The 144,179-nt window shown below is 45.7% G+C and overlaps 2 protein-coding genes across 3 annotated transcripts in view; both read left to right on the top strand.

Annotated features, from left to right (window-relative positions):
- LOC130112699 (glycine receptor subunit beta-like) overlaps positions 1-15,547 on the top strand; it is a 47,268-nt gene extending 31,721 nt beyond the window's left edge. The window contains exons 6-10 of the mRNA XM_056280163.1: positions 2,224-2,361; positions 6,387-6,539; positions 7,686-7,834; positions 13,772-13,930; positions 15,254-15,547. Of these exons, the coding sequence (XP_056136138.1) occupies positions 2,224-2,361; positions 6,387-6,539; positions 7,686-7,834; positions 13,772-13,930; positions 15,254-15,547 (893 nt within the window). The remainder of the gene's footprint in view (positions 1-2,223; positions 2,362-6,386; positions 6,540-7,685; positions 7,835-13,771; positions 13,931-15,253) is intronic.
- Positions 15,548-50,569: 35,022 nt separating this feature from the next.
- LOC130113397 (glutamate receptor 2-like) lies at positions 50,570-125,722 on the top strand. 2 transcript variants are annotated; one of them, XM_056280991.1, is made up of 18 exons: positions 50,570-50,705; positions 73,239-73,478; positions 75,247-75,368; positions 78,085-78,159; positions 79,246-79,299; positions 81,067-81,225; positions 84,050-84,217; positions 85,811-85,915; positions 86,880-86,987; positions 87,933-87,996; positions 92,049-92,191; positions 94,887-95,102; positions 98,613-98,767; positions 98,883-99,081; positions 102,302-102,549; positions 114,368-114,482; positions 118,090-118,228; positions 125,616-125,722. In XM_056280991.1, the coding sequence occupies exons 1-18, from the start codon at positions 50,618-50,620 to the stop codon at positions 125,720-125,722; spliced, it is 2,505 nt and encodes an 834-aa protein (XP_056136966.1). In that variant the 5' UTR covers positions 50,570-50,617. The 2 variants fall into 2 exon arrangements, with proteins under 2 accessions (XP_056136966.1, XP_056136964.1); XM_056280989.1 differs by lacking the exon at positions 114,368-114,482 and adding an exon at positions 112,980-113,094.
- Positions 125,723-144,179: the final 18,457 nt, after the last annotated feature.

Raw genomic sequence — 144,179 nt, 5'->3', positions numbered from 1 at the left:
TGATGAAAGACTGGAAAAAACTCCTGCAGAGAGTCCAAGAGGACTCAAACTGAACAGAAAAAAAATGTCAGTTCGGGGTCACAGAAATGACCTTTTTAGGAGACAACATTTCAGGAGAGGGGGTGGAACCTGATTAGTCAAAAGTGCAAGCCATACTTGACATGCCTTCTCCCGCTGATTAAGAATAAAGCAGCTAGCTGAGCTACTGAGAAGTTCCAAACATAGTGTCTCTATAATATAGAAAATAAGAACATTACTTGGTATAAGGCTTTGGGATCAAGGGGTAATTGTCATAACGTTGCCATATTTGGCAACACAGTCGTGTGTAAACAGTAGGTGACTGAGACAGCAGCCCTGAGGTGCGCCTTATCAAAAATATTACATGAGAAATAGATTGATAGTAGTGATGAATATGGATGAGATAATGAACTGCTTTGCTATATGACTCACAACATATTGTGATTCAGCAATTGAATGTTTTGAATCTCAAATTTGAAAAAGCATAATGAAATTAATCCAAAATTGGGGTTTTTGGTGCTGTTGTTAGCCTTCTGTTTGGACAGATTGGGAGTTTGCCAAATGAGTTATCATCTATAACTCATTTATTTACAGGCTGTATCACAGTGTGGTTTGGCAGGCTGACTGCTCAGGACTGCAACCTGAGTGCTGCAAAAGACTGTAAAGCCCACAGCGAAAATCACTGACATGGAACTACCACAACTTCATAATATTTACACCACTCGCTGCAAAAGAAAAGCCCAAAACATCATGAAGGACACCAGCCACCCCGCTCATGTTCTGTTCTCGCTCCTTCCATCTAAAAAACATTACCGGAGCATCAAACCACACACCACCCGTCTCAGTAACAGTTTCTTTCCACAGGCAGTCAGGCTGCTGAACAGCTGATGCACCCATATGCACCGTATACTGTTGTGTTATCGTGCACTTTATATTGTGTATATAAAGTATGAATTCACTGTGTACATAGTCTGTTTTTTTCTGGGGGGGGGTAGGTTCTCCTTGTGTTTTTTGTCCTTGTGTCCCTTACGTTAAGAAAGAGCGATCCCGAGCACAAGAATTTCATTGCATTCAAATACACATGACAAAAAAGTTGAACTAATGATGACGGTGAGAATTGTGTTTCTGTACACAAATAAAAATGATTTTTTAAGTAAAGATTGACCCTAACTGCCCCATTAACAACAACTGCCCTATTAACAACAACTCACTAGCTGCACATAACGAAACAAGTATCCATCTGTCCATCCATTATCCAAACCGCTGATCCTGCTCAGGGTTGCGGAACGCTGGAGCCTATCCCAGCATTCATTGGGTGGCAGGTGGGAAGACACCCTGGACAGGCCGCCAGGCCGCCAGGCCTCCCCCCCCCCCCCACACACACACACACACACTCACACCTAGGGGCAATTTAGTACGGCCGAGTCACCTGACCTACATGTCTTTGGACTGTGGGAGGAAACCGGAGCCCCTGGAGGAAACCCACACAGACACAGGGAACAAACAAACAAGTATACAACAACAAAAACAAGTACAGGAAATGCAAATGAAGAGTATTATAATAAGCCCAGTAATTAATATTGCTTTTTTTTATTTTCCCCCTTTTTCTCCCCAATTACATTTGGCCAATTACCCCACTTTTCTGGGGTAATTGGTTACCCCCTCTGCCGATCTGGGGAGGGCTGCAGACTACCACATGTCTCCTCCCATACATGTGGAGTCACCAGCTGCTTCTTTTCACCTGACAGTGAGGAGTTTCACCAGGGGGGACGTAACGCATGGGAGGATCACACTATTCTCCCCAGTTCCCCCTCCCCCCTGAACAGGCTCCCCAACCGACCAGAGCAGGCGCTAGTGTAGCGACCAGGACACATATCCACATCTGGCTTCCCACCCGCAGACACAGTCAGCTACATCTGTAGGGACGCCCGACCAAGCCGGAGGTAACACGGGGATTCGAACTGGTGATCCCCGTATTGGTAGGCAACGGAATAGAACGCCATGCTAACCGGACGCCCTAATATTGCATTTTAATGTCATTCATTTTATAGGATTTGGTAGGTCATACCACCAAGATCTTAGTGCTGATATGAGTACTTTACCCTGTGGAAGTGATCATGAGCACATGAAGGTCTATTGATAGAAGAACATAACATTTCATTTTTTGTCTTTACGATTAACAGAACTTTTGTGTCTATTTTCCAGTTGGTTATACCACCAGTGATCTTGTCTTTATGTGGCAGTCTGACCCAGTTCAGATGGATGAGATTGCTTTGCCGCAGTTTGACATCAAACAAGAAGATATCAAATATGGAAACTGCACCAAGTACTACCAAGGAACAGGCGAGTATTACTACTCTTATTACAGTATAACAGTACCGCTGTCATTGTTATTACTTTATTGATTCTTTTGTCAATTTAGTATTAATTCATTGACTCTACACCAAACTATTTTTCAGCCAAAAACAGGTAAGTATTGCAGTATTTTGGGATTTAATATATTATTAAAAACATGCCATGGTTCTCTACCGGAAAATGGTGGATTGCTCCCTCCAGGTTGGGGATGAGTTGTTGCCTCAAGCGAAGGAGTTCAAGTATCTCGGGGTCTTGTTCACAGTGAGGGATGCAGCGGGAGATTGACAGGTGGATTGGTGCAGCATCAGCAGTAATGTGGCCGTTGTGGTGAAGAGGGAGCTGAGCCGGTAGGCAAAGCTCTCAATTTACCAGTCAGTCTTTGTTCCAACCCTCACCTATGGTCATGAGCTTTGGGTAGTGACCGAAAGGCTGAGATCGTGGGTACAAGTGGCTGAAATGAGTTTCCTCCGTAGGGTGTCTGGGCTCAGCCTTAGAGATAGGGTGAGGAGCTCAGACATCCGGAAGGAGCTCGGAGTACAGTCGCTGCTCCTTCACGTCGAAAGGAGCCAGCTGAGGTGGTTCGGGCATCTGATTAGGATGCCACCTGGGCGCCTTCCTTTGGAGGTTTTCTGGGCACGGCCAACTGGGAGGAGACCCCGGGGTAGACCCAGAACTCGCTGGAGGGACTACATGTCCAATCTGGCCTGGGAACGCCTTGGGATCCCCCAGGAGCTGGAGGGTGTTGCTGGGGAGAGGGAGGTCTGGAGTGTCCTACTTAGCTTGCTAACACTGTGACCCGACCCCGGAGAGGCGGCTTAAGATGAGATGAGAGATGAGATATTGTTAAAACTACAGAACAACATCTAACATTCACCAGAGAAATACACCAAATATCATCAGAGAAGAGGTAGGTAGGTGTTGTTAATGAAACCACTTAGCTCAACTTCAGTAGTATTACAGTTTTTATGATAATTAGGCGTATGTATGTATTCAGGAATCAAGAATTCATTTGTCATTTCATCTTATGTAAAAGAAACAAAATTCCATTTCCCCCAGCCCACAGCAGTGCAACACAAAAGACAAAAACACAAATCCAAAAGCCTCCAAAGACAACACCACCAAAAACATAGAAAAACAGAGAGAACAAATCAAATACAGCCAACAACACAGTCCACCCAGTACAACACAGTCCGCCCAGTACAACACATTCCACCCAGTACAACACAGTCCACCCGGTACAACACAGTCCACCCAGTACAACACAGTCCACCCAGTACAACACATTCCACCCAGTACAACACAGTCCACCCGGTACAACACAGTCCACCCGGTACAACACATTCCACCCAGTACAACACAGTCCACCCGGTACAACACAGTCCACCTGGTACAACACATTCCACCCAGTACAACACAGTCCACCCGGTACAACACAGTCCACCCGGTACAACACAGTCCACCCAGTACAACACATTCCACCCAGTACAACACAGTCCACCCAGTACAACACAGTCCAAAATCTCCTCCCAACGCCAGCCAGGATAACTGTCGGAACTGCCAGTCTGCATGGGCTAGCAGTTAGCTTAGCCTGCCCCGCTTCTGCGTCCTATCAGACCGCCCTACTTGTTTCCTCCTCAGGCGCATCTCCATGCAGCGCCATGGTTCTTGGGCGCCCATCAGATGTAGCAGACCAAGCTCTCTCAGCCGATCCAACACCAGCTCTCCAGCCAGACACCTTCGACACACCTCTCCTGCACTCCACACGACGACACAAACGCAGACACAGACAAAAACACTGTTCAGTCGAGGCTAGGTGAGGGCACCACCAGACCGCCTCGGTGTTTCCTCTCAGGCAAGGCTGTCTGTTAGCAGTTAGCTTAGCCTGCACCGCTTGCCTCCCCCTCGAGCCCACAGGATGCAGCAGACCAAGCTGCCTCAGCCGATCCAGAGTCAGCTCTCCTAGCCAAGCGAAATCGACGATTTAAATAAAAACTTCACATGATGACACAAACTTTGGCATAGACGTGGACAAAGACACCGCATAATCGGCACTGGGGCACTGGGTGAGGCCGCTGCAAACGTGAGTCTGCACTGCCATCTTCCCACACTGGAAGCGGTAAGAAGTATTACACATCCCGCAGTAAATGACGGTTATATAAACAATTTGTTTTTGACTAGTGGTGACAGATACAACTATAATGATGTGTTGCAAGTGTCCGCCTGTTGTGCGGTTGGCTACCATGTTATTTAGTTTGTGCGTGGGGTTATTAGCCTCAGTCCTGATCTTGTCCAGAGGGGTCTTAACTTTCCTTATTCGGAAGCACTGTCAGTACCAGTGTTTCGTATTGGGCTTCTTCAGAAATACGGATCAAACCAGCCACTTTTTAGGATCGGGCCAAGTGAAGTGACATTTTGCACAAGATGTATCGGTTCATTTCTATTTCCTCTGTATATCAAGAACCAAGAACAATTTATTGTTATTTCTATCATGTACTTGTGTACACAGAGGAAACAAAATGTTGTTTCCCCCAGCCCACAGCAGTGCAACACAAAAGTTAAAAACACATCCAAATTTCCAAAAACGACACCACCAAAAACATACGAAAAAAAAACAAAACAAACAGTCAACAACACAGTCCACTCAGTGCAACACAGTCCAAAAATTCCACTGTCCAGGAGAACGAACGCCACCCAGGAGGACTGTTGGAACTGCCAGTCTGCATGGGCTAGCAGTTAGCTTAGCCTGCCCCGCTTCTGCGTCCTGTCAGACCGCCCGAGGAGGAAGCAAGGCTGTGGTCCCAGGGTCCACCACAGCAGACCAGGCTCTCCCAGCCGATTCAACGCCAGACACCTTCGACACACCTCCCTGCACTCCACACGATGACACCAAAAACACAGCAAGGCTAGGCGAGGGCGCCGCCAGACCACCCTCGGTGTTATCGGAACTGTCGGTCTGCATGGGCTAGCAGTTAGCTTAGCCTGCCCAGCTTCCGCATCTGATCAGACCATCCTCAGTGCTTCCTCTTCGGGCGCAGCTCCAGTCAGGGCTGTGGTCCTTGGGCCTACAGCATGCAGCAGACCAGGCTCCCTCAGCCAATCCAACACCAGCTCTCCCAGCCAGCCACTTCGATACACCTCCCCGCACTTCACACAACGACACAAACGCAGACGCAGACAACAACACTGCACATTTGATGCTGGGCAAGGCCACCGCCAGACCGCCTCGGTGTTTCCTCTTGGACGCAGCACCGGGCAGGACCGTGGTCCCTGGGCCCACAGGACGCAGCAGACCAAGCCCTCCCAGTCAATCCAACATCAGCTCTCTCAGCCCTCAAACGAAAGAAAAAAAAATTGACGACCAAAATAAAAACACACGATGACGCGTCATGGACAGAGACACTGCACGGTCGGTACTGGGTGAAGCCGCTGCAAGCATGAGTTCGCGCCGCCATCTTCCCACACCGCATGTCTGTCTTCCTTGTCCATCTGTCAGTAGGCTAACCAGACTTGCAGTAGGGCAGCTCAGTACGAGGTGAGTTTGCTGCACGGCTGCCATGTGCTCTCAGTACCACCTGTCAATCATCCATCTGCATATCTATCCATCTGCCTGTCCGTCTGTCTGCCTGGTTTTTGTAAGCTGTCAGTATGGAGTCGCCGATGGGTCCTCACATCAGAGTAAAAAACGCTTCAGAGGTTCACCAAAAAGCCACATTTCAATTGAATCGGAATTCAGTTGAATTCCTCTTTCTCTGGCTGCTGCTGTTGCAGTACAGTCTCCTAATGAAGTCCCCGTTTAGCCGAACGTTATGATGAAACAGTTTTTCTTGTACTTATTCTGCCCCTTTTCTGAAGAATTTCTGGGGTTTTTCAAGCGTATCCCTTGCCGTAGGAAAAGAAAAAGACCGATAGGAAAAGATTATACAATGCAATGAGCATCTTTCCAGGGCTTGAACTGTTCAGAAATCTCCTAGCGGTAGTTTGAGTCAGGGTCTCTGCTCTGTGTGTGATTTCAGGGTACTACACCTGCGTCGAGGTGATTTTCACGCTGCGACGGCAGGTTGGGTTCTACATGATGGGCGTTTACGCTCCCACCCTGTTGATTGTCGTTCTGTCCTGGTTATCATTCTGGATTAACCCCGATGCCTCCGCCGCCAGGGTACCTCTAGGTGAATAACACACACACACACACACACCCACCCACACACCACTTACACCCATCACATCGTACCACACACACCCAATCACAACCTACACCCTCACTGGCGGTCTCTCGGAGTCGAGTATGACTGTCCTCCTTCTAGGTCCTTGTGGGTCTTCTAGGTCCTTGTGGGTCTTCAGATGGGCGTAGAGGCCGATCCTGGAGCCACATATTTGTGGCAATGTGGGCAAAGGTGTGAAGAAGGGGTTGAGGATGTGGTTTGGGCCTTTCTGGTAACTTGCTCGTTTCTGAGTCGGCGCTTGTTTTCAGCAGCACGGTGGAGGTCATGGTTGCAGCGCCCAGCATCCTCACGGACAGCCAGTCTCCCGGCCTTTTTGCTGCTTGTCCCCAGGTGTTAAGGTCGATGCCAAACCTCCCCCCCTTTTCATCCCCAATTATATCCGGTCAATTACCCCACTCTTCCAAGCCGTCCCGGTCTCTGCTCCACCCCCTCGCTCTGCTGGTCTGGGCAGGGCTGCAGACTACCACATGCCTCCTCCCATACATGTGGAGTCGCTAGCTGCTTCTTTTCACCTGACAGTGAGGAGTTTCACCAGGGGGACGTAGCATGTGGGAGGGTCACGCTATTCTCCCCAGTTTCCACCCCCCCCCCCGAACAGGCGCCCTGACCGACCAGAGGAGGCGCTAGTGCAGCGGCCAGGACACATACCCACATCCGGTTTCCCACCCGTAGACATGACCAATTGTGTCTGTAGGGACGCCCGACCAAGCCAGAGGTAAGCTGGGGATTCGAACCGCCGAGCCCCGTGTTGGTAGGCAACGGAATAGACCGCTACGCTACCCGGACGCTGCAAACTATCTATTTAGTTTATGCTAGGCTAACGAGTAAAACGTAGGAATGCTGTACCTCGGAGAAGGTGTATTTCCCTTCTGCTGAGAGGAGCTGCTAATGATCCTGCCAGGCATCCAGCAGTTGGGCTAAGCCATTACAGCTAGTGGCCCCTACAGGTGGGGTGACTGTATAGCAGCAGAAGGATCTGTTGGAAATGCTGTGAGCATCCACACATGTTACCTCAGAGTAATTTACTAATAACAATGAGAATAACAGTATTTACTCCTTTATTGCAACAGTACGACTGTTTTTCGTTTCCAGGTATTTTATCGGTGCTCTCGTTGTCCAGTGAGAGCATGTCCCTGGCCTCCGAGCTGCCGAAGGTTTCCTACGTAAAGGCCATCGATATCTGGCTTATCGCCTGCCTGCTGTTCGGGTTTTCATCCCTGGTGGAGTATGCTGTGGTGCAGGTCAGTACTCACACACAAACACACACAAAACAGACATACAAAGACAGACGCATCTTAGAATGCTTTATTTATTTATTTATTATTCTATTCTTTTACCTCATATGAATTTTTATCCTTCGCTTGGTCCTCATGTGAGTCTGCATGCAGGGCCACATGAGGGTGTCAGTGTGCATCTCTTGGCCATGTTGTCTCTGACATGCTGATGATTGCCACTTGTCTGGGAGTTTGTGTATGGTCTGGGAGGATTGCAAAACTGAATTGCCCTTCTGGGATAAATAAAGTTGTCTGAATCTGAGATTCTCAAAAATGTGGAGATTAGGGGTGGATCAGAATAGTTGCCAACTTTTTTGGTTTTGGTGGAAGATTCATTCTTTTAGATTTTTTTTTTCTAATAATATTCCTGATGGAGTTGTCTAGTTTTTCTTAACCCCTTAGATCAGACATGGGTAACTGGTGGCCCACAGGCCAAATTCGGCCCTTGTCCTCACTCGGTACGGCCTGCGGGTCAATTTCCAAATATCAATAAATCAGAATCAGAATACTTTATTCATCCTCGAGGGGGAAATTGGGTTCTATTACAGACAGTCACGCTCTAGTAGCTAAAAACTAACAAGATACGAAAATAGAAACAAACAGAAACAATATAAACAGAAACAAATAGAAATAAAAGATAAAATAAGAAATAGAAATAAGAACAAAATATATCAGCAAGCATGGGGCACATAACACCCTACCTATACTGCACTACCGCAGCACACAACAACAGCACAAACACAACCCGACAGGGCCAGTCCAGTGACCATGAAGTCCGGGTGTCTGACGGTCTGAGTCTGAGGGAGGAGTTGTAAAGTTTGATGGCCACAGGCAGGACTGACCTCCTGTGGCGCTCTGTGGTGCTCTTTGGCAGAGTGAGTGTATTACTAAAAGTACTCCTGTGCCCGACCAGCACGTCATGGAGTGGGTGGGAGACATTGTCCATGATGGCACGTAACTTCAACAGCGTCCTCCTCTCAGAAACTGGCGCCAGAGAATCCAGCTCCACCCTCACAATGTCACTGGCCTTGTGGATCAGTTTATTGAGCCTGTTCGCATCCGCTACCCTCAACCTGCTGCCCCAACACACAACAGCAAACAGGAGAGCGCTGGCCATCACAGACTCGCACCACATCCCGAGCATCGTCTGGCAGATGTTGAAGGACCTCAGCTTCCTCAAAAAGTAGAGACGGCTCTGTCCCTTCTTGTAGAGGGCATCAGTGTCCTTAGCCCAGTCCAGTTTATTGTCTATATACACCCTCAGGTACTTATAGTATTCCAGTGTCCACACTGACCCCCTGGATGGAGACAGGAGTCACTGGTGTCATGTCCCTCCTCAGGTCAACAACCAGCTCCTTTGTCTTAGTCACGCTGAGCTGCAGATTGTTCTGCTCACACCATGTGACAAAGTTTCCCACCACAGCCCTGTACTCAGCCTCCTCACCCTTACTGATGCATCCGACTATAGCAGAGCCACTAGAGAGCTTCTGAAGATGGCAGGACTCTGTGTGGTAGTTGAAGTCCGTGGTGTAGAGTGAAAAGGAAGGGAGACAGGACTGTCCCCTGCGGAGCCCCTGTGCTGCTGACCACTCTGTCTGACACACAGGTTAACAAGTGCACATACTGTGGTCTACCAGTAAGGTAGTCAACAATCCAGGACACAAGGGGGGCCTCTACCTGCATTGCTGTCAGCTTCTCACCCAGTAGAGCTGGCCGGATGGTGCTGAAGGCACTAGAAAAGTCAAAGAACATGACCCTGACAGGGCTTGCTGGCTTATGCAGGCGGGCATAGGCACGATTAAGCAGGAAAATGATGTTATCCTCAACTCCCAGTTGAGGTTGTGGGTTTTTGTTACTGTTTTTGTAACAGTTTTTGAAATTGTTGGTTCCACAGGCGTTGGAAGCAAGCGGGCCATCTGACCACATTTGAACCAGATCCCAATTGTGATTATACTGTCCACTGATAGAGGGCGCTCCCTCAAAACACAGGAGGCCTGTAACCAAGCGACCGCTTGCACATGGTCTCGTCTTGGTCTCAGCGGGCCTCTTCCGCAACAACACGCGACGGGGGGAGAAAAGAATAAAATAAAACTTGACCTAGAGAGCCGAGTCTTCCAGGCGAGACGGGAAACGGAACGGAATTCAAAGGCAAACCTGTGTGTTTAGTGTGCCAGGAACAAAGTCAGCCATGAAGGACTTCAACTTGAGCCGCCACTACAATACCACGCACAAAGACAAATATGGCGCGTACACCGAAGGAGCCAGAGACGCCATCATCGCTGACCTCAGAGGAGAAATACACCGACAGCAGAGCCTTTTTACCAAGGCCACGTCTGCACTGGAGTCCTCTCTCAAGGCGCCTTCTGCTGTTTCCCTTGAGCTGGCTGAAGCAGAGAAGCCCTTGACCGATGGCGACACGGTGAAGCTACGTATGTGCAGTAGAGCCTACACGTTCTGAAGGTAAACGTCTTTAAAGGTGAATCTCAGGGGCGTCGGTGGTCTGTTCCGTTGCCTACCAACACGGGGCTTGGCGGTTCGAATCCCCGTGTTACCACCGGCTTGGTCGGTCGTCCCTACAGACACAATCGGCTCTGTGCATAACTGCAGCCCACTGACTTCCGGTTGCTACTGCAGCGGTCATACCAGTTTCTGTTTGTTGGTGTGTGCCATTAACAATGGCATGTTTTTCACGATGCCTGCAAGATTTACCACGGATAAATGTCCACCACATGCACACAGCTGTCCACACACTGTTATGGTTATTATGAGAAGTTATGAGGATGAGGATACTCCTTCTCATACTTGTGGATGGTAGGTGCAGGTGAAAGTTTGTCGACAACTCGGTGCATGTCGTTGACAGTCGGGGCGCCTGTTTGGGGGGAGGGGGAACTGGGGGGAACAGCGTGATCCTCCAACGCGCTACAGCCCCCTGGTGAAACTCCTCAAAGTCAGGAGAAAAGAAGTGGCTGGTGACTCCACATGTATGGGAGGAGGCATGTGGTAGTCTGCAGCCCTCCCCGGATCGGCAGAGGGGGTTGGAGTAGAGACCGGGATGGCTTGGAAGAGTGGGGTAATTGGGGCGAAAAAGCGAGTCGCTTCCTTTTAGCCCTGTCGAAATAATTCAAGACGAGAAACGGTAATTTTGACTGCACAGTGTGACACAGCGTGGCTCTGTATCAGATCCCCCTTATAGACTCACAAAAGAAGTGAGTCGGCGAATGAATATTTCTCTGTATAGATATTTCTCATGTCCCTTCCTTCCCCATTCATTTCTTATTTCTTTCTCTGTCGGTTACCCCTCCCTATCTTTTCGTGTACCGAGATTTCCATCCACATATCTGTGTTGCTATTAGGATGTATCAGATTGAATCCTCAATTACTTTACTGTGTGATGCAGACAGGTGTACTGATTGCTGAGGTATTAATCCCATGAATACTGCATCAGCCCACATATAAGACAAGGCATTTTCAGATGTAATTCCTGGAAAAAACAGCCTCTCATATTGGGGCCAGTATGGCAGTCTGCATAAAAGGCATTTGTAAGGCAAAGGTGACCTTGGACGGCATGCAGCCAGAGGCTCATTTCAGAGAAATACTGCACATAATAAAGCTCTCCTGTTCAAAGAGCCTGTCATGGTGTATGGCGAAAACTTTACAACATCCATTAAACATCCATTGCACGTCTGTCCATCTTGGGGGAGAGCTCCTCCTCTGTTGCTCTCCCTGAGCTTTCTTCCCGTTTTCTCTCCCTGTTCAAGGGTTTTTAGGGAGTTGTTCCTTATCCGAGGTGAGGGTCTAAGGACAGGGTGCTGTGTTGCTGTAAAGCCCCCCGAGGCACATTTATAATTTGGGATATTGGGCTACACAAATAAAATGGACGTGCCTTGACTTTAGCCTAGCCTGCCAGTAAGTTCATTTAAGGGTCGTTGCCGGGGAGCGTGAAATACTGCCCGCGTCAGCAGACACCAAAGAAGAAGAATATTTTCACACTAGGCAAGTGCAGTTCCTGGGGAAACTACGTGGCTAGCTGCAAACTGAAGTCATTTGCCAAGCATTGCTGAACAGGCTGAAATGCACTGCGGTGCTGTACTGAAAATCCTGCAAGCTCGAGTCTAATAGTGGCAGAATGGGGAGTGGAAGTTGGCTCCTAAAGAAGCTGAAAAGGCTGAAATCTTCTTTTTTTGTGGATCCCCCCCTTCCCCACCCCCAATCGTACTTGGCCAATTACCCTATTTTCTGAGCCATCGCGGTCGCTACTCCACCACCTCTGGATGGAGCCAGGAGTGTATTGTGTACTCCTGGCACAACCTGTTTTTCTTTTGTTCTCTCTGTTACCTTGGCGTTTTTTCTTTCTTTCTGTAACTCACCTGTGCATTTACCAGATCCTGTCTGTGGCTTTGTCTCCTCTCTTAAATACTTGTGCAAGGCATTCCATTGTGGTATTTCTAGCTTTTAGTGTTGAACAATACATTCTCAGTTGCACTGTGGGAATTATGGTGAATACATTTTACAGTTAGAATCCAGACACTCAAACAAAATGGAGGAAGGTGAATATAATGCACTATGTAGCAGAAAGCAGTTTCGGACACAGCTTGATAGGTTTTTAGACCTGGAGCAACAGGTGAATGTAACGAATGACCTGAGGACCTGAATGAGAACCACTGATCTAGCTCATAGAGCACTAGTACTACTACTACTACTTTCGGCTGCTCCCGTTAGGGGGCGCCACAGTGGATCATCCGTTTCCATCTCTTCCTGTCCTCTGCATCTTCCTCTGTCACACCAGCCACCTGCATGTCCTCCCTCACCACATCCATAAACCTCCTCTTTGGTCTTCCTCTTCTCCTCTTCCCTGGCAGCTCCATATTCAGCATCCTTCTCCCAATATACCCAGCATCTCTCCTCCACACATGTCCAAACCATCTCAATCTTGCTTCTCTTGCTTTGTCTGTCCCTCTAATATACTCATTCCTAATCCTGTCCTTCTTCATCACTCCCAGTGAAACTCTTATCATCTTCAACTCTGCCACCTCCAGCTCCACCTCCTGTCTTTTCATCAGTGCCACTGTCTCCAGACCATATAGCATAGCTGGTCTCACTACCATCTTGTAAACCTTCCCTTTAACGCTTGCTGGTACCCTTCTGTCACACATCACTCCTGACACTCTTCTCCACCCACTCCACCCTGCCTGCACCCTCTTCTTCACCTTTCTTCTGCACTCCCCCTTACTTTGGACAGTTGACCCCAAGTATTTAAAGTCATATGCCTTTGTCACCTCCACTCCTTGCATCCTCACCATTCCACTGTCCTCCCTCTCATTCATGCATAGGTATTCTGTCTTGCTCCTACTGACTTTCATTCCTCTTCTCTCCAGTGCATACCTCCACCTCTCCAGGCTATCCTCCACCTGCAACCTATTCACTACAGATCACAATGTCATCCACAAACATCCTAGTCCACAGAGACTCCTGCCTGATCTCGTCTGTCAACCTGTCCATCTCTGTTGCAACTGATCTAGCTCATAGAAACACATCTAATTTGCATTTTAGCTGCTAAATAATTTCAAAATGTAAAAAAAAAAACTTGTTTCAGAGTTAAATGGAAATGTAGCATTTGTTTCAAGTTTCAAGTTTATTTGTCAAATGCTAAGTAACAGTAGTACACACAGTAAGTTGCTGGCAAATGACTCAGAGCAGCAAAAGAATAAAATAGGATGTAGAGTAAAATCTAAAGTAAGGATAAAGGGAGATAAAGAAATAACAACATGCCATGAAGTGCATTCAGGAGAAAAACAATGGCTACGGAATTATATGACAACAGAAGTAAAGTGTCAGAGGGTATCATCATAAATACATATTTATTTACACATACTTGCACATACTTACATTTGTGTCCCTCTTTAGGTGATGTTAAACAGTCCAAAACTCATTGAGGAGGAGAAAGCCAAAATGGCCACCAAGGAGAAAGCTCTGAAAGAGAAAGAAGGACGGAAGACACCAAATAAAACCGACAACACAGTAAATGGGACCGGTGGGACACCTATACACATCAGCACACTGCAGGTACTAAAAATGAAATAATACAACATTTAAAACATTTGCATGTTCTTGTGATAGCGTTTGTTAGCAAAAGTTGTTAATGCTAGGCTAACAAGTAAGAAGTATTAAAAATCAGCTTCAGAGAAGGTGTAGTTCCCTGCATTTGAGAGCCGATGATCCTGGTAGACGTCCGGCTATTGAGCTAAGCTAGGTCAAACTCGCCACCCATTCAAGGTACCTTCAAACTGCACACACACATAAAAAAGAAATCCACAAATTTGTGTGACTCAGTTACAAACCTTAGAACTGAATTATCCTTGATGAACTAAATTGGAAGTCCCTAATGAAGTTTGAATAATTGCCAGTGGAGTCTTCACTAGTCATTCTAGGATGTTCAGTCATGTTAGATATTGTAGCACATTCGGGGGCCGACCGCGAACCGCCGCAGCCGGGACGCGAACCCGGGTCTCCCACACCACAGGTGACTACGTTAACCAGTCGACTGAAGGGTCCGACCCTTTGGCCAACGGCTAGCGAGTCTAGTCATCCGTGATCGTTACACTACCCCCCTCCTTTGGGAAGCGTGTCCCTGTGCTTCAGCATATCAGCTCCCTCATGCCTCTGGGTGTACGCGCTTCCAATGGCCTCCATTCTCACCATCCCACTTCTGACACCAGTGTACCACGGGCACCATGGGCGACTACGTAACCAGCCGACTAAAGGGTCTGACCCTTTAGCAAAGGCCTAGTGAGTCTAGTTAGTCATGGTCGTTACAGTATTGTGGAGAATTCAGGGGGCAGCCTGGCCAGACCGTCACAGCCGGGACGCGAACTCGGATATCCCGCACTGTGGGCGACAACTTTGACCAGTCGACTAAAGGGTCTGACCCGTTAGCCAAGGGCTACCGAGCCTATTCACCCGTGATCATTACATTGTCCCCTTCCTTTGAGATTCGCATCCCTGCGAATCGCCACAGCCAGGACGCGAACCTGGGGCTCCCGAAATGTAGCGAATTTGGGGGGCAGCCCGGCCGGACCGTCACAGCTGGGACGCGAACTCGGATATCCTGCACCGCGGGTGACAATGTTAACCGGTCCACTAAAGGGTCCGACCCGTTAGCCAAGGGCTACCGAGCCTATTGATCCGTGATTGTTACAGTACTATAGATAGGAATGACTGGATGTGAAGCAAGGCGGACAGAAAAGAATGTTTTTACAATAGTAAAGCTTGAACTGATACCAACTCTTTCTAAATAGTATTAGCATTCTCTTTCTCCTCTCTTCAGTTTCATTCTGTTATATCCATGTCTTTTTCCCCTGTCCCGCTTTTTTTTTTTTTTGTCATCAGGTGGTAGAAACTCGTAAGAAGGTTTGCACCTCCAAGTCAGACCTTCGCTCCAACGATTTCAGCATCGTAGGATCTTTACCTCGGGACTTTGAACTCTCCAACTTCGACTGTTATGGCAAACCCGTGGAGGTGACGGGAGTCCTTGGGAAATCACAAAGCAAAGCAAACAAGAAACCTCCGCCGCCCAAGCCTGTGATACCTGCTGCAGCCAAACGCATCGACCTCTATGCACGTGCTCTGTTCCCCTTCTCCTTTCTTTTCTTTAATGTGGTCTACTGGTCTGTCTACTTGTGAGTGGACAGAATCTGTTTTGTTACCCCTCTATGTTCCCTTATTGGTTTACTGATCTGTGAGCGTTGTTGGAGGATTATTGGAAATTACTAGGACATTTTTAGAGAAGAAATCAGTTAGTCTTAGTTGACAACCGACTTGGGCCCAATCCCAGTTCTCCCCCTTGGCCCTACCCCTCCGTTTTGTGCACGGCTGCATAGGGTAGTGTGTCCTGTTCCTTACGGGGTAGTGGTCATCTAATCCTCCAAATGGAGTGCTTTCAGATTAAGACTACAAATGGCAGCATGAGAAGAAAATTCCCAGAATGCGTTGCAAACTGAGAAAGGGTAACATGGAACCTGGCCACCGGTGCAGGGAAAGGAGCCCATAAATGCGTATATCTTCACAAATAATCATGCAAAAATTTTAAAATCCATTGGAATATCTCAATTTAATGTAGATACAAACGAATATGTAATTGGATCGTTATAACAAGTATTTCAGAAAAATCACTGTTCACCATGTCAGTAGAAGCTCAAGTAAATGACTATTTGAGTGAGAGTTCAGTGTCATGTATGAAGCTGGAAAAAGGATTCCGCCGCACATTTTCTGCCATTCCCCGCTGATCTGGTATCAGTGCAGGGCAGGGCGACACTTTATTTGAAGGGGTGTGCATAAGACTGACATGACACCATCCTAACATGGAAGATCCTTTATGAATGTTGATGACTGATGACATGAAGTATAATTTGGTCATTTTTGGTGCAAAGTTGACATCGTGTGAGACGTCTGTTTTTGAGATACAGAGCAGCTCGGCCCCACTCTGGTTGCTCCAACAAAGACATCGCAAACAATGTCAACTTTGCATTAAAAATGACATCATTGACCGAATTACACTTAGTGACAAAAGTCATACACGTTCATGAAGATCCCCCATGTTGTGTGACCCAGGGGAGAAACTTCTATGGGCAGGACGACACTTAAATAGCCGATATGTAAACATGCTTCCTGGCTATTGTGAATAGTTGTTTTTTATTTTATTTATTTATTTATTTTATTGTCAAATTAGTCTGCTGTTCTGTCCTGTATATTTGATTTGTCACTACACTGGTTCACAACGGTAGCACGCAGCAGGCTTTAATATAAAATGTATAGTACTGTAATGTTATGACTATGTCCTGAGCAAACCAGGCATCCAATAAAATTCCAAGAAGCCGATGTAATGATGATGGTGATGACCTCACAAGTGGTGTCCCAGTTCTAGTAAAGATTTCAAACCCTACCCCTTGTAGCTCTGTTCTGAAGGAACACTACCCAGTAGAGGGCGCTCCACAGCTAGGTGTAGGGCCAGGTTGTGGGGGGGGGGGAATTGGGCTTTGGGCCTTGCTCAACTGCTATGAAAATTACTGGCTTTGTCCGACATGGAGATCTCCTTTTAACAAACAAAACCTGTAGGAGAGGGAAAGGATGGACATGTGGGAGATGCAGGGAGAGAAAACAGGAAGGAGAAAAGAGGAGAAGAAAGAAGAGCAGAATAGCAGAAATGAGGAAGGAATGGGTTAATTCCAGTTGTCCCTCCTATTGCCTTGCTATGCCAAACTCTATAAAAAAAAGAATGTAGATATCAATCCATATACTTAGAAAATATTAGCATCAAGTTTTACCCCGAGTCCAAAACCGTCTTCCAGTCTTAAGTAAAACCGCATTACATTTGTTTTCCAGAGCACCTAGGACAGCCCGGGGCTGTGCAGAGCACAACAGAAAACAACACTAGCAGTCGGATATGAAACCAACCGATTCTCCATGTTTTGTATATAATGGACACCAGAACTGCTAGCTGCTGCTGCTGCTGATGCGTCAATATTCCTAAATTATATATCGTAAATCTGCCTTTACTGAACGAACACGCCACTCGGTCAGCTGAGGTTAGCAGCAGCTAACCTCAGCTGACCGAGCTGGTGGAGCTGCAGCGTATTTATTCTACGGCCTGTAGATTGTGTCTCTGTGTAGGCAATGCTTAAAATGGCCGGCCATGCTTATGAACTGCAACAGCCTCTCCAAGTGATACCCATATGCAAATTCTACCTTAGCTGCTGCCTTCCGTTTCTGCTGTGGCCTCTAATATAAATATCTATCATATGGCAATTGTTTGGTTTATGTCTGCCAGCCCTTATATATCAATGCTAAATGACTCAAAGCTATCTTTTTATGGAACGGAAAAGTCCCCCAGTAACAGTTTTCATGACACAGAAACAAAAGCATTTCACATTAACTGATCCGTCAGTACCGTCCATCAGCAGCAAGATGACTGTTGCACAGAGGCCAACCCTCGATGTTGAAGTCCTGCATGAAATGGCCTTCATAGTTGCCTAATTTTCATATTATTGTCATGGTTGTGTGATCTGAGTAATCGGGGCTCATCTGGTCCCCATCCCCTGATTGGTATTTCGGCTTGCCTGTGCCTCATTTGCCCGATTGCCCATGCACTACTCACCTGATCCCCCGCCCCTTAGTTGGCTTGCGGTTCCTGTTCCTGCCCTGCCCTGCTCACCTGTTCCCCATCCCCTAATTGGTGAGCCTGTGCCTGCCCTGCCCTGCTCACCTGTTCCCCATCCCCTAATTGGTGAGCCTGTGCCTGCCCTGCCCTGCTCACCTGTTCCCCATCCCCTAATTGGTGAGCCTGTGCCTGCTCTGCCCTGCTCACCTGTTCCCCATCCCCTAATTGGTGAGCCTGTGTCTGCCCTGCCCTGCTCACCTGTTCCCCATCCCCTAATTGGTGAGCCTGTTTCTGCCCTGCCCTGCTCACCTGTTCCCCATCCCCTAATTGGTGAGCCTGTGCCTGCTCTGCCCTGCTCACCTGTTCCCCATCCCCTAATTGGTGAGCCTGTTCCTGCCCTGCCCTGCTCACCTGTTCCCCATTTCCCTGAGTGGTGAGCCTGTTCCTGCCCTGCTCACCTGTTCCCCATTTCCCTAATTGGTGAGCCTGTTCCTGCCCTGCTCACCTGTTCCCCATTTCCCTGAGTGGTGAGCCTGTTCCTGCCCTGCTCACCTGTTCCCCATTTCCCTGATTGGCTGTCTCAGGTTATATATCCCCCCTGGTTGCCCTGACGCTTTGTCAAATCGTATTGTCACTCCGAGGGAAGGATGGAGGACCCAAATGCACGACTCAGAGACCGACCGGGCTAGAACAATGCTTTCATAAAACAAAAGAAACTTACAGACAGCATGGAAGGCTCGGAACAGGACGTGGCGCATCCGGCGACCAAGAGTCCACACGTGTGTACTATGTCTATCTGCGTGTGGAGGACCCACAAGGAGCCAGGGCAACCAGGGGGAATAGAAACACAGGGGAGCCAACCAGGGAGATTGGGCGCAGGTGCGCGGGACAGAGCAGGAACCGAACAGCCAATCGGAGAAAGGGGAACAGGTGAGTGAAGCAGGAGCAATCAGGTAAATGGGGCAACCAGGGTTACTCTGGCAAATGAGGCGGAGGTGAACCAAAACACCAAGCAGGGGACGGGGAACAGGTGAGCCTCGATGGCCCAGACCACACAGCCATGGCGATTACCTTCTGACAGTTGTGAGATAAAGACAAGAGCAAAAGAATAAAATATTGATAATTGCAAACTCAACAAAACACGTTTTGAGGTAACACAAGTTTGTTACTGAAGACGTTCTGACGTATTGAAAATGACCTGGGTTAATTCGTCTGTTGCTTTTGGATCGTTGTCAACTTAGAGGTCCGTGTTCAGTTCCTCTCCCCAGCAGTTATGTGGGGATGTTTAAAAGCCAAATACAGACGTCCGTTTGAAATGGGTGTGCTTGCTGATCATGGTACACGGCGGGACGACACATTATTCTTATGAACAGAGTGAAATATGTGGTAACACTTTAGTATGGGGAACATAGTCACCATTAATTAGGTGCTTATTAGCATGCAACGTAGCAACATATTGGCTCTTAATTGGTCATTATTACGTACTCATTAATGCCTTATTCTGCATGGCCTTATTATACAACCAGTAAGCCATTAACTATGAGTTTCCCCTCTATAACCTCAGAAGTATTGCTTATTAGTAGTACCATCTCAATATGCTTTGCTTAGTATGGACTTTATAAGGTGGTAGTACCACAAGAAGAGTTATTCTCCCTTACTAACACTTAATGAATATGCTCTGTTCTTACATAACAACACACAAAACTACAAGTGTTCATAGTGTTACATTACTCTAAATTAAGTTTTTGTTACTTAGAATATGTTCCCCATACTAAAGTGACATCTTGATCATTACTAATTCACTAGTAATTAAGTGTTTGTTAATTAGAATATGTTCCCCATACTAAAGAGACATCTTGATCATTACTAATTCACTAGTAATTAAGTTTTTGTTACTTAGAATATGTTCCCCATACTAAAGTGACATCTTGATCATTACTAATTCACTAGTAATTAAGTGTTTGTTACTTAGAATATGTTCCCCATACTAAAGTGACATCTTGATCATTACTAATTCACTAGTAATTAAGTTTTTGTTACTTAGCATATGTTCCCCACACTAATGTGACATCTTGATCATTACTAATTCACTAGTAATTAAGTTTTTGTTACTTAGCATATGTTCCCCACACTAATGTGACATCTTGATCATTACTAATTCACTAGTAATTAAGTTTTTTTACTTAGAATATGTTCCCCATACTAAAGTGTTACCAAATATGTTTATTATAATTTTTCATTTCAAAATATATTTTGGAATAAGATATATTCATACATGTTTTTTTTTGTCCTGTCAGAGTCTACTACCCATTTCCATCATCAATAAGTTTGATAAATAAGGATCACCATCTCAAATGTTCTGTTAAAATGCAATATCTTCACATTTTGGGCCAGTATGCATAACTCTTACATTTTTATGTAATATATGTGGTGAAATGCTGTCAAACTGGAGAGAGCCCACATGGAATATGATTTTTAACATATTTTGGCCCTAACTTACCCTCTCAGGGCAGTTTAACAGAGTAGTTACACCTGGACTGTAATGAGTTAGAGAGCCCACTTTCTTTTCCAGCAGCCTGTAAACGGTTTAAAAGCTGTTTGGATGGCTGATTGATATGTTATTGTTAAACTGGTTATCTGGATGAAAAGTGTGTATTTATTACAGTATTTGTAATAACTTTGGTGGTTTTGTTCTAATATTTATGAATTTATTATTTATTATTCTTATTTCTTATTCTTATTATTATTAATTATGTAAGTGTCATATCACTGTTCTATTATGATTATTATTATTATCATTAATTATGTAATTGTCATATCACTGTTATTTCTATTATTATCATTAATTATGCAAGTGTCATATCACTGTGACTTCATTATTATTATTAATTATGTAAGTGTCATGTCACTGTTATTCCATTATTGTTATTAATTATGGAAGTGTCATATCACTGTTATTCCATTATTGTTATTAATTATGTGTCATATCACTGTTGTTCCATTATTGTTATTAATTATGGAAGTGTCATATCACTGTTACTCTATTATTGTTATTAATTATGTAAGTGTTATGTCACTGTTATTCCATTATTGTTATTAATTATGGAAGTGTCATATCACTGTTATTACATTATTGTTATTAATTATGTAAGTGTCATGTCACTGTTATTCCATTATTGTTATTAATTATGGAAGTGTCATGTGACCGTTATTCCATTATTGTTACTAATTATGGAAGTGTCATGTGACCGTTATTCCATTATTGTTATTAATTATGGAAGTGTCATATCACTGTTATTCCATTATTGTTATTAATTATGGAAGTGTCATATCACTGTTATCCATTATTGTTATTAATTATGGAAGTGTCATATCACTGTTATTCCATTATTGTTATTAATTATGGAAGTGTCATATCACTGTTATTCCATTATTCTTGCTAATTATGGAAGTGTCATGTGACTGTTATTCCATTATTGTTATTAATTATGTAAGTGTCATGTCACTGTTATTCCATTATTGTTATTAATTATGGAAATGTCATATCACTGTTATTCCATTATTGTTATCAATTATGGAAGTGTCATGTGACTGTTATTCCATTATTGTCATTAATTATGGCAGTGTCATGTGACTGTTATTTCCTGCTCAGAAGTTTGATCAGCCTGGCCTTAGCGTCTATGTAAAACTCAGTGTAAGTGAACATCTGCTTGTCTTGATTTATTTTCCCTACTTTTCTTTGTTTAACCTGCTTGATTTTCCCCACCGTGTCCATTTTGTCTTCATCTAGTAACGTTGTTCCAGTACGTTTTCTAGAACAGCGGTGAGGCCCTGAGACAGGTCTGTTCCAAGAGCCTTTGCATGGGAAGAGCTACTGTAGTGTATTTAACTGAAGCTCTCCAGTGAGACATACCACATTTACTCCGTTATGGCCCCCAAATATGGCCCCCAAATATTCCCACTGTGTTTGGATAATGTTGTTTACCACACCTAAGGATTGTCCTCCATCAGTTGATCTTTATTCAATTCAGAAAGTGTTTTTTTGTTGTTGCAATTTTTGTCCTGAAAAGACCAAACAAAGAAATGATCTGATAAACAACGGTGATGCTGTGTAACGAGAACATGAGTTGTAACGAGAACATGAGTTGTGATCTGTTTGCATCACGTGATCTGTGACTGAACAGATGTGGCGCTTTCAAGCAAAAATGATTATAATCCAAATCCACTTTCTGAACCCCTGTGACTGAAGAGTGAATTAAACCCTGTCTTGCTTCTGGTAACTGGATTGTGTTTCTCCTTGTGACGTTGTATGTGTGTGTATGTGTGTGTGTGTGTAGCAGTCAAGTCAAGTTCCAAAGAGTTTCTTTGGTCTCTGGACTCCACTAATTTGAATCTCTGTGTTTGCTGGTAGCGCCATCTAGTGTATATGCCTCGTCTCATCAACCTTAGATTCTGCCATTTTCAGCACCACCTTACGACAGTGTGCAGTCCCACAGTGTTTAAAACAAAACATCTACCACCATCCTGGTCCCTAAGTCAGCCAAAACAACACGCCTCAATGACTTCAGGCCAGTTGCCCTCACGTCAGTGGCTATGAAAGTGTTTGGGCACTTAGTCCATTCCTACCTGAAGTCCTGTATATCTCCACTGATGGATCCACATCAGTTTGCTTATCGGGCTGATGGATCTGTTGAGGATGCTGTAAACCTGGCTCTTCACTCTGCAACACCTGGAAGCAACCAACACCCACGCACGTCTCCTATTTATAGACTTTAGCTCGGCTTTCAACCCCGTTAATCCTCTCAAACGTGTCACCAAGCTTCGAGACGTGAACATGAATCCAGCTCCGTGTTACTGGATACTGGACTTTCAATCTGCCTGGTAACAACGCTACATCACGCCCCCTGACCCTCAGTGCCGGTGCACCACAAGGCTGTGTGTTCTCCTCTGCGTTTCTCCATCTTCACCAATGACTTAACGTCTCACCAGAGCTCAGTCAAAATATTCAAGTATGCGGACGACACCACTATCATTTGGCTTATCAGCACAGATAGACTCGGTACCTCCAAGAGATGAATTGGGCAGTACATTTGGTGCAGCAACAACAACCTCTTACTCAATACCTCAAAAACAATGGAAATAGCTGCAGTCTTCAGGAGGAGGACAAACGTCAAAGCCCCAGTTCAAATTTCGGACCAACCCATATCCCTGACAAGTCTCCTTCAAATTCCTCAGCACCTCCATCAGTAACACTGAAACGTCAACACCAACCACATCAGCAAAAAGGCTCAGCAAACACTGGACTTCCTCAGGCAACTGAAGAAGCGTCCTGTCATGTCACGCCTGTTAGACCACTTCTATAAAGCCACCAGAATCCTCACACGATCCCTCACTGTTTGGTATGGGAGCTCAGACAGTCACACCAGGAGCAAGCTAGAGCCGACTGTCACTCAAGCCTTCAACGTTAGTTGTGACCTTTCCCCAGGCAACTCGCTCTATAAAAAAATGTACCTTCAACCGGGCAGCTAAAATAACCAGTGACCCCCCTTTCACCCAGCCCACCACCTCTTCCAGCTTCTCCCCTCTGGAAGGCGCTATAAGTCCATAATAACCAAAATCACTCGACTCAAAACAGCTTCTCCCCTACAGTAGTCAGTACACTTAACATCCCTTGCTAGTCCCCCTCGCTGCAAGATCCCGTATACTGACCTGGATGCACTGGACTGAGCTGACAACGTCCCCTCCGACACAGCGGCTGGGGAGGGGGAGAAATCCCACATCAAACAGGCCCTGGTTAAGTGTGGTTATCCTAACTGGGCGTTTGTCAAAGCCAGGAAGATGCCCAAGCAGTGCACCAGCCGATCGAAGGGAGGAGGAGGACAACAGCTGCCTAAGCGTGAACCGCTGGTGATTCCGTATGTGGCGGGAGTGTCGGAACAGTTGAGACGCGTCTCCGTTGCTTTCAAACCCCAAAACACGCTGCGCCACAAATTGGTCCACCCCAAGGTTCGGGTACCCCGGCACAGACAGAGCAATATAGTGTACACGGTTAATGTATGTGAATACTGGGATGGCACCCAGCGCCTTACCTGTGCCCCATCCATAGGGTTAGTGGTTGTGTCAGGAAGGGTATCCGACGTCAAATGCTGCCAAATCAGTATACGGATTGACGAGGCCTAACTGGATGGGTTGAGGCCCAGGTTAACAATGGCCGCCGTTGGTGCTGTGCCCTCACGTGGTACCGATGGAAACAATAAGATCCGCTGTGGCGACCCCTGAGAAACGGGACAAGCCGAAAGAAGAAGATGATGGTGTACGCGGTTAAGTGCCAGGAGGGTTGCCGGGACTTGTACATTGGGGAAACCAAACAGACTGGCCAAGAGGATGGGACAACACAGAAGAGCTAACACGTCAGGTCAGGACTCCGCAGTCTGCACCGTCTACAGGCCAGTGGCCACTCTTTCAAGGATGAGGACGTGTCAAGGACCGTAGAGAGCATGGAGTACGTTTTACGTCTATGCACGCTCCACAGCATAGGTCAAGTGTACGGTGCGGGGTGAGGTCAGAATAAAGTAGAGCAGCACGCACTTTATTTCACCCGTTGCACACTTGGTTTCACATGTTAATGAAAGGTGCGTTAGTGCCAATGAGTGGGCACGGGCCGGACATTTGGCTCTTGCGGGCCGGACTTGGCCTGCGGGCCGCTTATTGAGACTCAGGGCTCTACACGTTATCTCGAGTGCTAGCAATAAGGTTAGCAGTAAGGTTGCACCCTGCAAAACACCTTGTGGTTTGCAATCCAGATATTTTTATAGCCGGTCAATGTTTTTACTTAGAAACTAGTTTTGTGCTGCAGTGGGGGAAATATGCTCTCAAAACTGTTGTTGTTCTTTTTAATGATTGCGTTAAAAAGACACAAAAAACGTCAAACATATCTTCTGCTCCTACCTGACCCTGTAAATCAACCAAAGACATCATCTTGCTATTTGACATCCCCCTCCTTTGCAAGCCAGTATGCAGAAAGGAATGCATTGTGGGTAACTGTGTCATTGACCTGTTTTGCAGACTTATAGCGGGCTGCCAGTGAAGTGTCTCCTCTCTGGTTTCTTCATCATGGTACTCTGGTGTCCATAGAAACGGCAACATCGCTTTAATGTTTGCTGGTGGAGTTTGATTAAAGGGGGTCTGCCTGTTAGACTGCATTCTGTATTCTGCACGACAGGCAGAACATTCCCTCTGCCTCCACCTACACCAGCAACCACAGACCTGACGTGTTGTGTAGCAGAAATGAAACCATTCTGTTTCGGCCCGCCGTTTGAATGACAGCAGAAATCACAGGTTTAATCCCTCTCAGATATTTCTGAATAGTTACAAATAAAACTCTGAAGTGTATTGATGACCTGTTTCCTCCGAGAACGACATGGCCATGCCAGTGATCCAGGTGTGCTCGAACAGCTTGCCTTTCTCTCTGTGCGAGAACAAATCTACATAACTCCCCGTTAACCCTTCTGCAATGTGTTCATTACTCATACAGTACATCTGTAATGCAGTTGTCTACCTGGGCTGAACCCCTTCCCCCTTAGGTATCGGCAGAGCGCCACCTGGTGGAGGTGATTCCCCTTCCCTTCAGTATCGGCCGAGCGCCACTTGGTGGAGGTGATTCCCCTTCCCTTCAGTATCGGCCGAGCGCCACCTGGCAGAGGTGATTCCCCTTCCCTTCAGTATCGGCAGAGCGTCACCTGGTGGAGGTGATTCCCCTTCCCTTCAGTATCGGCTGAGCGCCACTTGGTGGAGGTGATTCCCCTTCCCTTCGGTATCGGCCGAGCGCCACCTGGCAGAGGTGATTCCCCTTTCCTTCAGTATCGGCAGAGCGTCACCTGGTGGAGGTGATTCACCTTCTCTTCAGTATCGGCCGAGCGCCACCTGGCAGAGGTGATTCCCCTTCCCTTCAGTATCGGCAGAGCGTCACCTGGTGGAGGTGATTCACCTTCCCTTAGGTATCGGCAGAGCGCCACTTGGTGGAGGTGATTCCCCTTCCCTTCGGTATCGGCAGAGCGCCACCTGGTGCAGGTGATTCATCGTCCCTTAGGTATCGGCCGAGCGCCACCTGGTGGAGGTGATTTGTAGCTGGCTGTGCCGTCTCCACCTTGCAGCCCCGTGGTCCAGAGGGACCAGCAGGAGAAGGGTGGACCATGTGGGTATCAAAGAGGCAGCGCTGGCCTGCCTGTCACGATAACGTTTTGGGAAACGTGCGGCGATACGTCGCTTCTCCTCATCGTTACATGATAAGTGACTGGCACACTGACCCGCTGTCTCCGTGTTTATTTGTGTTTCTCGGGTTCAATAGCCAGCAAGAAAAGGAGGGAGAACGCATCATCCCTGCTCCACCTGAAACTAACCAGACTCTCTCGTTCCAGCGAAGACGAGTGTCCGATGTGCAGGTGTGACAGACATGCCCCCCACCTTCACCCAATACACGAGGACCAACCACACCTTGCCATCCAGCAGCAGCAAAACGTATCTGCGGCCATTCTGACTCGCACCCTGCGTAATTGCAGCCGTTCTATGTGCTTTTATTTGAAAAACGTGCCTTTATTTTGACATTCTCAAAACCGGAAGTAGCGCCCGTTAGTTCCGTCAACTACACGCAAGGACTGAGACGTCCCTGTGGTAGTGTAAACTACTAATAAGACACGTTAGCCCATAGCTAAGGGGTCTGACCCTTTAGCCGAGCGGTTAGTGATGTCGCCTTGTGGTGCAGTACACTCCGTATCGAATCCCGCACCGGGCAAGAAAATAACCGGTTACATTGGTGGCAGCGATGGGATCCGGAAGTGTGCAGATCCTCAGAAGTCTCTTCGGAGCGCGGGAATAACAAAACGCGAGGGCGCGCTCCCGGGGAGGGTGACGACTGTAAACTACTAATAAGACACGTTAGTCCCTAGCTAAAGGGTCTGACCCCTCAGCCGAGCGGTTAGTGATATCGCCTTGTGACGCAGTACACGCCGTATCGAATCCCGCACCGGGCAAGAAAATAACCGGTTACAGTAGTACTGTAACCTTGCTAGTTCGTTGTGTTTTGTGTCCCTCTGTGCTTTGTAGTTGTTCACCACAGTTGCATATGAAAGAGTGCATGTAAGATGGAGGAAGCGTTTATGTTCCAGCATTGGGTTTGGACCGAGAAGACTGCCTGGGAGGAATATCCAGGATAACTCTGCCGTTGGTTGAGAAGCAGGCTAAAGTGGTTAGTATTAGCTTATGTTTTCTTTAGCTGCAGTGCTAAGCAGTGCTATTGTCCTAGTGATTGTACAAGCTGATGTTGTTTTTTCTTTGTCTGTCTGCACTTTTAGTTCTACGGTGTAAATAAAACATCAGTAAAAAGAACCCTGCACCACCTTCCGATGCTCCCAATCGATATGTTCTCCAAGGGCGATGGCGCACAGGAGGAGGAGGCTGTTGAACCTGCACGTGCAAGGCAGGATCTGGAGCCTTCAAAGTAGTGACGACATCAGCCGGCGCAGCACATCTGCATACTGCTGAGAGGACAGCCCAAGCGCATTGACACGGGCCATGCTTGCACTGGTTCAATCAATCAATCAATCCAATCAACCTTCTAACCAACCAAGTTGCATTTTATATCGGTTGCGAGTAAAACTGCTGCTGCTGCTGTTGGAGGAAAGCGTTGAGGAGTGGTGGGAAGAATAATGACAATAAATGATCTTGCTGGGTGGTGCTGGACATCCTTACAACGTTCCTTTTTATGGAAGCGTTTACAAATGTTTATTTGTTTTCATTTATACTGTTTTTATTTTTACTCTTATGTGATCTTACTCTTATTTTTGCCTTGTCTGGTTTTATCTTCTCTTCTTGTGAAGTACTAGTACATAGTCATTTCTAACTTGGTTTTAGAAAAGTGCTATATCAATAAAATTATTATTATCCTTCTGTAAACAACTGCTACTTATTTTCTGTTGTGCTTTGTTAATTAATAGATAGTTTTTATACACGTTAAATTGATCATTGGGATTCGGGCATGTGATATGTAGCTACATAGTATTTCACTGTCGTGGGTTCGATTCTTATTCGGGTAATGAATGTTTAGTAAGGGAGGTGTTGGCTTCGGATTCTCCTTCAGGCAAACCACAGTTTCTGCCACTGAAGTAGTTCTCGTCAACACTTCTTCATGCCGGCGGGATTCGAACCGAGAACCTCGTGTTTGCAAGTCATTTGCCCTAAACTGCTGGGGAGGGCGCCACTCTCCGGAATCAGCTGGAAAGATTCGAGACATTTATCACGAGACACTCCCTCAGAGTAAACGGAAGTGAAACCGTTGCCTGGTGACCAACATTTCAAAACAGTAAAAATGCAGGTCACAGCATACGTCACAGCATACGTCACAGCACCCATCTGCAGTACCGTGTACATCTCACGCATAGCGCTACTGTGTGTGTGTGTGTGTGTGGTTTTGTTATATTTGTTGAAATGCATAATTCTGTCATACACTATCATGACAGTAAAGATCTTGATTAAATGTAACATCAACAATGCTTAATTAATTAACAATCGAGTCATCATTAGAGGTTGATTGGGACAGTTTATGTCTCCATGTCAAGTAAATAAATCTGTTTGCTGCCGCTTAATATTGGTTAAGGAAGAACAGTGACGTCATTGCGGTTCAGAGGCTAGGGGCCGCAGCAGGCCTGTGGCCCCTAGCCTCTGAACCGCAGCTGGTTTACACCCGGTCTTTTAAAGCTCTTTCAGATTTATTCTTTTGTAATTTTGAGTCATACACAGCTCACGTGTTGAGCTGCCTTTCCGGTTTTATACACCTGTCCCGTCTCTTCGTGTATATACATAGCATATGCTTTATATATTTTGATTATATTTTAAGTATTGATTTTAAATATTTTATTATTATTAAATATTATTAAATTTATAATATTAAAATACATTCATTATTATTAAATATTTAAATTATTTTGTATTTGTATATATTTGTATATATATAATTATTTGTATATATTTTAATTATTGTATTTCTGGCGTCTTATGTATGTTTTATGTTATTAATTAGCCTGCACTTAGTCCATTGTTGTGTATTTGATGTATTCCTTCGTGTGTGTTTCTCTTTAAACTGGACATCTCCCCTGTTGCGTTTTAATATGACGTGTGTCACGTCATAGCCATTCCAAACACACGTCATATTCATTGTTATATTTTATTATGAATAGATAATGATAATAATGTGACGTGTGTTCGAGACCGCGGTGACAGTGCACTTCAAACAACACGTGACTTGACTTGACTTTTAATTAATTTTTTTACCGGTTTTTTAGAGTTAAATGTAGTTTGGACCGTCACATTATTCTTGCCTACACGTTTGCTCATCCGGACTCGGTTCGTACCGACTCGGTTCCCGCGTGCGCATCGCTCGGCTATGTCTCGGCCGCCGCTCGTGTCTCTCGGCTCCGCGCGCCTCCTCAGTATTCCTTCGCGCTCCCCCGCCGAGCAGCAGTGTGCGGCGCGCGCGTCGGAGCAATCGAGGCATCCGCATCTTCGGTCGTCTCAACAGGGTCCGGACCCGCACCGCCGTCTCCTCCTCCTCCACCTCCTCCTTCACCTCCTCCTCCTCCTCCTCCGTGTGATGGAGGTGTGGGTTCCGTAGGACGTCGTGTCGCCCCAACAGCCCGAGACGACGATGTGGCTCCTGGCCGCGTGGACGCTGCTGTGGGCGCGGCGCGCTCTGCGCTCCCCGAGCGTCCAGATCGGTAAGTCCTCTTCTCCTCCGCCTCTCTCCTCTCCTCCTCCTCCTCCTCCTCCTTCTCTCCTCTCCTTCTCTCCTCTCCTCTCATCTCTCCTCTCCTCCTCCTCTCCTTCTCTCTTCTCCTCCTCTCATCTCTCATCTCTCATCTCCTGTCTCCTTTCCTCTCCTCTCATCTGCTCGCCTCCTCTCATCTCCTCTGTCTCGGCTCATCTTCTCCCCCTTCTCTCCTCCTCTCTCCCCCTTCTCGCCTCCTCTCTCCTCCTTCACACCACTCATCTCAATCCTCTTCCTCCTTGTTTTACACTCGCTTCCACATCACTATGCCTTTATTTCTCTAAACCTGTTCCTCCTCCTCTTCCTCCTGTCGTACTTCTCCTCTTCCTTCCTCTTCACCTCGTTCCTCCCAGTGTCCCTGCTCCCCTTCCAAATACGTGGGTTTTCTGTGGTCTCCCCTCCTCCCCCCCTCCTCCCCCTCCCCCAGCTGTGCTACAGTCTTACAGAGCCGGGCCTGTTTCTTGTGATCAGCCGGAGTCTGAACCGTCGCCGCCGCCGCTGCAGTACCAGCAGTAGTAGCGGTAGCGGCGGCGGCGGCGACCATTTCACATGTATACCTTTGTTTTCCTCCATTCGTGTCCCTTCTTCTAGAATGTCTTGACGTAAGAATTCATCTCCACCCTCCATCTCTCTCTCCCTCTCTCCCTCTCTCTCTCTCTCTCTCTCTCTCTCTCTCTCTCTCTCTCTTCTCTCTCTCTCTCTCTTCTCTCTCTCTCTCTCTCTCTCTCTCTCTCTCTCTCTCTCTCCCCGCCCTCTCTCTCCTCCCGTTCTCTCTGTCTCACCATCTCTCTCTCTCTCGCTCCCTCTCTCCCCCTCTCGCCATCTCTCTCTCTCTCTCTCTCTCTCTCTCTCTCTCTCTCTCTCTCTCTCTCTCTCTCTCTCTCTCTCTCTCTCTCTCTCTTCTCTCTCTCTCTCTCTCTCTCTCCCGCCCTCTCTCTCCCTCTCTCACCCCCCCTCTCTCTCTCCCTCTCTCTCTCTCCCGCCCTCCTCTCTCTCTCTCTCTCTCTCTCTCTCTCTCTCTCTCTCTCTCTCTCTCTCTCTCTCTCTCTCCCTCTCTCTCTCACCATCTCTCTCTCTCTCTCCCGTTCTCTCTGTCTCACCATCTCTCTCTCTCTCTCTCTCTCTCTCCTCTCCTCTCTCTCTCTCTCTCTCTCTCTCTCTCTCTCTCTCTCTCTCTCTCTCTCTCTCTCTCTCTCCCTCTCTCTCTCACCATCTCTCTCTCTCTCTCTCTCCCGTTCTCTCTGTCTCACCATCTCTCTCTCCCTCTCGCTCTCTCTCTCTCCCTCCCGCCATCTCTCTCTCTCCCTCTCGGCATCTCTCCCTCTCCCTCTCGCTATCTCTCTCTCGCCCCCTCTCGCCATCTTCCACTCTCTCTCTCGCCCCCTCTCTTTCTCCCTCTCACCATCTCGCTCTCTCCCTCTCGCCATCTCTCTCTCGCCCCCTCTCGCCATCTTCCACTCTCTCTCTTGCCATCTCTCTTTCTCCCTCTCGCCATCTCTCTCTCCCCCTCTCGCCATCTCTCCCCCTTGCCATCTCTCTCTCGCCCCCTCTTGCCATCTTCCGCTCTCTCTCTCGCCATCTCTCTCTCCAACGCTCTGTCTGCCTTGCTCTCTGTCTCAATGCGTATATGGATGCTTGAAATAGCTGTGTGTGTGTGTGTGTGTGTGTGTGCGTGCGTGTGCGCGTGTGTGTGCATGTGTGCGTGTGTGTGTGTGCATGTGTGTGTGTGTGTGTGTGTGTGTGTGTGTGTGTGTGTGTGTGTGTGTGTGAGACAGGGAGGGGGTAGATATGGTTAAAACTGAACAATAAGGTGTTTTGAGGTCATGGAAACAGGGGTGGTGTTCGCCACCAAACCCTTCAGTAAGCTGAACCGCTAAATGAGGAGGATGTCGGGGTGTCGGTGCTCCTCAGTCCAGGTGGAGGACCCGGGTCTGAGACCGGAGCCGTGCAGGAGGAGGTCTGCCTCCTCACCCCGCTCCTCTGCGGCTGCTGCCGCTAGCCGTGTTAGCTCGGGAGTCCTGCGCCTCGCTGTTGCCGTGTAGCCGATTCTAGGCCAGCCGGGTTCTGCATCTGTGGGGGTGCTGTGGGGGCGCTGTGGGGGCACTGTGGGGGTGCTGTGGGGGTGCTGTGAAGGGCGACGCCACACATGTGCCCTGCTACCAGCTGTGTGATGTGGAGGCTGTGCAGGAGCAGGGTGCCTGTATTACATGCCGTCTATTAATTTCCCATCTCGGGCTCGGATCTGACCTAATTCCAGGGAACGAGGTGTCTTAGTGTGTGTGTGTGTGTGTGTGTGTGTGTGTGTGTGTGTGTGTGTGTGTGTGTGTGGGGTGTGTTGCTGCTGTATGTACTCGGATATGGTGTGAAGACGGTGATTTGAGTTTTTGATTTGGGATAAAAAAGGTGCCAGCAGGGGACATCTTGTCATGCTCCTCATCTTTAAATCTGACCATTTCGATTGCAAAATGAAAACCGAAGCGTAAAAATTCAGTTTCCCTCGGAATGTTATTCATAGCCGGGAAGGAAGGCCTCTGAGACGGTGTTCTAGAAAACCAAGTCATACTGAAACTCATTGAAAGGCCACGCTTTTCCATCTCAGGGTTTCCATCTCAGTGACGCAGGTTAAGAGAGCTTGACCCGCTTCGCTAACTGAAATTCCTGGAACCGGTGGAGTAAAGCCCCAGATAGCAAAACTGCTGTGGCCCGGACCCGTCCCACACTGACACCACATACCACATGGAATGATGGCACTCCGGCGGTCCGCTCAAGTTTGCCAGATCTAGGCCAGAACCAAGCCATAGCAATGCTGCATATGCCACACCAAAGGTGTCCCATATTTGTTTTGTGACACGGGCCACTTCAGTGACACATCCAGACCACATGTTGCCCAGAGCACCGCATCTTTGCCAAAAGAGGCCCACATGTGATTTGGCACATTTGGGCCATATTTGCTATGACACATGTGGGCCACTCCAGGCTCACATCCATTTTGTCAGGGTCAGAAGAAGACCATCAGTGCCGCATCATTGCCTGGAGTGGCCCACATCCGGATGCCATCTGGGGTAAAAACTCCGCTTCCCTCAGAATGTTACTCCTGGCTGGGTAGGAAAGCCCCTGAGACAGTGTTCTAGAAGATCAAGTCACACCGGAACCCATTTAAAGGCCACACTTTTCCATCTCAGGGTTTCCATCTCAGTGGTGCAGGTTAAGAGTGCGAGCTTTACCCGCTTCGCTAACTGAAATTCCTGGAACCGGTGGAGTAAAGCCCCAGATAGCAAAACTGCTGTGGCCCGGACCCGTCCCACACCGACACCACATACCATGTGGAATGATGGCACTTGGGCGGTCCGCTCATGTTTGCCAGATCTAGGCCAGAACCAAGCCATAGCAATGCTGCATATGCCACACCAAAGGTGGCCCATATTTGTTTTGTGACACGGGCCACTTCAGGGTCACATCCAGACCACATGTTGCCCAGAGCACCGCATCTTTGCCAAAAGAGGCACACATGTGATTTGGCACATTTGGGCCATATTTGCTATGACACATGTGGGCCACTTCAGGCTCACATACGTTTTGTCAGGGCCGGACGAAGACCATCAGTGCCGCATCATTGCCTGGAGTGGCCCACATCCGGATGCCATCTGGGGTAAAAACTCCGCTTCCCTCAGAATGTTACTCCTGGCTGGGTAGGAAAGCCCCTGAGACAGTGTTCTAGAAGATCAAGTCACACCGGAACCCATTTAAAGGCCACACTTTTCCATCTCAGGGTTTCCATCTCAGTGGTGCAGGTTAAGAGTGCGAGCTTTACCCGCTTCGCTAACTGAAATTCCTGGAACCGGTGGAGTAAAGCCCCAGATAGCAAAACTGCTGTGGCCCGGACCCGTCCCACACCGACACCACATACCATGTGGAATGATGGCACTTGGGCGGTCCGCTCATGTTTGCCAGATCTAGGCCAGAACCAAGCCATAGCAATGCTGCATATGCCACACCAAAGGTGGCCCATATTTGTTTTGTGACACGGGCCACTTCAGGGTCACATCCAGACCACATGTTGCCCAGAGCACCGCATCTTTGCCAAAAGAGGCACACATGTGATTTGGCACATTTGGGCCATATTTGCTATGACACATGTGGGCCACTTCAGGCTCACATACGTTTTGTCAGGGCCGGACGAAGACCATCAGTGCCGCATCATTGCCTGGAGTGGCCCACATCCGGATGCCATCTGGGGTAAAAACTCCGCTTCCCTCAGAATGTTACTCCTGGCTGGGTAGGAAAGCCCCTGAGACAGTGTTCTAGAAGATCAAGTCACACCGGAACCCATTTAAAGGCCACACTTTTCCATCTCAGGGTTTCCATCTCAGTGGTGCAGGTTAAGAGTGCGAGCTTTACCCGCTTCGCTAACTGAAATTCCTGGAACCGGTGGAGTAAAGCCCCAGATAGCAAAACTGCTGTGGCCCGGACCCGTCCCACACCGACACCACATACCATGTGGAATGATGGCACTTGGGCGGTCCGCTCATGTTTGCCAGATCTAGGCCAGAACCAAGCCATAGCAATGCTGCATATGCCACACCAAAGGTGGCCCATATTTGTTTTGTGACACGGGCCACTTCAGGGTCACATCCAGACCACATGTTGCCCAGAGCACCGCATCTTTGCCAAAAGAGGCACACATGTGATTTGGCACATTTGGGCCATATTTGCTATGACACATGTGGGCCACTTCAGGCTCACATACGTTTTGTCAGGGCCGGACGAAGACCATCAGTGCCGCATCATTGCCTGGAGTGGCCCACATCCGGATGCCATCTGGGGTAAAAACTCCGCTCCCCTCAGTCAGAATGTTACTCCTGGCTAGGTAGGAAAGCCCCTGAGACAGTGTTCTAGAAGATCAAGTCACACCGGAACCCATTTAAAGGCCACACTTTCCCATCTCAGGCTTTCCATCTCAGTGACGCAGGTTAGGAGAGCGAGCTTTGCCTGCGTTACTAACCGAAATTCCTGGAACCGGTGGAGTAAAACACATCCACGCCACAACGAAACCATGGCCCTGGTAGCCCAGATCAAAGCAGTAAGAATAAAATGTTATTCATGCGTGATGTTACACCCCCAAGTGTGCCGACGTCGTGTTTGTTGTCGTGGAGCGCTGTGGCACAACCCTGCAGTTTCACAAGTGCAGCCACACGCCTGGCTCCCAACAGACAAGCTCCTCATCGGCAAACACTTCACCTGCCGAGTCCATGCTGGTGTTCATGTCCCAGGTTGTCTTGTACAAGATGTTTCCAAGACTTTTGAGAAGTCCTGATGCTCATGGGTGACCCCGCACCCAAGCCTGGTGCACACTGTGCATGCCAAAAGCTCCAGACATAATGTGATTTTTTTTGTTGTTTTTGCCATCAAATAATTTCACTCTGCTTGGCAGTAAAACATATTTACTCATCACTCATTTCCCTGCATTGCAGCTGCCACCTGCTTTGTCTCAGTGTAGAAAATGACTGTCTCTCTGTTGGGCTGACAGCAAACAGGGATCAGGGGCAATTTATATTTATGAATAAAACAGTGGCATAACGACCGAAACCAACGACCGGTTTCATATGCACGTTACTGTGACTATTAACTAGAGCAGGGATGGGCAACATGGTCCAGAAAGGGCCGATGTGGGTGCAGGTCTTTGTTTCAACCAAGGAGTTACATACCCGAGTCTACAAATCAAGGCCCTTAGCAAAGACTACTGGTTGACTAATAGAATCGGGTGTGTAACTGCTTGGTTGGAACAAAGACCTGCACCCACACCGGACCTTTCTGGACCATGTTGCCCATCCCTGAACTAGAGTTTCAATGGCCATGTGTACTAGTCACAGAGGATTTGGGAATGGTTGCAATCACAGCATTGTAAGATGGTGACAGGTGTACTCTTAGACCCCCCCCCCACGCCCCACCCCGGTTCAGGGATGGTCGTTCCCTCTTCATATAGATGGCCTCCTTGACTCCCCATTCAAACCAGGTTTCCTCCCTATCAAGGATGAGCACATCCTCATCCTCGAAGAGTGACCATTGGCCTGTAGATTGGCCCAGGGGTGGGCAGTCTTATCAAGAAAGGGCCGGTGTGGGTGCAGGTTTTTGTTCCAACCAAGCAGTTACACAGCTGTGTCTCCTAATCAAGTTCCTCAGCAAAGACTCTACTGGTCTATAAGTGGGATCAGGTGTGTAACTGCTTGGCTGGAACAAAAACCTGCACCCACACCGGACCTTTCTGGACCATGTTGCCCATCCCTGAACTAGAGTTTCAATGGCCATGTGTACTAGTCACAGAGGATTTGGGAATGGTTGCAATCACAGCATTGTAAGATGGTGACAGGTGTACTCTTAGACCCCCCCACGCCCCACCCCGGTTCAGGGATGGTCGTTCCCTCTTCATATAGATGGCCTCCTTGACTCCCCATTCAAACCAGCTTTCCTCCCTATCAAGGATGCGCACATCCTCATCCTCGAAAGAGTGGCCATTGGCCTGTAGATTGGCCCAGGGCAGGGTGGGCAGTCTTATCCAGAAAGGGCCGGTGTGGGTGCAGGTTTTTGTTCCAACCAAGCAGTTACACACCTGTGTCTCCTAATCAAGTTCCTCAGCAAAGACTCTACTGGTCTATAAGTGGGATCAGGTGTGTAACTGCTTGGCTGGAACAAAAACCTTCACCCACACTGGCCCTTTCTGGATAAGATCGCCCACCCCTGGGACTGTGGAGTCCTGGCCTGATGAGGTAGATCTCCTGTGTTGTGCCATCCTCTTGGCCAGCGCCTGCAGTCAGGTGAGATGGAAGAGGTCACTTGAAAAGTTTCTCTCAATAAACTTTATGTCCAGATGAACTAAACCAACTTTTTGGCATTTCCTTATCTGGTTTATTGAGCATGCATAAAGGCGGTCGTTGTGGCCTATTTGTTGTTAATTTATTCAGCAAGATGTTAGGCTGTTTTCACCGCTGAAATATGACGAGTCAAACCGTAAAGATTGGTAAAAAACTTCCAATTTTGATTCTCGCCATTTACGTTTCAGTCTCCTGCAGGCCCACTAAAGAGCACGTGTCTCATCATTAATCCAGGGTGTAGGCCTCTTTAGTCACCTAGCTCTGGTAGTGAGAGGTGCAACTGAATCAAGGAGACCAGGCCCTTTCTGTGATGGCCTGGCGGCCTGTCCAGGGTGTCTCCCCGCCTGTTGCCCAACGACTGCTGGGATAGGCTCCAGCATCCCGCCACCCCAGTTGGCATAAGCGGTTTGGATAAAGGATGGATGGAAACCGTAAAGGTGTCAATGCAAGTGGAATGCGTGCCTAGCGTTGCAGTAGCATAGCTAAGCTAGCTGACCAGGCTAGTGCTAAAAAAAGAGATCATCAGCCAAGATAAATGATCAGTAGTAAACTATATATGTAATGTATTTTTCAAGTTTAAATGTCAAAAGGCGTAGGTCCAAAGTGCTGAGCACCACATAATCAGTTGGTCTGTATAGCCAGTCCCTACCAGTCCTCCAGCGCCCCACAGCATCCTCACTTTTTGCTCCTCATACATTTTTGATGAGTTCTTCGGTTGAGGTGGTGGCGTAATATTTGCAGTATTCCTATACATATTTTAACAGTCATGAATTTGACTTAGGCAGGTAGCGCTGTGGCTGCCGTTTCTGTTTAGGTGGGTTATGGCTAGAAGGTATCAGCGTTGCCAACTCTTCCATAAAGAAGGTAGCTACTGGCTTATCCAGAATGTACTGGATGAGGCCAGCGAGTAATTGTCATTCTAATCTGGAGAAAAGGGCTACAGTGGGAGAGAGAGAAAAATTGAGGGGCAAAATAAATAGCCTTTTATAGAAATTACACAACACAGTGATGTATTGACAAGAACTATCTTCAATCGGGTATATGGAAGACAGGGAGAAGACAAAAAGTGACACCAAAATTATTGAGAAAGGAACTAGTTCAATGCATTTAAAGAAAGTGTAGGCATCGTTCTAGATAATTCAATTAAGTACCAACATTTTAAAAGGTCATACACTGGATCAGGCATTTTCCTCACATCTTTGCCATGTAACTACATTACATCTCTTTAAACAACACACTGGGCAGCGTGCATCAGTGGCCCCACCCGCAGCCTGGCGTACATCACTGGTGACCAGCATGCTGGAGAAGATGCCCACAGCAGGGCAGTGAGGTTAAGTATGGATCTGGACATGTTTGGTGTGTGCCTATATGATTTTGTCACTAGGGGACTGAGTGTCAACATCCATCCATCCATTTTCCAAGCCGCTTATCCTGCTCTCAGGGTCGCGGGGATGCTGGAGCCTATCCCAGCAGTCACTGGGTGGCAGGCGGGGCAACACCCTGGGCAGGCTGCCAGGCCATCACAGGGCCCAGACACACACACACACTCATTCACAACTAGGGACAATTTAGTACGGCCGATTCACCTGACCTACATGTCTTTGGACTGTGGGAGGGGGCTGGAGCACCCGGAGGAAACCCACGCAGACACAGGGAGAACATGCAAACTCCACACAGAGGACGACCCGGGACGACCCCCAAGGTTGGACTACCCCGGGGCTCGAACCCAGGACCCTTTGTACTGTGAGGCGACCGCGCTAACCACTGCGCCACCATGCTGCCCTTATACATCATAAAGCTGCCAATTCCTTTAGTTCTTAGATTCCTTTAGTGTCAACATTTTCCCAAATTTCAGAAAAAGTCAAATGTTTTTACTGCTGGTCTCTCTTGGGAGCTTTAGTTGGCAGAGGGGTCGGCAGAGGGGTCACTCAATCTGGCCACAAAGGCATCAGGTAGGCATCTGTGGATGGTATACGTATTCTGTCAATATACTGCACTGGTCAAGCGTGTATATTATCTAGGAATGCAAATTGACTGGCTAATTGGTTTTGTATTGCCAGCTAAAAAAAAAAAGGTATGTGCTTAATTTTTAAAAATTTTTTGTTTGGCAACAGATTTGCCACTCACCAGACCAGTTGGCACTCTTTTTCCTGAACTCGCTCATCCCCTAAATCACTTGCCCTGCCTGTCTCCTGTCCACAGGTCTTGTCCAGAAATGCATAGGTCACTTAGGAGTTACAAAAAACTACACTTTTGTGTTTGTCAGCTTGCAGGGAAAGAAAACCAAGTGATTGTCTCTGCTTCCCTTTGTCCTCTACCTGTGATGAGCCGTCTGGTCATGAAACAGTTGATGTGATGGCCCATTGTCTTGACCTGAAACTGGAGATCAGTTCCTCATAATCTATTGAACTATGTGACTTCCAGAGGCCACCATCTGCAAAATCACCACTAATCAAGTTCCTATCAGCTTTTGGTCCAGCTAAAGTTGGACAACCTGACCAATGTACAGTTTTTTTCTTGTTGAAACTCTTCAAGCAGCTGCTTAAGTCACTAGGTGTAGTCCATATAGTTTCCAGTACCGGCCCTCTTCAAAGCCAGAGTTTGCTCCAGTACTTTCAGCAGACCTCAAATTTGCGCAAATGCTACCAAGAAACAGGGAAGTGTTTGGATGAAAGGATGCCCTTTATTCTACTTGCTCCTCAGGAAGACTCCACAGGAGTCCTCATGAGGAGCATGTCTCCTGAGGAGCATGTCTTCTGTCCTCTCAAAGACCGGCTCGCCCACAGAAACCAGTGTGTTAGACTTTGTCAGTCGCAAAATTCTCTTCTTCTTCTCATCATAATGACCCGGGTGCTGTCTAATGACAATCTAAAGTGACTGATAAGTTTTTAGCCCCTTCTGCCTTCTCCAGATCACGTGTCATTCCTGAAAAAACTTCGCTGACACTGCTTATTATCCGTGGCATGGTGGGGTTTCACCGGTAGGGATTACTGTGAAGGACGTTGGTCATCCCAACATTGATATGGAGTTTTTTTTCTCTTTAAATTTGTTTCTATATATTGATTTTCTCAACCAAATTGCACCATTTAAAACGAGGACACAAAAAATCAAATAACCTCCCCTGGCTGAAGGATCACTCGTGCCCGTAGAAGACTGTCGCATATCAGAATGACAGCTGAAGGTCAACAAGTCCGAATTAGCACAAAACACCCTCAAAGACCAAATGTTAATATACCAGAAGGCAGTTAAGGATGCGAGATCAGCGTACTTCTCTGAACTAATATCGACAAATAACCACAATCCTAAAGTGCTCTAGGGTAATTCATCCTGTTATTAATGGTCCCTCTTCTTCTCTTTTTGAACCTGATTAGTTGTCCCAAAAAATGTCTCCCTCGTTTTGTGAATCAGGCGGAGAATATCTGGTCCCAAATCCAGCCTGGCCCTTGCGTTTGTTCCATTCCCCGTGTTAATCCTGCCTCTTTTTCAACCAATTACAAGTTCAGTGTTGGAGAGTACAGTCTCCATTATGAACTCCTCCTCCTGCACCTTACACGTCATTCCCACTAAGCTGCTCAAGCAGGTATTTTCGCCCGTTAGCCTCGTTATTCTGCAAACTCTTAATAATTCTCTGGCCTCTGGTCCGTTCCCAGACAGTTTTAAGCATGCCATTGTTCGCCCGTTGCTGAAGAAACCCAATTTAGACCCCCTGTCCTTAAGAAACTTCAGACCAGTCTCCAAACCGTTTGGTCGAGGATGGGTAGGCACTGATCATTGAATGACTTTAACAGTGCATCTGGACCGAAGGGGGTTAAAGAGGGAGTAAAGGAGCAGAAAGGGAGGGGAGAGGCTGAGGAGTTGGGAGCGAGGTTGAATATTTTTGGCATTGCTGTGAGCATAAGAGTGTCAAAATGTGTGAACACATTGGTTTAACAGCAACGAGGATATGCATTATTGTGTTGTTTTCACACAACATATCGTTATATTCATTGGCCTGTTAAATACATGTTTCTTCAGTTGAAAACTGAAACGCACCCCAGTGGATGTGTGTGTGTGTGTGTGTGTGTGTGTGTGATTCTGCATTGCAGTTCAAATCGAGCCCTGTGGCAACCTAATGAAAACAACAACATCAAGATGGTGATGATTGTGTAGTGTTCTGGTGACGGTGGTGGAGTCCACGTTAGAATAGAAACCAGAGTAGATGGCCGCCTGGCCTTGAGCGTCCTTTGGTTTCATGTGCTTCTCTCCACGAGGCACAATCACGGCAGTCGCTCATCCAAGTGTCGAACAAGCGAGCGTTATGGACTGCCGGAGCAGGTTCCCACATCATCCATTATGCAAAATCTGTTGTGCAACCACGGCGGTGGTGGACATAAGGCCCGGGAACGCCGGAGCCGCTGTGCTCAGATCAGAGCACCCTGCCCCGGGGTCCGGCCTTATCTCGGATTTCAACAGCACAGTGAGAGATTAGCGAGGTCGGTCTGTTGTCGTGCCACTTCCCCATCACCATCTTCTCCTTCTTTTCCCCCCTCCATTCCAACGAGGCTCTGCCTCCCTGAGCCGGACTCACGTCATCTTGGAGGTTCTAACCCTCCTCCGTCCTGTCACAATGGATGCAGCCTGCAGAGCGATGCTGCTGCTGCTGCTGCTGCTGCTGTAGACTGGTGATGCTGAGAGGTCTCCACTCTCTCCTGTGCCTGCCTTGCCAGTCAGTACGTTAGAAAAAATGGATTTATTGTGTTAGTGCGACTAAAACTGGACTTTGGAAATACACATAGACGTGTTGGTCCGACTGAAATCTCACTAGATCGAATTTCTGGAAGTGGGACTAACACACCTAGATGGTGCGGTTGGGGATGGATTTACTCTGGCATGTATCGGCCCTGCACTGGCCTAGGCGTTCTGCACATGATCCATAGTTCCCGCGGTAGCAACCAGCTGAAAGGGGGCATAGCGCCACCTACCGTACCGGGGTCGGACAGACTTCCCTCAATAAATCGATTCTCCCCCGGATCTTGTGTACGGGGACCACCACAGTAGCCCAGTTACGTGGCCTACCCGAGCTGTAACCCTAGCTCCACTTCACTGTGCATGTACACGCACTGACTGTCGGACCGTGACGCCACTGACCTCAACCAGAGCTCCCAGGCTCCGGCATGCAAAACCAACTTTTACCAACACAAGAGTCCCCAGACTCACTTTTAACCATTCTTAAGTACACTCAGACAACACCAACATGTTGTTTTATGTTAAAAGTAAACATTCTTTTTATCTGCTCATCTGTGGTGATACAGTGATATATATCTGCTCATCTGGGGTGATACAGTGATATATATCTGCTCATCTGTGGTTATACAGTGATATTTATCTGCTCATCTGTGGTGATACAGTGATATATATCTGCTCATCTGTGGTTATACAGTGATATTTATCTGCTCATCTGTGGTGATACAGTGATATATATCTGCTCATCTGGGGTGATACAGTGATATATATCTGCTCATCTGTGGTGATACAGTGATATATATCTGCTCATCTGGGGTGATACAGTGATATATATCTGCTCATCTGTGGTGATACAGTGATATATATGTGTTCATCTGTGGTGATACAGTGATATATATCTGCTCATCTGGGGTGATACAGTGATATATATCTGCTCATCTGTGGCGATACAGTGATATTTATCTGCTCATCTGTGGTGATACAGTGATATATATCTGCTCATCTGGGGTGATACAGTGATATATATCTGCTCATCTGTGGTGATACAGTGATATATATCTGCTCATCTGTGGTGATACAGTGATATATATCTGCTCATCTGTGGTGATACAGTGATATATATCTGCTCATCTGTGGTGATACAGTGATATATATCTGCTCATCTGTGGTGATACAGTGATATATATCTGCTCATCTGTGGTGATACAGTGATATTCATCTGCTCATCTGTGGTGATACAGTGATATATATCTGCTCATCTGTGGTGATACAGTGATATATATCTGCTCATCTGTGGTGATACAGTGATATATATCTACTCATCTGTGGTGATACAGTGATATATATCTGCTCATCTGTGGTGATACAGTGATATATATCTGCTCATCTGGGGTGATAGAGTGATATATATCTGCTCATCTGTGGTGATACAGTGATATATATCTGCTCATCTGGGGTGATAGAGTGATATATATCTACTCATCTGTGGTGATACAGTGATATATATCTGCTCATCTGTGGTGATACAGTGATATTCATCTGCTCATCTGTGGTGATACAGTGATATATATCTGCTCATCTGGGGTGATAGAGTGATATATATCTGCTCATCTGTGGTGATACAGTGATATATATCTGCTCATCTGGGGTGATAGAGTGATATATATCTGCTCATCTGTGGTGATACAGTGATATATATCTGCTCATCTGTGGTGATACAGTGATATATATCTACTCATCTGTGGTGATACAGTGATATTCATCTGCTCATCTGTGGTGATACAGTGATATATATCTGCTCATCTGTGGTGATACAGTGATATTCATCTGCTCATCTGTGGTGATACAGTGATATATATCTGCTCATCTGGGGTGATAGAGTGATATATATCTGCTCATCTGTGGTGATACAGTGATATATATCTGCTCATCTGGGGTGATACAGTGATTTTTATCTGCTCATCTGTGGTGATACAGTGATATTTATCTGCTCATCTGGGGTGATACAGTGATATTTATCTGCTCATCTGTGGTGATACAGTGATATTTATCTGCTCATCTGGGGTGATACAGTGATTTTTATCTGCTCATCTGTGGTGATACAGTGATATTCATCTGCTCAAGGAATAGAAAGAAGACAGGATAAGTTAAGATACTTTATTGTCATTGTGCGCACACAACGAAATGACATGTGGTGACTGTCAGACCAGCAGCACTAGACAAGGTAAATGATTAAAACAACAAGGAGTAGTGAGTCTATCTACTCGGGCACGTTACATTATTTTACTTTTTCAACAATAGCTAAATATCTCGAGTTGCGTCTTCGTCTTGTTTGATTCTTCATCTAAAGGTTATTCATTCAATGAGAACTGGTATAATTAGGGAACCCAAATTAAGATGAATGTAAACTGGGTCATCGTGAGAGAACCCAGGGCCCTGCCCTCTATAGTCATGGGGCGACACGGGCTACATAGACAAAATACATATTGTTTCTAGCGAGGGAACAGGTTTGTGTTGTTGCCCATGTTAGCTGGCACAGGTCTTTGGCACAGTTTGCCGTGCACGCTGCCCTGTTTTGTGTGGGACTGTAAATAGTCCCAAAATATCCACACTACTGAAGCTGAGTGACCTTTCTTGTCGAGGACGGCCTCGTGCTGCTTTGAGCTGGCCACGGGTACTGCGTTGTCTTCCGTGTCGCTCATCCGGCTTACTGGGTTTATTTGCTTATTCTGCTCCAGCAACAGGCCGCTGTGTCTGTAGGCTCACCTCTGTTCCTGCGACATGATTGGCTGTTGGTCTTCCTCCTCTTCTGTTTAATGGTGGGCGGCGCCTAGTATTTAGGGTACATTAGCGCCCCTCTCTCCCGTGTATAGGTGGTTTTAATATCGAACATTTATTGAACATTTGTTCTATTTCTATCGAGGGGAAATTATTTCGAGATAGCCCCAGTTAAGGTTAAGGACAGGAGGTGTTTGTACTGCTAGGTACCTCCTCATCCCTGACACTCCTCATCAATGGGGGCTTTCTCCCCGGGTCAGGGAATCCACTCCTTTAGGACATGCAGAACCCTGGTTGAATATGTGAGGTAGGCAGAGGAGAGTCATAAATTGTAGGTCCCGATTTTTATTTTATTCATAGTCTTTGACATTTGACTAACGGCTTGCTCTCAACCTCTGGTCATCATCACCATGACAACGACATCTCCCAGTGTCGTAAGACTCTTCTAAGAATTTATATCAGTGCTGATGGACCTTAGGACCGGCAGCATGGCACAAAAGTGAATCCAATAATGCCATAAACACAGGGCGTATCCAAGTACCACAGAGGGGTCGGGTGTCCACCCCCTGGCGGGTTACACCGGGCATACCTCAAGGCCCACTGCTTCGCTCGCTAGATTGCACACTATAAACCCTCCTGCTTGCTCCAGTCATCTTGGCACATGGTTTCTGCTAACAGGTCTACACCGACAATACACAACTCTACCTGTCTTTTTCATCAGAGGACACTGAGGGGTTACTCACCTATCTGCTTGGCCGAGGATGTGATGTGTCTAGCTCAGTGTTTCTCAACCCAGTCCTCAAGGAACCCCTATCCTGCATATTTTCTTTGCAACCCTGAATGGGTACCTGTTTGTAGTTATTCAACCAATCAGCAATGAATTTTGTCAGATGTTGCACACCTTGCATAATTAAGTGCTGTGAGATGATTGGTCGAGTAAGTAAAAGCAGGGCTACCTATGCAGGGTTACAATGAAAATCTGCAGGATAGGGGTTCCTTGAGGACTGGGTTGAGAAACACTGGTCTAGCTGATGTTCATCTCTCCTAAATCCTCCATCCCCAGGGACATATCAGTTAGGCTGGGTACATCAACAGTCGTGTCTTCCAGATCAGCAAGGAGCTGCAGGGTGATGGTCGATAACGGCGTCTCATTTCTGGACAACACTGCAGTTGTCTACCTTTCTAACTGCTTTGCACTATACAACATCTCAAACATGGTCATACTCATCACAGCATGCTTTTAACAGCTCCTGGTCCAGGTCCTGGCCATCTCTCAGTTAGACTTTTACAGTGCACTTCTCATTGGTCTCTCAGCCAGAGCAACCCGCTGCAAGAGGCCCGGAACTGGTTTTCAACTTGCTAAATTGCACACACATTATGCCTCTTTTCTTTCTTCTTAAGAAATCCATCCATCCATCCATTATCCAAACCGTTTATCCTGCTCTCAGGGTTGCGGGGATGCTGGAGCCTATCCCAGCAGCCATTGGGCGGCAGGTGGGGAGACACCCTGGGCAGGCCTCCGGGCCATCACAGGGCCTTTTTAGATAATTTATATTTTTATTAGTTTTCATAGCGAAATTCTTTGCAGTTGCTACGCCAAGGCTTGGGGTTTCTATAGCAACCCCAAGCAACACTGTAGCGCCGCCTTTGGTTTTGTAAGAGGTTAATGACTTGTTAACGAGTTAAAACTAAAAAATAAATCTATGACCATTAAAATAGGGTGTAATTTTTTTCAGAAGTTTCTCTACAAAATAGAAATTTTGGTTAATTTTCAGTTCTTTGATACACCATGTGGTGCAACCTGGACACATCGTCAGTAATGAACCTGGGGACATCAGGTGTTTCGGGTCTTAACATCAGACACCCTCCCCTGAGCGACCCAGCCGGGGTTGATCAAGCCCCAACTTGTGTCCAGATAGAGTATTGCGCCATGTGTCAACCCTCTTCACCCAGAGCCAACGGGAAGCCTTTCCACGGCTTCCAAGATGTTCCTAATGGCTCTGCTTCTTTGCAGCCCACAAATCCCCAAGAGTCACAGGACCTGGTGTAGAGACTCACCTGAAAAGCCCCTGCAACCCATTTCAGCTGGCTCACAGTGGGCCATCCACTCGTTCATCTCACATTCAGCTACCAGATCTGCATACCTGGCTCTCTTCCTTTGTTGTGCCTCCTCCATCTGATCTTCCCAGGGGACAGTTAGCTCAAGCAAAACCACTTACTTGGTTGTCACAGACATGAGGACCATGTTTGGCTTGAGTGTGGTAGCTGCGATGGTGTCTGGGAACCTCAATTGTCTCCCTAGGTTGACCGGGCAGGAACTGCCAGTCCCTTGCTGTTGCGAGAAGCCCACCCTGGGCCTTTGGCTGGGGCCTCTCCCCTGCTCGAACAAAGGCGATGGTGCATTTTATTTGGTGTTGCTGCTTGCTGTAGCTGATCCCAGTGCAGATGGTGTCTGCTACTGCCTGCAGAACTTGGTTATGGTGCCCCTCTCCCAAGGCCTTTGGACAGCAGCTCAGGATGTGCTCCAAGGATCCCCTTTTCTGGCAGACTTCACAAGCAGGTGAGTCTGCCAGGCCCCAGCTGAACAGGTTGGAAGGGCTCGGGGGGGGGGCGACACCATACACTGACTGGACCAAAAACCTGAATCGGTGTGATTTTTGCCTCCAGAGTTTTGCCCAGGCGATCTTTCGGCCGGTTGTATGCTCCCACTTGGTCCAGGCCCCCTGCGTGCAAATACCCGCCATTCTGCTGTAGCAAGCTTCCTCCACCTTTGCGTGTACCTCCTCCTGGATCAGCGTTCACCTCTCCCTTCCTTGGGCTTTACCGTAGAAAGGTCTTGAGTTGCTTCCGAGCCCAGCCTGACCAGTTGCCACAGTGCCCATAAACATGCTGTGCTGCAACCTTGCTTCAGCTCGCTCAAATGTCTCCTGCGTGTGCCACTTCCTTCCTGTTCTGACCTAGATACCCATAGAGAAGACCATGGTGTCAGCGGAATCTCGGTAGAGCAGGACTTCTCTGGCTTGGGTGACATTGAACTCTTCTGCAAGACAGCTGAGAGGAAGCTGTAGCTTGATGTTATGCCCATAAAGGGCGATGCTGGTTAGGCTCCGCAGCAGGCCCAGCCACCTGCGCAGGAACTGGTCGAGCTTCCTTTCGAAGCCCTCTAAGTTGGTGATTGGGACTTCGCAGATTAGCAGTGGCCAGAGGAGTTGAGGCAGGATTCCACGTTGATATATTCAGGCCTCGAATTTCCAGGAAGCCCTGACTTGTCCACTGTGGAGAGCCGAGTGTTGAGATTATCACTGGTTGCCTGGTACACCACTGTGTCCTTCACATCGTTGGTGAAGATCTTATTCAGGCTCTTAATTGGCTTTTCAGTCACAGATGGAATTTGGGTGCCTCCCAAAGAGAAGCTGAACTGGTTGGTTACTCTGCCTTTTCTGCAGACCAGAGACCTGTACTTTGTGCAGGGACGTGCGGTCAGGGGAGGCAGAGCCTCATGAAAAGAAAAAACAAATGATGATAAAATAAAATAAATATTAATATTTGTCTACTGATCTGTGCTATAAATGTAATTTATGTACAATTCCAATCATTTAAATCATTTTTATTATCAAAATCACTGAATTTGCATATTTCCTGTTCAATTAGAGGGGAGATACGCGAGTTGAGGCAGCGAGGGGTGGAGCCTCACCTCGGATTGCGCAATCCCTCACAAACTGGGTTGAGCGCGTGCCTTTTGCTTTCTCACTGTTTGTCACCAATGTCATGTTTGTAGACACTTTTATTATATGTCCTCACTTTCCTTAAATTAGTTCATGTATTTCATGTATGTGTATAACATGTTTAGTCTTGCTGATCTTACAGAAAACCGCACTGAAAAAGCACGAGATGAGGCAGCCAGTACCTCTGCCTCACTGAAGGGGGCGTATGCGTGAGCCCGCGGGGTTACAGGACGCTTTCTTCTTCTGCTGTTGCTCTTCTTTAACGCGGAGTCGAGTTCACTACAGCGGTTTCGCTTATTTTGAAAAAAAATTCTGACTGCAAAAATGGCAGATTCTCTATCTAAGCTCAAACGTTTCTCAAAACTGGACTTTCAGTCAAAAAGCGAAGTGATAAATGATGGAGGACCAATCCCGCCGGAGCAGCTAAAAGGTTGGCTTCAAACAACGGGACAGAAGATAACGCGCTCTTTTCAAACGGAGCGGTGGTGGCGGAGCACCCAGAAAGCCTGGCGGTGTGGCGGTGCTACCAGAACCCGCCTTTTCTGCTTTCCCGCTCTTTTGTCCTCAACACGCGGTCATGTCTGGACTAACTAACACGAGGGGTTTTGTGACTTGAAAAATCTACCAAGAAGCCTCAGCAAACATGAAAGATCCACTACTCGTGTTTCAAAGCCAAGTTGCTTTGAAAACCTTTGGATCTTCAAGAATAGATTTGGCTTTGTATGAACAGCGGAGACTAAGCATTTCCGTCCACGATGCTGAAGGTAAAGGAGGTTTTCAAAGACCTCATTAATGCAACAAGCTGCTTCCTAGCTGCAATATATGACGTCCACCACGTCATATATTACACTAGCCAAACAGGAACTGGCAGTTCGTGGTAACGGTGAGAGTACAAGCTCCTCTAATCGTGGCAACTATGTAGAACTATTAAAGGCTTTTGCTGAGAGGGATGAAGGGTTAGCTAGACATTTGGAGACATCCGCTGTGCTTTCTGGCTTGTCAAACAGAAGTCAGAACGATTTAATTGAATCAATCGGTGATGTGATAAGAAATGATATCAAAAAGGAGATTTAATGCAGCCCCGTTTGTTGCTGTAGAAGTGGACGAGACAACGGATGTCACAAACAAAGCCCAGATCTCTGTCATTCTGCGTTATGTGGCTAAAAGTGAGTCGGCATGTGAGGTGAGGGAGGCTTTTTTGGGCTTTGCTGGTGTTGGTGATGACAGACGGGTCCCTGCACCAAATGAAGGGTGAATTGAAGCTACTATATTGGGTTCATGTATTTGTAAATCTGACTCTGGAAAAAGTCAGTGCCTCACCAGCCACGAACCTCACCGCACGTCACTTATTTTGTGGGCTCATTCTTCCCCATGTAATGAGCCATTCACGTCCTTGAAGAAGCCACCTGCATCTGGGCACTGATGTAGTTATTACCGTTAGGTCATCCATGAATGCTCTGATCAGGGGTTGTCGGTTGCCAGCGTTGGACCGGGGACTTCTGCTCCCCACTGCCGCAGACTTCACAAACATATTCATGGCCGGTGCAAACAGGGACACAGAACTTGTGCAGCCAGTGGTGATACCCTTTTCTAGCTGATGCCATGCTGATGTTGAGGTCCCAGAGGACACCCGCAAGCTAAAGTTGTTGTAATAGTCGAGGATGAGTTTTTGGGTCTCCTCTTGGATGTAGTGTCTGAACATGGTCTAATTTGTATATCGTGTAACAATTTATAGCACCTTAAAAGCTTTACAGATTTTGTTTATCTATACCAATATTCAATGTTCATATATTTCTCTATCGATCTTCTGTATTCAAGCTTGGTCGGGCGTCCCTACAGACACAATTAGCCGTGTCTGTGAGTGGGAAGCCGGATGTGGGTATGTGTCCTGGTCACTGCACTAGCGCCTCCTCTGGTCAGTTGGAGCGCCTGTTCGGGGGGGGGGGACTGGGGGAAATAACGTGATTCTCCCTCGTGCTACGTCCCCCTGGTGAAACTCCTCACTGTCAGGTGAAAACAAGCGGCTGGTGACTCCACATGTATGGGAGGAGGCATGTGGTAGTCTGCAGCCCTCCCCGGATCAGCAGAGGGGGTGGAGCAGAGACCGGGACGGCTCGGAAGAGTGGGGTAATTGGCCAAGTACAATTGGGAGAAAAAGGGGGGACCCCCCCCCAAAAAAAGGTATTGGCTGTTATAAAATATATGGTGACCATCTAGGGAAATATGCAAATTCTTGTGGGTATGCTGCTGGTTTGGCAGGCTAAATTGCAAAACCATTTACCACACACACACACACACATTAAAGTAGAAATGCTTTACAATAAAATATAACACAAAATAATAAGAGGCAGCAGAACAAGAAACCTGTGCATCTGTATGATGGGTTATAACAGGTCTAATAGTGAACACAAGTAAAAACCAAACCAAACGAGGTAAATCCATCACTTAACACACACGTGCCAACCTTTTCCATTACCAGGAAAATACAAGTAAGCACATGGACATACGAGTAATACGAGCACACAAAACTCACCGTCGCAAAGTATTCACTGCTCACATGTGTCTGTCTGTCCCACCTGTCTGTCTCGCCTTTCTGGTAACCTGTGTGCCGCCATCTCTCCGCTCCCTCCAGGTGGCTTGTTCCCCAGAGGCGCTGATCAGGAGTACAGCGCCTTCAGAGTGGCCATGGTTCAATTCGGCACGGCAGATTTCAGGCTGACTCCACATATAGACAACCTGGAGGTGGCCAACAGCTTTGCTGTTACCAACTGCTGTAAGTACCCACCTGTCTGTGTACCCGCCTTCGCTGTCTTTAGGGCTACCATCTCTGTGGCCGGAAGTGGCTCGTGCAGCAGTAGTTTGCCAACGTGCTGTTCGTGCAGTGTCCTGGCGCGTGCTCGGTAATGCAGGTGTGGACTCCCAGAAGAGCTGGACCACTTCCTCTGGACACCAGGTTTGTTGGGAACGCCCCTTATCACTCACCTCAGTGAGAACCGACAGAGTCAGTTAGACGAGTGATGAAACGTTCTCCCACCAGACTCGGTGTCCAGAGGAAGTGGTCCAGCTCTTCCGGGAGTCCATGCAGCTCACGGCACGTGGTTCAGGTTGGACTGTCAGCTGCTGAATTAAACAGATGAATTATGTTCTTGAACTTAATCTCATACAATATGGTGGGAAACATGTCGACCTTCTATTAGGCCGTATGAGCTAATATCCATCCTGATGATGATGATGATGATGATGACGTATTTTAATTTCGAACACTTAAGAAAACAGCTGAAACATCAGAAGCAAAACACGAATAAAATGAAATGAAAAATAAACCGATTGCAACAAATTCTATGAATAAAATCTCATAAACAACACAAATTAAATATTACATGTCCTCCCCCTTAACTACTCATCAATTAATTCATCATCTTTATCTTATCTACAATTTATAAACAACTATCCCAGTTCTCTGTACAACCCAAATATCACACAGCGTCAAGAATATGAAACTATCACAACCCTTCTTCATCCCCATACCTCTTAAAGTATATTTTTGTACACCTCCTTGAGCTGGATAATATTTGTACTTTGCTTGAGTTCCACATCCAAACCAGTCCACAACTTCACCCCACAGATACACATACTCTCCATAGTTGGACTTTCCTCTCAAATTATAACCCCCCCCCCTCTGTCCAAGAACATTTTTTGTATATTACCCGGTAGTAAATTATTTCTTGCTTTATACAATATTTGTGTTGTGTTAAATTCTACGAGATCCATGGCCACTTTTGTGCAGTATGCATAATGGGTTTGGGTTGCTTATGTAGGTGTTACCAAATACCTCCACACAGTAACTCATTCAGATATGGCAGCACAAGTGAACAATATAGTGTGTACAGTGCTTTACGATCATGCATGTTTTTCCTAGGACAGTGGTTTTCAAAGTGGGGGCCGCCGCCCCGTAGGGGGCCGCCAGGGGCCACCAAGGGGACCTCAGCAAATTGGAGGGAAGCTGAGGGAAAATGCTAAAAAAAATGTTTTTAAAAAATAAATTGAATTATTATGTATATTATGATCAAATATATTTTATAACAAAAAATGCTTATAATGGAAAACAGAAATATTCAATATAATGGAAGGATTGAAATTTGAAGTATAAATGTCATGATTAACAAAAGTAAGGAAATATATTCAGAAGGAGTTTTTTTTCTTCTTTTTACCATTTGCTGTAGTATTGTCAGTGGGTTTTTAAAGACATCTTGCATAAAGGGTGCCCTGGCCAGAAGCTAATGCTATTTGGGGGGCCTTGGCATGGAAAAGTTTGGGAACCCCTGTCCTAGGACTCCCAACGCTTCTTGGCAACTTCGCTCACACATATTTTATATGAGGCTTCCAGAAGATATTGTGGTCTATTATCACACCTATGAATTTATTTTCATATACTCTTTCTATGTTGACATTGTCTATCATCATTTGTACTTCAGTGTTTATTTTACAGTTTCCAAACAGCACAACTTTATTTTGTTCAGATTTCATGATCATCTGTCTATGTCAAACCACCTTTTCAATTTTCCCATTTCTGTTGTGATCACCTGGAAAAGCTGCTGTAAATTCTCCCCAGAACAGAAAATATTGGTATTCTCCGCAAATAAGACAAATTTCAATATTTTTGATACTTTGCATATATAATTTATGTACAGAATAAACAATTTTGGGCCTAATACTGACTCCTGAGGGACTCCACAATTAATATCCATGCATGTTGGTTCATGCTCAAGTTGTTGCCCATTTCTTAAATAGTTTCTCAATTCAGCACAAATCCCCTGATACCATACCTTTCCAATTTATCAAGTTTTATATATATATAAAGTAATATATCAAGCAATATTTATCAAGTAATATATTGTGATCAAAAGCTTTTTTTAGATCCATAAATAGCCCTACAATTTGTAAGTTCTTCTATTAATTCAATTAGCGCCATTGATGTTGATCTGTTGTTCTGAATCCATACTGGCTGCCAGTCAGCAATTTGTGCTTCTCAAAGAATTAGTCTAGTCTGTCAGTAAAGAGTTTTTCCAATATCTTGGCGAATTGGGAAAGTAAAGAAACGGGCCTGGAATTTGTGAAGTGGTGTCTATCCCCAGTTTTATATAATAGTATAACTTTTCCAAGTTTCATTTTGCTTGGAAATTAACCTGTTTTAAAAAACAAATTACAGATGTGAGTTAATGATTTTGCAACACCATCGATGACTTTTCCAGTCAGTAGAAGTTTTGTTCATACATTTGCTTACAATAGCCATGTCCTTTTCTTCTACTGCTCTAAGAAAAACTGAACTCGGGTTTCTAGCACTATAGTCATCATCAGTCCCCTCTGTGGTTGTTTCTGGGTCATTGATTTTTTTCTGCTTATTTTGGTCCCACATTTATAAAGAATTTAAAACCGCTAACCTCATCGTCCATATTATTTATGGTCTGACCATTAGTGATAAAATATTGAGGGTAACTTGAGCCTCTAGATCCATTTCTAATAACGCTGTTTAATACCCTGCATATACCTTTAATTCTGTTTTTATTATTCTCTAATATTTTATTATAGTATCCCTTCTTACACATCCTCGTAATATTTAACTATTTTTATACTTCTTATATTTCTTTTCTGCCTCTTCAGTTCTATACTTTATGAATTCTCTATATAGAGTATTTTTCTTTTTGCATGCATTGTGTAATCCCTTCATGATCCATGGACTAGCTGTATATTTTCGTTTTCTACCGTATTGTTTTACTGGTCGGTTTTTGTCGTGTAATAATTTGAATATTTTTAAGAACGTTTCATATGCTTCATCACTATCTTCTTCACATACTATGCTCCAATTTTGTGTTAGTACTTCCTTTCTAGATGCATTCATGGATGTGTTTGTCCTTACTCGCTTGCATTATATGTGACTGGCCTCCTCATCCTTCTTTCAGTTACTGTCGTGAACCGCACAAAACTGGTTAATGGTCACTGTTGTCATGTATTCATAGCTCGCTCTCTGTATTGTCTTCCATAACATGTGGCACAGTGTGACGCAATTCTGCTAGTAGTGCTTTCTGGATATAAGATCATGCTATATGTTCCATTGATAAACTCTTATGTTATTTTATGCTTATTTGGATTTAACGGATCTGTATTGAAATCCCTACAGATGAACATAACCTTTTGAATTGTTTTAGCAAGCATTTCTTCCATCCAGTCCTTGAATATTTCAATATTTGATCCCGATGCTCTCTCGCTCTCTCTCGCTCTCTCGCTCTCTCTTGCTATATATATATATATATATATATATATATATATATACATACACACACACACACACACACACCGCTCATAATTCCATTTTCTTTTTTTCTATATAGATTTCTACTGTAATTCATTCTAGCACGTCATCAGCTGCTGTCGTTATGCTTTCCGCTGCCTTATAATTGAAGCGTTTATCCACATACAAAGCCACGCCCCCTCCATGCTTGTTTTTCCTGTTCATATACGTCAGTTCATATCGGTTCAACACGAGTCCACACCCTCCACGGGGCTGAGCCAGGTCTCTGATATGGCTGTCATATTGAACGGTTTCTAGAATTGACTGAAATATTCTTTAATGTTCTTGAAGTTGGCATATAGCAGACTTCTGCTGTTAAAGTGGATAATTGATATTTCATGATCAGATTGGTGATAAATTGATCATCTGTATAATAACAGTAATTGTTGCTGATATTATTGAAGAAATTATTTTCCGGATCAGTATAATTTTCCATATGTCTTTATGCATGCTCAGTAATCCAGTAATTCAGTTTAGACTGAAGAGGTCACTTATAGTTGTTCCTTATCCGATGCGAGGGTCTGAGGACAGGATGTTGTGTTGCTGTAAAGCCCCCTGAGGCAAGTTTGTTATTTGTGGTATTGGGCTACACAAATAAAACTGACTTGACTTGACCATACTGCATGATGTGGCCCTTACACAGAACATCCTGACTGTAAGTTTCCCTCCAGCATGGTTTTCATAGACCAAGCTAGCCGTTCAGGGAGAGTAATGCTAAAGCTTGTCCCAGTTCGCCTTCAGAATGGGGGGAAAACACCGCTGTTCTGTATGTTGTTCTGGATGCTGTGCTGTATGCTGCTCTGGATGCTGCTCTGGATGTTGTATGCTGTTCTGTATGCTGCTCTGGATGCTGTTCTGGATGACTGCTTCGAACAAACGATCATACTACAAGCTGCCGTTCATCACCTCAGCCTTGTGGGGGAGGAAGAGGTTTCAGTCCTGAGGATGACAACAGCTGAAGGGAGCTACTGTTTTATTTCAAGTGTTGGCCATGACAAGAAGGGGGGGGGGCAGGACATCCATCATGCCTTCCCAGCATCAGAACTGAATCGGTTACCGTCATGCTGGGAAAAATAGTCTACAGATTTGCTTCATTTATGGACTATTTACTGTAGCTGTAGCGTAGCCTTCCGATAAGCCTGACCTCTAGTTTATTAGCAGCATTTATGTTTTATGTTCTGGATGTATTTTCAAGTAGATTTGTTATGAACAGGTGATGTGACTAGCCAATAATGTAGACGTTTGCTTGTATGGGAATCCTTCTATGCTGCTATCGGCGGCCATGTACAATACGCGCTGTAGATCCCTAGTTGTGGTCAAGAGACCCTCTTGTGGACATTTAGAGAGCTTATGCTTATACTGAGTACTGCTAGCAGCCATTCCAACATGTACCCTGGCTCTGCCAAATGACGGAAGCTAAGCAGGTATGGGCTTGGTTAGTACTGGGATGGGAGACCTCCTGGGAAAACTGAGTTACTGCCGGAAGTGGTGTTGGTGGGGCCAGTAGGGGGCAGTCTTCCCTCTGGTCCTCACAAAAAAACCCCGACAAATATCAAATTCCAATGCCCCAGTGCAGTGACTGTGCTGTAGGAGATGCTGTCCTTCGGATGAGACATTAAACCGAGGTCCTGACTCACTGTGCTCAGTAAAGATCCCATGGCACTTACCACAAAGAGTAGGGGATCCCCGGTGTCCTGGCAAAATTCCCAACCTGGCTCTCTCCATCTGGCCACCTAATCATCCCCCCATGTAACTGGCTCAGTTATTACCCCCTCTCCATCTCAAGCTGATGTGTGGTGAGCGCTCTGGTTCAAAATGGCTGCCGTGCTTCACCCAGGTGGTGCTGCACATTGGTGTTGGTTGAGGTGAGTTACCCCCTTCACTGTGAAGCGCTTTTGGTGTCTAGAAAAGCGCCATATAATTGTGATGATGATGATGATGATGATTGTACTGTGTAGCTGTTTCCAACAGAAGTAGCTATTATTGTAGTTATTTCCTTGATTATTCAGAACGGTTTGCACTAACTGTATATTTTGTTGTTGCCTATGTTCCTTTAGATAAGCACAACTTCACATATTGATAATTGACTGTCATACTGGATACAGGATTTGTGAGCCGCATATTTGATTTGGCAAAGATTTTATGGCAGATGCCCTCCCTGACGCAACCCTCCCCATTTAGCCGGGCTTGGGACCGGCACTAAGAATGCACTGGCTTGGTGGCTGAAGAAGGAGAGGATGAGGAACGAGTACGTCAGAGGGACAGCTCAGGTCGGATGGGTTGGAGACAAAGCAAGAGAGACAAGATGGAGATGGTTTGGACATGTGTGGAGGAGAGATGCTGGGTATACTGGGAGAAGGATGCTAAATATGGAGCTGCCAGGGAAGAGGAGAAGAGGAAGGCCAAAGAGGAGGTTTATGGATGTGGTGAGGGAGGACATGCAGGTGGCTGGTGTGACAGAAGAAGATACAGAGGACAGGAAGAGATGGAAACGGATGATCTGCCTCGGCGCCCCCTAATGGGAGCAGCTGAAAGTAGTAGTAGTAGTGGTAGTAGTAGTAGATTAAGAGGCTTAATAGATGATAAAGGACGAATCTGACTTTATTGAACTAAACTGCTATGATATTTAGTATTAATATTAACAGTAATAATAAGTGGAGGACATAAGAGGAAATGAGTTTCCTCCGTAGGGAGTCTGGGCTCAGCCTTAGAGATAGGGTGAGGAGCTTGGACATCCGGAGGGAGCTCGGAGTAGAGCCGCTGCTCCTTTGCATCGGAAGGAGCCAGTTGAGGTGGTTCGGACATCTGATCAGGATGCCTCCTGGGTGCCTTCCTTTGGAGGTTACGGGGCACGTCCAACTGGGAGGAGACCCCGGGGTAGACACAGAACTCGCTGGAGGGACTACATGTCCAGTCTGGCCCGGGAACGCCTTGGGATCCCCCAGGAGGAGCTGGAGGGCATTGCTGGGGAGAGGGATGTCTGGAGTGCCCCACTTAGCTTGCTGCCACCACGACCCGACCCCGGAGAAGTGGCTTATGATGGATGAATGAATGAATGAATGAATAATTTAGTATTTATCTTTCTTTGGTATTTTTATACCTTTATTGGATAGTGATAGTGCAGGCAGACAGGAAATGGGAAGGGGGGGGGGTAAGACATGCACCAAAAACCATCTGCTGGATTTTGACTGGTGACAGTTGTGACCATGTGGTATGTCCTCCAACCATTCAGCTACTACAAAGCTGAATGGTTGGAGCACGTAGTATTTTCTTTCTAGTGTCTTAAAGCACAAGAAGCAGACTTTCATTGCCATATAATAAGCAACATTAGCTTATGTAATTAGTAGATACAAATGTGTGAACTCATTATAAAGAAGTATTTGGATATAAATACATACGTAGGTGTTATACAAATAAGATTAACAGAGGGACCAACACAAGAGTAGGGCTGGGTTGAACAAATACTTAATACGAAGTCTACCAAAATGCATAGAAAGAAGGGATTTTAAAGATTGTATTGAATTTGCTAACCTACAACCCCTAAGGGTTTAATAACCGAGGGGCTGTCACGCCAAGATGGCGGTCTAGATGTCCTGGCTGCTAGAGGGGTTTAGCTAAGGAATCCTCGTCCACAACAACAGGTCTTCTCATTCAGCAACAGTGAAAATCCTAAGCGCTGCTTAAGATATATAGTTTTTGTTTTACCCAAATGGCCTGAGTTACCTTGTTCTGCCCTAGACAGTTTTAGTTTTAGGAGACCCAGAGGGTTCATTTAAGTATGTAGACCCCCCCCCCATTTTATTTTTCTACTTCAAGCTGGTGTAAGCAACTTCCGTTTAACACAATCGTGTCATAGTCCCGTGATACACTGACACGTATTCATCAAGTAAATTAGGAGTGTATGAAAATATCGATACACTCCAGTACCGCGATATTATCTTTTGTGATGCTGTATCGATTCTCAAAACCACTATATCGATTTGTAATTGTTTACATGTAAAGGTTTGTGACAAACATGTTGTGTTGTGTGTAACCCCACGACCGCTAGATGGCAGTGTTGTAATCTGTCTTCAGCCATTTCACTCTTCCACTCCAACCCAACAACGTAAACTGAGACAGGAAGTAGCATAAGCACAAAGAACACAGGCCTGTGAAATCGCGATATATCGCCTTTCTTACAGTATCGCGATATATTGGCTCGTAACCCCGTATCGTGATACGTATCGTATCTCCAGGTTCTCGCCAGTACACAGCCCTGAAGTAAAAGCACTGGGGGGGGGGATCCGGGGGGATCCAGTCGGATCCGGTCTCTCTGACTGCTCCTGCTGGGCTTTATTCTGTTTTGCTAAAAATCCATTTGGTCCAAAAGAAACAACCAGTCACCACTAGGGGGCGCCCCTAGCTCAGTGTCAGTCATGTCGTGTGCACACGCAGGGCAGCCCGGTACTCTGGACAAAATGATCTTTATGAAAACTTCCACTAATTAAAACAAGGCTTCACAACTACAGTGTTGGTGTAACGAAGATTTGCCGAAAAAATATTTTTTTGCACGCACAAATGATCAACAACAGGGACTGCGCCGCATATGATGAGCAAAACATGAAGCTGGTTTGGAGGGAGGAGAGTGTTGTGACTTCTCTTATGTCCACTATTGTAGTGTTACTATCCGTGGGTTACTAACTTAATCACTACTATATATAAGTACACGGAGACGAGGATGCGGCACGAGTCTGATCTTTACTGACGGAGACATCACACACTACTGGGCTCGACCAGGGTATTACAGAACTCAGTAGTGGTGACAGTCCAACACAATCGAGCACCGAGTGCTCGATCCAACACACCACAGAGAGGAGGAAGCGGAGTGAGGCTTTTGTTCCAACCAAGCAGTTACACACCTGAGTCTACTACTCGAGGTCCTTGGGAACTGTAAACACTCGCAAGTTCAATTCTGCCATGCCCCATACATCAAGTCCATATTCACAGTGGCCAATAGTGCATTTAGTGCATTTACTTTTCACACAGGCAGTACATGTGGCCTCCTTCTTCTCTACTACCTTTGCACAGTGCAGCTCTTCAAGATCTCCAAAATTTTTAGATCAAGTGATTCTTACTTTTATCATCACCAACGACGTGGGAATTCTGGCGTCCGGGTAACGTAGTGGTCTATTCCGTTGCCTACCAACACGGGGATCGCCGGATCGAATCCCTGCGTTACCTCCGGCTTGGTCGGGTGTCCTTTTTTTGTGTGTCTGTGTGTGCAGTTTGAAGGTACATTGAACGGAGAGTTTAGCCAGGCTTGGCTCAACTGCTGGATGTCTAGCAGGATCATTAGCAGCTCCTCTCAACAGAAGGGGATACACCTCCTGCCAGGTGGCGCCTTCCCAAGTTAGACTCGTTAGCCTAGCATAAACAGTTTTTCTTTAACCAACCTTTCACATGTGAAATCCTAAAAACTGGATTAAATAGATAGACGGGGCGTCGGGGTAGCTTGGCGGTCTATTCCGTTGCCTATCAACACGGGGATCGCCGGTTCGAATCCCCGTGTTACCTCCGGCTTGGTCGGGCGTCCCTACAGACACAATTGGCCGTGTCTGCGGGTGGGAAGCCGGATGTGGGTATGTGTCCTGGTCGCTGCACTAGCGCCTCCTCTGGTCGGTCGGGAAAGGAACAGCGTGATCCTCCCACGCAATACATCCCCCTGGTGAAACTCCTCACTGCCAGGTGAAAAGAAGCAGCTGGCGACTCCACATGTACGGGAGGAGACATGTGGTAGTCTGCAACCCTCCCCGGATCGGCAGAGGGGTGGAGCAGAGACCGGGACGGCTCAGAACAGCGGGGTAATGGGCCAAGTACAATTGGGGGGAGAAAAAGGGGGATTTTCCTAGGAAAACAGTGTCTTCCATGGCAGGAAATGCAAATAGGCAAGAGTTTCCTCTTGTACTTGCTAGCCAACTGATCGGTGCTGCTAAAAATAACTCTCACTCTTCAAGCGAGTACCCACGCCGGTGCTGTGGTTGGTGTCGAGCGTGGGACACATCATGTGTGAGTCTCACCACCCTTGTGTGACTGTGAAGGGTTTTGCAGCTCATCACTGCATGGGGACGCGGAGCCGGCTTGCAGCTCATTACACCCCAGGAAACGCGACTCTATTCTGTCAAGTAAATGTGACGGCCCGCCGTAGATCCTCCCCCCAAGCTCCGCGTTTAGTGCCGTTACACCTTGGCTCCTTTAGGCCGCGCTCTCCCAGCTGAATGTGACGGACCGTGTTTAGAAAAGCCTCTTCTTCTGCAACCGTCCCTTCATCGCTCGCTGTCAAAGTCGTTTTGCAGCACAGCGGACGTAAGCACGCTGCTGCTGGTGTCCTGCACCTGCACGAACACCCGCCATCACACCGCAGCCCTCACACACTGTACCGGTTGTGTAACCAGGTACTCCTTCATATATATATATATATATATATATATATATATATATATATATATATATATAAAAATAAAGGAGTACCTGGTTACACACTGTACCAGTTGTGTAACCAGGTCCTCCTTTATATATATATATATATATATATATATATATATATAAAAATAAATAAATAAAGGAGTACCTGGTTACACACTGTACCAGTTGTGTAACCAGGTCCTCCTTTATATATATATATATATATATATATATATATATATATATATATATATATATAAATAAATAAATAAAGGAGTACCTGGTTACACACTGTACCAGTTGTGTAACCAGGTCCTCCTTTATATATATATATATATATATATATATATATATATATTTTTTTTTTTAAATTAAAATTCTTTGTAGTATCTAAAAAAACAAACAAGGGTGTCCGGTCTATTCCGTTGCCTAGCAACACGGAGATCGCCGGATCGAATCCCCGTGTTACCTCCGGCTTGGTCGGGCGTCCCTACAGACACAACTGGCCGTGTCTGCGGGTGGGGAGCCGGATGTGGGCATGTGTCCTGGTCGCTGCACTAGCGCCTCCTCTGGCCGGTCAGGGCGCCTGTTGGGGGGAGGGGGAACTGGGGGGAATAGCGTGACCCTCCCACGCGCTACCTCCCCCTGGTGAAACTCCTCACTGTCAGGTGAAAAGAAGCAGCTGGTGACTCCACATGTATGGGAGGAGACATGTGGTAGTCTGCAGCCCTCCCCGGACCAGCAGGGGGGGGGGGTGGAGCAGAGACCGGGACAGCTCAGAAGAGTGGGGTAACTGGCCTGGTACAATGGGGGAGAAAAGGGGGGGGGCAAGAACACATTTATGAAGCAAGCAAATCAATTAATGAATCAACACAACATAACAGCCATAGAAAGAAGAAGAGAAGAAGAGAAGAGGAAAGGAGGGAGGGGAGGGAGAGGAGGGAGGAAGAGGAGGGAGGCAGAGGAGGGAGGGAGGGAGAGGAGGGAGGAAGAGGAGGGAGGCAGAGGAGGGAGGGAGGGAGAGGAGGGAGGCAGAGGAGGGAGGAAGAGGAGGGAGGAAGAGGAGGGAGGGAGGGAGAGGAGGGAGGCAGAGGAGGGAGGAAGAGGAGGGAGGGAAGGGGAGGGGAGAGGAGGGGAGAGGAGGGGAGAGGAGGGGAGGGAGGAGCAGAGGAGGGAGGCAGAGGAGGGAGGAAGAGGAGGGAGGGAAGGGGAGGGGAGAGGAGGGGAGAGGAGGGGAGGGGGGGAGCAGAGAGTTAAAAAACATCAGAAAGGGGCGTCCGGGTGGCGCGGCGGTCGTTTCCGTTGCCTACCAATACGGGGATCACCAGATCGAGCCCCCGTGTTACCTCCGGCTCGGTCGGGCGTCCCTACAGAGGCAGTTCGAACCGGCGATCCCCGTGTTGCTAGGCAACGGAACAGACCGCCGCGCCACCCGGACGCCCAAATGTCAACATCTTCTGCTCTGACCCGCAGAGTTTGTGGACACTGACGCAACATTTGTCTTTTGGTCAGTCAAAAGGACACAAAGAACAGACAGGGAGAGAAGACAAGAGGAAAAGAGCCGGTCTGGGAGAAGGAGGGAGGAAGAGGAGGGAGGAAGAGGAGGGAGGAAGAGGAGGGAGGGAGGGAGAGGAGGGAGGAAGAGGAGGGAGGGAGGAAGAGGAGGGAGGAAGAGGAGGGAGGAAGAGGAGGGAGGGAGGAAGAGGAGGGAGGGAGGAAGAGGAGGGAGGCAGAGGAGGGAGGAAGAGGAGGGAGGCAGAGGAGGGAGGAAGAGGAGGGAGGCAGAGGAGGGAGGGAGGGAGGGAGAGGAGGGAGGAAGAGGAGGGAGGAAGAGGAGGAGGGAGGCAGAGGGGGGAGGCAGAGGAGGGAGGCAGAGGGGGGAGGCAGAGGAGGGAGGCAGAGGAGGGAGGAAGAGGAGGGAGGCAGAGGAGGGAGGCAGAGGAGGGAGGAAGAGGAGGGAGGGAGAGGGGGGAGGAAGAGGGGGGAGGGAGGAAGAGGAGGGAGGAAGAGGAGGGGGGGAGGGAGAGAGGCAGAGGAGGGAGGCAGAGGGGGGGAGGCAGAGGAGGGAGGCAGAGGAGGGAGGAAGAGGAGGGAGGAAGAGGGGGGAGGCAGAGGAGGGAGGGAGGAAGAGGAGGGAGGAAGAGGAGGAGGGAGGCAGAGGGATGATCAGATATGTGTTGTGCAGCTCGGCCCACGGGGACATTTTGTCATTAAATACTGCACCTTCCGGCCCCGTGTGCATGTTTAGTACACAGGCTTTCTGCCTCGCTGCACCTGCACAGCAAATGGAGCACATCTCTCCCAGTCCGCGCTAGTGTGTGTGTCTGTGTGTGTGTGTCTGTGTGTGTGTGTGTGTGTGTGTGTGTGTCTGTGTGTGTGTGTGTGTGTGTGTGTGTCTGTGTGTGTGTGTGTGTGTGTCTGTGTGTGTGTGTGTCTGTGTGTGTGTCTGTGTGTGTGTGTGTGTGTGTGTGTTTTCAGCGTACAGCTTCTGCTATTAGTAACGGTCACTGATCTGCAGTTGCCGTCTCGGCTACACACTCCTGCGAGTGCACCACACGTACACAGCACATCGCGTAAAGCAGCGAACTCCCTTTCGTGTTCTGCTGAGTTCTGCTCGGTTCTGCTCGCTGTTGGACCTGGTACTGTTCTGTGTGCGCTGAGAGCCTCTGAACTGGAGTACACTTCCTGTATGTACAAACACACGTGACCGATAAAGCTGTTGCCCAGGTGACACGTTTAGCCGATAACAACCCCACACGTGGACTCTGACCTGGTGGCTCTCGCCGGACCACATAAAAGGTACCATCCCGGGCCTCCGGGTGGCGTAGCGGTCTGGTCCGTGGCCTTCCAACGCGGGGATCGAATCCCCCTTGTTGCCTCCGGCTCGGTCGGGCGTCCCTACAGACACAACTGGCCGTGTGTGCGGGTGGGAAGCCGGATGTGGGCGTGTGTCCCGGTCGCCGCACTAGCGCCTCCTCCCACATAGCAACATGGCTGTGGCCCGGACCCGCCCCAAGACCGGATTCTCATCTTTCCTTCATCCGGCCCACATACGGCTTCGAATGATGGCACTTGGGCGGTCCGCTCCCGTTTGCCAGATCTGGGCCAGAACCAAGCCATAGAAACGCTGCATATTTGCCAAAGGTGGCCATATTTGTTTTGTGATATTTTGGCCATATTCACCATTTACCACACGGGGCGCTGCAGGGTCACATCCAGACCACATGTTGCCCAGAGCACCACAGCTTTGCCAGAAAAGGCCCACATGTGATCTGGCATATTTGGGCCATATTTGCTGTTATACATGTGGGCCACTTCAGGCTCACATCCATGTTGTCAGGGCCAGAAGAAGACCAGCAGTGCTGCATCACTGCCTGAAGTGGCCCACATCCGGATGCTATCGGAGTCCGGTCGGTTCGGGTGCCTGTTCGGGGGGGGGTACTGGGGGGAATAGCATGATCCTCCCACGCGCTACGTCCCCCCTGGTGAAACTCCTCACTGTCAGGTGAAAAGAAGCGGCTGGTGACTCCACATATTTGGGAGGAGGCATGTGGTGGTCTGCAGCCCCCCCCGGATCAACAGAGGGGGGTGGAGCAGAGACCGGGACGACTCCGAAGAGTGGGGTAATTGGCCGGATTCAACTGGGAAGAAAAAAGGGGGAACCCCCCTCCCCCCAAAAAAATGTAGACTCCTTAATTCAAATGTAGACTAGAGGGTGGCCCCGCTGCCAAAACACAAGCTGCTGCCACTCCCACATCGATGGAGGGGTCTCTTGAACCTGCGGTAGACCAATGGCAGTGACCTCCGAGTCCCTCTGAGCCGGGCCCTCAGGTTGACTGCCCATGTTGCACAACAAATGTGAGGATCCCGGGGTTTCTCTTCGTCACCAATTCGACTTTTCCTCTGTTTGTATTTATAGCCCAATATCACAAATTACAAGTCTGCCTCTGGGGGCAAACAGCCGAAGTAGAACTCATAGCCTCCCTTAATAAGCGCAGTAATGGTGCGTGTCTGAGCCCCGAGCGTAAACTCACCACAGATGTAGCAGGACGTACTGCAGCTGCTGCAGCGCTGACGAGACCTTCCTGCTGTATCGAGTCTTGCTGAAGACGGTAAATCCTGTTGTTAAGTCTGCTCACGACGCTGCTGCCTGGAGAACATGTGCACCAACATGCGTCCGAGCAGCTGAGCAGCTTTTATCGCCTGTCTGCCAGCGTCTAACCCGACTAAGCACGCCCGGCCTGCCTAAGAGTGGGCAATATGCTGGTAGACTTAGAATATGATGGGAAATCACAAAAGTAGCTTATATCTACTGTAAATGGTGTGTGATGGGAAAACATCAAGCTGGTTTTTGTGATCAGCAGCCCAAAATCCATAAAATACACCCGGAAGTGTTCAGGAAGCAACAGCTTCATTGTCCAGTGTTTCGGTACTGGACAACCAAACTAGCCAAACTAGAACTTCTTTTTTTTTTACTGCCCCCCCCTCCCCTTTTCCCCCCAGTTGTACCCGACCAATTACCCCACTCTTCTGAGCCGTCCCGGTCTCTGCTCCACCCCCTCTGCTGATCCGGGGAGGGCTGCAGACTACCACACGCCTCCTCCCATACATGTGGAGTCACCAGCCGCTTCTTTTCACCTGACAGGGAGGAGTTTCACCAGGGGGAGGTAACGCGTGGGAGGATCACGCTATTCTCCCCCCCACTTGCCCCTCTCCCCCGAACAGGTGCCCCGACCGACCAGAGGAGGTGCTAGTGCAGCGACCAAGACACATACCTACATCCGGCTTCCCACCCACAGACACAGCCAATTGTGTCTGTAGGGACGCCCGACCAAGCCGGGGGCAACACGGGGATTCGATCTGGGACGGTTTGGAAGAGTGGGGTAATTGGCCGGATACAATTGGGGAGGAAAAGGGGAAACCCCCCCCCCCAAAAAGACAATTTGGAGATTGGTCTGTAGTTACTTAAGGACAGGGGGTCTAAATTAGGTTTCTTCAGCAATGGGTGAACAATGGCATGCTTATAACTGTCTGGAAAAGAAGCAGAGGCCAGAGAACTGTTAGGAGTTTGCAGAATAACGAGGCTGACAGTGGTAAATACCTCCTGGAGCAGCTTAGTGGGAATGATGTGTAAGATGCAGGAGGAGGAGGAGGAGGAGTTCATATTGGAGACTGTACTCTCTACACTGAACTAGTAATTGGTTGGAACTGGGTAAAAGAGGCAGGATTAACATGGGGAATGGAACGAATGCGAGAGCCAGGCTGGATTTGGGACCAGATATTCTCCACCTTATTTACAAAATGAGTGAGAAATTATTCAGACAACTCAACATCAGGTTAAAAAAAGAAGAAGAAGTGGAGGGACCATCAATAACAGAATCAACTACCCTAAAGAGAACTTTAGGATTGTGGCTATCTCTAGATATCAGTTCAGAGAAGTACATTGATCTCGCAACCTTACCTGCCTTGTGGTAAATCAACATTTTTGAGGGTGTTATGTGCTAATTCGGACTTGTTGACCTTCCATCGTCGTTCTGATTTTCTACAGTCTTCTAAGGGCATACATGTGATCGTTCAGCCTGGGGAAGTTATTTGATTTTTGTGTCCTAGTTTTAAATGGTGCAATTTGGTCAAGGATGGATAGGCATTTAACACTGAATGAATTTAATAGTGCATCTGGATTGAGGGGGGATAAAGAGGGATTAAAGGATGATGAATTAAAAGCATCACAGAATGTAACTGCAGAGCCGGCGTTGAGAATGCGAGAGGGTGTTTGAGGATAGTGACTGGGAATAGCGAGCTGTAGTGGGACTTTGAAAACGACAGCTTTATGGTCAGTTACAAGCATGTCCACCAGATTAAGACACTCGAGAGAGAAACCAGATGAGAGTACAAGGTCTACAATGTGACCTTTGGAATGTGTGGCCCCTTTAACAGATTGAATGAGGTTAAAAAATCTATAAGATCCAAAAAAATGTGAAGTCAGGGAATGGGAAGGACAACACACATGAATATTAAAATCACCAAGAATAAGCACCCTGTCATATTTTGGCAGGACAATAGATAGAAGGTCAGAGAACTCAGAGATAAAACTAGCTGAATTAGGGGGGCTTCTCAATTAAGATGCAGAGTAAAGGGGGAAGGCCGGTGATTAAAAAACATAAAACCTCAAATGAGATAAAAATACCAAAAGTAACAGGATGGCACTTAAGACCTAATTTGTAAAAACAGCCAGGCCACCCCTTCTACCAGAGGGCCTGGCAATATGAAAACATGCAAAATCAGGGGGGCTAGCCTCAATCAGGGGACCAGTGTCCCCTGGGGACAGCCATGTCTCAGTAACCATAAGAAAGTGCAGATTATTAGAAACAATAAAGTCATTAATGATAAAGGCCTCATTACCAAGAGATCCCACATTCAAGAGGCCAGACTTGTTTGGTGTCGAAGCAGAGCTGAAACCAACGGGAGCACAGCAACTACGACACAACATGCAGATATCCGGCTGTTGGTCTTTCTACTATTAGACCCGTCGTGTGGATGAGAGGCACGGTGCCTGATAATAGTCTGTATGGGGGAAACTCCCAGGGAGAGGGTCAATGAAAGATGAGGCCAGTGGAGGGAGCCGGTGGGCAGAACAGCACTGTGGGGTGCTACCCCAGGCGGAAGCGGAGGCTCCAGGAGGGAAGTGTGGGATGTAAACAGTCAGTCACATTGACCCAGCCATGTAGCACTGGATTCAGAGCTTCCTGTGAAACAGGCTACAGAGGGTGTAGGTTAATAACCTAACGTCGTACCCTCTTACCCTCAGTGCAGAAGCTCCTCAGGGCTGTGTTCTCTCCATGACTCTTCTCACTTTACACCACCCACTTAATATCCGTGGACAGTTCTGTGAAAGTAACAAAATACGCAGACGACACAACCATCGTAGGCCTCATCTCCAACAATGATGAAGCCCAGTACCGCATTGAAGCGGACCAGGCTGTCACATGGTGCGCAAACAATGATCTGCTTAGTACAGCCAAAACCCAGGAACTCCTTATTGACTTCAGATGCATGCGGAATCCCAAAATACAGAACATACATCAGCAATAACCTGAAGCTGAAAACTAACACTGAACACATCACTGCCAAAGCTCAACAACGACGTGACTTCCTCAGGCAGCTTAAACGCACCAGATCGAACGTAATCTTCTCGTTCTGTTTTCCTCAGCCATCACCGAGTCCAGCATCACATCTTCTATTACAGTATGATACGGCGGCACAGACAGTCAAACACGGGAAAAACTACAGCCGATTGTCAACAGGGCATGCAAAATCATAGGCAATCCACCCCCCTCAGCTGAATCTCTACATACTCACTGGACGGTAAAGCGAGCAAGGCAGATCATCTGCGACCCCTCACATCCTGCTCCTCACCTCTTCCGGCTCCTCCCCTTAGGGAGGCGTTACAGGTCACTGTCCACTGAGACTAAACGCTTCACTAGCAGCGTTCTCCCCCTAGCTATCACGACTCTGAATCCTCCCTCTAGTCCCCCCCCCCATACACTACTGGCATACATACGTGTGTGTATGCATAGGTACCATTCACCTATAGCACATGGTTGTGTGTAGTAATATGTTCTGTATCACTGCGTTGTTTTGTGGTAATATGAGGAGTGTCTGCGGTTGTCCATGTAAGCTATGTATTGTGCTGCCGAGTTCTTACATAATGTACTTGTAACCCCCTATCATATTACAATAGTTCGTTTACATTTATGGGCATCTTATGCCTAGTTCGGTACCGTCCCTTTAAGAGACCGTGATTCTGCAGGTCAGGCTTGCTGGGCGGTACTCTTCTGCATTATATTCTACGCGAGCTGGCAGATCACCAGTCGTTACCCTGATTGCAAGCAAGTGCCTGAACATTTTTATTTCTTATATTAGCGAATTGGTGTTTTGGACACGACCCGCAACCTAGCCGTTAAGGTTGCGTCTTCCCGCCATTCTACTTTGGCATCGGATGCTAAATCGTCCATCATTGGACTGCGTAGCGCCTCCTGTTCTACATGGAGTCCAGACGCCGGTGGTGGTTGAGACTCTGGAGTTGGGTACCCTGGACAAATGAAGGCTTTATTGAGTTGGTGATGGGGTGAAGGTGGGTTCTGGAAATGGAGAATGACAGATTAGTTTTGACTTTTTAAATTTCAGGGGACAGCCGAGACGTGAACCCGAATCGCCTGCACCACAGGTCGCCCCGGGGTCGCGTCCCGGCTGCGGCGGTTCCCGGCTGACCCCTGATTTCGCTATATTGTTAACTAACCTGTGAAGGACTGTTTGCCACAGACGTACACTTATTAACTGGCTGGGTCTCACAGTTTGCCATTTTCATCCTCTGTGCGGATGGCCTGAAGCTGCAGATCTCTCTGTCTCTCTTTTTTTTTTTAGTGTCCTTTGGGGAAGTGAAGAAAATGCTAAACTGTTTTTTTTTAATTGTTTCAGGTGGAAAATGCAATGCAGCAGCTTTTGAGCGTGGTGCCACTAGTTTTTCCAATTTGGTGCCGGTGTTCTGACGATTTATGCCGCCTTGTCGAATAATGCTGAGCATGGATAGTGAGCAGACCCATGTGTAGTGGTATAAAGTATTACACCAGGCGGGTGAGTGTGCTGCCTCTCCTGGTGCGCAGTGCCTCCACCACACCACTGGGTGGAATAGTTTGAAAACCTGTGACTGATTCAGTGTAGAGTGTAGAAGAAGACTGAGCAGCCAATTGAGCTGGCAGTGTGAAGTCAGCAGCTATTAGTTCATTTGACAGAGCATAGGAAATATGTGTCTTTTTACTGTTCTGCCCTCCCTGAACGTTGGTGTTGAAGCACTCAAACGCTTGGAGCTTGAGAATTAGTTATCAGACTTACAAAAGGTGCATGATGCTAACTCATCAGATGACCTGCAAGTAAAGCCTGATGCAAACTAAAACTGCTCTCAAAATCATTCTTACATTGGAATCTGAAAAGTCACTATTCTTCTGTAAACAAAGAATGTATGAGTATTGAAATAAGCCAAGTAGATACCTTGCAAATCTAGTGCATGAAAAAACTCAATCACAGGCTATCTCGGCTACAAAAAACCACCTCAGTAATAGACTGCACCATAATAAAGATATTAATACCACCTTCTGGTCGTTTTATGAAGGTTTGTACAAGTCTGAGACAAATAATATGTCCAAACAAAACATGCTGAATTATTTGGGCTTAGCGCCTATATCTCCAGAAGAAAAGAGCTGCTGGATAACCCCATCAGCCAAGAGGAAGTGGTTGCTGCAATAAGTGAACTTTGGAACAATAAGGCCCCTGGGCCTGATGGTCTAACGGCAGAGTTTTATAAAGAATTCAAAGACTTTAATAGAGTCGCTGCTTGCTGTGCCGGCTCAGTCTTTTGAAGAGGGTGTACTTCCTAGCTCTGTACTTCCTAGGCCTGTATTTCTTTGATTAAAAAAAAAGGGCAGAGCAGCAGATGAGTGCTCTTCTTTCCAACCAATCTCGTTATTAAATCTAGGAAAATTTAAGGAAAATATTGGCCAAAATATTAGCGCGGTGTCTAGAGGATGTGTTACCATGCTTAGTGTCTGCAGACCAGACTGGTTTTACACAAGTACGTAATTCATGCAAAAATACAAGGCGGTTATTAAATATAATACATCATGGTGCTAAGATAAAAGACAAGGCATTGGTTGTATCATTGAATACAGAAAAAAGCTTTTGATCGGATAGAGTGGCCATAGCTATTTCATGTTCTTGCTAACTTTGGACTTGGTGATAACTTCCTTCAATGGATAAAGGTGCTCTATGCTGCTCCAAAAGCCTCTGTAATTACAAATGGCAAATGATCTCCTGTCTTGCAACTTGAATGAGGCAGTGCACAGGTCGGCCCACTATCACCTTTACTCTTTGCATTGGCAGTAGAACTACTTGCAGAGGCCACCCGTACAGATCCAAATATCAGGGGCATTCAAACAGGGGCAAAACAGCACAAATATCATTGTATGCTGATGACATATTACTCTACCTGTGTAATCCTGCCAGGTCTGCTAAGAGAGTTATTGAGCTCATCAGTATGTTGTTTACATTCTCTGACTGTAAAGCTGTTGATGTTTAAAAAAAATGCTACCATAGTATGACTCGATAGTAGTCCAACCCTAACCTTGCCTTACCCGGGGCACAACCACAACACATCGCGATAGGTAGCACATATTGACAGAACACTGGCACGTTTACAGTGCTTGTTTTCACCCGAAGCAGCATGCAAAAGATTTTGACAGCGTGGAAAAGTGGAAGTGATGGAAAGTGAAATGATGGCGACCACGGTGACACTTGGAATTTGGTGAATGAATGTGACAGCATTAGAGAGCGGAAAGAGTATAATTAAACTACTAGATGAACGAAAAGGGGGAAAGACGGTAAAAATAAGAGATCTTCCTTATTGAACTCCCACATGAGCTTCATTTGTGACTGGAGTTGGCTTTGTTAGAATCACTACATCATAAACGGTTGGCTGATTTCACAAAGGTCCTCATGTGACGTGAATCCTGGGACCAATTCGGATTGGTTTGCATAGTCTAGTAATGTTTTTCCTAATGCAAGACCAGCAAACTAGGATCTGGCAGAAACTTCATGCAAAGTCTTGATTAAAAAAAGAAAAGAAAAGAAAACCCTTAATCAGTCAGTAAAGTAGATTAATAGAAAATTAATATTGTTTTCGCCAAAAAAAAAGAAGCATGACCTTTTTATCAGGAGGATTTCGGCACTGATGGATTCAAGCTGCCAGTGAAGAATCTAAAACCTCTGTTCCTGTGTTTGATCTGACTCCTAGCTGAATAACACACTGAATGATTCATTCCTGCATTAGCGGATGGCTTTGGATGACTGCAGAACATTATTTTTATACAATGACTAATTCAAGTCGGACCTCTCCTGCGTTTCCTTTTCTATTCACACATGGCTAAACATTTTAGACAGTGTATGTGTGCTGTTGTTGCATGGTCACCATTCACATCACCGTCATAAGGATTGACCTTGACTGTGGTATTGCTGTAAAATGTGTATGTGTGCGTGCATGTGCATGAAATTATGTGTATGCACGAATTAACTATGCATGAGAGCTTTATGTGTGTACTTTATTGTATGTATTTGTTTATGGTGCGCATGTACGTATGTGTGTAATGTTTGAGTGGTCACAGGTGCCAACATGACGTTAGCGTGTGTGAGTGTGTGTTGTTATGCTTGTGGAGACCAAATGTGTGCTTTCCAGAATCGAGGAATGAGGAAAAGGCCATTCTGCTGGATCACCTTTTCAAAGGGAATAACTAATAGATAAATCTGGGAGTCAGCCTGAAGAATAAGTGAGGGTTTGGTTTGGGTCGGAGAACTCATGGATGTAGTAGCGCAACTGTGGGGAATGGTTTTGGTTGGGGTTTTGTGCGCGCGTGTGTGTGCATGTGTGTGTGTATGTGTGTGTGTGTGTGTGTGGCATCTGTTTTAGGGTTGGGGAAGGGTGCCCAGTCAGCCGTTTTGTGCCATCAGCTTCTGTCTTAACTGTTGCCCTGTCCTACATACACACATAAACAAACGCACAAACAAACACACACTTACTAAGCAGAGCTGTGTCTTATCTCCCTGTATGTAAATGTAATGCACTCACACACACACACACACGTGTATTTTGGTGTGGCGGGCACGAGGGAGGCGTGATTCATCGAAGGAATGACGTCGTGTAGTAATTTTGCTCATTGCATTTGTTTCAACACTCTCTGAGGGCGCCATCTTCCAAGGATCAGAGGCATTGTTTATGAATTAGCTAGCACTATAGCCATTGACTTAGCATGACATTGGCCTTTACCCATACCCTCACCTCACCGAGCTGTTTAAAGAACGTGATCCATTTGCATGTCAGCACTGCAACCCAGGCCATGCTGCACCTCTTGGTTAAGTCCTCCATGTTCCTTCCTTCGTTTCTCTCCCAGGAAGGGAAAGAACAAAACCCATTCTCGAGTTTAACACCGGAGCCATCGTGGGATTTGCTGCGGCAATTCTTCACACAGCAACGCCCAACCATCTGGCCTGCGTGCACTAGCTAATCTAATATCTGCTACTAGCTATATATCCAGTCTAACGTGAAATGTGTAGTAGTGTAACGTGCATGGATAACGAGACACCTTGGTCCTTGACTAATGAGTCTGACCCTTGAGTCGACTGGTTATCGTTGTCGCTTGCGGAGCGGGAGATAGGGGTTCGCGTCCCGGCTGTGGCGGCGGTCTCCCAGATGGCCCCCCGAGTTCGCTACTATATATGTAGCGTTTTGTCCCGAAATATCTGTATTTTACGTCAATATCTGTATATCTAGTGTAGCCAATTATTGTCTTCTCTCGGTTATTAAAACGTGTGTATGCCCTGTCTGATCTTAAAAAATAAGTCAACTTTGCATAAAAAAAGAAGAAAAGAAAGCATCCCTCATCCTGTTTAACCCACAACTCTGTCTTGCAGTTTGCTCACAGTTTTCCCGGGGGGTGTACGCCATCTTCGGGTTCTATGACAAGAAGTCAGTCAACACCATCACGTCGTTCTGCGAGACGCTCCACGTGTCCTTCATCACGCCCTCCTTCCCTGCGGAGGGGATGAACCAGTTCGTCCTCCAGATGAGGCCGGACATCAAGGGGCCGCTGGTGTCTTTAGTGGAGTACTACAAGTGGGAGAAATTTGCCTACCTTTATGACAGCGATAGAGGTAATGATGATACAATTATTATAGTACCTACTTATAAATATGCAGGGGCCATATGACAACTGGGTAACACTTTAGTATGGGGAACGTAGTCACCATTAATTAGGTGCTTATTAGCATGCAAATTGGCAACATATTGGCTCTTAATTGGTCATTATTACGTACTCATTAATGCCTTATTCTGCATGGCCTTATTGTACAACCAGTAAGCCATTAACTATGAGTTTTCCCTCTATAACCTCAGAAGTATTGCTTATTAGTAGTACCATCTCAATATGCTTTGCTTAGTATGGCCTTTATAAGGTGGTAGTACCACAAGAAGAGTTATTCTCCCTTACTAACACTTAATGAATATGGTCTGTTCTTACATAACAACACACAAAACTACAAGTGTTCATAGTGTTAAATTACTCTAAATTAAGTTGTTGTTACTTAGACTATGTTCCCCGTACTAAAGTGACATCTTGATCATTACTAATTCACTAGTAATTAAGTTTTTTTATGTTCCCCATACTAAAGTGTTACCAAAAATTCTTAAAAAGTCGATCTTCCTATAGACCCTTTTCACAAACATACATCCCCTTCGTCATAGCATGGTAACGATTGGTTCTTCCTGTTGCCCACAATGTTAAAAGGCCAACTTCCTGTTGCCTTTGAGTTCATCTGTGACCCCTTACTTTGTGTTTCAACATATTGTGTACTTCAGTACAGGTGTTGTCATTGACATATATCTTTATAGTTCAGTGGTCAGACAACTGTGCAGCTATAAGGTGATTTGACCAAGGCTCACAAAAATGCTAACTGGCTAATCAAGGCTAATGGTAATTTCAGGGATGTTAACATTTTATGACTCTTGATCAAAACACTTTTTTTTAAAGTTGTGCAGACATCTGACACCAGAAACAAAGTTGTGTCAATAACAATCACTTTATTGTGTTATATGCCGTGTTGGAACATAACATAAATGATCACAGACAGACTCGAGGGCGACTGAAAGTTGATTTTTCAACACTGCAGGCAACGGGAAGAAGCAGTCGTTACCCCGATAAGACAAAGGGGAAGTACATAGGTCATGTTTTTGCAAAAAGGTCTATTACTACGTCCATGTCATGGCAGGAGAAGGGATGGAGGACCCAAGTGCAGACGTGGTAAGAGGTGAAACAAAAGATTTACCGGTAGGAAACACGAGGGTATTAGGAACACGAATAATGCCAGGACAGTGACACGGTACAGACATGGCAACATGGAAAGGACATGGTACAGACGTGGAACACTCTGACAACTCACAAACTTAAATGCACAGACACTTGACTGAATAATCAACAACAGCTTTGGAGCAAATGGGTAAGACAGGAAAACAGGGCAGGACTCCGGACTGGAGTGGTGTTGTCAGAGCAGGACAAGACATGAGACATGGAAGCCAGGGCCAGGAGCGGCCATGACAGCTACAGCAAATTCCATCACTACTGCCATTATGTTAAGTGCTTTGAGTTTGCCCGCTTGTCCTCTGGTTACAGGGACATGTTGAAAGATCCTACAAGATCCATACCACATGGCTCTTGTAGTAGCCATGAAACAAAAGAGAACATTTGTAAATACCACTGGATCTAGATGAGAAACCTCTTGGTTCTGCTACCATATGTAAAGTTATTTTTGCAATTACTTCGGGAAGTATTAAAATTGTTACTCTTGGGTCACCATTACAAAACGCATTCTTTATCGTCCTCGTTTAACCGATGGGGTTCCCATGTATTTGTGTGTGTATTTGTAGGTCTTTCCACCCTTCAAGTGATTCTGGACACGGCAGCAGAGAAGAAATGGGTGGTCACAGCAATAAATGTTGGAAACCTCAAAGACGAGAGAAAAGATGAGGCCTATCGCTCTCTGTTTCAGGTAAACACCCAAATTCTTCATTCACATTAAACACATAGAAATCTGTTGAAATCATCAATCAGTCAAAATAAAAAAAAACCCCAACAAACCGTGACCCTTTAGAGAGCTTCATGCTATTATAAGTCATCTCTCCATATTGAGTTAATAATAATATAATGATAATAATAATAATAAACTTTATTTATATAGCGCTTTTCTTAACCATGTTATAAACTGCTCTACAAAAGAAATAAAACCGGACAAGCCAAAAATGAGAACAAGACCAAAAGACGTGAGCACAGAGGAGATAAAGACAATAAATGAATAAGACCAAATAAATAGGAATAAAAATAAAAGTTCTAAAAGTTTCTAAAGGTTTTTATATAGAAAAGTTTTAAGAAGAGATTTAAAAGAAGCTAGAAACTTAGTGTGTCTGAGTTCAGTAGGCAGAGAGTTCCATAGTGTGGGGGTTCTAACAACAAAAGCTCGATCACCCTTTGTGTCAAACCAAGACCTGGGAATAACCAGCGGGGCTTCATCTGCGGACCTTAATGGTCGAGAGGGTGTACACCAGGTCAATAAATCAGAGATGTATTTAGGAGCAAGACTGTTAAATGCCTTAAAAGTGAACAGTTAAATTTTAAAATCCATTCGAAATCGAACAGGGAGCCAGTGTAGGGAGGCAAGCACAGGAGTGATATGGTCATGTTTTTTTGTCCCGGTGATGAGCCGAGCAGCAGCATTTTGTGCCAACTGCAGACAGTGGAGGGAGCCCTTTCTGACACCTGAATAAAGTGCATTGCAATAATCAAGGTGAGAATAGAGAAAAGCATGTACAACGTTTTGTAGATCAACAGTTGATTAAAATGACCTAATTTTAGAGATTATCTTGAGCTGGAAGAAACTGAACAACATTTTTTTTTGGACTTGATTATGAAAACAGAGGTTAGCATCGAATATTACCCCTAGAGTCCTAGCAGCCCGCTTAATACTATTTGACAGACCACCAAGATTAGTACGAAAAAGGCTGATGGAATTTGAGGGACCAAATAGAATGACCTCCGACTTATCATTAAATTTAAGAAAATGTTGGAACATCCAGAATTTAATATCAGAGAGGCAAGTTGTGAGATTTGCTAGGATGCTAGGATCTGTGGGTTCTGGTGGCATGTATAACTGTGTGTCATCAGCATAAAAATGGTAAAACACCCCATGATTTTGAATAACCTGGCCAAGAGGCAACATGTATATAGTAAACAGAAGGGGGCCAAGAACTTAGCCTTGAGGCACACCACAATTCATCTGAGCCATCAAGGAAGTAGAGTTACCCAGAACAACAGAAACAGTTCTGTTGAAGAGGTATGAGCATAAATAACTAAGTCGAGCCCTTGGTGCCTACCTAAGTCTAAGCAATGTAAGACGATACTGTGATCGACTGTGTCAAGGGCAGTGCTTAAATCTAAAAGAACTAAAATCGAGCAATTAGATCTGTCGGTAGTCAACCATAGGTCATTAGTGACCTTAACAAGACCTGTCTCGGTACTATGAGGTGCTGTAAAACCAGACTGGAAGCTGTTAAAAACAGTTAGTATTCATAAAAGATATCAGTTAAGATGAAATTGTTTTTTGCAGAATCTTAGATAACAAAGACAATTTAGAAATTGGTCTGTAGTTACTTAAAGACAGGTGATCCAAATTAGGTTTCTTTAGCAATGGGTGAACAATGGCATGTTTAAAGAAAGAAAGAAAGCCGCTTTATTTTGTCATTGTATTTTTACAATGAATTGTATTCTTACAATGGATTTGTTCTCTGCATTTAAGCCATACTATTGTATAGGAGCAGTGGGCAGCTGCAGTGCCCGGGGACCAACTCCAGTTCTTCTTTCCATTGCCTTGGTCAGGGGCACAGGCAGGAGTATTAACCCCAACATGCATGTCTTTTTTTTAATATGGGAGGAACCCGGAGCACCCAGAGGAAACCCAAGCAGATACGGGGAGAACATGCAAACTCCACACAAAAAGGACCTGGGATGGTCTGGGGTTCAAACCTATGACCATGTTGCTGTGAGGCAACAGTGCTAACCACTGGACCATCCTGAAACTTATAAAACTGTCTGGAAAAGGACCAGAGGCCAGAGAAGTATTAACAATTTGCAGAACAGGGCTAACAATGGAAAAACCTCCTTGAGCAGCTTAGTGGGGCTGATGCTTAAGATACAGGCAGAGGCGTTCATATGAGGGCCTGTATTCTCTAACGCTGAAACTGTAATCGGTTGAAACTGGGTAAAGAGGCAGAATTAAATGGGGAATGGAAAGAGTGCAAGGGCCAGGCTGGATTTGGGACCTGAGTGAGAAATGTTTCGGACAGCTCAACATCCGGTTCAGAAAAAGAAGTGGAGGGGCCAGAAAAAGAAGTGGAGGGACAATTAATAACAGAATCAATTACCCTAAAGAGAACTTAATGACTGTGGTTATTTCTAGATATCAATTTACAGAAGTCAGCTGATCTCGCATTCTTAACGGCTTTCTGGTAAATTAACCTTTGTTTTTTAAGGGTGTTATGTGCTATTTTGGACTTGTTGACCTTCCATTTCCGTTCAGATTTTTCTACAGTCTTTTAAGGGCTTGGGTGTGACGGTTCAGCCAGGGGAGGTTATTTGAGTTGATCCCTTTAATTGCTGCTTGTGGCTGTTTTCTAATTATATATTCATCTATTGTTTTCTTCTCTGTGTTTTAGGATCTGGAAATCCGTAAAGAACGACGCATTATCCTGGACTGTGAACAAGACAAAGTTAAAGACATCATGGAGCAGGTTAGCATCTACAATACACCTACTACCTTATTACGAATATATTCACTACTATCATGTTAAAAAAGGCACACTACGTTTACCACAAACCACTTTAGTGTGCTATACTACTTCATACTACATTACACTACTACGCCACTGCAGCTATCATCCTGTGTGAGTGGGAAAAGGCCGAGATCAAGTCATTACAGGACAGACAATCGTGTACAACAGCTTTTGAGCCTTCTGAAATTTAGCACATTTTGTTGCAGAATAAAATGGCTGCAAAGAATAAGGGGTTGTAATTTTTTAGATTAACGTAAAGTGAGGTATTCTTTAAAAAAAAGGGAAGAACCTCTACTAGAGACAGTTTGTGATTTAACATTGAGGTTGCACATGAATTAACTTATAGTAAATAAACTGGTGTAGTTGTAACCATTAAAATCAATATAATTTGGTAGCAATTTTCAAAAAACAGGATGCTGTCTGAAAACAGAGACTGATGTCACTATAACATCTTAGTGAGAGGAGTCAAGTCAAGTCAGATTTATTTGTATAGCCCAATATCCCGAAATTACAAATTTGCCTCAAGGGGCTTTACAGCAACAAAACACAAGGAGTGTAGCTAACGACTGTGTATTCTACAAATGGTATTATCAATGACATTAGATGTTTGACTTTGGTGTCATTACTTCATTATCTGGATGCCAGCGGGACATTACAACCGCTAACTCACCATTTTGCCCGAAAACTTTTATAAGTTGTTATAAGTTGTCAGCATTTCAGTGAAACTGTAGGGTTTAGCATCAGCTCATGGAATGTGGACTCCAAAAGCAGGGTTAAAAAAACAACTTTAAATTTATTATTTTTGCATTGTGGTTTTTCTTGTTCAGATTTACAATTCATTTTGATAGGTAGGTAAACAAATGTAATAAATCTGAAGATTGTTGTGTTGTTATTCTGTGTTAAGTACACTGAGAGAGTCACAAAACCAGAGTCGCAGTCCATGTCTGTACAAACCTACATGGCCAGTAAACATGATTCTGATTGTGACGTAAAATGTTCTGTATCATAATTATGATTTTATTATGGGTGTTTCTTTTCCTTCAGGTCATCACTATTGGGAGGCATGTGAAAGGATACCACTACATCATCGCTAACCTTGTAAGTCTGTCTCTCTAGGAGTCGGACACAACCTGACCATGAAACAGGGCTCCACAGCTGGTCTCATACACTGTTGAGGACTTGGCTTCAGCTGCCCCGGCTACAACGCAGGGCGGGCCTCTGGTTTCATGGGGGGTTTGTGGACTTTTCTGAGTGGAAAGAAGGTGTTCAGTTTTCAGATATCAAAGAAGCATTCTGTTGACTTTAATTCAGGCAAATTCACGTGAAGAAAAATGGGCCACAAGTCAAATGGCACTTTAGCCTGTTTCTATTGAGTAAATAGATGTAATAGAACTTACCTACTGTTGATCTCACCACATCTGCCCACACTGAATGTGAATATGACTGTTTTTGTTTTTGACAGTAGAAATTGATGGCAAGTCAAACACTGGGGGGGTGTCCGGGTGGCGTGGCGGTCTATTCCGTTGCCTACCAAAACAGGGATCGCCGGTTCGAATCCCCGTGTCACCTCCGGCTTAGTCAGGCGCCCCTACAGACACAATTGGCCGTGTCTGCGGGTGGGAAGCCGGATGTGGGTATGTGACCTGGTCGCTGCAGTAGCGCCTCCTCTGGTTGGTCGGGGCGCCTGTTCAGGTGGAAGGGGGACTGGGGGGAATAGCGTGATCCTCCCAAGCGCTACCTCCCCCTGGTGAAACTCCTCACTGTCAGGTGAAAAGAAGCGGCTGGTGACTCCACATGTATGGGAGGAGGCATGTGGTAGTCTGCAGCCCTCCCCGGATCAGCAGAGGGGGTGGAGCAGAGACCGGGACGGCTCGGAAGAGTGGGGTAATTGGTCAAGTACAACTGGGGAGAAAAATGGGGGGAAAATCCTTAAAAAAATAGACACCAGAGGGGAACATGTTAAAACTTAACACAATGCATCTGACATACAGAATATCACAGAGATAGGTTTATTAAATAAAGGATCTTGATGACCAGCCGTGTCATCGAGGACAAACATCGGCCTGCAGAGACTTGTCGTGGGGTTTTATTGTGGCAGCTAAAGTGAGAGGAGGCTCTAGCAGAGACATAGCTCATACACGCTAATGGAATCATGCAGAATTAGCTCCAGAAGGGTTTTGATCAGTGGTTCTCAAACCGGTCTTCAAGGACTGACAGGACTGCTGTTTTTCTAGTCGCTCAGGTTGGTAAGTTTATTTACCTTTTGTGCCAGGTCTACATAATGACCAATAGAGGGAATACCTGACAGATCGGGTGAATGCAATTAAATACCTGGCAGAATAGAAACCCAGTAGTACCGGTGGTACCGAGCATCTGTTTGAAAGCCACTGGTTTACACGAGTGGCTCCATGCTGGTGCTTGTTTTATAGATGAACACAGCACAGTGTGTAAAGTGTTGTTCTTACCAGCTGTACTAGAATTTGCACATCAACTTCAAATACTTGCTGTATATAACATAATATACTTTTTTTAGATATATATATATCAAACCTCATATTTTGATTTTTATTCATTCATCTATCCCTTATCCATCACTGGGTGGCAGGTGGGGAGACACCCCCCCCTTTTTATTTTTCTATTTTCTTTTCTTTCTTTGGATTTTTAATCACACAAACTGCACCCCCAAGCCCCCAAACCATCCAGAGAGTTTTTCACTGGAATGTGTCCTTAACACTTAAGATTTGATCATATATATATATTATAAATGACAGTGATCAACACAATTCAGACGTCGGTCCAACATAAGAGTGGTCCCGTCATTACATCCGGCATGATCTGACTATGTGTGTGTTTGTTTCTGTCCAGGGTTTTGTAGATGGGGATCTCTCTAAAATCCAGTATGGAGGAGCCAATGTGTCTGGGTTTCAGATCGTAGACTTCGATGATCCTGTGGTGGCGAAGTTCGACCAGCGATGGGAAGCTCTGGAGGAGAAGGAGTACCCCGGAGCGGACATGAGGATCAGGGTACGATCACTGTCACCAACTACATGATTAGCAAAGCGAAACTGGCGTGTCCGCCATAGATTTCTGTCCCAAGAAATGTGGTGGTATGTTTCACAAAGATGCATTCTGTGCAACAAAAATAGCGCGTGTAAGACAACGCGCAGCAGTTCAAATAAAGGCAAGTAGACGAACTAAAATAGTTTCATTTTCAGCCACAAAAATCAAAAGACACAAACTGAACACTGTGGACAAAATGGAGTGTTGCGTCTCCGTTTCATGCACGAAATGAAACGGAGAGTTTTTGGATTGACAGCTTACTGACAGTTGACAGCTTAACACTTGACACCCCAAATGATTTAACCAACTTAAATGTGTTGAAGGGGGGGTCCGGTTGGCGTAGCGGTCTATTCTGTTGCCTACCAACACGGGGATCACTGGTTCGAATCCCTGTGTTACCTCCGGCTTGGTCGGGCGTCCCTACAGAAACAATTGGATCGGCAGAGGGGGTGGAGCAGCGACCGGGACGGCTTGGAAGAGTGGGGTATTTGGCCAAATACAACTGGGGGGAATAAGAGGGATGCATAAATAAATAAATAAATAAATGTGTTGAAGAACACAGAATGTCAGTTTAAACCGGTGGTTCTCAAACTTTGTCTGTTATGCCCCCTTTGGAGAAAGAAAAATGTTCATGTCCTCCGCCCCCAACAAAATGGTGACAAAATGGACCCAGTTTAACTTTATTTAAATAAGATCAAGATCATGAACATTCCTTTCCCCTTTCAGTAATTTCTGTTGTGCAAATAACAAACACAAGTCCCACTTCAACTTTATCAGCTCTTTTTGTGACGTGTCACTAGACTGCTCCATCAGTCTGTGCTTTTTCAAAAGCAAAATTTAAAAATCACTTTGCTAGAACAGTAACAATAAAGTTCAATCTGTGCAAAAAAGAGCACGTGCAGATATTTGGGGAAAACGATGAGCAAGTCAGCTTGTGAGAGCTCGAGTCTTATCACCGCACTAGTGGTTGCAGAACCTGTTTTGCACTGCACATCTTTTGGAAACGGGGTTGCAGGCTTGATACCGCCACTCTCAAGTCATACTCCATGTTGAGCTTAGATCTCTACTTTGTTTTAAGTGAGGCAACAGCGGAAAAGCCCATTTCTCAGAGATAGGATGCGGCGAAGGGCAGCAGAATGCCCACAGCCCTCTGTCCTATGAGTGGATACTGCCCCCACCACACCAAGCCAGAATTCACTCAGTGTCTGAGCTGTAAAGCTCGGCCTCAGGGTGGAGTCAGAGGTCATCTCCATGAACTGGTCCTCGTCAGCAGAGCTGAAACCAGCAGGTGCTGCTGCACTGAATGGATCTGTCACCCAGTCATACTGAGCACTGTTGTTTGGGAAGTATTTTTGAGCGAGTTCTCTCAGGTAAGAGATGTGCTCCTGAGACACGACATCACCGTGGTGGCTCCAGAATCACTGGTTTCAACAAATTCACTCAGATTCTCAAAGAAATCAGTATTTCCTTGATCAAGTCGCCTGCCCCACATCTCGAGCGTTCGAGTGAATGCACTGATCTCGTCTGCCAGGTGAGGAAGGTGCTTGAAGCTGGAGATTTAATTCATTCAGATTTCCAGATATATCGCTGATATAGGCCAGTTTCAACAGAAATTGTTCATCACTAAACTTGCTTACAACTTCATGCATACGCTCCTCCTCCAGAAACAGGCGCATTTCCTCTCTGAGCTCAAAGACTCGCGACAACTCTTCACCTCTCGAGAGCCACCTAGCCTCACTGTGAAACAACGCAGCTGAATGTTCAGCTCCCACCTCCTCACAAAGTGCAGAGAACTGCCGCACTCTCGGGGGTCTTGTTTTGATGGAATTGACCACGCTAAACAACATCAGTCAAACCCTGTTTTAGGTCAGGGCTAGTCTGTCTTGATGTTGGTGCTTCTCTGTGGATGACACAGTGCGTCCATTGCGCATTTGGTGAGACCCTCTCGATTAGTGCCTGATAGCCCTCCGTTTTCCCTGCCATGGTCTGTGCACAAACTCCACACAGAGGACGACCTGGGATGACCCCAAGGTTGGACTACCCCGGGGTTCGAACCCAGGACCTTCTTGCTGTGAGGTGACTGCACTAGCCACTGCGCCACTGTGCCACCACCAACACCGCCAATAGCGAATTAAATTTTTTAGGCTGGCTCTTTGTGGTGATTGCATGTTCTCCCTGTGTCTGCGTGGGTTTCCTCCGGGTGCTCGGGTTTCCTTCCACAGTCCAGAGACATGTAGGTCAGGTGAATTGGCCGTACTATATTGTTCCTAGGCTCCAGCATCCCGCGACCTCAATTGAGATAAGCGGCTTGGATAACGGATGGATGGTCTGTGCACCATCCGTGCAAACGCCCGCACAGTTCTCCCATTTCAGCCCACGTTCTGTCAGGTAAGAGTCAACAGTCAGTCATACGTGTTGATGGCTTGGATCTTATTCCTCCCATTCAGCTGGCTCCTCAGGACCTGCCTCACTTTCTGGAGGTATTTGGCTGTAGCTCACCTCCTTACTGCCTCCTTGTGGTTTTCATTTGCCTGTGGGATACCCAGGTACTTGTAACTGTCCTGTATGTCTGTTATCCTGCCATCTGGTAATTCAACCCCTTCAGTGATCACCACCGTTCCCCTTTTTGCCACCATTCGACCGCACTTGTCCAGTCCGAATGACATCCTGATGTCATCGCTGTAGATCCTGGTGAGGTGGATCAGCGAGTCCATGTCTAGGCTAAATTTCAGTCCTTACATACATTGCTGATCAGGTTTTAAGGATGTTTTTCATGTGTGTGTTGCAGTACACTTCAGCCCTGACGTTTGACGCTGTCCAGGTGATGACCGAAGCATTTCGCTTTCTCCACAAGCAGCGAATAGACATGAGTCGGCGTGCCAACAGCGGTGACTGCTTGGCCAATCCTGCGGTGCCGTGGGCCCAGGGGGTGGAGATTGAACGTGCCCTCAAACAGGTGACTATGACCATAGTCTGAACCCACCAAGGAAAAGGGACGTGACAAGTTTCTCTCTAGAGCTTTAGTACCATTGCAGCAAATGGTAGAGGGGGTAAAGGTCCGTTTACCTGTGCATGTGTAATTCCTTCAGGCTATTTTTTCTTCCATTATCTTTAAACAGCTTGTATATAGCCTAACTGATTTTGGATCAGACTGAAAATGTGAAATAAGGGATGACGGCTAATAAACAAGCCACTGATATCTGAAATGAATGATATTGCTGATCTGTTCTGAATAAAATAAGCAAAAAGAGTGAAATAAAAATATAAATGTTTCATTGTTGCTGTGAGACCTGTGGGCATGGAGGGACAGGGGAAAAGGAAGAAACAAACCGGGGAAATAGGCTACTTTTCATGATGGAGCAGGACGGGATACGTAGGCGCGAACGAGAGGGAGGACAGTGGAATGGTGAGGATGCAAGGAGTGGAGGTGACGAAGGCGTATGAGTTTAAATACTTGGGGTCAACTGTCCAAAGTAACGAGGAGTGCAGGAGAGAGGTGAAGAAGAGGGTGCAGGCAGGGTGGAGTGGGTGGAGAAGAGTGTCAGGAGTGATGTGTGACAGAAGGGTACCAGCAAGAGTTAAAGGGAAGGTTTACAAGATGGTGGTGAGACCAGCTATGTTATATGGTTTGGAGACAGTGGCACTGATGAAAAGACAGGAGGTGGAGGAGCTGGAGGTGGCAGAGGTGAAGATGATAAGATTTTCATTGGGAGTGATGAAGAAGGACAGGATTAGGAAGGAGTATATTAGAGGGACAGCTCAGGTTGGACGGTTTGGAGACAAAGCAAGAGAGACAAGATTGAGATGGTGTGGACATGTGTGGAGGAGAGATGCTGGGTATACTGGGAGAAGGATGCTGAATATGGAGCTGCCAGGGAAGAGGAGAAGAGGAAGGCCAAAGAGGAGGTTTATGGAGGTGGTGAGGGAGGACATGCAGGTGGCTGGTGTGACAGAGGAAGGCGCAGAGGACAGGAAGAGATGGAAACGGATGATCCACTGTGGCGCCCCCTAACGGGAGCAGCTAAAAGTAGCAGTAGGCTATTTTTCATGACTAGAAGACAGCACTAGCGTACTTAGCTAAAAGTCAATATATAAAGGAGACAGAAAAGTCTACAGTGATTAATCTCTCTGATCGTAAGCACTGTGTTGTACTGACACTGTGAAAGAAGCTTCATTTTTATCATTTGTTTGGCAGCAGCCCAGACTTTGTCTCGCTGCTGCTACAAGCACGTAAGCTGACAGAGGACACGAGTGACTATTGGCCTCCTGTGTTTGTGAAAAGACATGTAAGGTTAACCAGATATTCAGCGGAAACCGGCTCTTGAACATCATTTCCCAAGCTGAATCTGATTGATCTTAAAAAATGGCAGGTGAGCCTGGTAGTGGCTGGCGTAGCTCAGAATTATGCCAAAAGTTTCCCCCTGCACCATTTAACCAGACAGAGTCAATACACTTTCTATTCAGTCAATTCAAAATGTGAAAATGGTACAACATGGATGACAAATAATTGTGTGTTTGTGTGTGTGTGTGTGTGCGCGTGCATGCCTAGGTACGTGTGGACGGTTTAACAGGGAACATTCAGTTTGACCAGTACGGAAAGAGAGTCAATTACTCCGTCACCATTATGGAGCTGAAAAACAACGGCCCTGTTAAGGTAACTGACAGGTGGATGAACGTACAGTTATACATTTGTCTTGGTGCTCATAACCCAGGTAAGGAAATCCCAGAGCGGTGAACCAGTTCTACCGTCCGGACACAACGTTTACTGACAGAAACAGATACGTTTCATCGTCATCTAAGGGCCCGGACACACCGACCCCACTGCTGCTTCGCCTCACGTCGCCTGCCGTCCGGGCCAGAAAGCAGCGCTTGAACACACCGCAAAGACTGCAGCCCACGGCCCTGATTCGCTAGCTCCCCACCGATTCGCTAAGCCGAACAGCCAATCAGAGTGATCCCTCTCACCGACGGGCTCCGCCCATTCAACATGCTGGATTGGCAGAAAAGCAGGGGTCCGACTAGTGCCGACGGTGCAGAACACCTCAGAAACTAGGGTCACAGCCGCTCCCCGACGGCTGGTGTGTCAGGGCCCTTAGCTCTCCTGTGTTGTGCCATCCTCTTGGCCAGCGTCTGTTTAGTTTCCCCGATGGACAACTCACGGCAACCCTCCTGGCACCTAACAGGGTACACTATTGCTCTGTTTGTGCCGGGGGACCCGATCCTTGGGGTGGACCAACTTCTGGCTCAGTGTGTTTTGGGGTTTGAAAGCAACTGAGACGCGGTGTTTGGAAAATAAACGTCTCAACGGTTCCGACACTCCCGCCACATACAGAAGCACCACTGGTCTACGCTTAGGCAGCTGTCGTCCTTCTCCTGTCTTGGATCGGCTGGTCCACTGTTTGGGGTCTTCCTGGCTTTGACAAATGCCCAGTTAGGATAACTACACTTAACCAGGGCCTTCCCCTTCCCAGGCCATGTGTACACATATGCATATATAACTTACGTTAGATACAAGAGTAAGCGGTATCTACAGAATTGGTGTCAGTGTTTGTGAGACCATAGGTGTATTTGTCCAGTTACTGAGACCTGTCAGAGTTTGCACGTGTGTCTGTTTTCAGATTGGCTACTGGAACGAGGTCGATAAGATGGTGGTGACCAAGTCTGACCTCTACCCTAACGACACCATGGGCATGGAGAACAAGACCGTCATCGTGACTACTATACTGGTAATACAGAATGACTACTCAACAGACTGCTGCAATGCATCTTCAAGTAAAAAGAGAACTGTCGAGGGCCCCCGAGTGGTGTGGCGGTCTATTCCGTTCTCTACCAACACAGGGATCGCCGGTTCGATTCCCCGTGTTACCTCCAGCTTGGTCGGGCGTCCCCACAGACACAGTTGGCCGTGTCTGCGGGTGGGAAGCCAGATGTGGGTATGTGTCCTGGTCGCTGCACTAGCGCCTCCTCTGGTCTGTCGTGGCGCCTGTTCGGGGGGGGGGTAGCGTGATCCTCCCACGTGCTACGTCCCCCTGGTGAAACTCCTCACTGTCAGGTGAAAAGAAGCGGCTGGTGACTCCACATGTATGGGAGGAGGCATGTGGTAGTCTGCAGCCCTCCCCGGATCAGCAGAGGGGGTGGAGCAGAGACCGGGACGGCTCGGAGGAGTGGGGTAATTGGCTAAATACAATTGGGGAGATAAAGGGGGGGGGGAAATCCCCCTCCCAAAAAAAGAGAATTGTCAAAAGTGTAAGCTTGTCAGCAGCAGCAGCACTGTGTTGGTAATATAACAGTTGTGAAAGGGCATTACCCACGTGCCAGGTGGGGCATTACCCACGTGCCAGGTGGGGCATTACCCACGTGCCAGGTGGGGCATTACCCACGTGCCAGGTGGGGCATTACCCACGTGCCAGCTGTAGGTCTCTCTCTTCTTCTACTTTAACACGAGGTTTCCCAGAGGTTAGTCACATGAAAGCCTTAGGAACAGGTGTATCAGTTAGTCCCCACCCCCCACCCCCACCCCCGAGGTCACCACGGCGTCCTGTTGTGTAGTTCTCTGGGAGAACGAGCAGCCGGTCTCGTAGTGTTGAGCCAACAGACCCAGAGTGTTGCATTATTGAGACAGTCGTCTGGCCTTCTGCCTCAGCTTTCTGTCTGTGTGTGTTCACGTGCAGGAAGCCCCTTACGTCATGCTGAAGAAGAACGCCGAGCTGTTTCAGGACAACGATCGCTACGAAGGTGTGTTAATGTGTGTGATACTGATATCCAGCAGTGAGCAAAATACTACCATTTAATCCAATGTCTAATACCAGCACAAGTTTATCAAGACGTTAATGGGTTTTACACTTGACATTAACGATCTGGCCTTTCACAGAAATAGATAAATAAATAAATATATCTACTATAAAATAGCTATCTATCTATCTATAAATATAAAATATATCTATAAATATAAAATATAATAAAATGTATCTACTATATAGCTACTATAAAATATCTATCTAAATATAAAATATAAATATAACAAATTATAATATATCTACTATAGAATATATAAATATAAAATATATCTACTATATATCTATTATAGTATATAAATATCAATATAATATAAAATATATATCTACTATAGTATATATAAACGTAAAATATAAATAATATAAACTAGAATATATCTACTATAAAATATCTATCTATCTATCTATCTATCTATCTATCTATCTATCTATCTATCTATAAATATAAAATATATCTATAAATATAAAATGTAATAAAATGTATCTACTATATAGCTACTATAAAATATCTATATCTAAATATAAAATATAAATATAACAAATTATAATATATCTACTATAGATCTACTATAGAATATATAAATATAAAATATATCTACTATATATCTATTATAGTATATAAATATCAATATAATATAAAATATATATCTACTATAGTATATATAAATGTAAAATATGAATAATATAAACTAGAATATATCTACTATAAAATATGTATCTATATATAAATATTAAATATATAAAATAGAATATATCTACTATAAAATATCTATATATAAATATAAAATATGAATGTAATATAAAATATATCTACTATAATATAAAATCTAATATAAAAATATGATAAGAAATATAATATAGCTGCTATAAGATATGTCTGTGGTGCCTGCATTAAAAAATGTACAATATATATTTAAATAAAAGAAAACAAAACGTTTGTCGGCAGCACATCCAGTCATACTGTCAGTCACTACAAGTGCTCCATTTCCCAGCCAATAGTGTGGAAACCTTCAGAAATTCTTCATGGAAACACAGAAGGTAGACACTGGTCACATGTCATATGAGTACTTTGGCATGTTGCTGTACTGAAGTATGCGTTTCAGTACAAAGGGAGCGTGTTCTGATGCAGGCAGTTCAGGTAGTTTTCTGTTGTGATGCAGGTAGTTTTCTGTTCTGGTGCAGGTATTTCTCTGTTCTGATGCAGCTAGTTTTCTGTTCTGATGCAGGTAGTTTTCTGTTCTGATGCAGGTAGTTTTCTGTTGTGATGCAGGTAGTTTTCTGTTCTGATGCTGGTATGTCTCTTCTCTGATGCAGGTAGTTTTCTGTTCTGATGCAGATAGTTTTCTGTTGTGATGCAGGTAGTTTTCTGTTGTGATGCAGGTAGTTTTCTGTTGTGATGCAGGTAGTTTTCTGTTGTGATGCAGGTAGTTTTCTGTTGTGATGCAGGTAGTTTTCTGTTCTGATGCAGGTAGTTTTCTGTTGTGATGCAGGTAGTTTTCTGTTCTGGTGCAGGTAGGTTTCTGTTGTGATGCAGGTAGTTTTCTGTTGTGATGCAGGTAGTTTTCTGTTCTGATGAAGATAGGTTTCTGTTGTGATGCAGGTAGTTTTCTGTTCTGGTGCAGGTAGTTTTCTGTTCTGATGCCGGTAGTTTTCTGTTCTGATGCCGGTATGTCTCTTCTCTGATGCAGATAGTTTTCTGTTCTGATGCAGATAGTTTTCTGTTCTGATGCAGGTAGTTTTCTGTTCTGATGTAGGTAGTTTTCTGTTCTGATGCAGGTAGTTTTCTGTTCTGATGCAGGTAGTTTTCTGTTGTGATGCAGGTAGTTTTCTGTTGTGATGCAGGTAGTTTTCTGTTGTGATGCAGGTAGTTTTCTGTTCTGATGCAGGTAGTTTTCTGTTCTGATGAAGATAGGTTTCTGTTGTGATGCAGGTAGTTTTCTGTTGTGATGCAGGTAGTTTTCTGTTGTGATGCAGGTAGTTTTCTGTTCTGATGAAGATAGGTTTCTGTTGTGATGCAGGTAGTTTTCTGTTATGACGCAGGTAGTTTTCTGTTGTGATGCAGGTAGTTTTCTGTTCTGATGAAGATAGGTTTCTGTTGTGATGCAGGTAGTTTTCTGTTCTGGTGCAGGTAGTTTTCTGTTCTGATGAAGATAGGTTTCTGTTGTGATGCAGGTAGTTTTCTGTTGTGATGCAGGTAGTTTTCTGTTCTGGTGCAGGTAGTTTTCTGTTGTGATGCAGGTAGTTTTCTGTTCTGGTGCAGGTAGTTTTCTGTTCTGATGAAGATAGGTTTCTGTTGTGATGCAGGTAGTTTTCTGTTGTGATGCAGGTAGTTTTCTGTTCTGGTGCAGGTAGTTTTCTGTTGTGATGCAGGTAGTTTTCTGTTCTGGTGCAGGTAGTTTTCTGTTCTGATGCAGGTAGTTTTTTGTTTGATGCAGGTAGTTTTCTTTTCTGGTGCAGGTAGTTTTCTGTTGTGATGCAGGTAGTTTTCTGTTCTGATGCAGGTAGTTTTCTGTTGTGATGCAGGTAGTTTTCTGTTCTGGTGCAGGTACTTTTCTGTTGTGATGGAGGTAGTTTTCTGTTCTGGTGCAGGTAGTTTTCTGTTCTGATGAAGATAGGTTTGTTGTGATGCAGGTAGTTTTCTGTTGTGATGCAGGTAGTTTTCTGTTGTGATGCAGGTAGTTTTCTGTTCTGATGCCGGTATGTCTCTTCTCTGATGCAGATAGTTTTCTGTTCTGATGCAGATAGTTTTCTGTTCTGATGCAGGTAGTTTTCTGTTCTGATGTAGGTAGTTTTCTGTTCTGATGCAGGTAGTTTTCTGTTGTGATGCAGGTAGTTTTCTGTTGTGATGCAGGTAGTTTTCTGTTGTGATGCAGGTAGTTTTCTGTTGTGATGCAGGTAGTTTTCTGTTCTGATGAAGATAGGTTTCTGTTGTGATGCAGGTAGTTTTCTGTTCTGATGAAGATAGGTTTCTGTTGTGATGCAGGTAGGTTTCTGTTGTGATGCAGGTAGTTTTCTGTTGTGATGCAGGTAGTTTTCTGTTGTGATGCAGGTAGTTTTCTGTTCTGATGAAGATAGTTTTCTGTTCTGGTGAAGGTAGTTTTCTGTTCTGATGAAGATAGGTTTCTGTTGTGATGCAGGTAGTTTTCTGTTCTGGTGCAGGTAGTTTTCTGTTCTGATGAAGATAGGTTTCTGTTGTGATGCAGGTAGTTTTCTGTTATGATGCAGGTAGTTTTCTGTTGTGATGCAGGTAGTTTTCTGTTCTGGTGCAGGTAGTTTTCTGTTCTGATGAAGATAGGTTTCTGTTGTGATGCAGGTAGTTTTCTGTTCTGGTGCAGGTAGTTTTCTGTTCTGATGAAGATAGGTTTCTGTTGTGATGCAGGTAGTTTTCTGTTCTGATGAAGATAGGTTTCTGTTGTGATGCAGGTAGTTTTCTGTTGTGATGCAGGTAGTTTTCTGTTCTGGTGCAGGTAGTTTTCTGTTGGGATGCAGGTAGTTTTCTGCTGTGATGCAGGTAGTTTTCTGTTCCTCACAGCTGCGAAAACTCATTGAGGCTGCTGCTCAGATGATGCAATAGTCATGTTGTACCGTAGCTGACAACAGAGACGGGGGGAAATCTGCTGAATCTAGATTCAGTCGTCCTTCCAGTTCAGGAAGTAGATATGTGGGACATGGTGCCAGTATTTTTACATCACCTTTATCACTGTGGCAGTGATGGTGGACATTGTTAGCGCCAGTGGGGCGGATAAAGGCTCCACAATTGGCTCCGCAATCAGGCCAACTTGCCTCAGGTGTGTCCTGCCCCCCGCTGGCGCTAACAAGACCCCCTCATCCCCCACTGCCACCGTCATGATTTTACTTTTAGGAAATGTAGTGTTCAAAACACATCCCATGTCTCTCAGAGGCAAACAGTGATGAGAATAAACCTTTTTGTTTTAGTTTACCCAGCACTTGGTGTGTAACTGTGCATGTGTGTGTGTTTTGTGCTGTACTAAGGATACTGCGTTGACCTGGCTGCGGAGATTGCAAAGCATTGTGGGATACGCTACCAACTAAAGATTGTTGGAGATGGAAAGTACGGAGCAAGAGATGCTGAGACCAAGATCTGGAATGGCATGGTGGGAGAGCTGGTGTATGGGGTGAGATTATTAGACATACAGGAAGGGCGTGGTGGGACAGCTGGTGTACGGGGTGAGATGATCAGACACAAGAAGAGAGGGAGAGACATGGTGGGACAGCTGGTGTATGGGGTGAGATTATCAGACATACAGGAAGGGCGTGGTGGGACAGCTGGTGTATGGGGGGAGATTATCAGACACAAGAAGAGAGGGAGAGACATGGTGGGACAGCTGGTGTATGGGGTGAGATGATCAGACATACAGGGAGAGGGAGAGACATGGTGGGACAGCTGGTGTATGGGGTGGGATTATTAGACATACAGGAAGGGCGTGGTGGGACAGCTGGTGTATGGGGTGAGATGATCAGACATACAGGAAGAGAGAGAGAGACATGATGGGACAGCTGGTGTACGGGGTGAGATGATCAGACACAAGAAGAGAGGGAGAGACATGGTGGGACAGCTGGTGTATGGGGTGAGATGATCAGACATACAGGGAGAGGGAGAGACATGGTGGGACAGCTGGTGTATGGGGTGGGATTATTAGACATACAGGAAGGGCGTGGTGGGAGAGCTGGTGTATGGGGTGAGATGATCAGACATATAGGAAGGGCGTGGTGGGACAGCTGGTGTATGGGGTGAGATGATCAGACATACAGGAAGGGCGTGGTGGGACAGCTGGTGTATGGGGTGAGATGATCAGACATACAGGAAGGGCGTGGTGGGACAGCTGGTGTATGGGGTGAGATGATCAGACATACAGGAAGGGCGTGGTGGGACAGCTGGTGTATGGGGTGAGATGATCAGACATACAGGAAGGGCGTGGTGGGACAGCTGGTGTATGGGGTGAGATGATCAGACATACAGGAAGGGCGTGGTGGGACAGCTGGTGTACGGGGTGAGATGATCAGACACAAGAAGAGAGGGAGAGATGGTGGGACAGCTGGTGTATGGTGTGAGATGATCAGACATACAGGAAGGGCGTGGTGGGACAGCTGGTGTATGGGGTGAGATGATCAGACATATAGGAAGGGCGTGGTGGGACAGCTGGTGTATGGGGTGAGATGATCAGACATACAGGAAGGGCGTGGTGGGAGAGCTGGTGTATGGGGTGAGATGATCAGACATACAGGAAGGGCGTGGTGGGACAGCTGGTGTATGGGGTGAGATGATCAGACATATAGGAAGGGCGTGGTGGGACAGCTGGTGTATGGGGTGAGATGATCAGACATACAGGAAGGGCGTGGTGGGAGAGCTGGTGTATGGGGTGAGATGATCAGACATACAGGAAGGGCGTGGTGGGAGAGCTGGTGTATGGGGTGAGATGATCAGACATACAGGAAGGGCGTGGTGGGACAGCTGGTGTATGGGGTGAGATGATCAGACATACAGGAAGAGAGGGAGAGACATGATGGGACAGCTGGTGTATGGGGTGAGATGATCAGACATACAGGAAGGGCGTGGTGGGACAGCTGGTGTATGGGGTGAGATGATCAGACATACAGGAAGGGCGTGGTGGGACAGCTGGTGTATGGGGTGAGATGATCAGACATACAGGAAGGGCGTGGTGGGAGAGCTGGTGTATGGGGTGAGATGATCAGACATACAGGAAGGGCGTGGTGGGACAGCTGGTGTATGGGGTGAGATGATCAGACATACAGGAAGAGAGAGAGAGACATGATGGGACAGCTGGTGTATGGGGTGAGATGATCAGACATACAGGAAGAGAGGGAGAGACATGGTGGGACAGCTGGTGTATGGGGTGAGATGATCAGACATACAGGAAGAGAGGGAGAGACATGGTGGGACAGCTGGTGTATGGGGTGAGATGATCAGACATACAGGAAGAGAGAGAGAGACATGGTGGGACAGCTGGTGTATGGGGTGAGATGATCAGACATACAGGAAGGGCGTGGTGGGACAGCTGGTGTATGGGGTGAGATGATCAGACATACAGGAAGGGCGTGGTGGGACAGCTGGTGTATGGGGTGAGATGATCAGACATACAGGAAGGGCGTGGTGGGAGAGCTGGTGTATGGGGTGAGATGATCAGACATACAGGAAGGGCGTGGTGGGAGAGCTGGTGTATGGGGTGAGATGATCAGACATACAGGAAGGGCGTGGTGGGACAGCTGGTGTATGGGGTGAGATGATCAGACATATAGGAAGGGCGTGGTGGGACAGCTGGTGTATGGGGTGAGATGATCAGACATACAGGAAGGGCGTGGTGGGACAGCTGGTGTATGGGGTGAGATGATCAGACATACAGGAAGAGAGAGAGAGACATGATGGGACAGCTGGTGTATGGGGTGAGATGATCAGACATACAGGAAGAGAGGGAGAGACATGATGGGACAGCTGGTGTATGGGGTGAGATGATCAGACATACAGGAAGGGCGTGGTGGGAGAGCTGGTGTATGGGGTGAGATGATCAGACATACAGGAAGGGCGTGGTGGGAGAGCTGGTGTATGGGGTGAGATGATCAGACATACAGGAAGGGCGTGGTGGGACAGCTGGTGTATGGGGTGAGATGATCAGACATATACATGAAGACAGGTTAGAGGAACTAGCAGACTTTAACATGTAAAACTTCTTGTCCAGAGGAGACAAAACTACACATTTCTGCATCTGTTTCACTTTTACACAAAACCTGATTCCTCTCCGTCTGTCTGTCTCTCTTTCGGTCTCTCTCTCTCCGTCTGTCTGTCTCTCACAGAAAGCTGACATAGCAGTGGCTCCCCTGACCATCACGCTGGTTCGAGAGGAGGTGATAGATTTCTCCAAGCCCTTCATGTCTCTGGGCATCTCCATCATGATCAAGAAGCCTCAGAAGTCCAAACCAGGAGTCTTCTCCTTCCTGGACCCGCTGGCCTACGAGATATGGATGTGCATCGTCTTCGCCTACATAGGCGTCAGTGTCGTGCTTTTTCTGGTAAGCAGCACTGTGTGTGTGTGTGTGTGTGTGTGTGTGTGTGTGTGTGTGTGTGTGTGTGTGTGATTAGATCGATACGTGTTAAGGGTTGAATAATGTGTATCATATTGAAGTACTGTTTACTGAAACCTAAATTCAAAGAAAATTACACAAACCTGGACACATGACTGAGAGCAATATCTATTAATGAACGTATGCTTTAGCCCCTTTCACACTGGCCAAAAAACCCGCTAATACCGGCTAACACCTGCTAACACCCGGTAACACCTGCTAACATCCGCTAACACCTGCTAACATCCGCTAACACCCGGTAACACCCGCTAACACCTGGTAACATCCGCTAACATCTGCTAACATCCGCTAACACCCGCTAACACCTGGTAACACCCGCTAACACCTGCTAACACCTGCTAACATCCGCTAACACCCGGTAACACCTGCTAACATCCGCTAACACCCGGTAACACCTGCTAACATCCGCTAACACCTGCTAACACCCGCTAACACCCGCTAACACCCGGTAACACCTGCTAACATCCGCTAACACCTGCTAACATCCGCTAACACCCGGTAACACCCGCTAACACTGGTAACATCCGCTAACACCTGCTAACATCCGCTAACACCCGCTAACACCTGGTAACACCCGCTAACACCTGCTAACACCTGCTAACATCCGCTAACACCCGGTAACACCTGCTAACATCCGCTAACACCCGGTAACACCTGCTAACATCCGCTAACACCTGCTAACACCCGCTAACACCCGGTAACACCTGCTAACACCGGTTTACACCGGCTAACACCCGCCTTTGGTGGTCAGCGTAAAAGGGTCACATGACTCCGCAGTAGTCACGGGTATTTACCGGCTCCACCTCCGATCAGCACTGACGTAAACGGGACACTCGGGTGGACGCGCTAATTTGCGCGATGACGTAGCGCCATTGTCCGCGCGTCATAAAACTGCGCCATCTTGTGCGCCATCTTGTGCGCCCTCTCAGCCACAGATTCCGTGCGTCTTTGTTCAAGCAGCGCTCGAACGCGGTTCAGTCTGCGTCGAGTTTGTCTGGTTTGAAAGAGAGGCTGAAGTACAAGACATCCAACGTGGCGTTCACCACCGTCTCTCTGGCTTCCACGCTGCTTTCTACCGTTTACTTCCGTTTTCCGGTACGTCCGTGACATCACCAACGTCATGACGTCATACACGAGTACTGAGTGCCTGGCTGCTGCAGCATAGTGAGAAAAAGAAAGAAACATGACCACCACTATGCAGCGGTGGGCTACCAGGGCCAGCAGGGTCAAAATCACAATCATCCTTTGTTTTTCACAGACGAATAGAAGTGTGGCCTGAAACGTGTCTGAACTGGGTGACCCGTTTTCTGCCGGGGCTGAGTAGGGATTTCCTAGGCCACCTGAACACATCCCGGCTCGTCATTTCTCTTTATTTTGCATGTTCGAAATAAAGACATTTGAGTTGAATTGAATTGGTCCATGCGGCATGGTAGCACAGTGGTTAGCACGGTCGCCTCACAGCAGGAACGTCCCAGGTTCGAGTCCCGGGGTAGTCCAACTTTAGGGGTCCGCGTGTCTGTGTGGGTTTCCTCCGGGGGCTCCGGTTCCCCCCCCCCACAGTCCAAAGACATGCAGGTCAGGTGAATCGGCCGTACTAAATTGTCCCTGTGTGTGTGTGTGTGTGTGTGTGTGTGTGTGTGTGTGTGTGTGTGTGTGTGTGTGTCATAGAGGAAGATGTGGTGATGCTGCAACAGCTGCTGGAGTGCACACTGGTGTGTGTCGTGGTTGTTGAACATCGCTGTCTTGTTGCTGTTGATCTAGTAGTGCACACAGTGCACGATAGTGTGTTTTGTATGTGGCAGTGTTGCCGGTATCGGGAACACTATGAGGAATGTGTGTGTGTGTGTGTGTGTGTGTGTGTGTGTGTGTGTGTGTGTGGGCGGTTGCAGTTCGTTACTGAAGGCCCTGACTGAAACACGGCGGTACACTACTGCCAATATGCTGGTCCGGTCGACTCCCAGCATGCTGCAGCCTTCAATAACTGCAGCGTAGCTGCCCTTTATTTCCCTTAATGCCATGTGCTTTAGCAGCTTGTCCTGCCTTTGCTGTCACAGCGGCCATGCTGCCAGACCAAGGCCTCCCGCCGAGGTGGCGTGGGCGGCACAGCGGTTAGCACTGTCGCCTCACAGCAAGACGGTGCCGGGTTCAAACCCCAGGGTTGTCCGTCCTCTGTGTGGGTTTTCTCCGGGTGCTCCGGTTTCCCCCACCATCAAAAAGACATGCACGTCAGGGTCAGTACTCCTGTCCGTGCCCCCGAGCAAGGCATGGCAAGATGAACTGGAGGTGGCCCCCCGGGTGCTGCACGGCGGCCGCCCGCTGCTCCATGCTACACAGCTAGGCTGGGCTAAACACAGAGCACGGATTTCAACAAGGTATCTCGGAATCAAACAGCCCCTCGGACCTGTGTGTATCTTACGGATGAAGAATGTGAAAGTGCGAGAGTGTTGGTGTTAAATGTACCTTCCCCACCTTGGTCTACATCACCTACTGTTGGGGTCAGAGATGGGCTTTGGGGGGTATTTCCGAGGTCTGTGTGTGCTGTTGAGATAAGATCACACGTTGCTTTGCTTTAGGTGAGTCAGGGGAAATTCCTCTCTGCATGCAACCCATCCTAGCTGTGTAGCTAGGAGCAGTGGCAGCCGCTGTGCAGCACCCGGGGACCACCTCCAGTTGGTCTCGCCAGGCCTCGGTCAGGAGACGGGAGTATTAACCCTAACATGCATGGTGGGGGAAACTGGAGCACCTGGAGAAACCCCACCCCAGACACAGGGAGAACATGCAACCTCCACACAGAGGACGACCTGGGATGACCCCTAAGGTTGGAAATCCTGGGGTTGGAACCCAGGACCTTCTTGCTGTGAGGTGGCAGCGCTAACCACTGGGCCAACACGCCGCCTAGTTCCTAGTTTAATCTAACTAACTAGTTTAATCTAGTTTCATGGGTGTTTGACACGTTTTTGACGAGAACTGATCATTGTTAAGGCCAAGCGGTCGCCTCACAGCAAGAAGGTCCTGGGTTCGAGCCCCGGGGTAGTCCAACCTTGGGGGTCGTCCCGGGTCGTCCTCTGTATGGAGTCTGCATGTCCTCCCCGTGTCTGCATGGGTTTCCTCCCACAGTCCAAAGACATGGAGGTCAGGTGACTCGGCCGTACGAGCTTGTCCCTAGGTGTGAATGTGTGTGGGCTCTGTGGTGGTCTGGCGGCCTGTCCGGGGTGGCCCCCCACATGCCGCCCAGTGACTGCTGGGATAGGCTCCAGTATCCCCGCCAGCCTGAGAGCAGGATAAGCGGTTTGGATGATGGACGGATGTTGTGAACAGGGTAACAGGAAAGCAGAAGCGACAGCGAGCAGTTGAACTGCGGTGCAAAGTCTACTGGGCACAAGTAAACAGGGATGGATTTAATGGTTCTTTTGAAATATGTCGTATCTGACATTTTAGGTGTCTCGATTCAGCCCTTACGAGTGGCAGCTGGAGGAGCCAGAAGACGGAGCGTTGCCGCTGACGACGGAATCCACCAACGAGTTTGGGATCTTCAACTCTCTCTGGTTCTCTCTCGGCGCGTTCATGCGACAGGGATGTGACATCTCGCCAAGGTTAGCAGGGTAGCCTCCGCTGTGTTTAAGGCAGCTTCCTTTAACTGTTTTCCACTGCAAGTACCTCTCTCCCCCCCCCACCCCCACCCCCCTACCCCCCTCGCTCTTCCTCCAGGTCTCTGTCGGGCCGCATCGTGGGAGGCGTGTGGTGGTTTTTCACGCTGATCATCATTTCGTCATACACGGCTAATCTGGCCGCCTTCCTGACGGTGGAGAGGATGGTGTCGCCCATAGAGAGCGCCGAAGACCTGGCGAAACAGACAGAAATAGCGTACGGCACCCTGGATTCAGGATCGACCAAGGAGTTCTTCAGGGTAAGGACGGAGGGGCGGATGCACACAGATGGTCAGACAGACAGACAGAGAAAGAGCAGGACAGAGATGAACGCCGAGGACTCGAGAAGACAAGTGGCTCAGATTCCTACCCAACACAGCCATGGGCGGTTTTGACCACCCATGGTGGGTTTTTAAACTCTATATTGTGTCAAGATAAATACCCAGGTGAGATATTAATGCATTACACATGTTAGTGTGTCTGTTAGGAAACTAGCTGACACCAAAATTAACATTTTAACAACTTTAATACTATTTTTAAACCGTTTAAACTTCAGAGAGACGTGGTGGAACTTGAACAGCAAAACTGAAAAAGTGAAAATATGACCTGAAAAACAAAACAGAAAACACATATTGCTGATCTAACAAACGTAACAGGGTCTATAAAACGTGACGTAGAAGAAAAGAACTGAAAATAAATATTGAAACCGCTCCAAACACCGACCGGGACTTAGAAACTACTGGAACGACCGTGGGCGGTCAAAATGACCGGTGATTTATCGCCTCTTTTTATTGAAATTTTACAATCAAAATATTGTATATACATATATGAAGTCAAGGTTTGTATTACATAGAAAAAAACAGCAACCAAAATTCAATATATATATATATATACATATATATATATATTTAATATATATATATGTATAAAAAAGACAAACCACCCATATAGCCTGGCTGCCTAGCCAGTTAGAGAAAACACAGCTTGTATCCTCAAGCCAAATAAACAGTATTATAGATTATACAGAAAAAATACAATGGTAAAGAAAAATAGTTAAGGGGTACACCCATATCACCCCGCATGAAAATAATCATCCCAAGTTTATGGGGTGTCAGGTGACCGCGGTTCCTTGGCAGTTTTAAAGAAAGGAGCCATGTTTTATGAAATCTGGTTGTCGAGCCCTGTGCCCCACACCTTATTTCCTCCATCTTAATAAAATACAAGATGTCCCTGAGCCACATGGAGTGAGACGGTGGTTTCCGCCGTAGGAAAATGAGTAGTGGAAGCTACCAGGTCTGCTTCGTGTGATGGTCATGGCAGGTCGGCAGGAGGGACGGCAGAGCTGCTACAGCCGTCGGCCTAACTGGGATCTCAACACCACTTGGAGTTGTTTTAAAAATGTCCGACCAACTCACGTGACGGTATGAGGCCGGGGCCTGATGGCGTCTGTCACAGGTGGGGTCACAGTCTCATCACAGGTCTTCGCTAACCTAACTTTAGTTCTTCGTATGTTGTGATGAAGATGGCCGCAGCGAGGAAACGAGACCAGTAGATAGCAGCTATAATCCCCTTTGTGCATGGCGAGGGTCCCAAAAAGGGGTCAGTAGGAGTGGCATCCGGGAGATTGAGAACTAATATAACGCACAAACCTACGGATTTGCAAGTGTCTAAGAAGATGTGGTTTTAAAAGTGAATATTTCTCACATAGTTGTGCGAATGATGCAAATATCTTTCCTACGTGTAAATCTCTGAAGGGTCCGATACCCGGAGTAGACCAGGGGAAGGAACCTCGGTCCATCAGGGAGGGGGGAAGACAGGGCTAGCTGCAACTGGAGCCCATAGAGGAAAAAGACTGCGAACCGAAATGTGGTCTAAACTGGTTCCAGGTCCTTAGTGATGATTTAACAATCGTATTTTGAGAGTACGAAGAAGAGAAGCTTAAAGGCACACATGCAAGAGCACGACCGGCGGTTTTTAAGGAAACCCCTGATAGATGCTTCTCATAACTCAGCTGACTGAAGTATAGTATATGATGAAGTATACTGAAGTATTCAGCCATGTACTACCCCCAGTGCTTTTGTGGACTAAGGTGCAGACAGAAGTACTAGGCGTAGGGTTATGTACGCCATGGTAGACATTATGAAGACAGGCTTTCATTCCAAGCAGTGTTACACCAGCTGATGTGCCTGGCTGGCCTGCCTGGCTGGCCTGCCGTGAACACACAGACGGGACCCGAGTAGGGAACCTGGTTGCTGTAGTATCTGGTTTGCATGAAAACTTGCAGTCTTTGGCCCTGCGGGACACATGACTAACCACGGACTACAGTAGAATAACGTGGCATCGCTGTAGTCCTGAATAGAATAAAGAGAATAGAGTAAAACAGACGACCCGCTCATAGTGCTGAAACGGTTAGTCGACGGACTGAAAATGAACCGACTACAGTTTTGGTGGTCGATTAATCGTGTAAGTCATTCAACAAGTAAAGATACCAAACACTTGTCGGTTGTGGTTTCAGAAATGCTAAGATTTGCTCGACTTCATCTGATTTGTATCACTATGAAATCAATACTCGAGGGATTTTTTGGGCTGTTGGTCAGACTAAGTATTTAACAGTTTTAAGACCTCACTTTGGACTCTGGAAACTTAACATGGGTCATGTATCAGTATTTTGGACTTTTAACAGACTAATTCAATAATCTAAAAAAAAATTTGACTGATTAATTGATTATGAAAATAATCGTTAGCTGCAGGCCTACCCGTCCAACATACGGCGCCCAGGTCTCTACATCTACCAGTTACTCCCCAAGCAGAAGTTAAAAGGAATATCTTGAAAGCACTTAAGATTTAAAAGGTGGACGATTAACAAGCCCTGTGATGGACTGGCGGCCTGTCCAGGGCGTCTCCCCGCCTGCCGCCCACTAGGGCTGTGTACTGGCGAGAATTTGGTGATACGATACACGTCACGATACGGGGTTACGATTCAATATATCGCGATATATCGCGATACTGTAAGAAAGGTGATCTATTGCGGTTTCACAGGCCTGTGTTCTTTGTGCTTATGCTACTTCCTGTCTCAGTTTACGTTGTTGGGTTGGAGTGGAAGAGTCAAATGGCTGAAGATAGATTACAACACTGCCATCTAGCGGTCGTGGGGTTTACACACAACACAAATTGTTTGTCACGAACCTTTACATGTAAACAATTAAAAATCGGTATAGTGGTTTTGAGAATCAATACAGTATCACAAAAGATAATATGAGGATACTTGAGTGTATCGCCCAATGACTGCTGGCGTAGGCTCCAGCAGCCCCGCGACCCTGAGAGCAGGATAAGCGGTTTGGATGATGGATGGATGGACCGTTAACAAATGAAAAAGTGGGTGAAGTGATTGAAGATGGGCTGGCTCTTCACTATATCTGGTGTTTTAACGTCGCGCCTCTCTTTGTTTTTCCCTCCCTTCTCGTCGTGCCGTATCTGCAGCGCTCCAAGATCGCCTTGTTCGACAAGATGTGGCAGTACATGAAATCAGCGGAGCCTTCAGTGTTTGTCAAGAAGACGGCGGAGGGCGTCCTCCGTGTCAGGAAGTCCAAGGGGAAATACGCCTACCTGCTGGAATCCACTATGAACGAGTACATCGAGCAGAGGAAGCCGTGCGACACCATGAAAGTGGGGGGGAACCTGGACTCCAAAGGCTACGGCATCGCCACCCCAAAAGGCTCTCCATTAAGGTGGGTGGATCAATATAACAATGCTGCCTATCCTGAAGAGCCGTGCTCCATTCACACTACTACCATACTGCCTAGTGTGCGGTCATTCGCCCTACGTAGCCTCTTATCCCCGGCCATCCAGCATACATTTACTGTTTCTCAATTCTTTACAGTACCAACAATCCTACGCAGAAATTACCAGAACAGTTTGAATCCTCGAGAGACACTGAGCTGCCTTTTTAGTCAAAAAGGCTAAAGAGGCAAGAAAACACAAAATTTGCAGCCATTTTCAGATTAAACCGATTGGAAACGAGCTTGCTACCTGCCAACATGCTTGGAGGTAACCGATTTCCTGTACCAGTCACAGCCAAGATGTGTCCACCACGACACCTGACAAAGACAGAAACGTTTGTTTGTTTGTGGGTGTGTACACTTGTAAATACCCTTTACAAAATAGCATTCGGCCTCTGACGTGTGACCACTGATCACCATTTGGTTCATGGCTAGCGTTAAATTTCTGACTGTGACTGACGTTTACTCTCTGGCTGTGCATGTGGTAGTTAAACAGTAGCTAGCTGGTGTCTGGGGGCTAGTGCTAATTTCACCCCCGACCAGGAGTGGGTGGTGTAGTATGAGAGTGTGGGGGATGGGGCATGGCGGCTTACTCGTTGTTATAATAATCCACCTACCCTGATGACACCATCGCTGCGGTTTGTATCGGTAACCATGGGTACCACCTCTGGTCACCAGCTAGGGGTGGTTGCCATGAATAATAAGGTGTGTGCGTATATATATGTGTGTGCGTATGTGTGTGTGTGTTGTGATGTCTTTAAATTACAGAGATTCTGGCTGGTAGGTCTTAAAGAAATAAAATGAACCCCCAAATTTAAAAGGCTCCACTTCCTGCACATAATTTTTGGGTTCCTATCGTGCATGTTTCCTAATGGAAGATGATCTTCCCATGCCACCCTAGAAAATACCTCATGTCACCTTCTGGAACTCACTTCCTACTGGTGGCTTACGTCATACCACCTTAACGCAACCCAGACAGATGAGGTCGACGGACCTGACCTTTAAAACCCAGGCCTGGGTGCAGGAAAGACGAGTCGGTGTCAATCGGTCCAGAAGAAGTGGAGTTACAACACGTGTAAAAGCTTAAGAAAGACCTAAAGTCCATTTTCAGTTTCGTCCCTGAAACTGTTGAAAGACAGTTTGACTGTAATAGTGTGACTAGTTCAATAAAATATGAACTGGTGTCCTAAACCAAGATTCACTTCTTTCAGTCCTACTGGTGTGTGTGTGTGTGTGTGTGCGTGTGTGTGTGTGTGTGTGTGTGTACTTGCGTAAATGTGTGAAAGAGGTAAATCCATCTTAAAAACATGTTAAATTCATAAATCCTCAAATACATTTCAAGAAGATTATTTTTCATCATAGAAGTAAAATCTTGATTCTTCACTCGTTTTTTTGTTCGAAGATGTAAAGGACTACTTTTTTAAGTCAGTTTAAAAAAGAAGAAGATTTCCTCCAGCAAAATCACAGTATATGAGGTGGAATTGTACATATTGTCAACCTTTAGTTATCCACTTCACTCTTATCAAGAAGAAGGAAATAAAAAGGCCTCCTCCCCTTGACTCCCAAATCCCTAAATTCTCTATTCTACTGTTACCTAAGCGCTCTGGGTGTCTGGAAAAGTGCTATATAAATGTAATGATGATGATGATTATTATTATCATATTTTACAATTTTTTATATATAATATTTTATATATTATTATATTTTACATATTTTATTATATTTTATTATTTTATATATTATTATATTTTATATATTTTTATATTTTATTATTTTATATATTATTATATTTTATTATTTTATATATTATTATATTTTATATTTTATTATATTTTACATATTTTATTATATTTTATTATTTTATATATTTTTATATTTTACATATTTTATTATTTTATATATTATTATTTTTCATAAATTATGATTATTATTACCTAAATACTGGTTTTGTTAACGTTTTAAATAGCAAGTTTTAACATTTTTCCTCTTAAAATGGACTTTACCATGATAAAATAAGTGTGTAAGAGCTGAGACTAAGCGATATGTATCATGGAGCTGTAAAAGTTTGTAAAAACTGGCAGCTTGACATAGTTTGGGCGTCTTTGCCAAACTGGATTACACAAAACTAGAATATTGGCAGTCAAGGATCCCCCCCCCCCCCCCCCAACACATTTCTACCCTGAAGCCCCTGGTGAATCAGACCGGCAGTAGTGTGTTCGAGGCCGTAGCAGTGATCAGACGGTGAAAAGTTAGACTTGTGTTGTATTTATCTTTCATTGGACATCGGCGTATTGTGGTACTGATACTGTCGTCTCCACAGTCATGAAACAGTGAAACGATGCCTTTTCAAACCTGAGGAGGAATATTCCAATGCAAAAAATACAAACAAAACAATTTAAAAATGTTCAAAAAAAATTTGCAAAAAGAAGAGGAATTCAAACCTGAGGAATATCCAAATTAAATAAAAAATCAAAATAAAAACAAATTTAAATTCTAAATTTTTCAAAACATTTAAAAAAATAAAATAAAAGTAAAATTCAAACTTGAGGAGGTGGCCAGAGCACTGATCAGTGGTCTATTCTGTTTCATTATATTCTATTTGTAAACTATTAAGACTCTGTGTGGACATCCTCCTTTTTTTCCAACTGTGTGTGTGTGTGTGTTTTATTTTATTTTTTTAAAATCTTTTTTCTTGATTCTCAGTCTAATGTAGTTCATGCACCTGCAGCTGAAACCGTCTTAGGGCTGTTGTGTTGGAGTGCACACACTTCTCATGTACTTGGTGCAAATTAAATGCAGATAACAACCCCCACATTGTGACTGTGTGCGTGTGTGTGTGTGTGTGTGTGTGTGTATATATGTGCTGCATGCTAGTAACTGAGCTTGTCATTCACTGTTGTGTTTTGTCTTACAGCGTGGTAGCCTGATATCTGTCCGTCTGCTTCTTCTCTCTCTGTCTGTCTGTCTGTCTGTCTGTCTGTCTGTCTGTCTGTCTGTCTGTCTCTCTGTCTGTCTTTCTCTACTGGCCTTTGTTTTGTCGCTCTTTTTCTGCCTGGTTTCACGGTTTCACAAGGAACTATTATTTGCAGTAACGGTTAAACTATAAGTGTAAGACTATAACTGGTGTTTTTTATAGTGTATATATAGATATGTATATATGAATACATATGAATCACTGTTAAGGCTTTACCGTGCCATGGTAGAACCAGAGACACAACCAAACAACTTCTGGAAAAACAGGAGCGTAATTATTTCACCCTCTAATGTCATTTACCGACCAAATACTAAGTTTTTCAGCCATCCCTTGAGCTCCTGGTGAGGTTGCACATGGTGAAACAGGTGCACGTACAACAATGAAAGGAACTTCAGAGGAAAAAAACCCCCCTACTTCAAATAGCATATTTAATGTTTTCCAGTGTCTCTGCTCCTAGCATGATCTTACACTTGTCACTTGATGTTTTTTATGAAGTCATCACTGTTGTTAGTGTGATGTTGTCGGTGTACGATTATGTTGTTAAAATGGTGTCAGAGCTGGGTTCGGTTGAGTTTATCTATGATGTGGGTTTTCCTCAGTACCCTGCCCTAAGACTAAGGCTAAAACATGTTCATGTCAATTTTAGACCCAACCTATGAAGCAACCATCGGGAACGAGAAGTATGTCAATTACATACATTTAAAACTTGTAGTTTTGGGTCGCTCAGATGAAACGCAAACCGAGCCCAGGCCTGGTCTATGATCACATATTGAACTCACATGACACAGGTCGAGTACATATGATCTTTCAGTAGGCTTACCCCTGTTCCCCTCTGCCTTGATATTCTTACATCTTGGGCTCCTTAGCGTTTACCATGCAACACTTAGTGGATGTAGTGTGTCCTCCTTAAATCAGGCTCATTCAAAATATAGTAACGGCGCCTTAAAAAGACAGCAGAGCTGCTCTACATGATCAGGCTTTAAACCTCCTGACCTTGTGTTGGCTGAAAATTATGTTAGAGCTGATGGGAACCGATGGGAGTTTCCTTTTCAGGACCGGTTTTTTTCAATACATTCTCTCTGGTGACAGATGCCGCAAAAAAGCCCTTCCCGAGTTTCAAACTCGGAGTTACGGCCCACTGCTTAGAGCTCTGCAGCTGCAGCTCCTTAAAACTCTGCACATCATCTTCAGGATCAATATTAATCATGTTTCTGTTGTGATCTTCACAGATTAGTTCCATGGATCTTTTTCTGAATATCAATAGAAATTGCAAATGATCCAGTGCTAATAAGTTATCTTAACAGTTGGCTGTTAGTTAATAATGAAAGTTAGCAATATGTGAAGGATTAGCCTGACCTCGGGCCACTGCTGACAGTAAAACTAATGCTTTTCCCCGGCAGGCTGCTCTGAGCCTGTCTGCAAGAGGGAAGGGACACTCATTTCCGTGATTGTTCAGCTATACTTATGTTGTAGTGTGAACAGCCATTCCTCAGATTTGTCTGTGACGTGACCTCATAAGCTCGCTTGACCCTGCGAGCCAATCACATTGATCTTTTTCAGAGATTTTGTCTGGGTGCCTTCTAACAGCAATTTTAAAAACGCTTAAGAACTAAAAACTAACTCGATAGTTGAATCACATCTTTTGGACACTTGTTGAGGGAAGACAGCTAGTTTAGACTTAATGCTGCAGGATAAAATACAATGGCTGGTGGTGGAGTTATTTGGACTGAAGAAGACATCTCATCTCATCATCAGCCGCTTTTCTGGGGTCGGGTCGCTATGGCAGCAAGCTAAGTAGGGCACTCTAGATGTCCCTCACCCCAGCAACGCCCTCCAGCTTCTCCTGGGGGATCCCAAGACGTTCCCAGGCCAGATTGGACATGTAGTCCCTCCAGCAAGTTCTGGGTCTACTCCAAGGTCTTCTCCCAGTTGGACATGCTGGGAAAACTTCCAAAGGAAGGCGCCCAGAAGGCATCTTAATCAGATGTCCGAACCACCTCAACTGGCTCCTTTCGATGAGAAGGAGCAGCGGCTCTACTCCGAGCTCTCTCGGGATGTCCAAGCTCCTCACCCTATCTCTAAGGCTGAGCCCAAACACCCTATGGAGGAAACTAATTTCAGCCGCTTGTACCCGCGATCTCACCCTTTCGGTCACTACCCAAAGTTCATGACCATAGGTGAGGGTGGGAACAAAGATTGAGTGGTAAATTGAGAGCTTTGCCTTATGGCTCAGCTCCTTCTTCACCACAACGGTCCGGGACAACATCTGCATTACTGCTGATGCTGCACCAATCCGCCTGTCAATCTCCCGCTCCATCCTACCCTCACTCATGAACAAGACCCCGAGATACTTGAACTCCTTGCTCATCCCCAACCCGGAGGGAGCAATCCACCATATTCTGGTAGAGAACCATGGTCTCAGACTTGGAGGTGCTGACTCTCATCCCGGCCATTTCACACTCAGCTGCAAACTGCCCCAGTGTGTGCTAGAGATCGCATTCTGATGAAGCCAACAAAACCGCATCATCTGCAAAGAGCAGAGATGAAATTCTGAGGTTCCCAAAACAGACACACTCCTCACCTTGGCTGCTCCTTGAGATCCTGTCCATGAATATCACAAACAGAATCAGAGACAAGGGACAACCTTGGCGGAGTCCCACACCCACCGAAAACGTGTTTGACTTTGTGCCGAGAATGCGGACACAGCTCTCACTTTGGTTATACAAGGACCGGATGGCTTGTAGCAACTGCCCCGGTACCCCATACTCCCGCAGTACCCCCCACAGTGTCCTGGGGTACACGGTCATAAGCCTTCTCCAAGTCCATAAAACACATGTAGACTGGCTGGTCAAACTGCCATGCCTCCCTCAGCACTTCTGCAAGGGTAAAGAGTTGGTCCATTGCTCCACAACCAGGACAGAATCCGCATTGTTCCTCCTGTATCCGAGGTTCGACAATCGTTCGGAGCCTCCTTTCCAGCACCCTAGAGTAGACTTTCCTAGGGAGGCTGAGCAGTGTGATGCCCTTCCGGGTGTGAGGGTGAAGATGCCCTATAAACAGAAAAAGTCCCATGATGGACTACGTGCAAGGGAGCGGCCAGACAGAACGGATGAAACAGATGAATTCTGTCTACAGATTGTATGCTATCTGTTCTGTGTCGGATCGGAATATGAAAAGGGAGGAGTGTCAGTCTTGGGGGAAAAAAAGTGAGTGTGTTAAACAAGGAAGCTTCTTTTAAGCGCTGTTCCAAAGAATAAGAAGTGTCAGCAGTGGGTGCACAGTAGTTTTAATTTAGGGTAGCTATAGAGAAGAGCAAAGAGTTTCTCCTCCATGGTGAATAACAGATATGGGCTGCACATACATACTATGATCCATCAAAAGTTCGGATGGTTTCAGCTTTTAACTTATAAAATGCGGACCAGTCTTCTGTAAAATTACAGACATCCATCCGTTCTGTCCATCATCCGTCAACATATAGGCCCCTTAGAGAATACATTGGCTCAATCTGTTGTCAACAGCTAAAAAAAAATCTGAGTCTGAAATAGTTGCTGGAACATCACATTTTAAGATTCCTGGCTCTGCCTCCTCCTCAGTTCTTCTTTATAACTCAGCTGCACCACATAACCCCCACTGTTTGGACAGGTCCGCCTTTTTGAAAAAACACTCCCGAGGAAAGAAAAGCCAACCCCATTCTCTCAAAATGATCAATGTGACGAGCTCAGAGCAGTGGTGTGGTGGTGCAGGGGCTTCTGCACAGGGTCTGGAAAGGTAGCTGGCAAGTGAGCTGCTAAGAACCATTCATCATGTCGACTTTGACTCTAAGCATAGTGTGCAGACTATGGATCTGTGACATCTGAAAGGATAATCCTAATTTCTTTGACATATCAGTTGTCATGATGTTGACAAATTCTCATTAAAACCTGACCCATTTTGAAAGCATAAAATAAGCCTGATGAGGAGACTTAATAACATTCTCTGGTCACAGCCAAAAGACAAAAAAACAAAAACAAAAACATCAGACGCACCCAATCATGTCTACTGTCATAGCTGCAGATCCAACTGAGTGAGACATGTCTACATAGATGTGACTAAAAACACATTTCAAGACAAGCCTTTCAAACCTACAATACTTTGACAGCGGGCCGTAATGCACCGGGGGGAGGGGGGCGATTATGTGTTCGGTTTGGTTTCTGATTCTCAGTAGTAGACGGAGGATGAGGGAATTAACAGTGTATGAAATGATCATAATAAGATGAACACTCAGCATTTGACCCTCAAGTTCATACCTGCCTGCTGTTAAGCAGAAACTGTTTTCCAAGCTATTCTGACTGAAGCATGAGGTCTGAATGGCGACACTTCCCTCCTGGCCTTTACAACATGACACACAATTACTTTCCAATGATGAAAGAGTATGATAGGAAATTGTGCTGTTCTGAAAACTTGACAGTATTTAAAGTTTAAAGCTACAAAATGCACGTTCAACATTAAAACCACAACATATACTTGGATGTATCTATCAGACATCATCCACCTTTTGTTCTTCGGGTGATAAAATGAGTCGCTGGCCCTCCGTAAAATGAAGAACCAGCTGAGGTGATAGTGGTATCATGTAAGGATATCCCCTAACCTCTCCCTCATTTTATTTCAGCTAGTGACCGTTAGTTTTGCTCATGGTCAAACAGACCTGTTGGGGCGGGGGGGGGGCATAGAAAATATAGAAACTGGCATTTGCTTAAAAATCATGTGAAGAAAACTATTTTTTTCTTAGTTTCAAAGAAATTTGTTAATCTCTCCAAGGAAGCTAGCACTAGCCCAACATCTTTTCCTGTCCCTCTGCAGGCTTTTGGCCTTAGCCGGCATGTTTATATCACCACCAATCCCCTAATTCAGTGGTTCTGATTCAGCTCCTCAGGTTCCTCCACTGCTGCTGGTTTTCTGTTCGAGCAGGTACTTCGTTAGAGTCACCTGTTTTTCCAGGTGTAGAACCTCCCCGATTGGAGGCTGAATAACTGGAACAACAGGTGACTCGAATGAACTACCTGCTAGAATAGAATATGATAGAACAAAATAGATAACCAGCAGTACTTAACCCTAACCCAAGAGCTTGGTACTTTGACTAATAACTTTCTGTTAGACATCTCTTTTTTGAATTTGCTGGAACCTAACACGTTATTCTTGCTCAAATAAATAAGGCAGGCTGTTGAGGAATTTCACCCTTAGAATTGGGTGAAAGTAGACATTCACACATCCAAATTCTGTTTCCCCCCCCCCCTTTTTCTCCCCAATTTTACTTGGCCACTTATCCCACTCTTGCAAGCTGTCCCGGTCGTTGCTCCACGCCAGCCACTTCTTTTCACCTGGCAGCGAGGAGTTTCGTCAGGGGGGCGTAGCGCATGGGAGGATCATACTATTGCCTCCAGTCCCCCCCCCCCCCGAACAGAAGCCCCAGATGTGGTTATGTGTCCTGGTCGCTGCACTAGCTTGGCAGTGCAGCGACCAGGACACATAACCACATCTGGCTTCCCACCTGCAAACATGGCCAATTATGTCTGTAGGGATGCCCGACCAAGGCGGAGATAACACGGGGATTCAAACCAGCGATCCCGATAATGGTAGGCAATGGAATAGACAGCTAAGCTACCCGGACGCCCCTTATACACATCCCAATTCTTAGGATGCTGGAGTGACAGGCAATTATTTGAAGAGGAAATAAGAAAAAGACCTCATTCCGACATACTCCAACACACCTTTATTGAAGGCCTTTTTTTGGGGGGGGGTATTGAAGGCCTTTAAACAAAAAACATTTCCATCTGAATGAATCTTTGTCAGGTTCAAATCATGAAAAGCTACTGCAACCTTTTATACCTTTGTACTGTGGAACTTTTTATGCCATCACAATGAACTTGTTTCACAAAGCATGCCATCATAAGAGGCAGAGACAGAACGTCATGTACGTAGTTCCTTACTGTTCAGCTAAACCATAGGGATGAATAGTTACCAACTAACATCCGCGCAAACTTTACAGAAAAAGACATTACATAGTCTGAATTATCAAAATGACAATAAAAACAAATAAAATTGGATATCATATCTTGGTAAATCCTCATCAAAATATTTTCACAGCCTAATATAATATACTGCTGTCGACATAATTCCGAATATGGTGCAGTACCTTTTCTTGAGTGGAACTTGATGAAGACCCATTCCAGGGAAGCGTTTGTTTAAAGGGTCTTCTATAAAGGTGTGTTGGCGTGTATCAGTGAGCAGACCTCCTTCCTCCACACCCTTACAATTGGGGGCGCAAGAAAATATCGATACACTCGAGTATCGCGACATTATCTTTTGTGACGCTGCATCGATTCTCAAAACCACTATATCGATTTTTGATTGTTTACAGTTAAAGTTTCGTGACAAACATGTTGTGTTGCGTGTAACCCCACGACCGCTAGATAAGTGTTGTAATCTATCTTCGGCCATTTGACCCTTCCACTAAAACCCAACAACGTAAGCCGAGACAGGAAGTAGCATGAGCACAAAGAACACAGGCCGATATATCGCCTTTCATACAGCATCGCGATATATCACGATATATATCGAATCATAAGCCCTGTATCGCGATACGTATCATATCACCAGGTTCTCACCAATACACAACCCTACTTACAAGTGTGCCAGTAGTCAGCCAGCATATGGAGAGAACTCAAGTATATATACGAGTTGTAGAGCTTACACGCACATTCCCTGCACATGAACACCAGCAGGCCACAAAGTGTAATGGTCAGACTAACATGGAAAACAGAATCGGTTGTCTTGAGGTAACTTCTCCCTCGCATCTATTGGCAGACATGTCTCAGCAGTCTGGGCGTCTCGGTTGTGGAATTGGCCGAATAATGTGATTCTGAAGATGCTGTGACTCCCTGCTACGTACGGCTCAGCGTGTTAAGATAACTCATCAGCCTTGCCGGGTGCAGCGCCCGCTAATAACAACCTCAGCGCTACTGTGTTTTCTCACAACTCGGCCTGTCCCGAGAGCTAATGCGAACACGGCTGCTGTCGTAAGCCGCCCGAGGAAGTTAATCTTGACCTGGAGCGCCCGTACAGTAGTGTTTCGGCGAAGACATGCGGTGGGAATGTGTGCCATGAAAGTCCTGATCTGTTGCCTGAGAGATCACACGGGGATTCACAGGACATGCTAGACGGCGGTGTTAGATCTGAATGCAAATGAGCTTTGTGCCGAGAGTCCTAAGGCCTTCTCACCTCTTGTGTTTATTTCCCAATGTCAAAGCCTTACTCTTAACACGCCACCAACGTAGAGCCACCCACCAGATTGACTTTGCCTTCAAACGGGGGGACCTGTGAGCTAATGATCACAAGCCGACTGCTAACAGCAACTGTGTTCATATAGAAACGCGGTGAACCTGGCGGTCTTAAAGTTGAACGAGCAGGGCCTGCTGGACAAACTGAAAAACAAGTGGTGGTATGACAAGGGAGAGTGCGGCAGCGGTGGAGGGGAGAGCAAGGTTAATGCACACACCTGCACACGCGCTCACACACACACACACACACACAGACACACACAGACACACACATATATAATGAGTTAACGGATTGGGAACCAAACCGGAAGTAGAACAAATGCAGCACCATCCACGGACGGTCACACGCCGTTTCAGCACAGGGCAAACAGGGACGCACTCGGCTACGACACGCTAATGGTGACGCAGGGCATTTAGCATTATTTATTAATGTGGTAATTTACTGATAAATCATTTATCAGTTAGCCATTTATGATTTGTGACAACGAGCGGATGGTGCCGTGATTTGCGCTGCTTCCTCCGGCAATGCACTGCAGCCCATCTGGTTGAGGTCAAAGTTCAGGCAGGGTCAAAGGTTAAATCGAGGGTCAGGTGACCTCAGACCATATGGCAGCAGCAGCGCTTATTGCCTCCCCCCCCCCCCCTCCTGTCTTAAGAGAAGTGCCATGGATTGAAAGGGTTTGTACAGGCTGGCCAAACTCTTTGCATCCGTGGCGCTGGCTTGGAGGGCTCCATGTAAACACATGACAGGAAGAGGTTTATTCGCTGCAGCATCTCTCATTCTCTGTCTCAGGAGCCCGAACAGCAGAGACCCCAACCCCCCCCCCCCGAAACAGCACGGCGCCCCTTAAAGACCCTTCCGAAAGTCTCGACTTTCACCTCACAGATCCCGCTTTAGCACCGACCCCCATTTCTCTGACCGTGAACCAGGTCACCCACGAGGCCAATCTCTGGTCAGGGCCGAGCAGAAATGGTGACCTTAGCTTTAAAGAGCACACGGGCGCGTAGGTTACGGCACAGAAAGAGCTGATCTGTTTTGAATGACCAACTCCAGTTAGTCTCCAAATAATTTTGTTTTAGAAGAATGAACTTCTACAATTTTAACCTTTGACCCAATATGGGAAGTGGACTGAATAATTTTATTGAATATTTGAAATATCTATATGAAAGAATTATATGTCGTAAATCTCCCCCCCCCCCAATTACTCGCTTTGGTACGGCCCTTGAAAACATTAAAGCATTAATGAAAGTGCTACTCCACAGGACCTGGAGACTGTTCCTTAACACTTAAGGAACGTATAGGCCAGCCTCGGCAACCCCTTAGCGTATTGCACTTAACTTTTCTCTCTGGGCTCAAACCTTCAATCCCCATCCCGGGCCCAACGTTGGCTCCCAGACCAGAGGATGAGAACTGCTGCCCCACAAATAACATAAGATAACATTGATAATGATGTTATTTATGTTATTCCCATTGAAGAGTGCCAGTAAACCTTGCGGTATTGAAACTGAATGAGCAAGGAACCCTAGACAAGATGAAAAACAAGTGGTGGTACGATAAAGGAGAGTGTGGCTTCAAGGACTCCACCAGTAAGGTTAGTTCTCTATGTGTGGAGAGAAACCCACGTGAAAAGCACCTTGTCTCTGTATGTTCACACACAGTCTATTCAGTCCAGAAGGTGGCCTAAAAGGTATACCGAGTAAGTTTGAGGAATCTCAGTGAAAGCTAAGGGCCGAGACGCACCAAACCAACCGGCGGCGACGAAGGCTGACCGTTGCGTCGCCTCATGTCGCCTCATGTCGCCTCATGTCGCCTGCTGTCTGGGCCAAAAAGTAGCACTTGACCACACCACAGAGACTACAGCCGACGGCCAACTAGCATGTACGTTCTGCACTGATTCACTAAGCTGAACAGCCAATCAGAGTGATCTCTGTCACCGACGGGCTCTGCCGATTCAAAACGCTGAATCGGCTGAAAAGCTGCCGACAGGGGTCCGACTAGTGCCGACGGTGCGGGACACACCGCAAAAACTAGGGTCACGGATGCTCACCGAAGGCCCGACACTGGCTGACGGCCGACCATCGGCCTGGTGTGTCAGGGCCCTAACACAGACCCCTCCTCAAGTTAAACCTGGAAGACTTTTGAACAATGTCCCAAAACCGCACCGGTCCCAAATGAAAAAGAACTACAGTTTAAAGCTGGGCTAGGCAACTTTCAGGGTTGTTGAAAATGTCATGTCGCTCTTATGAGTAATTCAAATGGTGGGATGGAAACCCAAGCCTCTGTGTTTAACCCTCTGTATTCAAGATCTCAAAATCTCACCTGAGCTCCTCTGATTGATTGGTTGAGGCTTTACCGCTCCTGGTAGGCCTCAGCCAATCAGAGGAGCTCTTTGAGACGGGACGGTCCTACTGCCTGTCAATCATGCACAGTCTCTCTGTTAGTTTTCTTATCGTCAGTATGGGTCTTTATAGAGCTGGACGGACTAAATAGAGTTCATCTTAATAGATACGTCACACTTAAGTACAAAAGTGCTTCACAACATCGGTGTTGGTGTGACCAAGGCATTTGATGGATTTTTACATGCACAGATTATTCACGACAAGACGAGTTTTGTCAGTTACAACAGCCAATCGCCGGTATGCAAGTGAAGCTGGTTTGGAGGGAGGAAAGGAGGAAGAAAGGGAGGGGGGATTGGTGGGGGGGTGTTACGTCAAATTTGTTCACTTCTCCAAAGTTGCCTACCCCAGCTTTAAACCAGTGTAGGATGGGGTTTTCATACCAAATCAGATGTCAGAAGAGGAGGAGGAAGAGCAGAGCGGACGGTGAAAACCCATCAGTAGGATCCGGCGTGGTCCAGCTGCAGCTCTTGTTAGCCAGGTGTAGAGCAATGAACAGCAACGCACTCCGCCACGCTTTCAAATACCCCGTCAAGCTTCACGGTGTGGAGTGGATGGCCCATTTACTACAGCATCTAGCATCACAAGCTATGAGCGCGTTAACAGCTACTTAACCTTCACCCGCCTTCCCCCCATTGCGGCCCGTTTACCACGGCTCGCCTGTCTAGCCCCATACTGACTTACTCAGACTAGGGATCGGTGCAAAGACGGGCTGCACCTGTGCTACATGTTGCAGCACTCGCAACATCTTTTGCATCCTTTTGGGAGGATGGTTGGTGTTTACAGGGTGTGTAATGGACCCTAACTGCAGGGCACTTATTTTATGAACTAGAACAATGACACTGAGCAGCTACAGGGGCCAAAGACAGTGAGCTGGAAGTGAAGAGATTAACATTTAGTTCTTCCACAGTGTCTTTACACTGATTTGGAGGCTTTTAGATCAGGGTTTTTTGGGGGGGAGGGGTCCCCCAAACGTTTATTTGAGAAGGGACAGCATACATTAATCAACATTCGAAACAAATGTAAATGTACCCGAGTAGCTGTCCCTTTGCCTGATGTCGTTAGGCCAATTATCCGGCCAATTACCCCACTGTCCCCAGCTGCTCCACCCCCTCTGCTGACCCGGGGAGGGCTGCAGACTACCACATGCCTCCTCCCCTACATGTGGAGTCACCAGCCGCTTCTTTTCACCTGACGGTGAGGAGGTTCACCAGGGGGGACGTAGCGCGTAGTTCCCCCTCCTCCCTGAACAGGCGCCCCACCAACCAGAGGAGGCGCTAGTGCAGCGACCAGGACACAGACCCACATCCGGCTTCCCGCCCGCAGACACAGTCAATTGTGCTTGTAGGGATGGTAACACGGGGATTCGAACCGGCGATCCCCATGTTGGTAGGCAGCGGAATAGGCCGCCACGCCACCCGGACGCCCCCTAGACCAGCTGTAGGCGATAGTCTTACTCTTGTATACCTTTTAAGACACTATCAGTTTTTTTTAAAACACTGCCTGTCTGTCTGTCTGTCGGACCACACTTAAAACGGGGATGTCATTATGTTCGTTTGAGTCTGACCACACAGTAAATACCTGTCAGATAAGAACAAAGGAGTGGTCTAATAATGAAGGAGTGGGGGGGCGGGTCAACCATCACCAACTGAAAACCACATTAATAATGTTTTCGTCTGTCTCTCTATCTGTCTGTCCGTCCGTCTATCTGTCTGTACCTATCTTAAGAGAGAGAAATAGTGTGTCAGTAAATTAAGGCCGTGTAAGGCAGGGAGACGTGGCGATCCTGTCATAGTTACATCGTTATCCTACTGTCAGCTTGATACTACGTCAGCTGCACCACCTTCAAGGTGTTTTCTGTCACACATGCACACAAAGTTCCCTGAGGTGTTTCATTCCTTCTCCACCCACTACTTTGTTCCAGTAAGGAAATACTCATAAGTACTAAGTATGCTCTTCCAGGGGCGGCACGGTGGCGCAGTGGTTAGCGCGGTCGCCTCACAACAAGGTCCTGGGTTCGAGTCCCGGGGTAGTCCAACCTTGGGGGTCGTCCTGTGTGTGGAGTTTGCATGTTCTCCCCGTGTCTGCGTGGGTTTCCTCCGGGTGCTCCGGTTTCCTCCCACAGTCCAAAGACATGGAGGTCAGGTGGATCGGCATCACTAAATTGTCCCTATGTGTGTGTGTGTGGGCCCTGTGATGGCCTGGCGGCCTGTCCAGGGTGTCTCCCCGCCTGCCCTGTGATGGCCTGGCGGCCTGTCCAGGGTGTCTCCCCGCCTGCCGCCCAATGGCTGCTGGGATAGGCTCCAGCATCCCTGCCACCCTGAGTAAGGCTAAGCAGCTTGGATAATGGATGGATGGGTGGATGCTCTTCCAGTGGTCCAGTAGAGGAGTAGTACCGGTTCTAAAGTTAACACATGTACACGACCGAATGCAGTTAATTTGTGTTTTTGCTCATAAAGGCCACGCGCTATAAAAAATGAAAGGTTTCGCACACAATATTTAGAAGAAATACTTTGCAGATTGACAGAAATCAACGTGTGTAGCAAGAATGTGTATGGGCAGAGAAAGAAAGTCTATGCTGTTGTGTTAGCGGTAAGGTTTGCGGTTGTGTTAGCTAGCTAGCTGTGTGTGACTTTGTGCATCCTCACCGTTAACACCTGACTGACACTGCTTTCTGTGTATGACTGGCTTATTTGTTCGTGTATGTATTTGTGTCTGGTCGTATGTCTACATCTATCTGTCTGTACACGTGTGTGTGTATGTGTGTGTGTGTGTGTGTGTGTGTGTGTGTGTGTTGATCAGGAAAAGACCAGCGCTCTGTCTCTCAGCAACGTGGCCGGGGTCTTCTACATCCTGGTCGGAGGTCTTGGTTTGGCCATGATGGTGGCCCTGGTCGAGTTCTGCTACAAGAGTCGCGCTGAAGCCAAGAAAATGAAGGTAGGCACCTTGCAGCCGACCGCCCGCAGCAGTTTCATGTAGTATTTTGTGTCACTTTTACCTTGGTCTTACTAGCTAAATATACCGTCTACACTGCGTCCTGTAACCTAGCTCTAGCCTCCTTTCATTTGCTTTCCTTATTCTAGCGATATTACTAACCAGATTAATTAAAGTTAACCTTGAAAATTTGCTAAAGATCATCATAGCCACAACCCTCCAGTTGTCCTTAGGGAGTTGTGGGTATCACTGGGGACCATTGCAACTGACCAGTCAGTGTGTGTGTGTGTGTGAAAGCAGTGGTAAAGGGGGGTAGCAAAAATGTAGTGTAGTTAGTTACATTAGCCACTAGTTGATTCTAGTATATCAAAAGCAAGAATGTTAAAGGGTTCCATCCAAAACAGGAAATGTCTTACCGGTCATACCAGCAGTCTTAACACTGGTCCGGATCTGCCAACAGTCTGGCAGATCCGCAGAGGAATCACATCCACCCCAGACCACCCCCCCGCATCTGTGCCGATTCCGGCGGATCATTATAGCAATCACATCTGCTCCTAGACCGTCCTGTGCCTGTGGCCAGAGTGTGGCCTGCTCACGAAAGTCGGAACCCATTTTTAAATTAGGCCTCGTGGATCTAAAATGAGTCAAGACTCAGCACCTGAATCCCCTAGTTCCCGCGTCAGATTTTTTTAGAAACAGAATCTCAGCGGACTGGACGTTGACAATCCTTGAATATGCCACCATGCATTTTGAATTCATTGCAAATGGAGCCGTGCCAGATGCTGTGATACATCTGGTCTGGATCCGGCCCAGTTTCATTTTGCTGTCTGGTTTTGAGCCCTGTCCCCGACGTCTACATAACCTCTGCAAATGCAGTTTTCTTCTCATATGTCAGCATTATTAGGGGAAAAATAAAACCCTTGTAACTCCAAACAGCCAGGTGTGCTAAGGTAGCCTCCCGTGTGAAGCAGGGTCGTTGGTTGACTTGGGAAAATTCCTCTTTTGATGGACATTCAACATGACACGCAGCCTCTCTGTGGATGATTTGGAGGATATACAGTACAGAAGAGGCTGAAAAAAATGCAATCATGGACAGAACTACAAAAACAAAGATTACCAAATTTGACAGTACTGTTGAATACAGTGCTGTGAATAACTGATTTTGATTATTGGGTAAGGATGATACCCAATGTCATGATAAAGGCTGTTTTGTCAGCCTTTAAAACAACAATTTGCACAGGATGAGCTCTTGGCCCAACAGGGTGCATGCAGAAGGCTGGGGCTGGTGCAGCTGGCTCTAGTCTTGACTCCCAGTTAATCCATTTCCAGCTAACTTGTATTTTCCACAAGAACACCAAGAATAGTATCCAATTGGTCTTGGTCGAAAGAAAATGCCAATTCATTGCATATGTACAAACATTACTGGCTAGCTAGCTAGCTACTTGACTAATTAATTTCCTTTCCTTATCATCCCTCCAATACGGTGACCCTGAGGGACAAAACACAACAACATTTAAGAAAACACAACATTTCAGAAAACACAACGACATTTGACAAAACACAACATTTCAGGTTACAGAAAAGGTGGGATAACACTTCTTGTTTGTAACTGGACAGAACCCCAGTCCCTGGCGACAGGTCAATGTCATTTCCTGCTTCTATTGTGTACTACTCTCATTGCTGTCCTTGCACGAATTTTAAACTGAGTTTGAAGGGATGGAAGAGGGGATTGAAATCATAAGGGAATATTGATTCGGTAACACTTTAGTATGGGGAACGTAGTCACCATTAATTAGGTGCTTATTAGCATGCAAATTAGCAACATATTGGCTCTTAATTGGTCATTATTACGTACTCATTAATGCCTTATTCTGCATGGCCTTATTATACAACCAGTAAGCCATTAACTATGAGTTTTCCCTCTATAACCTCAGAAGTATTGCTTATTAGTAGTACCATCTCAATATGCTTTGCTTAGTATGGCCTTTATAAGGTGGTAGTACCACAAGAAGAGTTATTCTCCCTTACTAACACTTAATGAATATGCTCTGTTCTTACATAACAACACACAAAACTACAAGTGTTCATAGTGTTAAATTACTCTAAATTAAGTTTCTGTTACTTAGAATATGTTCCCCATACTAAAGTGACATCTTGATCATTACTAATTCACTAGTAATTAAGTTTTTTATGTTCCCCCATACTAAAGTGTTACCATTTATTCATATGATGTAATTCGCCACATGCTTTTAAAATATCATGACATTAAAATGTCCTGTGGAACCCTGAATGGACTATTGAAAGAATTAGGACTGAGGAGACGGGACGGCTACTCTTCAACAAGTGACATCAGAAGGGCCATCTTATCAGAGCTGTGTGGACCTGGACAGATGTTTGGATACAGAACTATGTGGTTGACTTTAAAACAGAAACAAGGCCTCTGTGTTAAAAGGCAGACGGTAATGATAAAGCTTCGTGAACTGAACCCACGCCGAACCTTTTCGTGTCCATGACAAGTCCTGTATCCAAACATCTGTCCTTTGTTAAAATATTCCCTACACGCTACATCCCCTTGGTGAAACTCCTCACTGTCAGGTGAAAAGAAGCGTCTGGTGACTCCACATGTATCGGAGGAGGCATGTGGTAGTCTGCAGCCCTCCCCGGATCGGAAGAGGAGGTGGAGCAGCGACCGGAACGGATCAGAGAGTGGGGTAATTGGCCAAGTACAATTGGGGAGAAAAGGGAGGGGGAAAAAAAATTCCCTTCTGATTTCAATCTCCTCTTCCATCCTTTCAAACTCAGTTTAAAATTCGAGCAAGGACACCACTGAGAGTAGTACACAATAGAAACAGGAAATGACATTGAACTGTTGCCAGGGACTGGGGTTATGTCCAGTCACAAACAAGAAGCGTTGTCCCACCTTTTCCATCATCTGAAATGTCATGTTTTCTCAAATGTTGTTGTGTTTTGACCCTCGGGGCCACTGTTCTCCAAACATGAAGAAGTTAGATCAGCACATTTGATGGCTGATTTATGTAAATCTGCTATGCTTTCACCTTGCTATGCTTACTTACTCACTCGGCCATACTAAATTGTCCTTAGGAGTGAATGTGTGTGTGTGTCGGTCCTGTGATGGCCTGGCGGCCTGTCCAGGGTGTCTCCCCACCTGCCGCCCAATGACTGCTGGGATATCCCTGAGAGCAGGATAAGTGGGTTGGAAAATGGATGGATGGATGGATGCTATTCTTACTCCATCATTGCACAATTCAAGATAACTTAATTGTATAAAAGTTTAAAAGGTTTGCTTTAATCTGGAACTGGTAGTGGTTTGAGTTTGTGGTTTAGAGCCTCTCAAAAAAAGAGGTTTGATGAACCACTTTGACATCTACTGGATTTACAAGATGTGTTGACCAGTGACTACATTTACATGATGTTAGATAAGGTGGATTTATAGTGTTAGTCCGACTAAAACTGGACATTTAAAATACATGCAAACTTTAAAATACATGTAAACGTGTTAGGCCGACTGAAATCGTGATAAATTGAATTTCTCGAAGTTAGGAGTAACACATGCGGTTGGGGATGGATTTACTCTGGCATGTATACGCTTCAATCAGCCCCGACCTGGCCTAGGCGTTCTGTGCATGATCCACAGTTCCCGCGGCGGTCTTTCATCCAATAGCAGCCAGGTGGAAGGGGGCATATCCCCACCTACCATACTGGGGTTGGACATACTTCCCTCAATAAATCGATTCCTACCCGGTTCCTGTATACTGGAACAACGACAGTAGTCCAATGACATGGCCTAATCGAGCTATAACCGTAGTAGCTCGACTTAACTGTGCATGTAAACACATTCGGTGACTTTAAATTGTTTTCATTGTTCTACCAGTCCTGAATTTACCCTCGGAAATATTTTTTAAAAACCAAAAGTGAGAAAGTTTGGAGTTACAAGGTTTTCATTTGACAGCAAGGGTGGAACGAAGAGATGTTGACCGACTTTGAGACAGCTATGCTTGAAGGGATTCCCCCCCCCCCCATTTCCTTTGAATTCCCCCCAATTCAAACTGTTTAACCCTGCAGCCTCCGCTGGCGCCACTGGCATCATAGACTGATGTTAAGTTTGAATTAAAGCTCTGCCAACTGACAGCTTTTCTTACCCGGCGAGGTAAAGTTATCACTGCATCAACAAGCGATAGTGAAAGTGTACAAAGTGGACATGTTTCAGGGGTGACCAGTTGTGACATTGACATGCTTTTCAGTTACAAGGGACTACAACTGTTGACCATCACACACTCATGTGAACCAGTGGAATCTGTGCTGCTAAACTATCTACAAATCAGAAACTTGGTTTGGATATACACTATATGTACAAAAGTATTGGGACACACCTCTTAATCATTGAATTCAGCTGTTCCATTCAGACCCATTGCCACAGGTGTCTAAAATCCAGCAGCTAGCTATGCAGTCTGCATTTACAAACATTTGTGAAAGAATGGGTCGTTCTGAAGAGCTCAGTGAATTCAAGCGTGGTACTGTCATAGGATGCCACCTTTGCAATAAGTCAGTTGGTAAAATTTCTTGCCTGCTAGATATTTCACGGTCAACTCTAAGTGGTATTATTGAAAAGTGGAAGCGTTTAGGAACAACAGTAACTCAGCCACGAAGTGGCTGACCATGTAAAGTCACACAGCGGGGTCAACGAGTGCTGAGGCACATAGTGCGTAAAAGTCGCCAACGCTCTGTTGACTCAATAACTGCAGAGTTACAAACTTCCTCTGGCATTAACATCAGCACCAAAACTGTGAGCCAGGAGCTTCATGGAATGGGCTTCCATGGCCGAGCAGCTGCATGCAAGCCTTACACCACCAAGCACAATGCCAAGCATCGGATGGAGGGGTGTAAAGCATGCTGCCACTGGACTCTGGAAACGTGTTCTGTGGAGTGGTGAATCACACTTTTCTGTCTGGCAGTCTGATGGACCAGTCTGGGTTTGGCGGATGCCAGGGGAATGTTGCCTGCCTGACTGCATTGTGCCAACTGTACAGTTTGGTGGAGGAGGGATAATGGTATGGGTTGTTTTTCAGGGGTTGGGCTAGGCCCCTTAGTTCCATTGAAGGGAAATCTTAATGCTTCAGCATACCAAGACATTTTGGACAATGCTATGCTTCCTACTTCGTGGGAACAGTTTGGGGAGGGCCCTTTTCTGTTCCAGCATGACTGTGCCCCAGTGCACAAAGCAAGGTCCATTAAGACATGGTTGGGTGAGTTTGGTGTGGAAGAACTTGGCTGGCCCACACAGAGCCATGACCTCAACCCCATCGAACACCTTCGGGATGAATTAGAACGGAGGTTGCGAGCCAGGTCTTCTCGTCCAACATAATTTCCTGACCTCACAAATGCTCTTCTGGATGAATGGGCAAAAACTCCCACAGACACACTCCAAAATCTTGTGGAAAGCCTTCACAGAAGATTGGAAGCTGTAAGAGCTGCAAAGGGGGGGGGGGCAACTCCATGTTAATGCCTACGGATTTAGAATGAGATGTCATAAAAGCTCCAGTAGGTGTAATGGCCAGGTGTCCCTATACTTTTGCACATATAGTGTATTTGTGAGAAAATGTGTGCACATTTTTATAAAGAGATTGACCCCAAAAAAGGTCCAGTGATTGGTTGGCAGGATACGTGTAGTCTGGTTCACACTCGGACATTATAATGTCCATCAATATGTAGTTTGGTGCAATCGTGACGAGTTTTCCTGAAAATGTTGTGTATTTCCTCTTAATTTATGGAAAAGCTGGCAGAAGACAGGGTTTTAGGGTTTTTTTTTTAAACAACATCATGATATTATTATTGTATCTTCTAGCACTAGAATGACCAAGGCCGTAATTTTGACGGTTTTGGATTTTCAAAGTTTAATAACTTGGTGGAAAAAAAAAAAGATGCAGACCTGCCGCTCCCTGAATGCTCCTAAAATTGCATAGATTTGCATTAAAATGAGTTTTAGATAAATTGCACAAAAAAAAAACCTATGATAAGATCTACCTAAAACGACCTTGAGCAGTCAACCGCTCGTAATTTGCACGTGATCTTGTGCATCGTGTCAGTATTTATGGCGTGTGTTGGTCGCATCATTTCCTTCGTGAAATTCATCGCTCTGTCCTAGAAACACACTAGCGTCCTCCAGTGGAGAGAAACAGTCTAAACTTGACTTCTGATTATGTCCAACATGTCGTTACAGACGCACCATGACTACCACCGAGGCGCTGCAGGATTTACAGGCGTTGGACAGCGGCCATTTTAAATTGTTTGAAAAGTAGCATTAAAAATTGTTAAAATGTTTATTTTGGTGTCAGCTAGTTTCCTAACAGACATGCTAACATATGTAAAACATTAATATCTCAACTGGGTATTTATCTTGACAGAATATAGAGTTTAAATACCGGCTGTCATTCTGACCGCCCACGGTCGTTTTAGGTAGGAGTGAAATCCCGGTCGTTCTAGTGCTAGAGCTAAGTGTGAATATCATAACAATGTGCTTCACATGTGAACCTGCAAGTTCACTCTCATTTAAATCAGTGATTCATTACAAACACTGGTTTGCTTTGGCCTAACATGCTCAGTTATAACCTGTCCCCATGTTTCACTTTTTCAGCTGTTAGCAGTTGGGAACTAAATAATAAACTTAGATTAACCAGGCATTGTTAGTCAGTTAGGCAGCACGGTGGCGCAGTGGTTAGCACAGTCGCCTCACAACAAGATGGTCCTGGGTTCGAGCCCCGGGGTTGTCCAACCTTGGGGGTCGTCCCGGGTCGTCCTCTGTGTGGAGTTTGCATGTTCTCCCCGTGTCTGTGTGGGTTTCTTCCGGGTGCTCCGGTTTCCTCCCACAGTCCAAAGACATGTAGGTCAGGTGAATCGGTCATACTAAATTGTCCCTAGGTGTGAATGTGTGTGTGTGTGGGCACTGTGATGGCCTGTCGGCCTGTCCAGGGTGTCTCCCCACCTGTTGCCCAATGACTGCTGGGATAGGCTCCAGCATCCCGTGACCCTGAGAGCAGGATAAGTGGTTTGGATAATGGATGGATGGGTGGATGTTAGTCAATTATGGCTGCACTTGACTGTTAACGACTTCCATCATGTTTATCATTTCCAGTAGGCTACTAAAATGATTTGGGGTTTTCATGGTACACATACCGTTGTTATTTATATTTCTTATGATAAAGTAATGTGATTTTGGCATTGCAATGTTGCCCGTATGCACACAGAAGCACCAAGACTTGCATGTTCTTTCCCTTTCTCTAACGATATTAATACCTTTATTTTTGTTGTAAAGGTGGCTGCCAACACATTGTCGTCCCCCCAGCACACAGGAAACTATACACACACACTCTCGTCCCCGCAACACCCCACCAACTTCAACCTGCAGTCTCCCAGCCACCAGCCAAACTATGTGACGTATAAAGAGGGCTACAACGTTTACGGCATTGAGAGCGTCAAGATCTAATGAGGGTAGGAGAGAGATGATTCACGGCTAAATCTGCCTCAACCCCACAGCCCTAGAAAGAGTTTGACCGCTGCCGTTTCAGTGGTTTCCCTCCTGAAAACGACGAGCTGGACTTATCTGGAATAGCCAACATTGCATGTTGGTGATTCAGCCTACACATTTTACCCTTCAATCTGCATAATAATGATAATAATAATAAACACATAGCTGTTGATTTCAAATATGTTTTAGTTTTCAGCAAGTCTTTAGTTCATGGAACCGGTGTTAAGACCACGGCAATGTGTTTTAAGACCATCTGATCTTTGAGGGATTCCTCTTCGTGGTGACATTATGGAGAGCCACAAAGAACCTGATCAAACTCTGTCTACGGCTGGGAATCTACCTGCCTCACCCTATGTCTCGTTCCTTTTGATCCATCAGATTATTAGTTTCCTCCTCGGCCCCTTGCCACCACTCAATTGCCTAAGCCCCTCCCCCTTCTTCCCTTCTTTTCTCCCTCCTCCAATTTTCTCTTCCTTTATCACCAGCCTCCTACCTTCCACAAGATACCCTGACTCTTCTCATCTTATTTTCTTCTTTCTTTGGGCTTCCCCCTCCCTTCCCTCGTGTGCCCTTATTTCTTCCTTATTTTTATCCGTCTACACGTCATCTCTCCTTCCTCTTTGCCTTTCTAGCCAATCATCCTCTCAGTAGAACGACTCATTAGCTCATCACTTCTTAGCATTAGCGCTGTCCGTTTGTCATACGTCAGTAGCAGAGTGAACTCCATATCCCATTTGTGCATCAGGATATCTTGATTTATTTATCTCCACGTCAAGATGGTTTCTGCTGGCTGTACATTTCCCTGTTCAGTCATGTTGACATATCAGTTCATCTAAAGCCACACTAGAAGACTTGTAAAGCCCCAATCAATTGGGAGAAGGCCCGACATCACACGTTTAATGACTGATTTCTGCGAATTACAGTTGTAGGCTTAATCTTTATCTTTATGAGGATCTTTGCAGTCAGAGCTTCTATATGAGCTTGACTTTCTCAGAGCTAGAGACCTCTACAATAGCTAGCTGATTCTTTCTTCTCCTTGCTTTGTCTTTTATTATTGACATCTTTCCATTGGCCATTGTTAAATATGTTAATTTGGGCTGAAGTTTAATGTTGCTCTCACCACGCTACAGCTTGTTTGAGAGAATTAAAAATCGAGTTCAGTCAGGCAGAAAGAATTTAATGTCTGCATTTTTACTGCCATGTTCTTCCTTTACCTTCACGTTTCCTCGCTTTCCTCCTCCTCTCTTGCGCTACCATCGGTCTCCTTCAAGGTATTTCCAGATAGGAGATGAGGGGTAGCGTGAGTTCAGAGGAGCAGAGGTGAAGAATTTTAGGACGTGGTCATGCCATACTAGTGTAGCTGTCATCATATGAGCTGCAGGTTATAGTAGTGACTAGTCCCCCCGCTATTTGGGTCGTACAGAAACATTTCCACAGTGGGTTTTTGCTGTGCATTTTCATAATGTTGTGTCGTGTGATTTGCAGTTGTTCTTCTTCTTTTTTGTTTTTGGAGTTAGTCTACCATTTACTTTTTGTGTTTTCTTTCTGCCACTGCATTTTCACTTATCTATTTGTGCTTTCTGATTAGTTAAAGTTCCCATGAAGCCAAATGGCATTTAGAGCATCGCAAACGTCCGCGATTTGACTTATATCAGAATCTAACGGAACTGTCAGTTGGGAATTACTGAGGGGAGGGAGACTGATTTAATTGACAGCTGATAATGGCTGGACATTTTTATTAGAGTGTGGACATCGACATGCTGTTGGGCTAGTTTCAGTTTGGTGATAGAAGATCACTCGTCTTCTCTCAAGCTCGTTCCCATTCATTCATTGGAGATTTCTGGACAAGGGCAGCATGACGTAATTAAAAAATATTGTACTTTTCAGGAATAGATAGAGAGGAAACCAACTTTCTTTTGTAAATCTGGAACGTAGTGTTAAATATACACCAATCGGCCAAAACATTAAAACCCCCGAGGCCACTGGCATCAGGTAACACCAGCCAGGACGACTGTTGGAACTGCTGGTCTGCATGGGCTAGCAGTTAGCTTAGCCTGCTCCGCTTCCGCGTCCTGTCAGACCGCCCTTGGTGTTACCTCTTCGGGCAAAGCTCCAGGCAGGGCTGTGGTCCCTGGGCCCACAGGATGCAGCAGACCATGCTCTCCCAGCCTATCCAGCGCCAGCTCTCCCAGCCATCCAACGAAGACAAATCTAGACTCAGACGTGGACAAATACACTGCATGGACAGTACTGGGTGAGGCCACCGCAAACGTGAATTTGCGCCGCCATCTCTCCCCCAAGTATACGATACACATGCTCCCGGCCATCCACATGATGTAAAAGAAAACAGGATTCAGCAGATCAGGCCACCTCCTTCCACTGCTTCATGGTCCAGTTCTGACACTCGCGTGCCCATTGTAGATGCTTTCCACGGTGGACAGGGGTCATCACGGGACTCTGACCGGTCTGCAGCTACACAGCCCCATATGCAGCAATCTGTGATGCGTTCTGACACCTGCCTATCATAGCCAGCATGAACGTTTTCAGTAATTTGAGCGACAGTAGCTCTTCCTTTTTAAAAAAAAAAAATTATTTCTATTTTTTCCCCTTATGCCACCCGATTAACCCAATGGCATATGGCTGGAACTCTTGTCGAATAACTCCCCTGGCTCACGTTTCCACAGGAAGGAGATAGTCGTAACACCAGCTTCCTCCAAATTCGTGTCAGCTGCTCTCACTATTTTATACGCTGAAGCCTCCTTGCATGGATTGCATTATCCTCAGGCCGCGAAGGAGGCGTAGGGAGAATGCTTTCGGTTGCTTGGCTGCGGGTGCCCGGATGGGCCAGAGGGGTCGCTGGAGAACAACGAATCCCCGAACACTACACCGATCTACACCCACTATCCCTCGGGTAAAGGTGGCCTAGTGAATGCCTGACCCCGTGGACGCTCTGGCCGTGACCGGTTACGGCGAGTCTGGGATACGAACCTCCCAGCCACATGACGAGTGGATTGCAAGAATGGCGGTTTATTCTGCTCGGCCATCAGAGCGGCCTACAGTAGCTCTTCTCTAGGATCAGACCAGATGGGCTAGCCTTCACTCCCCACGCACATCAATGACACTTGGGCGCCCATGATTCTATCGCTGGTTCACCAGTTGTCCTTCCTTGGATCACTTTTGGCAGGCACTGACCACTGCATACTGGGAACACCCCATAAGACCTGCTGTTTTTGGAGATGCTCTGACCCGGTCATCTAGCCGGCACAATTTGGCTCTTGTCAGAGTCACTCAGATCCTTACAGTTGCCCATTTTTCCTGCTTCCAATTTCAAGAACTGACTGTTCAGTTGCTGCCTACTATGTCCCACCCAAGATGCCACTGTAATGAGATAGTCAATGTTATTCACTTACCTGTCAATGGTTTTAATGTTTTGGCTGATCGATATATGTAAATTAAGTGCAGATAAAAGAGCTAACAAGAGCTAAAATATATTTTTTTCATTTCATGGGACCTTTAATGTGCTTTCACATTTGCTTTTGTTGTATTAATTTGAATTTGCTTGCACACGCTGGCCGTCGTATAAATCAGCTGATAACCTCTTTTCCCCTTTTTGGTTAGATAGGACAGCCTTCTCATGCCAAGTTGTTTTAAACTCAAACGTATTAAAGCTCTCCACATCCTAAATTAAATAGAATAACATTTTAATTTGAGGTCATTTTATTTCATGCTATTTAGTCTAGTCATGGTGGTAAAATAACATTTGGCTCTATGGTAAGACTGATTTTATGGATAATTTTAAAAGTAAAATCAATCATGTGAGTTACTTTGTGGGTATTGATCACAAAGTATCGATATTAGAACAATATTGAGTGAATTGGCAGTCTTGCTTTGAAGAATTGTTCTTTTTTTTGCTTTAGCTGATTTTTTTTTTTTAAGAATGGTTATGAATGGCGATGTGAGTGTTTGTGTGTAAATGCACTTGTCCTACAATGGACTGGTGAGCCATCCAGCATGTTTCCTTTCATCCTGAGAAGGAGTGAATGAAGGGGAAGGAGTGAATGGGTGAAGAGACGGGACGGATGGAACCATAAGAATGCATGTATTCAATTTAAATGTCATGTAGTGAAGGAACTGTACATATGAACGGTGCTGTATGTTTAAAAAAAGTGAAATAGTTGCTGTGATGCTTGGCTTTTTTTTTTTTTTGACGCCTACCCACTTTTTATTAATACTGATCCTTTATCGAGGATTGTACCTCTTGGTCTGTACAGTAGGGGTGTAATGATCCATCGATCTGGATCAACGTATCGATGAAATGATCAACGATCCAATATCATCAATGTGAAGTGTAAACAGTGATCCATATCATCATCATCTTGAAGATACGCCTAGGGATGTGAACATTTTAAAGCTCAATATCTCGACACCAATGAGCGGGATGAACCAGAAATGTGCATGGTTTATGTTCATAATGGAAAAGTCATCTAGGGCTCGTTAGGTTAACTTATAAAAAAAACAAAAACATTTGCACTTGAGAAATGTGACCCTTCATAGTGAACACAGGAGGTCTATTTTTATTCTTTTTATTAAAAATAATGGATTGTTTTTAATTTAAATGTCTGGAAGAGCTCAGTAATAAAATAGTCAAATCATATTTTAGTTGCTTTTTGAGTTGATATAAATGTAGCTGTCTGTATTATAGTGCATCCGGAAAGTATTCACACCCCTTCACTTTCCCCACATTTTGTTATGTTACAGCCTTCTTCCAAAATGGATTAAATTCCTTTTTTTTCTCATCAATCTACACACAATACCCCATAATGACAAAGTGAAAAAGGTTTTGTAGAAATTTTTGCAAATTTATTAAAAATAAAAAACTGAAATATTGCATGTACATAAGTATTCACACCCTTTGCTATGACACTCAAAATTGAGCTCCGGTTCATCCTGTTTCCACTGATCATCCTTGAGATGTTTCTACATCTTGATTGGAGTCCACCTGTAGTAAATTCAATTGATTGGACATGATTTGGAAAGGCACACACCTGTCTATATAAGGTCCCACTGTTGACAGTGCATGTCAGAGCAGAAACCAAGCCATGAAGTCAAAGGAATTGTCTGTGGACCTCCGAGACAGGATTGTATCGAGGCACAGATCTGGGGAAGGGTACAACAAATGTCTACAGCTTTGAAGGTCCCGAAGAGCACAGTGGTCTCCATCATTCGTAAATGGAAGACGTTTGGATCCACCAGGACTCTTCCTAGAGCTGGCCGCCCAGCCAAACTGAGCAATCGGGGGAGAAGGGCCTTGGTCAGGGAGTTGACCAAGAACCCGATGGTCACTCTGACAGAGCTCCAGCGTTCCTCTGTGGAGATGGGAGAAACTTCCAGAAGGACAACCATCTCTGCAGCACTCCACCAATCAGGCCTTTATGGTAGAGTGGCCAGACGGAAGCCTCTGCTCAGTAAAAGGCACATGACAGCCCGCTTGGAGTTTGCCAGAAAGCACCTAAAGGACTCTCAGACCATGAGAGACACGATTCTCTGGTCTGATGAAACCAAGATTGAACTCTTTGGCCTGAATGCCAAACGTCACGTCTGGAGGAAACCAGGCACCTCTCATCACCTTGCTAATACCATCCCTACAGTGAAGCATGGTGGTGGCAGCATCACGCTGTGGGAATGTTCTTCAGCGGCAGGAACTGGGAGACTAGTCAGAATCGAGGGAAAGATGAATGGAGCAAAGTACAGAGAGATCCTTGATGAAAACCTGCTCCAGAGCGCTCAGGACCTCAGGCTGGGGCGAAGGTTTACCTTTCAACACGACAATGACCCTAAGCACACAGCCAAGACAACGAAGGAGTGGCTTCGGGACAAGTCTGTGAAGGTCCTTGAGTGGCCCAGCCAGAGCCCAGACTTGAACCCCATTGAACATCTCTGGAAAGACCTGAAAATAGCTGTGCAGCGACGCTCCCCATCTACCCTTACAGAGCTGGAGAGGATCTGCAGAGAAGAATGGGAGAAATACCCCAAATATAGGTGGGCCAAGCTTGTAGCTTCATACCCAAGAAGACTTGAGGCTGTAATCGCTGCCAAGTGTGCCTCAACCAAGTACTGAGTAAAGGGTGTGAATACTTATGTACATGCAATATTTCAGTTTTTTATTTTTAATAAATTTGCAAAAATTTCTACAAAACCTTTTTCACTTTGTCATTATAGGGTATTGTGTGTAGATTGATGAGAAAAAAAGGAATTTAATCCATTTTGGAATAAGGCTGTAACATAACAAAATGTGGGGAAAGTGAAGGGGTGTGAATACTTTCCGGATGCACTGTAAACGGGCATAAGCCCATTTAACACAGACAGCTACAATTATATCGTCTCATATCGATCGCAGGCCCCTGAATCGAATCGAATTGAAATTATATCACGGCACACTCTGCGATAGCACAAAATATCATATCAATTAATCAATATAATAGCGTATCATCCAAAAGAATCAATATGATATTACATCACTACACAACGAATTGATATATCGTACCGTCCAAAGAATGGATATAATATCGTATTGTTGTCCAAAAGCACTGATATAATATCATATCGTTGTCCAAAGAATGGATATAGATCAGTTCTTAGATCTCTGCATTGGCTCCCCGTCAAAACTAGAATTGATTTTAAAAATATTTTAATTGTACACAAAGTGCTATACAGCCTTGCACCACACTATATAAAAGACATGTTAATTCCTTACAAACTAGCAAGAACTCTCAAGTCCAATGGCAGTGGTCTTTTAACCATCCCTCATGCTAGGCCTAGAACAGGGGAAGCTGCATTTTCTATTTCTGCCTCACGTAGATGGAACGCCCTGCCTGAGCACCTGAGAGAGGCCCCCACACTGAGACCCATTCATGTAATGAACACAAGCCGACTCCGCCCCCCTCAGAAGACAGCGCTGCCAATTATTGCTGCTTCATCGAGTCTGGCCATAGTCGGATCTGACGAGACCGGGGCGCGAACCCCAGTCCCCCAGTGGGCAACTGCATCGACACAAAGCCGATGCTTAGACCGCTACACCACCGCAGACCCAACACTGGACACATTTAAAAGCAGGTTGAAAACCTTACTTTTTAAAACAGCCTACAACTAAATTCATAGTGTGTGTGTGTGTGTGTGTGTGTGTGAGTTTTATATATTTTGCTACTTTTATATATTCTGCTCTGTTGTTACTTTTAATTAATCAATCTTTATGGCACTTTTATTTATTTTACTAAACTTGTCTGTACTTTTATAAAATTTGCCGATACTTTTACTTATTTTTTTTTGTGGGGGTGGGGGTGGGATTTTATTATTTTATTGTGCGAAGCACTTTGTGTTACATTTGTTTGTGTGAAAAGTGCTATACAAATAAAATCTGATTGATTGATTGATATAACACCGTATCGTTGCCCAAATAATCGATATAATATCGTATCCCTGCCCAAAGAAGCAATATCGGATAATTGTCGAAGGAATCGTTATAATACCGTATCATTGTCCAAAGAATCGATACAATTTAGCTGTGTCCAAAGAATCGTTATAATATCGTGGTGCCCAAGGAATCGATATATCATAACCATATAAAGAATCGATATACTATCATATCGTTGCCCAAAGAATCAATATAATATCGTATCACGATGAAACTTGCGCTTTACACCCCTGCTGTACAGTAGATGTAGAGGACTATTTCATGTTTTTCAGTCACGTGGATGATCGACCTCTGCCATTGTACAGTACCTGATGGAATAACCTTCTGCTTCACACATACGTATTGTGTTGAAGTAATAAAAGATTTAAAGCAAGTTAAACTTGTACTGCTTTAACAATATAGTTTCCTCAAGGTTTACCAAACATTTTCCAAACACCCGCAACCTTCTTTGGTTTTTTGTGTTCTTAAAGAACTCTTCATGACCCTGTGAACCTGATGCTAAACACTGGTTGGCGGGTGAAAGTGGGTGTCAGTGTAGGGTTCCAGCTGAGTGATGATGACATGGTCAGTATTTCTGAGTAACGCGCCTTATGTGTTTCTCTCAATAGATGACATTTACCGACGCAATGCGCTCCAAAGCTCGTCTGTCAATCACAGGATCGACTAGTGAGAATGGTCGTGTTCCGGTGGCTTACCTCCGCCCAGGATTACCCATGAGCCTCAGCATGACTGACCTGTCCTGACCGCACCCAACCCAGTGCCTTACAGCCTATCAACACGCACACTACAGCCAACCTGACGCCCACCAGTTAAAGGGAAGCACTTAAATTCTCTTAATCATTGACTAGTTGCAAAACACTAATAGTCTGCACCCAGTGCCGGTCCACCGATAAACCCACGTCTCGGTCACTCTTCAGACAACAAGATCACATTTGGCTGAGGATCTCACCCCATACCCCTCTAGTACAACGGAATCCCATAGACAGGACACATGGCACATCTCCTTGTTTCTCAGCCGCCCAGTGGGAAGGCCCTTCAACGCAGACGTGATCAACCAACCAATGACCAAGAGGCCTGGTGGTCAAGCACAGTGGACCATTTTATAAAACAGCAACAAACAGAAATGTGGTTTCTAAGACATTTTCAATAAACCGTGTCACCATGAAGACGGCCGTTCTGTAAATAACAAAGTCAACAATGAAAAGGACGTTGTGTCGTGATCCCATTGAAGACGCAACAACCACGCCAATGAAAACGTTAAACAGTGTCAACGTAAGCCTCAGGGATGTGACCAGGAAAAAAAAACTTTTTATGAGCAATGATTGGAGTGTTGTTGACAAAAACGAAAACACTGACGTCCTGAACATTCACATCCAAAAAATGTAATGAAGATATCACAATGCAGATATTTGACGCTTATTGTTTTTTTCTTGTCTCTGCTTGAAAAGTTCCTCGTTAGTACTGAGGAACGTCCTTAGTACTTTAGACTCTTAGAAAACCCGAGTAATGCATGGACTGGCAAATATACATACATTTATAAAGAACTGCACACACACACACACACACACACACACACAGACACACACACACGCACACACAGAGTCACATTGCCATTTGAGAGTTCTTGTGCCAGATGGATGAGGTGCCAAACAGACAGAACCATCCCAAACAGACTGACAACCATCACAGACTGAGGACCATCCCAAACAGACTGAGAACCATCAGAGACTGAGGACCATCCCAAACAGACTGAGAACCATCACAGACTGAGGACCATCCCAAACAGACTGAGAACCATCACAGACTGAGGACCATCCCAAACAGACTGAGAACCATCACAGACTGAGGACCATCCCAAACAGACTGACGACCATCACAAACAGATGGAGAACCATCACAAACAGATGGAGAACCATTACAAACAGATGGAGAACCATTACAAACAGACTGAGAACCATCACAAACAGATGGAGAACCATCACAAAGACGGAGAACCATCACAAACAGACGGAGAACCATTACAAACAGACGGAGGACTTCGTGCTCGGCCCACAGCCGGTGTCAGCCGCCCACACTAAACCTGAGCCAGGAGGCTGTTGACGCTTGGAGGTGGACTTACTCGGAAAAAGAAACGGAAAAAAAAAAGAAAAAAAATTCTTTGTTTTGATAACTACACTGCACTGATGAAGATGACGGCGTCGATCATGATGATGATGATGATGAAGAGGATGTTAACAATGGTGATGACAAAGACTGGAAATGGAACATTTGCATGTCACGAATACTTATTTCAGATCTTTTTTTTTTAAGATAAGGGTGTCAGCCGATAGCTTATCGCTGTGTTTGGGCTGTATTTAATGTTTATTGATAGTCATAATAAGAATATTACATTTATTATAGTATTGATATGGAAAATGATTCGTTCTTTATGTAGAGTGTGTGCTTAAAGGGAATACTTTGACATTTTGAGCTTTAGTTGGCTCTTTTTCCGCCCCTCTACCAGACTTGTTTTATGGAACAGTTACAGCAGTGAAACTTCACCAGGAAACCAAACCCAAAGGGTCACTGCACGCCAGCTAGCCCATTAGGACACATAATAAACTCTATTCTACATCGTGTGACAAGTGCCTGGTTAAGAGGCAGTAATTAAAAATGTCAAAGTATCTGTTCAGAGGACAAATCCACAATGTTGACATGGATTTTATATCAGTCTTGTGTGCTGAATTCAAAGGGGGTTAATGGTGTTTTAACCTACAGATACAACGGAAGCCTATGAAAGCAACCAATCAACACGAAATGGCTACCAAATATCCCATCGGTAGAAGGACGAGTTGAACGGTCTTGAATCATTCTTGCCTTTGTGACAAAGAGTCTTTCCTTCTCTGTCCATATGACAGAGTATCATTACATTTTAATCAGTCTGGCTTCCAAAAATGACATTTATTTGTACTACCTGCTGGAGCTGTAAAGACACTCATCAGTTCACCTTATCAATCACATTACGTATCATCCATATGTCAGTAGTGGTATTGCCTTTTAAATCCCTTTGTCGAAAAGACCTGAAGAAATTCGCTCTGTGAATACTTCATGCAGTCCTTCTAGACTGCATCAAAATCCCCATTCTCAAAATCCCACTGGACTTTCCTCAAATAATCTAACGATGGTCTTTGACTTGTTCTGTTGTCTTCATCAGTCTGGTTGGATTGTGTCATAGACTTCTGCAGTTATACCCGATGTATCATAAATGTTTTGTTTTGTTTTTTTAATCTACAGAAACTGATTTCTTAAACTTTTCACAATGTCAAATGGGTCCCGGCAGCCCTGCTTCATGAAAAGACTGTCAGTATGTTTCAGTGACCCGGCCGGCCAGGAGGAACTAGTCAGTCCAACACTGTAACTCACTTTCAACTTTCAGTTAAAAGGCTTTACAACTAAACACACAGCCTTATCTTATTCCTCTTTCTCGTTCACTCCCCTGTACAAAACCATGAACACACACTCCTGTTTTTGCCCTTTTACATTTGCCCACTACAGTCACTGTGTCTGGGTGTCCAACTTCACTAAAATCAGACAGTATCTTGCAGAAAAGTTGGCAAACTTTCACTGAAAACGCATCAGGACAGGGTCGCACCAGTCGTTACTAAATTTGATACCAAGTTTGTGAATAAAGTCTTTACTAAGTTCTTAGTAGTAACTAGTGAATTGTAAACTAGCGATTTATTAATTTGGGTTGCACCGTTCAAACATAAGGAATGTGGTAGCTAGTAAAGCCTTAGTCAGGTGTAAATCTGTTGCTGGGCAGACATCACAGCAGCCAGCCAATCGAGAAACCGTTCACACATGTAAATATGGAACTGTACATCTGCCTCACGAGACGTCCACATCATATAAATCCATAAGGCACAACCTATATCATGCAAAACACGCTGATGATTAATATTTTACTTGTTCTCTCATGCAGTAGATGGTCCAAGCCGGCTAATTGTTATGTTTGTTGTAGTTTAAGTTTGGTCTATTGGTGTTATTGCTGTTGTTTTGATAAATCTACAGTTCTCTGCTAGCTTATTCCAATGACCACATTTATATTTGTAAAAAGTTAATAACTGATTTCTTAGTAATAACTAGTAAGAGTGGTGCAACCGTTTTTATTTAGTGTGGTGTCAATTCTTATTTTGTAAATAATTACATGACAACTAGACTAATGCAGCGTTCCAGACAACTCGGAAGTCGAGATTTTCCGATCGCCTACTAGAAAAAGTACAATGGAACGCCACTCAAAGTCAGAGTTCCTACCTGTAAACTCGGGGTAAATCCATCTACCCCGACTTCATGGAGAAGCAGTTGTCTGACGTCACACAACAATGGAGCACCCATGGAGGTCAGACATGTCTTTTGTTTACGTTTGACACTGTGCACCTGGAACGCTTAAGAGGTGGGAAATTGGAAATTCCAACTGGAAATTTGAATGGAAGGCAGCATTAGTATGGACATACGCAGCTGGTGGGACTGGCCCCTAAACAAGCTATTGACCCCACAAACTGTCGACTGCATCAAATACAATGAGCCTTAAAGCATTTGAGGCTGTAATATAACGTCAACTATAAACTAAATGGTGAATCCTGAGGTGTATTTAACAAAGTACTTTGTCACTAAACATGCTGTTATGTTAGCACAGCCATCACGGTTAACCTGAGAACATTTCTTTACAGGACATGGTTGATGGGGAAGGTGGTGTTAGCATCAGAAAGCGTTTGTTGACCCAGGCGCGGTGGTGTGATAGTGATGTGATGAAATCCAAGTCAGTGTCAAAACCCCTTTGCAAATGAAAGTGAGATAATTCCGTTGTTAGATGTTCCTTCACAGCGGTGGAAGTGGTTTACTGTATCAGAGTTCACAGAAAAGGACTGTGTGTGAATGTCAGTAGACTCATCTCAAGTCATCCAAGTAGCAAAATTTCACGAGAGAAGTAGAAAAAACTAAACTGGACTTTTCACAAAACACTTGAAGACATTTCACTGCTCCTCACAATCTTCAGTTCTGGAGATGAATAAGGATCTAATGGAGGACATCGGCTCAGACCGTGTCCACAAGTCTTTGCTGATCAGTCCAGTTGCCCTATTCTCCCTGCTGAACTCTCGACACTGTGTGTACGAGTTTCTTTTCAAAATTAGAAATCTGCTACTTGACAAATGGACATGTCGTCATGAAACAATTGCTGGTAGAGAAGCAAAACTTATCAAAGAAAACTAAATCCATCAGTTGTCTTTGACGTAGGATGTAAAACTTTCCTTTGTCTCCCTTTCAAATAAGGTCTCTAAAAGCACAGCAAGTTAAGGACATTTAGCATTAAATTATATAAGTGGATAAATATTAGGAACACAGATAGTACTCACATATTTAACATGATTAAATGTTAACGTTAAAAAATAAACCACGTTTTCCTGCTGACCACCATCATCGGTGCTTAGGAGCGCTCACACTGCTTCATACCTGCTTCATATCACACCTGCTTCATACCTGTACACACCTGCTTCATATCTGTACACACCTGCTTCATATCTGTACAGGGCTGCTTCATATCTGTGCAGAGCTGCTTCATATCACTCCTGTTTCATATCTGTGCAGAGCTGCTTCATATCACTCCTGCTTCATATCTGTGCAGAGCTGCTTCATATCACTCCTGCTTCATATCTGTGCAGAGCTGCTTCATATCACTCCTGTTTCATATCTGTACACACCTGCTTCATATCTGTGCAGAGCTGCTTCATATCACTCCTGTTTCATATCTGTGCAGAGCTGCTTCATATCTGTGCAGAGCTGCTTCATATCACTCGTTTCATATCTGTGCAGAGCTGCTTCATATCACTCCTGTTTCATATCTGTACAGAGCTGCTTCATATCACTCCTGCTTCATATCTGTGCAGAGCTGCTTCATATCTGTGCAGAGCTGCTTCATATCTGTACAGAGCTGCTTCATATCTGTACACACCTGCTTCATATCTGTGAAAACATGCTGTGAACCTAAAAGCAGGGAAACTAAACAAAATAGGACTGTTCCGACTACGTTTAGACCTGCAGAGACGAGTCTAGTCCAGAATAAATTGAAAGTTTTTCTGCCATAAAAGCTTGATCATTAAAACGTCAAAACCCTCTCAAGAGAAATGAATAAAATCCACCTCCTGAATACACCGACTATAACAGCATAATATGAATAGAGTGGTATGTTAATATTAGTTAACTGCATTTTAGTTCATTTGCCTTCACTTGAGACTTGTTAGGAATTAGCTTTATAGTATGAGGAAAACATTTGTTTAGTTTTTTTCCAGCAATCCTACAGACAGCTAATTTACAGACAGCTAATTTACATAGTTAGCAAGACATGGGCCCCCGCCGCTGGGCAGCTGATCAACAGTTTGCAGGGACTGTTTTTAGTTGCAGTGAAGAAAGTTAACTCTGATGTCTGGCGAAGGAAAATCTATTTCTAAAAACACGACTGGATCCCACCTTGTTAATAACGATGCATCCTATTGATATCTGTATCCTGTAAACAGCTTATCGTTTGACATGTACTATACTGACATTTATTTCACTGGCATCATTTTAAAAATAACTGTAAAGAGAATCCACTGTTCCTCCTTCTTTACCACCACTATTTGCAAATGGATTGTGTGACTGCTGAATTATTTTTGAGACATTTTTCTAAATAAAGGTCGATTATAACCCTCCTGCTGTTGGACGCGTTTAGTGTTTACACAGTTGTCACGAGAGAAACTTCTGCGATGCCGTGATTTGATTGTGAAATCAAAAGATGGAGATTAAGAAGGATTCATGATTCTCTATAGGCGAGTAGTCATATGAGCTGTTTTAAGACAACCCTTGATAATTTCACAATTTCACTCATAAACTGTCTGAAAGGAGGGATGCAAACTGTCTTATATTCATGTGCACGTTTAAAATGGGGGGGGGGGCGGTGCAACAGTCTATTCCATTGCGTACAACACAGGGGTCGCCCGTTCGAATCCCAGTGGTACCTCCAGCTTGGTCAGGCGTCCCTACAGACACCTCCTCTGGTCGGCCGGGGCGCCTGTTCAGGGGGGAGGGGGGACTGGGGGGAATAGCGTGATCCTCCCACGCGCTACATCCCCCTGGTGAAACTCCTCACTGTCAGGTGAGAAGAAGCGGCTGGTGACTCCACATGTATGGGAGGAGGCATGTGGTAGTCTGCAGCCCTCCCCCGATCAGCAGAGGCGGTGGAGCTAAAGTGGGGTAATTGGCCAGATACAATTGGGGAGAAAAAGGGGAGGGGACGCAAAGCAGAATTTTCAGGACGATCCAACGGATGGATCCTTCGCGGTCCAACTTATCCCAAGATTCATTGCACGCCGGTGACGACTGGATCCAACTCCAGCAGTGGCCAGTGAGTACATGTTTAAATGTAAGTATTGGGTTTCACCTCACTCGGACAGCTGATGATACACATGTTAAAAACGGGTTTAAAACCTCAAATGTTCATTAAAATAACAGGCAAAGTCACGAGACCACCACACTGAACCGGTTTGGTAATGCAGCGGGCTGCCCGCATCCCACTGAGATTACAGCTTTTGAAAGTCAGGCCTTCCCTTTCAAATTCTACAGCTTCAGAGGTTGACTTGTATCTTACCGAGGCTGTTTTGATTTTATAGATACTTTATACTTCCTATTAGGTACATGAGTGGACCAAGGTGAACACATTTAGACAGGTTGGGAACCCTGCTTAGTTTTCAGACAGTCGAATATCACTTTCCAAGTCCAGTACAAACGCTGGGATTGATTACACGGCTAACCTGAAGTTGGTTATTTTGCTACTTAAGCCTCTTTTGTTTGGTGGTATGAAGCAACACACAGTGGTCACTAACTGGCGGACTCTGGTCCAAATCCGGACCATGAGAAGCTTCCATCCGGACCACTAAGCCTTTTGACATAATGGAAAAACAAAAAAGAAATGATAGGCCTATTTTTTGTTTTGTCACATTTGTCATCGACTTCTGAACAGGCACAATGAGGCCAGCTCAGTAGAGCGGTCCAGGTCCTGCGTACGCTATGTTCAGGTAGAGGGGCAAGCAGACTGAAGCACACAGTCAGATGTCACTTTTAAAAAAGATGGCATCCAAAATTAGAAAAGTTGAAAGTCAAAACCAAGTTTTCCAACTACTACTACTACTTTCGGCTGCTCCCGTTAGGGGGCGCCACAGTGAATCATCTGTTTCCATCTCTTCCTGTCCTCTGCATCTTCCTCTGTCACACCAGCCACCTGCATGTCCTCCCTCACCACCTCCATAAACCTCCTCTTTGGCCTTCCTCTTCTCCTCTTCCCTGGCAGCTCCATATTCAGCATCCTTCTCCCAGTATACCCAGCATCTCTCCTCCACACATGTCCACACCATCTCCATCTTGTCTCTCTTGCTTTGTCTCCAAACCGTCCAACCTGAGCTGTCCCTCTAATATACTCCTTCCTAATCCTGTCCTTCTTCATCACTCCCAGTGAAAATCTTATCATCTTCACCTCTACCACCTCCAGCTCCTCCTCCTGTCTTTTCATCAGTGCCACTGTCTCCACACTATACAACATAATATCTCAACTTGATGCAGAATTGATGGCGCAATATAGGGAAATTTGTGAACTGAGGGAGGAAAATGCCAAACTGAAAGACAAGATGTTTGGGTTGCAATTTGTCAAGCAGTCAAACGCAGTGAAATTCTTCACTGGATTAGCAAATCTGGCCTTGTTTCTTTGGGTGATAAACCAAGTAACAGGCATAAAGAAGTGCCTCAATAGATTATCAGTTGAGGACCATGTGCTCATAGTTTTCACGAAACTGAGACTTGGCTTATTAAACAAGGACATTGCTTATCGCTATGATTTAACAATGACTACGGTGTCCAAAATGTATCGTTCCTGGTTACCAGGGATAGCCTCAGCCCTGCAGAATCTCATTATCTGGCCTAGTAGGGCTGAAATTCGCCTGAATTTACCTAACGCGTTTAAAAGAAAATACAGACTGTGTTTGCATTATTGACTGTACAGAAGTCTTCATCGAGCGACCATGAAGTCTGACTGCTAGGGCACAGACTTGGTGGAATTATAAGCACAATAATACCTCCAAGTATTTGATAGGAATAAGCCCTGCTGGGGCTGTCATGTTTCTATCATCTGGCTGGGCTGGCTGTGTTTCAGACAAACAAATAACTATGGAGTCTGGATTTTTAGGAAATATTTACCCAGGGTACTGTATTTTAGCAGGTACAGGTTTCCTGGTGGAAGATGAACTTGCCAAAAAGGGTGCTTATCTAAAAGATCCCTAAATTCACCGAAGGAAAAGTCAACTGCCAGCCAAAGATGTGGATGAATCACGACATCTTTCAAATGTGAGGATACATGTAGAGAGAGTTATAGGTCAACTGAAGAAGTTTCGAATCATTCAAAATATTTTGCCAATAATGCAAGTTGACTTACTAGGCAAGACTGAGATGGCTTGGACATGTGTGGAGCAAAGATGCTGGGTATATTGGGAGAAGGATGCTGAATATGGAGCTGCCAGGGAGGAGGAGAAGAGGAAGGCCAAAGAGGAGGTTTATGGATGTGGTGAGAGAGGACATGGTGTGACAGAGGAAGATGCAGAGGACAGGAACAGATGGAAACGAATGATCCACTGTGGCGCCCCCTAACGGGAGTAGTAATGAAAGTTGACTTACTAGACAATGCAATGACTGTCATATCAGCTGCAGTTAATCTGCATAGAAGTATCGTTTGTTAATATAAAAATACACCTTATTTTATAATAATAATGTCTTGATATTATTTCAACAGGGTTAAAAACTGACCCCTGATTAAATATGACACCTTATGAATCTTTTGAATATTTTACTTTGGGAAAATTATTATTAACTGTATAAAGTGTTTTGAATGCATTTTCAATATCTGAATACCAAAGACTTTTGTAAAGAAATATTCAAATGCAAAAAAATCTCACCTAACATTATGGGCGTTAAAAGAAATAAGGTGTATGATGTTTAAGTACAGTACAGGTCTTGTTTACATTAGCTTCATAGAATTCTCAAAGGAATTCCTCAGAATTATCCAAATGCAAATAAGAATTCTTGAGCAGTACGAAAGACGGCAAGAATTTTGGAACAAGAATTCTTAACAAACTTCCTACAAATCCTTAAGCAGGAAAACAGCGTTAACATATGTAAAGCCTATATAGTATCAAGAATGGAAATGTGTGTTCCAATTAGGGTTCATCATCGATCAATTCAAATAACTGTAAATAAAATTAATTAAAATCAAATTGTAAATAAATAAAGTCATACCTCTGTTGGGACTTTACTGAAATAATACCAACTAATAAAGTACAAGAGCAGGTGAGAATATGCTCCGGATTTCTTAAACTACATAAAGTTTCTTAAATAAGTTTTTACCCTCAACTCAAGTTTCTTCTCAGCATTCAGTTTCCCAGTAGCCTACTTAATTTTGGGGGTCTGAGTTTGGTTCCTTACAAAGACTTTCTTATTAAAGACAATGATTATCCCAATATAAATGATTTTGTTTGGCCTAAGATGGTCTAAGGCAGTGCTTCTCAACCCAGTCCTCAAGGACCCCCTATCCTGCATATTTTCTTTGCAACCCTGAATAGGTATACCTGTTTGTAGTTTTTCAACCAATCAGCAATGAATTTCGTCAGACGTTGCACACCTTGCATAATTAAGTGCTGCGAGATGATTGGTCGAGTAAGTACCAGCAGGGCTACCTATGCAGGGTTACAATGAAAATCTGCAGGATAGGGGTTTCCTTGAGGACTGGGTTGAGAAGGACAATTAGTGATATTTCTATCCTTTGTGTAAACTTACACATGTGGCCTAAAAGGACCGGTTAAACTACCAGGGCTTACCTTTGATTTGATGAAG

Source organism: Lampris incognitus, chromosome 5 (genome assembly GCF_029633865.1).
Source record: "Lampris incognitus isolate fLamInc1 chromosome 5, fLamInc1.hap2, whole genome shotgun sequence".
NCBI lineage: Eukaryota > Metazoa > Chordata > Actinopteri > Lampriformes > Lampridae > Lampris > Lampris incognitus.
Note: the sequence above shows the minus strand (reverse complement) of the source record. Positions and strands in the feature narration are given on the sequence as shown.

Bases quoted from the DNA above. Each gene is read 5' to 3' on its own strand.
- LOC130113397 (XM_056280991.1), top strand. From the start codon at position 50,618: ATGGTTCAATTCGGCACGGCAGATTTCAGGCTGACTCCACATATAGAC. The intron at 84,218-85,810 runs GTGACTATGACC...GTGCATGCCTAG, and splicing joins TTGAACGTGCCCTCAAACAG to GTACGTGTGGACGGTTTAAC. The intron at 114,483-118,089 runs GTTAGTTCTCTA...TGTGTTGATCAG, and splicing joins TCAAGGACTCCACCAGTAAG to GAAAAGACCAGCGCTCTGTC.